Source organism: Oncorhynchus mykiss, chromosome 4 (assembly GCF_013265735.2).
Source record: "Oncorhynchus mykiss isolate Arlee chromosome 4, USDA_OmykA_1.1, whole genome shotgun sequence".
Lineage (NCBI taxonomy): Eukaryota > Metazoa > Chordata > Actinopteri > Salmoniformes > Salmonidae > Oncorhynchus > Oncorhynchus mykiss.
Window position 1 is genome coordinate 22151978 of NC_048568.1, and position 144179 is coordinate 22296156.

The 144179-nt window shown below is 44.1% G+C and overlaps 6 protein-coding genes across 22 annotated transcripts; 2 read left to right on the plus strand and 4 right to left on the minus strand.

The window, feature by feature from the left end:
* The first annotated feature begins 29969 nt into the window (after nucleotides 1–29969).
* On the plus strand, nucleotides 29970–33769 carry pou3f2a (POU class 3 homeobox 2a). The gene has a single exon (XM_021600628.2). It carries the CDS (start codon nucleotides 30154–30156, stop codon nucleotides 31279–31281), a length of 1128 nt encoding a protein of 375 aa, XP_021456303.1. The 5' UTR covers nucleotides 29970–30153; the 3' UTR covers nucleotides 31282–33769.
* Nucleotides 33770–42531: 8762 nt separating this feature from the next.
* faxca (failed axon connections homolog, metaxin like GST domain containing a) lies at nucleotides 42532–49053 on the minus strand. The gene is made up of 6 exons (XM_021600629.2): nucleotides 48577–49053; nucleotides 46675–46810; nucleotides 46321–46517; nucleotides 45558–45775; nucleotides 44913–45029; nucleotides 42532–44662 (listed from the first exon to the last, which is right to left on the minus strand). Exons 1-6 carry the CDS (start codon nucleotides 48834–48836, stop codon nucleotides 44364–44366), a joined length of 1227 nt encoding a protein of 408 aa, XP_021456304.1. The 5' UTR covers nucleotides 48837–49053; the 3' UTR covers nucleotides 42532–44363.
* Nucleotides 49054–49683: 630 nt separating this feature from the next.
* On the minus strand, nucleotides 49684–56788 carry ccnc (cyclin C). Of its 3 annotated transcripts, none has more exons than XM_021600645.2 (12): nucleotides 56649–56788; nucleotides 53935–54041; nucleotides 53622–53706; nucleotides 53166–53235; nucleotides 52807–52858; nucleotides 52596–52651; nucleotides 51894–51929; nucleotides 51706–51797; nucleotides 51553–51620; nucleotides 51369–51448; nucleotides 51135–51253; nucleotides 49684–51026 (listed from the first exon to the last, which is right to left on the minus strand). In XM_021600645.2, the coding sequence occupies exons 2-12, from the start codon at nucleotides 54008–54010 to the stop codon at nucleotides 50972–50974; spliced, it is 789 nt and encodes a 262-aa protein (XP_021456320.1). In that variant the 5' UTR covers nucleotides 54011–54041; nucleotides 56649–56788; the 3' UTR covers nucleotides 49684–50971. The 3 variants fall into 3 exon arrangements, with proteins under 3 accessions (XP_021456320.1, XP_021456319.1, XP_021456318.1); XM_021600644.2 differs by having other exon boundaries at nucleotides 56394–56736; XM_021600643.2 differs by lacking the exon at nucleotides 56649–56788 and adding an exon at nucleotides 54480–54637.
* Nucleotides 56789–59036: 2248 nt separating this feature from the next.
* On the minus strand, nucleotides 59037–66503 carry pgm3 (phosphoglucomutase 3). The gene is made up of 13 exons (XM_021600641.2): nucleotides 66495–66503; nucleotides 65791–65999; nucleotides 65272–65456; nucleotides 64743–64810; nucleotides 64460–64593; nucleotides 64037–64232; nucleotides 63166–63323; nucleotides 62586–62669; nucleotides 62414–62512; nucleotides 62201–62320; nucleotides 60050–60172; nucleotides 59732–59905; nucleotides 59037–59579 (listed from the first exon to the last, which is right to left on the minus strand). The coding sequence occupies exons 2-13, from the start codon at nucleotides 65995–65997 to the stop codon at nucleotides 59493–59495; spliced, it is 1635 nt and encodes a 544-aa protein (XP_021456316.1). The 5' UTR covers nucleotides 65998–65999; nucleotides 66495–66503; the 3' UTR covers nucleotides 59037–59492.
* Nucleotides 66504–67442: 939 nt separating this feature from the next.
* LOC110522322 (clathrin coat assembly protein AP180) lies at nucleotides 67443–110509 on the plus strand. Of its 15 annotated transcripts, none has more exons than XM_036975897.1 (28): nucleotides 67443–67939; nucleotides 68052–68333; nucleotides 90866–91008; nucleotides 91331–91406; nucleotides 94167–94269; nucleotides 94635–94728; nucleotides 95096–95207; nucleotides 95437–95543; nucleotides 95701–95742; nucleotides 96319–96380; nucleotides 96634–96639; nucleotides 96790–96802; nucleotides 96900–96994; nucleotides 97194–97270; nucleotides 97407–97421; nucleotides 97804–97974; nucleotides 99282–99374; nucleotides 100711–100884; nucleotides 101218–101295; nucleotides 101475–101549; nucleotides 103798–103863; nucleotides 106881–107000; nucleotides 107244–107268; nucleotides 107456–107522; nucleotides 108409–108462; nucleotides 108606–108686; nucleotides 108843–108951; nucleotides 109077–110509. In XM_036975897.1, exons 2-27 carry the CDS (start codon nucleotides 68204–68206, stop codon nucleotides 108930–108932), a joined length of 2169 nt encoding a protein of 722 aa, XP_036831792.1. In that variant the 5' UTR covers nucleotides 67443–67939; nucleotides 68052–68203; the 3' UTR covers nucleotides 108933–108951; nucleotides 109077–110509. The 15 variants fall into 15 exon arrangements, with proteins under 15 accessions (XP_036831792.1, XP_036831791.1, XP_036831794.1 ...); XM_036975896.1 differs by having other exon boundaries at nucleotides 68164–68333; XM_036975899.1 differs by having other exon boundaries at nucleotides 68164–68333; nucleotides 107456–107492.
* LOC110521061 (serine protease 23) lies at nucleotides 110404–113593 on the minus strand. Its single transcript, XM_036975910.1, has 2 exons — nucleotides 113339–113593; nucleotides 110404–112598 (listed from the first exon to the last, which is right to left on the minus strand). Exon 2 carries the CDS (start codon nucleotides 112577–112579, stop codon nucleotides 111056–111058), a length of 1524 nt encoding a protein of 507 aa, XP_036831805.1. The 5' UTR covers nucleotides 112580–112598; nucleotides 113339–113593; the 3' UTR covers nucleotides 110404–111055.
* Between the last annotated feature and the right edge of the window lie 30586 nt (nucleotides 113594–144179).

A 144179-nucleotide genomic window follows, 5' to 3' on the forward strand; every position in this document is an offset into this window, starting at 1 on the left:
TCAGCAGAGGGATAGCTGCTTCTTCGCTCTTGTGACCTCTCCTGTCTTTTCTTATCATTGTGTGTGCGTGTGTGTGTGTGTGTGTGCGTGTGCGTGCGCAACTAGCTCTTACATTGTTGCAAACATACATTTTTTTAAGGTTGCGTTTAGGCATTAACTCTGAATGATTAAGGTAAGGGTTAAGTTTTGGGATAGGCTTAAAACAAAAATCTCTAAAACAACATTCTACACCCATCCACAACCCGTCCACAACGCCCTAGCAAAACTGAAACCTTCTTGAAGGTCAGAGCGCTCACTGTTTCCCCTAGTGGCCGGTTTCCACGTCATCTCCTGACGACCTCAGACATGGATGAACGTCGAATACTGACTTACATTACGGGTGACCTGGCTGGTATGACCGTCGGTGTGAGTGTGTGTTTGTGTGGTGTGTGTGTGTTTGCTGAGTAGCTGCAGTCCAGAGATACGGACTCAACAGACAAAGAGCTGGACAGATATGAAGAATGACATTTCTCTGTGCTCTCTCTCTCTCTCTCTCTCTCTCTCTCTCCTTCTCTCACACACACACACACACACACACACACACACACACACACACACACACACACACACACACACACACACACACACACACACACACACACACACACACACACACACACACACACACACACACACACACACACACACATACACACACACACACACACACACACACACACCTCAGATTCCCAGGGCTTCTCAACTGCGATAGCTGTCCAGCACGACCCTGTCATTCATCCCACTACTGATACTATCCTCCTTTCCCTCCTCCCCTCCCCTCCCCCCTTTCTCTCTCCTTCTGAGAAGAGATATGTGAGTGTGTTTGTGAGAGAGAGAAAACATGACATAGAGAGCTTTGAGGAGATGGAGCAATGCAGCCAGAGAGAGAGGGAGAGAGGGAAAGAGAGAGACACAGAGACAGAAGTAAAGCAAGTGAGTGAGAGAGGGGGAGAGGGAGATAAGGAGACAGCCAGAGAGAGCGAGGGCTAGCACGCTTCCGAAAGACACTGATACCCTCTCCTGCTTCCTCTCTCCCTCTCTTTGCGCTCAACCTCCCCTCCTCCTCCTCTCCTCCTCCCTCTCTCCTCTCCTCCTTTGTGCTGTGTCTCTGTGGTGCTGGGTTTTGAGTGGCAGGCCGTCACAGATCAGCTCCCAGCTAAAGCAGGGCTGCCAGCCCTGGGCTGACGGATCAGGACCAAGCCTAAGTGGGTTTATCAGCCCGGCGTAGAGCCCCCGCACACACCCCAACACAAAGAGAGGGGTTAATACACACACACAGGAGCAGACACACACACACACACACACACACACACAAGAAGACACACACAGGTTCAAACACATACTACACACACACACACACACACACACACACACACACACACACACACACACACACACACACACACACACACACACACACACACACACACACAAAGAGAAGGGGGTATTAGACAACCAAAGCAAACCTGCGAGCGTGAAAGCGCCTTACTGCTTGCCTGCTAGCAAGAGATGTGACTGGATTCTTAAGCAGCCAGCAAGATGGAGTGAGGGGCTGCTGGATACACACACACACACACACACAGGCTGAGAAACGCAGGCATGCACACAAACTCACACACACACGCGCGCGCGCACGCACGCACGCACGCACACACACACACACACACACACACACACACACACACACAGAGGCTGAGAAACGCAGGCATGCACACAAACTCACACACACAGGCTGAGAAACGCAGTCGTACATGCACACACAAGGCTCAGGTGCATATGCTCTCACTAGAGGTTGCATGTTCCTCTATACGTAGGTATACGTGTGTTTGTGCCTATTTCCCTGTGAGTTTGAAGGTATAGTGGCTTGTTTACCAGTAAGTGAAAAGACCCATTCAGTGTACTAACCGCGCTGTCTTTCTGATTCACAACGGTTTTCATCCTCCAGGCTGAAAACATAAACAATTACACCACTTCACCCTGCAATGGATGTTTTGAGGTTATAATTCGATAAGAAAGTAGTAATAAACTATGAGAGGTAATTCTACACTTTATTATTCTGCAAAAACAATGAATGAATCAGAATTAGAATGAATGGTGTTTCGTAGAGTAGCTTTAGATCTCTGTGATGTGGACGCTGTTTTTCCCAGTAAATGTGTGTGTGTATATGATCTCTGTGTGTATGCTGACTGCCTCGCTCTGTGTGTGTAGTGGGGGATATTTCTTTGTGTAGCTGCGGAACAGGCAGTGCTAATTATGTCATTAACACAGTAATTAGCAGCGTGTGTAATTGGTGGTTTACACACAAGGCACGCTTCAGGTTGGAAAACACACACGTCATGTCTAACACGCTCACTACGGGAGTGAACGTTTTTTTTAATGAGGGTTACATAGAGAAAATATGAAATGAAAATGGATGGCCCTCCCTTCAGCAAAATATATTTGACCTAAACCCTCCCTGAGCACTTTTTAGTTTTTTAAGTGGCCCTCCCCTATACCTAAAATAAAACATAAAATGGCTGACAGAGTTCATGTCTACCATTTACCCTCACTTCTTAGACAGACCAGAACCTTAGTTATGCAGTTTTAGAATCTGTTGATAGCACACAGGGCTGCGGGCCAGAAGGTTGTGGGTTCGCAGACCACCGTGGACAAGAGTAGGGAAAATGACAGGCTAAGAATGCAGAGAGAGATAGCCAATGTGTTCATCTTATGATGTTTCTCGAATGCCTAATCACTGTGTCTTGTTTGCAAATCATTAAATCTGAGACATCATTAGGAATGTGAGCATGGTACTTTCAAAGGTTAGGCCTACCTTTCCATCACAGACAGAATAGCCCTACCTTTCCATTACAGACAGAGTAGCCCTACCTTTCCATCACAGACAGAATAGGCCTACCTTTCCATCCCAGACAGAGTAGACCTACCTTTCCATCCCAGACAGAGAAGGCCTACCTTTCCATCCCAGACAGAGAAGGCCTACCTTTCCATCCCAGACAGAGTAGACCTACCTGTCCAACCCAGACAGAGAAGGCCTACCTTTCCATCACAGACAGAGTAGACCTACCTTTCCATCCCAGACAGAGAAGGCCTACCTTTCCATCACAGACAGAGTAGACCTACCTTTCCATCCCAGACAGAGAAGGCCTACCTTTCCATCCCAGACAGAGTAGACCTACCTTTCCATCCCAGACAGAGTAGACCTACCTTTCCATCCCAGACAGAGAAGGCCTACCTTTCCATCCCAGACAGAGTAGACCTACCTTTCCATCCCAGACAGAGTAGACCTACCTTTCCATCCAAGACAGAGTAGACCTGACCTTTCCATCCCAGACAGAGTAGACCTACCTTTCCATCCCAGACAGAGTAGCCCTACCTTTCCATCCCAGACAGAGTAGACCTACCTTTCCATCCCAGACAGAGTAGCCCTACCTTTCCATCCTAGACAGAGTAGACCTACCTTTCCATCACAGACAGAGTAGACCTACCTTTCCATCCCAGACAGAGTAGAACTACCTTTCCATCCCAGACAGAGTAGACCTACCTTTCCATCCCAGACAGAGAAGGCCTACCTTTCCATCCCAGACAGAGAAGGCCTACCTTTCCATCCCAGACAGAGTAGACCTACCTGTCCAACCCAGACAGAGAAGGCCTACCTTTCCATCACAGACAGAGTAGACCTACCTTTCCATCCCAGACAGAGAAGGCCTACCTTTCCATCACAGACAGAGTAGACCTACCTTTCCATCCCAGACAGAGAAGGCCTACCTTTCCATCCCAGACAGAGTAGACCTACCTTTCCATCCAAGACAGAGTAGACCTACCTTTCCATCCCAGACAGAGAAGGCCTACCTTTCCATCCCAGACAGAGTAGACCTACCTTTCCATCCCAGACAGAGTAGACCTATCTTTCCATCCAAGACAGAGTAGACCTGACCTTTCCATCCCAGACAGAGTAGACCTACCTTTCCATCCCAGACAGAGTAGCCCTACCTTTCCATCCCAGACAGAGTAGACCTACCTTTCCATCCCAGACAGAGTAGCCCTACCTTTCCATCCTAGACAGAGTAGACCTACCTTTCCATCACAGACAGAGTAGACCTACCTTTCCATCCCAGACAGAGTAGAACTACCTTTCCATCCCAGACAGAGTAGACCTACCTTTCCATCCCAGACAGAGTAGACCTACCTTTCCATCCCAGACAGAGTAGCCCTACCTTTCCATCCCAGACAGAGTAGACCTACCTTTCCATCCCAGACAGAGTAGACCTACCTTTCCATCCCAGACAGAGTAGCCCTACCTTTCCATCCCAGACAGAGTAGACCTACCTTTCCATCCCAGACAGAGTAGACCTACCTTTCCATCCCAGACAGAGTAGACCTACCTTTCCATCCCAGACAGAGTAGACCTACCTTTCCATCCCAGACAGAGTAGCCCTACCTTTCCATCCCAGACAGAGTAGACCTACCTTTCCATCCCAGACAGAGTAGACCTACCTTTCCATCCCAGACAGAGTAGCCCTACCTTTCCATCCCAGACAGAGTAGACCTACCTTTCCATCCCAGACAGAGTAGCCCTACCTTTCCATCCTAGACAGAGTAGACCTACCTTTCCATCACAGACAGAGTAGACCTACCTTTCCATCCCAGACAGAGTAGAACTACCTTTCCATCCCAGACAGAGTAGACCTACCTTTCCATCCCAGACAGAGTAGACCTACCTTTCCATCCCAGACAGAGTAGCCCTACCTTTCCATCCCAGACAGAGTAGACCTACCTTTCCATCCCAGACAGAGTAGACCTACCTTTCCATCCCAGACAGAGTAGCCCTACCTTTCCATCCCAGACAGAGTAGACCTACCTTTCCATCCCAGACAGAGTAGACCTACCTTTCCATCCCAGACAGAGTAGGCCTACCTTTCCATCCCAGACAGAGTAGACCTACCTTTCCATCCCAGACAGAGTAGACCTAGCTTTCCATCCCAGACAGAGTAGCCCTACCTTTCCATCCCAGACAGAGTAGACCTACCTTTCCATCCCAGACAGAGTAGACCTACCTTTCCATCCCAGACAGAGTAGCCCTACCTTTCCATCCCAGACAGAGTAGCCCTACCTTTCCATCCCAGACAGAGTAGACCTACCTTTCCATCCCAGACAGAGTAGACCTACCTTTCCATCCCAGACAGAGTAGCCCTACCTTTCCATCCCAGACAGAGTAGACCTACCTTTCCATCCCAGACAGAGTAGCCCTACCTTTCCATCCCAGACAGAGTAGACCTACCTTTCCATCCCAGACAGAGTAGCCCTACCTTTCCATCCCAGACAGAGTAGACCTACCTTTCCATCCCAGACAGAGTAGACCTACCTTTCCATCCCAGACAGAGTAGACCTACCTTTCCATCCCAGATAGAGTAGCCCTACCTTTCCATCCCAGACAGAGTAGACCTACCTTTCCATCCCAGACAGAGTAGCCCTACCTTTCCATCCCAGACAGAGTAGACCTACCTTTCCATCCCAGACAGAGTAGCCCTACCTTTCCATCCCAGACAGAGTAGACCTACCTTTCCATCCCAGACAGAGTAGACCTACCTTTCCATCCCAGACAGAGTAGACCTACCTTTCCATCCCAGACAGAGTAGACCTACCTTTCCATCCCAGACAGAGTAGACCTACCTTTCCATCCCAGACAGAGTAGCCCTACCTTTCCATCCCAGACAGAGTAGACCTACCTTTCCATCCCAGACAGAGTAGACCTACCTTTCCATCCCAGACAGAGTAGCCCTACCTTTCCATCCCAGACAGAGTAGACCTACCTTTCCATCCCAGACAGAGTAGACCTACCTTTCCATCCCAGACAGAGTAGACCTACCTTTCCATCCCAGACAGAGTAGACCTACCTTTCCATCCCAGACAGAGAAGGCCTACCTTTCCATCACAGACAGAGTAGACCTACCTTTCCATCCCAGACAGAGAAGGCCTACCTTTCCATCCCAGACAGAGTAGACCTACCTTTCCATCCCAGACAGAGTAGACCTACCTTTCCATCCCAGACAGAGAAGGCCTACCTTTCCATCCCAGACAGAGTAGACCTACCTTTCCATCCCAGACAGAGTAGACCTACCTTTCCATCCAAGACAGAGTAGACCTGACCTTTCCATCCCAGACAGAGTAGACCTACCTTTCCATCCCAGACAGAGTAGCCCTACCTTTCCATCCCAGACAGAGTAGACCTACCTTTCCATCCCAGACAGAGTAGCCCTACCTTTCCATCCTAGACAGAGTAGACCTACCTTTCCATCACAGACAGAGTAGACCTACCTTTCCATCCCAGACAGAGTAGAACTACCTTTCCATCCCAGACAGAGTAGACCTACCTTTCCATCCCAGACAGAGTAGACCTACCTTTCCATCCCAGACAGAGTAGCCCTACCTTTCCATCCCAGACAGAGTAGACCTACCTTTCCATCCCAGACAGAGTAGACCTACCTTTCCATCCCAGACAGAGTAGCCCTACCTTTCCATCCCAGACAGAGTAGACCTACCTTTCCATCCCAGACAGAGTAGACCTACCTTTCCATCCCAGACAGAGTAGACCTACCTTTCCATCCCAGACAGAGTAGACCTACCTTTCCATCCCAGACAGAGTAGCCCTACCTTTCCATCCCAGACAGAGTAGACCTACCTTTCCATCCCAGACAGAGTAGACCTACCTTTCCATCCCAGACAGAGTAGCCCTACCTTTCCATCCCAGACAGAGTAGACCTACCTTTCCATCCCAGACAGAGTAGCCCTACCTTTCCATCCTAGACAGAGTAGACCTACCTTTCCATCACAGACAGAGTAGACCTACCTTTCCATCCCAGACAGAGTAGAACTACCTTTCCATCCCAGACAGAGTAGACCTACCTTTCCATCCCAGACAGAGTAGACCTACCTTTCCATCCCAGACAGAGTAGCCCTACCTTTCCATCCCAGACAGAGTAGACCTACCTTTCCATCCCAGACAGAGTAGACCTACCTTTCCATCCCAGACAGAGTAGCCCTACCTTTCCATCCCAGACAGAGTAGACCTACCTTTCCATCCCAGACAGAGTAGACCTACCTTTCCATCCCAGACAGAGTAGGCCTACCTTTCCATCCCAGACAGAGTAGACCTACCTTTCCATCCCAGACAGAGTAGACCTAGCTTTCCATCCCAGACAGAGTAGCCCTACCTTTCCATCCCAGACAGAGTAGACCTACCTTTCCATCCCAGACAGAGTAGACCTACCTTTCCATCCCAGACAGAGTAGACCTACCTTTCCATCCCAGACAGAGTAGCCCTACCTTTCCATCCCAGACAGAGTAGCCCTACCTTTCCATCCCAGACAGAGTAGACCTACCTTTCCATCCCAGACAGAGTAGACCTACCTTTCCATCCCAGACAGAGTAGCCCTACCCTTCCATCCCAGACAGAGTAGACCTACCTTTCCATCCCAGACAGAGTAGCCCTACCTTTCCATCCCAGACAGAGTAGACCTACCTTTCCATCCCAGACAGAGTAGCCCTACCTTTCCATCCCAGACAGAGTAGACCTACCTTTCCATCCCAGACAGAGTAGACCTACCTTTCCATCCCAGACAGAGTAGACCTACCTTTCCATCCCAGACAGAGTAGCCCTACCTTTCCATCCCAGACAGAGTAGACCTACCTTTCCATCCCAGACAGAGTAGCCCTACCTTTCCATCCCAGACAGAGTAGACCTACCTTTCCATCCCAGACAGAGTAGCCCTACCTTTCCATCCCAGACAGAGTAGACCTACCTTTCCATCCCAGACAGAGTAGACCTACCTTTCCATCCCAGACAGAGTAGACCTACCTTTCCATCCCAGACAGAGTAGACCTACCTTTCCATCCCAGACAGAGTAGCCCTACCTTTCCATCCCAGACAGAGTAGACCTACCTTTCCATCCCAGACAGAGTAGACCTACCTTTCCATCCCAGACAGAGTAGCCCTACCTTTCCATCCCAGACAGAGTAGACCTACCTTTCCATCCCAGACAGAGTAGACCTACATTTCCATCCCAGACAGAGTAGACCTACCTTTCCATCCCAGACAGAGTAGACCTACCTTTCCATCCCAGACAGAGTAGCCCTACCTTTCCATCCCAGACAGAGTAGACCTACCTTTCCATCCCAGACAGAGTAGACCTACCTTTCCATCCCAGACAGAGTAGCCCTACCTTTCCATCCCAGACAGAGTAGACCTACCTTTCCATCCCAGACAGAGTAGCCCTACCTTTCCATCCTAGACAGAGTAGACCTACCTTTCCATCACAGACAGAGTAGACCTACCTTTCCATCCCAGACAGAGTAGAACTACCTTTCCATCCCAGACAGAGTAGACCTACCTTTCCATCCCAGACAGAGTAGACCTACCTTTCCATCCCAGACAGAGTAGCCCTACCTTTCCATCCCAGACAGAGTAGACCTACCTTTCCATCCCAGACAGAGTAGACCTACCTTTCCATCCCAGACAGAGTAGCCCTACCTTTCCATCCCAGACAGAGTAGCCCTACCTTTCCATCCCAGACAGAGTAGACCTACCTTTCCATCCCAGACAGAGTAGACCTACCTTTCCATCCCAGACAGAGTAGCCCTACCTTTCCATCCCAGACAGAGTAGACCTACCTTTCCATCCCAGACAGAGTAGCCCTACCTTTCCATCCCAGACAGAGTAGACCTACCTTTCCATCCCAGACAGAGTAGCCCTACCTTTCCATCCCAGACAGAGTAGACCTACCTTTCCATCCCAGACAGAGTAGACCTACCTTTCCATCCCAGACAGAGTAGACCTACCTTTCCATCCCAGACAGAGTAGCCCTACCTTTCCATCCCAGACAGAGTAGACCTACCTTTCCATCCCAGACAGAGTAGCCCTACCTTTCCATCCCAGACAGAGTAGACCTACCTTTCCATCCCAGACAGAGTAGCCCTACCTTTCCATCCCAGACAGAGTAGACCTACCTTTCCATCCCAGACAGAGTAGACCTACCTTTCCATCCCAGACAGAGTAGACCTACCTTTCCATCCCAGACAGAGTAGCCCTACCTTTCCATCCCAGACAGAGTAGACCTACCTTTCCATCCCAGACAGAGTAGACCTACCTTTCCATCCCAGACGGAGTAGCCCTACCTTTCCATCCCAGACAGAGTAGACCTACCTTTCCATCCCAGACAGAGTAGACCTACCTTTCCATCCCAGACAGAGTAGACCTACCTTTCCATCCCAGACAGAGTAGACCTACCTTTCCATCCCAGACAGAGTAGCCCTACCTTTCCATCCCAGACAGAGTAGACCTACCTTTCCATCCCAGACAGAGTAGACCTACCTTTCCATCCCAGACAGAGTAGCCCTACCTTTCCATCCCAGACAGAGTAGACCTACCTTTCCATCCCAGACAGAGTAGCCCTACCTTTCCATCCTAGACAGAGTAGACCTACCTTTCCATCACAGACAGAGTAGACCTACCTTTCCATCCCAGACAGAGTAGAACTACCTTTCCATCCCAGACAGAGTAGACCTACCTTTCCATCCCAGACAGAGTAGACCTACCTTTCCATCCCAGACAGAGTAGCCCTACCTTTCCATCCCAGACAGAGTAGACCTACCTTTCCATCCCAGACAGAGTAGACCTACCTTTCCATCCCAGACAGAGTAGCCCTACCTTTCCATCCCAGACAGAGTAGACCTACCTTTCCATCCCAGACAGAGTAGACCTACCTTTCCATCCCAGACAGAGTAGGCCTACCTTTCCATCCCAGACAGAGTAGACCTACCTTTCCATCCCAGACAGAGTAGACCTAGCTTTCCATCCCAGACAGAGTAGCCCTACCTTTCCATCCCAGACAGAGTAGACCTACCTTTCCATCCCAGACAGAGTAGACCTACCTTTCCATCCCAGACAGAGTAGCCCTACCTTTCCATCCCAGACAGAGTAGCCCTACCTTTCAATCCCAGACAGAGTAGACCTACCTTTCCATCCCAGACAGAGTAGACCTACCTTTCCATCCCAGACAGAGTAGCCCTACCTTTCCATCCCAGACAGAGTAGACCTACCTTTCCATCCCAGACAGAGTAGCCCTACCTTTCCATCCCAGACAGAGTAGACCTACCTTTCCATCCCAGACAGAGTAGCCCTACCTTTCCATCCTAGACAGAGTAGACCTACCTTTCCATCACAGACAGAGTAGACCTACCTTTCCATCCCAGACAGAGTAGAACTACCTTTCCATCCCAGACAGAGTAGACCTACCTTTCCATCCCAGACAGAGTAGACCTACCTTTCCATCCCAGACAGAGTAGCCCTACCTTTCCATCCCAGACAGAGTAGACCTACCTTTCCATCCCAGACAGAGTAGACCTACCTTTCCATCCCAGACAGAGTAGCCCTACCTTTCCATCCCAGACAGAGTAGACCTACCTTTCCATCCCAGACAGAGTAGACCTACCTTTCCATCCCAGACAGAGTAGGCCTACCTTTCCATCCCAGACAGAGTAGACCTACCTTTCCATCCCAGACAGAGTAGACCTAGCTTTCCATCCCAGACAGAGTAGCCCTACCTTTCCATCCCAGACAGAGTAGACCTACCTTTCCATCCCAGACAGAGTAGACCTACCTTTCCATCCCAGACAGAGTAGCCCTACCTTTCCATCCCAGACAGAGTAGCCCTACCTTTCCATCCCAGACAGAGTAGACCTACCTTTCCATCCCAGACAGAGTAGACCTACCTTTCCATCCCAGACAGAGTAGCCCTACCTTTCCATCCCAGACAGAGTAGACCTACCTTTCCATCCCAGACAGAGTAGCCCTACCTTTCCATCCCAGACAGAGTAGACCTACCTTTCCATCCCAGACAGAGTAGCCCTACCTTTCCATCCCAGACAGAGTAGACCTACCTTTCCATCCCAGACAGAGTAGACCTACCTTTCCATCCCAGACAGAGTAGACCTACCTTTCCATCCCAGACAGAGTAGCCCTACCTTTCCATCCCAGACAGAGTAGACCTACCTTTCCATCCCAGACAGAGTAGCCCTACCTTTCCATCCCAGACAGAGTAGACCTACCTTTCCATCACAGACAGAGTAGCCCTACCTTTCCATCCCAGACAGAGTAGACCTACCTTTCCATCCCAGACAGAGTAGACCTACCTTTCCATCCCAGACAGAGTAGACCTACCTTTCCATCCCAGACAGAGTAGACCTACCTTTCCATCCCAGACAGAGTAGCCCTACCTTTCCATCCCAGACAGAGTAGACCTACCTTTCCATCCCAGACAGAGTAGACCTACCTTTCCATCCCAGACAGAGTAGACCTACCTTTCCATCCCAGACAGAGTAGCCCTACCTTTCCATCCCAGACAGAGTAGACCTACCTGTCCATCCCAGACAGAGTAGACCTACCTTTCCATCCCAGACAGAGTAGACCTACCTTTCCATCCCAGACAGAGTAGACCTACCTTTCCATCCCAGACAGAGTAGACCTACCTTTCCATCCCAGACAGAGTAGCCCTACCTTTCCATCCCAGACAGAGTAGACCTACCTTTCCATCCCAGACAGAGTAGACCTACCTTTCCATCCCAGACAGAGTAGACCTACCTTTCCATCCCAGACAGAGTAGACCTACCTTTCCATCCCAGACAGAGTAGACCTACCTTTCCATCCCAGACAGAGTAGCCCTACCTTTCCATCCCAGACAGAGTAGACCTACCTTTCCATCCCAGACAGAGTAGCCCTACCTTTCCATCCCAGACAGAGTAGACCTACCTTTCCATCACAGACAGAGTAGCCCTACCTTTCCATCCCAGACAGAGTAGACCTACCTTTCCATCCCAGACAGAGTAGACCTACCTTTCCATCCCAGACAGAGTAGACCTACCTTTCCATCCCAGACAGAGTAGACCTACCTTTCCATCCCAGACAGAGTAGCCCTACCTTTCCATCCCAGACAGAGTAGACCTACCTTTCCATCCCAGACAGAGTAGACCTACCTTTCCATCCCAGACAGAGTAGACCTACCTTTCCATCCCAGACAGAGTAGCCCTACCTTTCCATCCCAGACAGAGTAGACCTACCTGTCCATCCCAGACAGAGTAGACCTACCTTTCCATCCCAGACAGAGTAGACCTACCTTTCCATCCCAGACAGAGTAGACCTACCTTTCCATCCCAGACAGAGTAGACCTACCTTTCCATCCCAGACAGAGTAGCCCTACCTTTCCATCCCAGACAGAGTAGACCTACCTTTCCATCCCAGACAGAGTAGACCTACCTTTCCATCCCAGACAGAGTAGACCTACCTTTCCATCCCAGACAGAGTAGACCTACCTTTCCATCCCAGACAGAGTAGACCTACCTTTCCATCCCAGACAGAGTAGCCCTACCTTTCCATCCCAGACAGAGTAGACCTACCTTTCCATCCTAGACAGAGTAGACCTACCTTTCCATCCCAGACAGAGTAGACCTACCTTTCCATCCCAGACAGAGTAGCCCTACCTTTCCATCCCAGACAGAGTAGCCCTACCTTTCCATCCCAGACAGAGTAGCCCTACCTTTCCATCCCAGACAGAGTAGCCCTACCTTTCCATCCCAGACAGAGTAGCCCTACCTTTCCATCCCAGACAGAGTAGACCTACCTTTCCATCCCAGACAGAGTAGCCCTACCTTTCCATCCCAGACAGAGTAGACCTACCTTTCCATCCCAGACAGAGTAGACCTACCTTTCCATCCCAGACAGAGTAGACCTACCTTTCCATCACAGACAGAGTAGCCCTACCTTTCCATCCCAGACAGAGTAGCCCTACCTTTCCATCCCAGACAGAGTAGCCCTACCTTTCCATCCCAGACAGAGTAGACCTACCGATGCAAAAAAATGTAAACTATAACTGCTGGCTACTCTTCTTCTGTGGCTTAACCCAACGAGAGAAGGTCACAAGTGTTTCCCTAAAAAGCTGTTTGGGTTTAAACATCTTCTATTGTACATAAAGTGAATAGCTTAATCAATTGATACAGACATAATTAGAGCAAAGCAAGCAAAGTCACTTTTTTGTCTTCTCAGCTATAGAAAGTTGTAGTTCAGCCTCTGAATGTCAAATAAACGAAACAATGATATCCCCATATGCAGAGTCACGTCTTACTTATTGTACAGCTTGTTTCGAGCATAAAGCATTGTGGACCAAAGGGCTGTTATAGATCATTTTACGTAATCTGACATGTTAGATTAAAAAAAAATCTTAAACCAACAAGTGGCAGGCCTGTGCTTTTCACTATTTTCTTCAATAGAAGGTAGGCCTGAATGCGACAATTATAGTAGTAACATGCAATCAAAGTTGACCTCCAGTCCTCCTTCTCAAACTGAACAGAACACAGGCTGTAGACTAGTCCTCCTTCTCAAACTGAACAGAACACAGGCTGTAGACTAGTCCTCCTTCTCAAACTGAACAGAACACAGGCTGTAGACTAGTCCTCCTTCTCAAACTGAACAGAACACAGGCTGTAGACTAGTCCTCCTTCTCAAACTGAACAGAACATAGGCTGTAGACTAGTCCTCCTTCTCAAACTGAACAGAACACAGGCTGTAGACTAGTCCTCCTTCTCAAACTGAACAGAACATAGGCTGTAGACTAGTCCTCCTTCTCAAACTGAACAGAACATAGGCTGTAGACTAGTCCTCCTTCTCAAACTGAACAGAACATAGGCTGTAGACTAGTCCTCCTTCTCAAACTGAACAGAACACAGGCTGTAGACTAGTCCTCCTTCTCAAACTGAACAGAACATAGGCTGTAGACTAGTCCTCCTTCTCAAACTGAACAGAACACAGGCTGTAGACTAGTCCTCCTTCTCAAACTGAACAGAACACAGGCTGTAGACTAGTCCTCCTTCTCAAACTGAACAGAACACAGGCTGTAGACTAGTCCTCCTTCTCAAACTGAATAGAACACAGGCTGTAGACTAGTCCTCCTTTTCAAACTGAACAGAACACAGGCTGTGTGTAGACTAGTCCTCCTTCTCAAACTGAACAGAACACAGGCTGTAGACTAGTCCTCCTTCTCAAACTGAACAGAACACAGGCTGTAGACTAGTCCTCCATCTCAAACTGAACAGAACACAGGCTGTAGACTAGTCCTCCTTCTCAAACTGAACAGAACACAGGCTGTAGACTAGTACTCCTTCTCTAACTGAACAGAACACAGGCTGTAGACTAGTCCTCCTTCTCAAACTGAACAGAACACAGGCTGTATGTAGACTAGTCCTCCTTCTCAAACTGAACAGAACACAGGCTGTAGACTAGTCCTCCTTCTCAAACTGAACAGAACACAGGCTGTAGACTAGTCCTCCTTCTCAAACTGAACAGAACACAGGCTGTAGACTAGTCCTCCTTCTCAAACTGAACAGAACATAGGCTGTAGACTAGTCCTCCTTCTCAAACTGAACAGAACACAGGCTGTAGACTAGTCCTCCTTCTCAAACTGAACAGAACACAGGCTGTAGACTATATTGCATTGTTTTGGAGTATCAAAAAGGATTTTCGGAAGAAGCGTTTGACTCTCCCCCTGAACGGCCACTGTGGGCCTACACAGCACAGCCATTGGTTAGGCAGTACACAAAAAAGATTTTGATCAGCAAGAGCAGAGTAGACTGGGGCCCAGGGTTGGAATATCCATTGCAGTGTGTAATGCAGCCCAGTTTAATTTACACCATCCCAGCAGCTATCTTAGAAATATCTTTGATCTGTGCTTCTCCAAGCATGCACTTCGTAGCCTATAGCCTATAAGCTATGGATCATTTGATTGAGACCACACTAAATAGCCTATAGGCGCACTTGATATTGCAGGCACAGCGAAGAATCAGAGATGACGGGCGGCATCGGGGACACATCGATACATAGTCTAATAAGCAACTAATTCTGAAACACTGAGAAATATTGAAACTTCATCAATTACAAATGACATGACCCTCCCCTGGACTCGATTTAAAAAATACTAAACCCTTGACTGAAATAGAAAAAGCATGACCCTCCCCTATTTTCCTCCTGGTACCCATTCTGTGAAATTTTCTCCACCCCTTAGCAGACGCTCTTATCTAGAGCGACTTACATTCAGAACATTCATCTCAAGGTAGCTAGGTGGGACAACCACGTATCACAGTCAAAGTGCGAAAATGTTTCCTCAATAAAGTCAGAGCTAGTAAGAGGGAAACAACACTCATGACATAACACATTGACACAGACACTCACAGATACATACAGACACACACACAGAAACACACACAGACACACACAGACACACACACACACACACACAGACACACACAGACCTGGCCCAGTCAATAAAGCTATCAGAGGCATGAGATGTAAGGGTTGCAGGGTTGGATTGATTGTCCGGTGCTCTAAGGGGTGAAATGGTGTGTGTATATTGGGGTTGTAGGAGGGGTAGAGAGAGAGACAGAGAGGTGATGTTTTCATCTGCTGGCAGGGTGATACGTCCTCTGGGAGGGCCCACGAGGGGGAGGGGTTAGACAGGATTGATTGACACCTCTGTGTGTGCGAGAGAAGATGGAAGAGACTAGGAGAAACAGAGGAAGGGAAAGAGAATGAGAAAGGATGGTGGAAGAAGAGGGAAACTGAAAAGCAGATAGTGGAGAAGTGATTGAGAGGAGAGGAGGAGAAGAAGCAGATAGGAAGAGGAGGAGGAAGAGGAGGAGGGAGGGTTGGCAGGGTGGCCCTTAAGGTATCATCGGTTACACAGATGTGCTGTTTGTTTAGAGGAAATGACACGTTCACGTGCCGAGGAAATGTCTCCTTGGCCTGTGAGATCCTCCCTGGCTTGGAGATGGCTGCACTCAGCCCTTTTCCTCCTTTCTCTTTTTTCTCTCCTTCCCTTCATCTGCCCCACGCTCTATCCATCGCTCGTCTGTCACGGCGGGGGTGCAGCCAATCTATCACAGGTCGGAGCCAGGCGAGGCGTCAGAGAGTGTGTGTGCATGTTTGTTTGTGTGTCTGAGAGTGTGTATATGGCACATTCAACCCCTCCCCACCAGTTAGTGTACACTGACTTTAGGTATCTGTGTGTGTGTGTGTGTGTGTGTGTGTGTGTGTGTGTGTGTGTGTGTGTGTGTGTGTGTGTGTGTGTGTGTGTGTGTGTGTGTGTGTGTGTGTGTGTGTGTGTGTGTGTGTGTGTGTGTGTGTGTGTGTGTGTGTGTGTGTGTGTGTGTGTGTGTGTGTGTGTGTGTGTGTTTCCTCCTCACCTGTGTTTAGGCTTTAATAAACACTCCCCTCTATGTGGTGTGACATGCAGGAAGGAAATAGATGTGCTATAGATTGGCTCTGTGTGCTGTTTGCATTCTGATGGATCGCTGTGCCGTCCAGGCCTGGAATCAAATGATGAAATAATAGCACTGCGTTGTGTGTAAGCGAAAGAGAGATGCAAGGGGTTTTGTAGAAAACTGGGAGGCATTGGTTCCTTCTATTCCTCCACTATATACTGTCTTGGAATAATCCCCATACAAACTGCTCAACTAACCATCTGCTTATCCTAATCCTGATCCTAACCCTAACCCTAAATCTAACCCTAAACATAACCCTAACCCTAACCCTAAACCTAACCCTAAACTGAACCCTAACCCTAAACCTAACCCAAAAACCGAACCCTAACCCTAAACCTAACCCTAAACCAAACCCTAACCCTAAACCAAACCCTAAACCGAACCCTGACCCTAACCCTAACCCTAAACCTAACCCTAGCACAGAGTTGCAGTTGATCATTTGTTAATACAGTAACATTCTATACCATTTATAGGGAACTTATACCCAAATACAATGTTGTTAAATGTGATCATTAAACAGTGTGTGTGTGTTATCTACTATCGACTAATATCCCATACGCCCGATCTTTATCTGTGTGATAGACCTACCCCAGTCTGGGTGCTAAACGTATGCATGGCAATCCACTACTCATCCCTTAAAACTATTCCTCTATTACACTGACACTGTCCTATTGAGCTATTAGCCCTTCGAGCCGAAGCCTGGGAAAGCCTGCACAACTGATGGGCTGCTGTTTTATTTACACAATAATTCTCCTTTAGGGCGTTTATTTGTGTTGTAATAACCTTCTGGATTCATGAGCCTATTTTCCCAGTTATTACTGGAGTGTGTGCGTGTGTGTGTGTGTGTGTGTGTGTGCGTGCGTGCTTGTGTGCGTGTGTGTGTGTCCTCCCTGTGTGTTATACTGACAGATGCATCACAGACACTCCCAGTATGCTGTCTGTCATTGAGGTTTTCTGTTGAAGATAAGAGGTGGTAATGTACTTGTTGGGTGTCACCATCTCACTCCATCATTAAACATGAAGTGGTATAACATTTTATAGGTGTTTTTGTACCTTTTCACTTCAACTAGAATCAGAAGTCAGAGAAAAAGCTGTCATTCCTCTATCTAACTCTATTCCGATGACAAAAAAAAGATCCACCTCAAGAATATATGACAACAATGGAATTGACAACAATAGTTTCTGTGATTATTGTTGTGTGTTTGACAGTTATGCAGCAAACTCACACACAGCAGAAGCAATGTCTCTCTCTCTCTCTCTCTGCTGTTTACAAACCAATGCTCCTGTGTAGTCAGTAGACTGTGTATGCGTGTGTGTGTGTGTGTGTGTGTGTGTGTGTGTGTGTGTTTATGAACCCAGCAGCAGGTGGTCAAAATAACCAACTCTTCCCCTCCCTCCCTCCCTCCCTCCCTCCCTCCCTCCCTCCCTCCCTCCCTCCCTCCCTCCCTCCCTCCCTCCCTCCCTCCCTCCCTCCCTCCCTCCCTCCCTCTCATTCTCTCTCTGCATCCCTCTCTCTCTCTAGTCACACCCCTCCCAGAGGAAATTGAATCAGAAGGATTTGTTGTGTTGACCCTACCTGACATGTGACAAGCATCGTAGATTTTTATTGAAACACAAGCAATCGATGCAAAAATGAGATTTGATTCATGGTCTGTGTGAATGTGTGTTTTCCTGCTCTTACTAAATGCAACCTGTACCATTTGTTCTTACTTTAATCTTTAAGTATTTTAATGTGACATATTTTAATGTAATCTTTTAGTATTTTTTGTGTAATGTTTTAAATTGATACTGTAAGATTTGTTGTAGGATTTAGCTAGCTTGGACTGTTTTATTGAAAACTAACAACTGGTCAATTCATGATGCCATTTGTTTATCCCAGTGGTCATTAACAATAAATACATGTTTCGTTATTATAATCATGAATAAACACATACAATGTTTATACATGATATAATTCCTATGTTATGGATAATACCATTTTGTTCATATTTTAGTCCACAGACAACAACCCTTTAACGCTGACCATTGGTTGCAGCCATGATACTGATCACAGTGTGTCACTCCAGTTACTCCAACCTTGACCGTGACTATGACCACACACCGTTAGGCATTAATGAGCAGTGGACACACACACACACACACACACACACACACACACACACACACACACACACACACACACACACACACACACACACACACACACACACACACACACACACACACACACACACACACACACACAATCCATCGACTCGGGCCCTCACCATAAACACACACCACTGATGAGCTCAGCAGGGGTTGGTGGAGGTGCATACTGATGCCCCACTCAGAGCTCCTTGCTGGGCTACGGAGGACCCAGTCTAGCCCCTGACTATCTCTGGAACTCTGGAGACCTAGTCTCTCGTTAACCCCACAGACATCTCATACTCTCACCTAGGCAGAGCTGTGTGTATGGGGGGTAGAGCTGTGTCTATGGGGGGTAGAGCATTGTGTATGGGGGGTAGAGCATTGTGTATGGGGGGTAGAGCTGTGTGTATGGGGGTAGAGCTGTGTCTATGGGGGGTAGAGCTGTGTGTATGGGGAGGTAGAGCTGTGTGTATGGGGGGTAGAGCTGTGTGTATGGGGGGTAGAGCATTGTGTATGGGGGGTAGAGCTGTGTGTATGGGGGGTAGAGCATTGTGTATGGGGAGGTAGAGCTGTGTCTATGGGGGGTAGAGCTGTGTGTATGGGGAGGTAGAGCTGTGTGTATGGGGGTAGAGCTGTGTGTATGGGGAGGTAGAGCTGTGTGTATGGGGAGGTAGAACTGTGTCTATGGGGGGGGTAGTGCTGTGTATATGGGGGGTAGAGCTGTGTATATGGGGGGTAGAGCAGTGTCTATGGGGGGCAGAGCTGTGTGTATGGGGGGTAGAGCTGTGTGTATGGGGGGTAGAGCTGTGTGTATGGGGGGTAGAGCTGTGTGTATGGGGAGGTAGAGCTGTGTGTATGGGGGTAGAGCTGTGTGTATGGGGAGGTAGAGCTGAGTGTATGGGGGATAGAGCTGTGTGTATGGGGGGTAGAGCTGTGTGTATGGGGAGAGCTGTGTGTATGGGGGGTAGAGCTGTGTGTATGGGGAGGTAGAGCTGTGTGTATGGGGGGGTAGAGCTGTGTGTATGGGGGGGTAGAGCTGTGTGTATGGGGGGGTAGAGCTGTGTGTATGGGGGATAGAGCTGTGTGTATGGGGGGGTAGAGCTGTGTGTGTGTGTGTGTGTGTGTGTGTGTGTGTGTGTGTGTGTGTGTGTGTGTGTGTGTGTGTGTGTGTGTGTGTGTGTGTGTGTGTGTGTGTGTGTGTGTGTGTGTGTGTAGAACATTATCCAGTTTTTCTGAGAATACTGCTTCATCTGGATGTGGATGTGAACTCCAGCAGTGGAGAACGCTGTGCATTACAGCTCCCCCAGATAGAGTGAAATGAAATGAAAATAAAATGAAATGAGATGCTATTCTCTCTGATCCTGGTCTCAGCCCTGTCCTCTGCTAAATCTCATCCCTCCCTCCCTCCTTCCCTCCTCTGCTCCCTCTCATCCCTCCCTTGCTTCCCCGCTCCCCTCCCCCACCCACCCACCCCTGGGTAATCAGTGAGCTCTCTCAATCCGTGACACATGGAGACACATTGATTTGGCTCGCGTACACACACACACAAACAAACACACATATACACACACATTGATCTGGCCCGCAGGTCAAGTTCAATACGAACCACCAAGCAGCATTTTTTTTAGACTGGCTCTGCATTGCACCGCAAGGAGCTCACACACACACACACTCTTACTCTTTTGCGCATACACAGAGCAATACACACATAGCCATGCACACTCTCCCACACACTCAATAACAAAAGTGTGTCTCATAGGCTCCAGCCCTGACCTGGAAACACACTCCAAACACACGCTATGTCCCTCTGAGATATACATGAAACATCTACCAAATCAGAATCTGTCTGTCTGTCTGTCTGTCTGTCTGTCTGTCTGTCTGTCTGTCTGTCTGTCTGTCTGTCTGTCTGTCTGTCTGTCTGTCTGTCTGTCTGTGTGCATGTGCGTGCATTTGAGGGTGTGTGTGTATGTGTGTTTTTGCCACACTTGAGACACCAACACACACGCACGCATACACACACACATACACATGTAATTAAATCTCAGGGTGAGGGTGTGAGTATGCGAAGAGACAGAACATTCTGTTCCCTCTCTCTGTAATTTTTATTCTGTTATGATTCTCAAGTAATTTATCCCACTGAAAAAGAGGAAGAGAGAAAGGAGGAGGAGAAAGGGAAAAGGTGGAGAGAGAGAAAAAGAGAGGGAGAGGATGAGGAAAAAGAGAGAGAGCGGTATGGGTAGAGAAAGATAGAGAGAAAGAAAGTAAGACATAAAAGATTGAGGCAGAGAGATTGAGTGTGTGAGAGAGAGAGGCGAGTCAGGGAGAGAGAGAGAGGGGGGGGGGGTAAGAGAGTAAGGCAGGATCCAGAATCCAGAATGCCACGCTTTGATTTAGCAAAGCAAATTAAATGTTGTTTGCTTCATGCAAAAAAGCAATGTTGGCCTCGACCAGCTTGATTTCACTGGAGGCGGATTACCGCTAATGGGAACTAGCTCCTGCAACTGCGTGCTACAGCTAACGGAATTAGCCTCATGCATATATTTAATACAGATGGGATATGCTACATGAATTAGCTTAGCGCTATGTAGCCAAGCACCTCTCCACCAACCCTTTGAGATCACAGGCCCAAATTAATTGGCTAGCTGGCTGGAGTTGTTTTTTGTCTTTCTTTTTATTGTCATGGAATAATTTTTCACGCCATCCTCCAAAAAGCTTACTTGATATGCATGGAAAGAACATGTTCGCTATTGTGTCTTAAAAAAAAGCTATCTCCTCTTTTCTTTCTTTACTTGTTTGTTTCTCTCTTTTCGTGGCTCAGCCATTCTCTTATGGAGTGAAACAGTTTGGTAGGGTTGGGATAGAATAACATGATCCTGAACACACATTTCTACATTGTGGAACACACTACAACCCAACTCACACACACACACACACACACACACACACACACACACACACACACACACACACACACACACACACACACACACACACACACACACACACACACACACACAGAGGCACACAGACAGAGACACAGAGACACACAGAGACACACACACACACAGACACAGAGACACACAGAGACACACACACACACAGAGACACAGAGACACACAGAGACACACAGAGACACACACACACAGAGACACACAGAGACACAGAGACACACAGAGACACACACACACACACACACACACACATACAGTCTGTCTGTCTGTCTACTGGCCCATTACAGCTCAGCATAGATTCCGCATGCTTAGTGACACTTTAATGAGCGCATGACTATCTCTGTGTCCAGGGGTAACCAGGGGTAACCAGGGGTAATCATAACCAGGAAGTATGGAGATGGTGAGCTGAAACTGGGTTAGAACCTAGGAAACTGTCAGAACAGAAGTAACTGTGTTCAGGAGTAAAGGAGAAAGGCATGTCAACAGTCCCTGGGAGACATAACTCAGAAAACACAGACTCAGAAAAAAGACAACAATAAATAAGATAATTGCATGGTGTTGTGTGCTGCATGTGTGTATGGTGTATGTAGAGAGAGAAAGAGTGAGAGAGGGAGAGAGAGAGAAGAGTCCCCTTAGCCAGTTGGTCCTGAGGCTCAATTCACTAACCCCTACCAACCCAACAAAGCCTCAAGACAGCACTCAGAAAATCTGGCCCAACCAAATTATCACAAAGCAAAAATGTAAATATATCACCTATTGGAAAGACACTACAAGAAAATCTAACTAAACTTCATAGCTATTTCACTCTAAACAGACAGTACATGGTGGCAGACTATCTGACCACTGTGACTGATAGAAAATGGAGAGAAAAAAACATAGAGACCGGTGGTCACAGGCAAACATGGCTGCCCAGAGAGGTCAGGATTAGCTCATTCTGCCCCCAGGAAGAGATAGAGACAGAGCGGCATTTTATATCAATTTCTGACAGATATTCTGACATAAGAAAATACATTCTTCCCCCAAAATTATAAAACAATACGAAGAATTTGAAAACCTAAATGATGAAGACAAACTTAAATACATACAGAAAATGCTGTCTCTTGGCAGCCAGATTTGTGGCCTCCTGTCACAACCTGATGGACAGCCAAGTGAAAAATAGTGTGGTTATTCATATTGGTCTATTATTTATTACTATTTCTTGTAATTGCTGTTAATCTGATTAACGCTATCATTATTATTGCTTAATTACAAACAGTCTAGTATATTCCTGTCTTTGATGATGTTAAATACTTACATTGACAATGGAAGTGTTTTACTTTCCATGTCAATAAAGTATATTGAATTGAGAGAGCAAGAGAGAGACAGAGACAGAGACAGAGAAAGAGAGGGAAGCCATGGATTTTATCGTCGTATTGAGAACAACCCTTATTGCTCCCTGAGGTCTTGGCTCAATCCATTCCAGGTCTATCTGAGTTTCCATTTTGGCCCTGTTTCAGGATGGGATCTTTAAATGCAGTAGTAGTAGAGTCCTCCACCCTCCCACCCGGCCCATTAGACATAACACTTACTGCGGTAGACATTAAGGTGCAGAGGGAGAGGGGCGAAGACACATGACAGGTAAACTAAACAAGACCAGGACTGATGGCCACCAGAGAAACTTGAACTTAGAAAAGGTTAAAGACCTCTTCAACACCACAGTAATAAATGACTGGAGTCACACTAAGATGGAGGAAAGGAAAGGAGGGACATGTTTATTAGGAGGAGCAAATAGGGGTCAAATGTTTTAAGAAGAAAATGAGTGTTCTTTTTGGACACCTTTAGGTAGTACTGTTTCTCCTCAGTTGAAAACGTAGACTTTTCCTCAAATGAATTGATTAAATGGACATGAACTGAAATACTAACCACTGCTGATCAAGGGAAGGGGTGAAGATGTGGAGGTCACCCTTCTATACCTCCCCCATCTATAAAATCCCCAGAAAGACAGATTGAGACAGGGAAAGAGGGAAGAGTACAGAGAGTAATATACTGTCAGCTAGCAGTCTCTTCAGCAGCACCATCATTTACTGTATAGTGATCACCAACCCGTAGTCTCAGGTAGCTACATGGAGTGCAGGCTTTTGTTCCAACCCAGCAATAATTGGTTAGTGAAATCAGGTATGTTACTGCTGGGCAGGAATTAAAACCTGCACTTCTCATAGCTCTCCAGGATGACCACTATATCACAGATGATCATGTAAAGGCAATTCCATGTTAACGAAATCACGCTGAGACTGAGATGTTTTACTTTCAAATGTTTACCAAACAAAAACCATTGATTTTAAAGCTGAACAAACTGAGGAACTTTACAGAAACACATTTAAAGGAAGAACTGTGAAGATACAAAGTTTGATAACAGAATAAAACCGAGGGAGGTTTTACTACAATTATGTTACTTGTTTTGCTATGATTGCTTGTTTACTGTGTAAATTGTTCAAAGTCATTGCGCATAGAGTTGTGCAGTTTGTGTAACTTTGAAATCAATGTTTTTTGTTTGGCATACATTTTAAAGTGAAAAAAAATGTGAGTCTCAGCGTCATTTCGTTGCCATGGAATTGCCCGTAAGCTTCCCTGTATTGAAATCCTGATCATCACTCATCATTGATTGATCAGTATTGGTCATTGATACTTGCACATGTGCTGGATCAATGTGGCCAGTCCTGCTGTCCAGCGTATGTCTCTTATGCCGAGTCTGAAAAAGTCCATCATGATTCCTGCTTTTTCTCTCTTACTCTCCCGTACTGTCTGTTACAATATCAGAAACACACACACACACCAACCACATCAGGTCTCACCCACTCCCATCCAATGCAGATTTAGCTACGCTATGCCCATCTCCATTGACAAGTGATGATTGTCTGTCTAACTCTCCAATTGTACGACGTACCCATCCACGTTGATACATCTACATTTACCACTGATCCAGCCCAGAGCGGGAGTCATCCATACTGAATACGTGTAGATGTTAACCCGTCGTGTCCATGGCTGTAGATTTATCTGTGCGATGGGCCACAGTGCTACTGCCTGGATCTGCTGAGAATGACTCGTGTTTTAACCCCTGGGTTGGCCATCAGTATTGATTAGAGTGGACTTAACCTGGGTTTAATCCTTGCTTGGCCCGTCACTATCGATTGGGAGGAGCTTTCAAGTGGGTTTAACAACCCCTCCTCCCTCTCTTTCTACACGCTTTCATTATTGCTCTTCTTCCGTTACTCATCCGTTACTCATCCGAGTGGAGGAGAAGAGGAGTGGAGGAGAAGAGGAGTGGAGGAGAAGAGGAGGAGAAGAGGAGTGGAGGAGAAGAGGAGTGGAGGAGAAGAGGAGGAGAAGAGGAGTAGAGGAGAAGAGGAGGAGAAGAGGAGAAGAGGAGTGGAGGAGAAGTGGAGTGGAGGAGAAGAGGAGTGGAGGAGAAGAGGAGGAGAAGAGGAGTGGAGGAGAAGAGGGGTGGAGGAGAAGTGGAGTGGAGGAGAAGAGGAGTGGAGGAGAGGGGCTAAAAGTACAGAAGCAGATGTGACACACACAAACATACACAAACACACACAAACACACACAAACATACACAAACACACACATACACACACAAACACACACACAAACACACACACAAACACACACAAACACAAACACACACACAAACATGCCTCCAGGATATGACACTGTGTAACACTGATCCTTCTGTAAAACTGTTAAATATGACTACACGTACAGCTCCTCTACCCTGGGTTTGTTCAGGACATTAGACAGCATTTCAGATGGTTATATGCTACATTCTATGGATCAATCCGTGTGTGTGTGTGTGTGTGTGTGTGTGTGTGTGTGTGTGTGTGTGTGTGTGTGTGTGTGTGTGTGTGTGTGTGTGTGTGTGTGTGTGTGTGTGTGTGTGTGTGTGTGTGTGTGTGTGTGTGCGTGTGTACGGCTGTGTGTGAATTTGCACCATGCTGATGTTCGTGCTGTATCTGTGTGATTGGCAGTATAAGTGTGTGTGTGCGTGTGCTGCATATATGTGCGCTGCATGTGCATGTGCGTGGTGTATGTGGTGTGTGTGTACCATACCACGTAGTGTAGGAGACGGAGAGTGTGCTTGGCGTTTCTCCTCCATTCGTCCTTCCAGAGGCAGATCAGGCGGAGGGGAAATAAATTGGAGAAAGAGAATAAATCAATGCTAAACTGAGCGCCAGCGAGACCTCCTAACCCTGACTCACATACAGGCGCACACACACACACACACACACATTCACACTGTGTCCAGAGAGAGGGAGGGAAGGCGAGAGGGAGAGAGAACAAGGGAGGAAGAGGGAGAAAAGAGGGAGGGAGGGAGAGAGAGAGAGAGAGAGAGAGAAAGAGAGAGAGAAAAAGAGAGAGAGAAAAAGAGAGAGAAAAAGAGAGAGAGAAAAAGAGAGAGAGAAAAAGAGAGAGAGACCTCACTACACTGACTCAAGCACACTGCACTATATGGGGAACAATTTGACCAAGACTGGGTGTATTTGCACTTGGATAGAGAAGGCTCAAAAATGCACACACACACTGCACATGCACTCATCATATCCTGTCCAGAAAACAGAGTATAGAGTATTAAATAGCCCCCCCCCCAAAAAAAACAATCTTATAATCTCAAACATTATGCTATTACACATTTGTTTTCTCAATGGGAATATGATTACGAAGCGTAAGCTTGTGTAAGTGTAGGCTGGAGCGTACACGTTTTCAAAGGAGAGCTATGGTGACATGAGTGGGGGGTTGGGGTATAGAGATTGAGGTTGAGGTTGGGGCATAGGAGCAAGGCTCTTCAGTCTTTTCCATTTTCCTGCAGTCCTCCAAACCCTCCTCTTCTCTCCTGAGTGAGAGCTGATCTAATGCCGAGTGCCACATGTGTTGGAGACAGGGAGCTTTGAAGAGAAACCTACTGGGGGAGCGGTGTGTGTGTGTGTGTGTGTGTGTGTGTGTGTGTGTGTGTGTGTGTGTGTGTGTGTGTGTGTGTGTGTGTGTGTGTGTGTGTGTGTGTGTGTGTGTGTGTGTGTGTGTGTGTGTGTGTGTGTGTGTGTGTGTGTGTGTGTGTGTGTGTGTGTGTGTGTGTGTGTGTGTGTGTGTGTGTGTGTGTGTGTGTGTGTGTGTGTGTTTCTCTTGCTCTATCTGAAGGGTTGTTTGGGGTATTCTGCACAGGTCGAGATGGGGGAGGTGGGTTCTTGGGGTCTTGCATTCAGATGTAATTAGTTGACACAAAGGCCTGGTTAAAGCTGGAATCCTCAGAGCCAGTCTCTCTTTGATTGTGTGGGCCAGCTGTGGAGGAATGGCCATTATCTCTCTGAGTCCGGCAGCATAAAGGAACCCCCCAGCCTCACTCACCCCTGCTTTAGGGTTCCCACAGGGGGAGGGCCATGCTGTGGTCACCCCGGTATACACACACACACAATTGCGTGCCGAGTGTGTTTCTGTATTATAAATATCATAAAGCGGAAGCTCACTGCACATGGGGACACTTAGCCCATTATAGTTGGAGAAATTGAATCTTTACAGCATGCAGGACATATAATTACTGTTAATTTAACGCTCAGATTCTCTGTCATTAACTCTCAGTGTTTTGAATAGAGAGTTGACTGAGGCTCCTGAAACAGAGACACAGAGCCTATCTAACTGGCTTGTGTTGACAGTCGCTCCAGTCCTTTGACTGAATTAACACAGAGTCTGTCCTTCCTAAGAACAGGACTCACATCGTTTATGCGTTATTAAGTCTTGTAATTGGGCGGCCAGTAGTTTGCATATTACACCATTAGGGTAATATGTTTTGCTTCTCTCTGCACACGACTGTTGGAGGCCCCGGTGGCACGTTCGGTAATTCTCGGAATTACAACCTAATCATCACAAATGTTCTTTCAATCCTGGTGATTCAGTATAGGATAGACTGATCCCTAGACCTGCTACTATATTTGATTCTTTATCCATTGATTTATCTACTATACATATATGGAAAAGTGCACGACTTTTAACCAATTATTTAAGCTATGGTAAATAAGTAACTTAATCTAAAAAAGTATCCTAAAGTTGCATTCCGTAAACTTTACACATGCAAATAGCCCTGTCAATGATACATCTGCAATAGGCATATCAACGAGGGGATACAATTCCTTAAGAATGTTTTTATAGTAGGCATATCGATGAGGGGATACAATTCCTTAAGAATGTTTTTATAGTAGGCATATCGACGAGGGGATACAATTCCTTAAGAATGTTTTTATAGTAGGCATATCGACGAGGGGATACAATTCCTTAAGAATGTTTTTATAGTAGGCATATCAACGAGGGGATACAATTCCTTAAGAATGTTTTTATAGTAGGCATATCGACGAGGGGATACAATTCCTTAAGAATGTTTTTATAGTAGGCATATCGACGAGGGGATACAATTCCTTAAGAATGTTTTTATAGTAGGCATATCAACGAGGGGATACAATTCCTTAAGAATGTTTTTATAGTAGGCATATCGAGTTTCTTGCGCCATCTTCCTGATTCCCCTCTGGTTCTTTTTCTTGGAGGTTGAAAACGTTGAGCAAAATAGGCCTAATAATATCTAACATCCCTCCAAAGAATTGGTTTTGGGTGGAAAGTAACTTCTAAGCTATTTCACATTTTGATGTCCCCATCTCATAAACAATGGTAGGCTATATTTCAATATTTGCTGTTTTCTGTATTTTTTTTTATTAACCTTTATTTAACTAGGCTAGTCAGTTAAGAACAAATTCTCATTTACAATGATGGCCTACCGGGGAACAGTAAGTTAACTGCCTTGTTCAGAATGACAGATTTGGACCTTTTCAGCTCTGGGATTCGATCCAGCAACCTTTTGGTTACTGGCCCAACGCTCTAGGCTACCTGTCGCCCCTGTTATTGATATAGATGGCACCTATAGCCAACAGATAGAGTTAATTGCAAGTTTCCCATAATATGGAACATTATTATGCTTCTCTCTCATGTTATGAATACAAACTATATGCACTATTAGTCCTACCATCACAAAGCAAATCCATCCTGTGTTCTAGACCAGTGGTTCTCAAACTGTGGGGTGGCACGAGGAGTCGGCACGGGGCTCGTTTTTTTTATTTAAGGTACTCAGTCCGGCTTTAAGCTTAGTCTTGAAAGTTGTAATAGTAGAATGCACAAGGTGCAATTTCAAAATTGGGTAGTGCATTATCAGTTCCTCTTGTCATGTCAGTCATTGGATACCTAAGAGAGCTTGTCAGAAATGTCCAGATCAACTAGTCCATGTCAGATAAGGTTTTTAATTTATGTTTTTTAGCCCATAATGTTGTATTTTTTTTGTCACTGAAATATCCCATGAATACACATTAGACATGACACAATGTATAGAATTGGAAGAAAATATGCTTTAAACTTGGGGGGGGGGGGGGGGGGGGGGGGGTACGAGATGTTCCCCAATGCTGGAAGGGGAGGCCCAAGTGAAAAAGTTTGGGAACCCCTGTATAGACCCCCGTTGTGTTCATGAAAACTATGGAGCACAGGTGTTTGCCTTTCATTCTTTGTAATTATTCGTTTTCATCGTATTGAACTAATAGGCTACTGTGTATGTGGTGTGCAGCCTATTGGTAGGCCTACTTTGAAATGTATTCCCACCACAAAACACCCGCGTGCCAATGTGGGCGCATGAATTCCGAGGTTTACCAAACAGGCACGGAAGATAGGGACACCGTGGGCGAGCGAGTGGGTTAGAGAGGCTATTCATTCACCCCTCGCTCCTTGGCCCCGATGTGCCCTTTTCGCTTGCCTCCTTTTATTTGTCCCGTCGGCAGAGCGAGCCGCTCGAATGGGTCCTTTGGAATGGAACGAAAAGAAGAGGCGAATGCAGCTGTGACGTGGGCGTTGTTGTTCCATTCACTGCGCTCGCTATGGCAACGGGGCAGAGGTCAGGGAAAAATGCGCCCTTCTCTTTGGACAGCGTCGCGAGGAGAGAGGCAGCTGGAGGGGCCGTGACAGTTAATATCCCACTGCTCCGAGCGCAAGCCACCATAAATATACACAAAACAATGGTTTTCTCAAAATGTAACCCTATAAAGACATTTTTTTGTATTAATTTCAAGGTCAAAAGATTATGGCCTGGTGAATATGAATATATTTAAACAAAAAAGAATAAACATTCGCACAAATGACATAGGCCTAGGCCATGGCTCTAATGCATGTATGCATCGAGTTTGTGGATGTTTCTCATAAATAGATCAATAATATTCAGAATAAATGACCTCAATCGAATAAATGTTTATTGACTCGTTTTTTCCACTGAAATAGGCCTAAGAGGCTATCCACTCTTTCTCAGTCAACACCAGCTTTTCACTCTGCTCTGTTAGTCTGCAGCGGGACTGCCAGTATTGTTGGGGAGAGTGATAGGGGCTTCTATAGAATCTCCCGTGACCAATGAGCGTGGTGCTGTCAGGGGTAACAACATCTGTCAACTGTTCTTGGCCAATAAAGAGCTGAGCGAGGCGGACCTCAGGTGTGCGCCTCTACGTCCCCTTGGCACCGCGCCCGGGAGATCGAGAGCGAAACCTAGCTAGCTGCCCGGTGGCGGAAAATAGTAACTGTCAAAGGCAGCTCCTTTAACGACAGAGCTATCACTCCGGCTCCGAGAGTTATGGCGACCGCAGCGTCCAACCACTACAGTGTCCTGACTACCGCCAGCAGCGCGCCGCGGCAGCACTCGGAGTCCGGGAGCATGCAGCAGGCAGCGGTGTATAGGGACGCGCACACCCTGCTCCAGAACGACTACACGCTACCGGGCAGCGGTCATCCGCTTAGCCACGCTCACCAGTGGATCACGGCTCTGTCGCACGGGGACGGGGCTCCGTGGCCGTCGAGTCTCCTCGGAGAGCAGGACGTGAAGCCCATTCTGCAAAGCGACCGAGAGGAGCTGCAGAATTCCGCTAGTCTGCAGCAACAGCAGCAGCGACACCCTCACCTAGCGCACCAGGCACATCACGACGCCAGGGCATGGCGAACAAGCACGGCCTCTACGCACATTCCCGGTATGGCTACATCTGATGGCCAGAGCCTGGTGTACTCCCAGTCTGGGTTCGGCCTGGGAGGACCAGAGCAGATGCACCACCACTCTCTGCAGGAGGAAGACCACCACAGCCACAGCCCACATTTGAGCGAGCATGGAGGCGGGGTACAGTCGTCCCTCTCTCACCACCAGCAAGGGGGACACCCGGAAAACTCGGACGAGGACACGCCGACCTCGGACGACCTGGAGCAGTTTGCCAAGCAGTTCAAGCAGCGGCGCATCAAACTGGGCTTTACCCAAGCTGACGTGGGGCTGGCGCTGGGGACCCTTTATGGAAATGTATTTTCTCAAACCACTATCTGCAGATTCGAGGCGCTTCAACTGAGCTTCAAAAACATGTGTAAACTCAAACCACTGCTTAACAAATGGCTGGAGGAGGCGGATTCCACCTCGGGGAGCCCCACCAGCCTGGATAAGATCGCGGCGCAGGGGAGGAAGAGAAAAAAAAGGACCTCCATCGAGGTGGGCATAAAGGGGGCTTTGGAGAGCCATTTTCTCAAAAGTCCCAAACCAGGCGGCGCGGAGATCACCTCCATAGCGGACAGCCTGCAGCTGGAGAAGGAGGTGGTGAGGGTTTGGTTTTGTAACAGGCGGCAGAAGGAGAAGAGGATGACGCCCATTGGAGGACAGTTACCGGGAACGGAGGACATGTATGGGGACACACCACCTCACCACGGCGCTCAAACCCCGGTACAATGACCTTAAACCCGTTATAACACATGGACCCCTAAAGGATATGAATGCCCCCCTGTGTTTTTCTGTGCCGGACCAGTTAGCATTGGACCGTAGCCAGCCCAGTGCTAATGTTGGACCTATATGGAACACAGTGGGGATACCGAGTGTTAGAACTCGAGCACTACACCCCAGACACACAGAAATCGAGAGCTATGGGGAGTTTTCATGCAGTGGAGATGTGACACGCAATTTCTGGCTACATGGACCGTGGTTGGTGTGTGCTAACCAAAAAAGGTTCAATATCATTGACATCAAATCGATTTTATAGTCAAGGCGCCAATATGTCATAATGTGTAAAAATAAAGACAGTATAGGCTGTGTGCACGAACCTACCCACGGGAAACAAGCATAGAAGTCGCAGCCGACAGTCGGTAAATAAACGCCATCTTTCCCTAATAACAAAAGCAACAGGGGTTTAACACGGTCGAAGCTCAATACACCTGCTGCACCATTAAATAAAAGCCAATACTATCACCAGCATATTATTATTAGGCCTATTGTTATTATCATGGTAGGTATTATTGTAATAAACATTATTAGTCATGTTTCTATGACAAAGGCAAAGCATAGGCCTATAGGCAATAGGCTAATGTTTATTTACATAGAACAGGGTCATAACGTATGCCTGCATGGACACATGGGGACATGGAATATATTGACATGTATTTTGAGAAATATTGAATCAAGTTCATTTCAATTCAACATGTCATGATTAGTTTCAGTTTAACTAACTATATTTGAATTGCAGTTTGTTAATTACCATACAATAGTAAACACAGCATATCCTGTACTGTAGACAACATATTTACCAAGGCACAATATGTCAGTTATAGTCTATAATGTGATCAGATTGTATCCCAATAATAAATACATAAATAAATAAATAAATAATACATAAAATTAAAGTATCCATAATTTGTAATATATCATAAAATAGGCCTACATAATAATAATAATAATAATAATACAGTAATAATAATTGTGTCTTGTGTATACCTTGCGAGACACACACCATGTATGAGGTCAAAATTAATTTAATTTTCTCTTGACACCACATGTCGTGTCCATCATGTGTACATTTCTGCGCGCCTGTTTACAGTAGCCTATGTCTTGTGTTTGTATATTTATTTGTGTTTCCAAAATCCTGTGATCAGAAAGACCGAGAGACTGTAAGGACCATACCATATCACTGAAGCCTGCCCTCTGCCTTCGTTTCGTAAGAAGATAATAACGGAATATATCTGTACCAGCTTTGTCTTCAGTGGCGCCAATTAATCTAGACAATGATTAATTCACCAAGAAGAATTGTTCGTGGGATGTAACTTACATTTGTTTTTGTATCGCTTTGTATGTTTGTTTGTTGAATTTTCTCTTGTCAGACCAGTGCCAAAGCACAAACACGTACGTGCACGTGCTCTTGTGCCGCTCAACTCGTGATATACATGTGACAGCATGCAGGGTTGGGGTCAACTTTGGCAATTCCTGGAGTCAAAATTGGTTCATTATTTCAAGAATTTCGATTTAAAATTGAATGGAATCAGGAGGAGGCTGATTCCAAATTTGAAATGGAATGACAGTAAATATAATTAAATTAATGGGAAATTCTCCACACACTGACATAAATTAGATCATTTGTATAGCTAATATTTGTGAACCAAATTGGTTTGAATAGCATTACATATTTTCGTTATTTACCTCAAAGTATAGGCACAACATCAACTTATATTATGTAGACTAAGGCACTTCAGTGAGATAATGTGACAAATAGCTATCAATATCACTTATACTCACCTGGCCTAGTGGCACTGATATACAAAACAACTATTTCATTCATCATTGCATGGAAAATGTAGCCTATAGGCTTAGCCTATTTATTGACACCTGACTCATCTAACGCCTATACGTATGAATTGTAAGCTTAATTGAAAAGGCTCCCTGGGAAAATTCAAATTGATTAGTCCTGCACATTCAATACATTTAAGAATAGCTTAAATTAAATTGGTTTGAATTGTTTTTCCTGTCATTCAAATGTAAATGTAAATTATTATTTTTCTTGACCATTCAAATTCAAACTCAAAATGCTGTATTGGATTTGAGTTTATCTAAGCATTCTAAATTGACTCCAACCCTATGACTGATCAAATGAATGGGGAAAAGAAATCAATAATTGCACAATTTCTATATTATGTTTTTTTTGTCATTAAAATGTATTTGTTTTTTTTTTTATAATCCTTTTGTATTCTTCTCATATTCTTTTAGCTTGACGAATGGATCCCTACTGTCACGCACAACGCTGTACCAATAGTCTTGGCCGCGCGAGCCTGCATTACAATTATGGATTTTATAAATCTGTCTAGGTTGCACAAAATGTCCTTGAGCGGTTTCCGATAACTGTATATTATCACTGATTTGCACACATTGTCTTGTGAAAATAAATCGTGTCATTACAGAAGTAGCCAGTCAATAACATGTAGGCCTATACTAAGAATAACATTGTTTTTTTAACGTAATTTCTGTCTCCACAATTCCAGTCACCGTTTTCCTCATGTTGCACAGATGTAGGCCTACACATTAAACAATTGCGACAATTATAAAAACAATTCGATTTTCGACGAAACATTGGTCTTTATGTAAAATAGATTATTAAAATATATTTTTTAAATATCCAAATAGCTTACCTGAAATGTTATTAGATTTCAGAAAAACAATATGCTATTACATAATGTAGACAAAGGAACCAAACTTTTGTGACCAGTGCTCAACAGACGGTCGGATAGCCTACACACATGTTAGAACGTAAATCCCTATTATTCTCACATTCAGCCGATAAAAATGGCATACTCGACAACCAATACATTAATGCGTTATTGAATGCTGTAGTTGGTAAGGTATCACTTTCTGTAACTTTTACTTTCAAGAAGACTTGCCTGGTCAAATAAAGGTAAAATAAATACAGACTACTACATTTTGGGGGAAAAGTATAAATAAATTATAAGTGACTATATACAAGTTTACTCTGACCGTCGGTGGGATTTCCCCAGTAACATTTTAATATTTGAGCTTATACATTAAATAGCATTCCACATTTGGAGAAGGCTATATGGTCAGCTTATGCACATATGATTATTTTGTGGTGTGATGTAGGCTAGTTATTAGTTGTAAAGGAGTTTTTCTCGTCGAAAACATTCCTGATTCCTTGACTGCTTTAGGGTGTCCTATCCTTTTACAGTCAATGGTCCTGCTTCCTCTGAGCAAAACACAAGTGGGGTGCTGCTCTGTCACCCTCTGAAGCAGTCTTACAGTGCCATCTAGTGGACTGTACTGTGTGCAGCTCTAGGTTGGGGTTCTAGGTAGCTGCTTTTTTTTTTAAATCACTGAGCAAGTCCATCTCTGTGAGAGATGATGTCACCTTCTGACTCGCCCCTCTTTTTATTTCCTTGTAAAAGTCTGGAGTTCTGCAGTTGAGAGAAAGAGAAAGAGAGAGAGAGCATGCCCTCATAGGATAAGAATATTTTTTATTTATTTTTTATTTAACTAGGCAAGTCAGTTAAGAACAAATTATTATTTACAATGACGGCCTACTCTGGCCAAACCCTGACGACACTGGGCCAATTGTGCACCTCCCTATGGGACTCCCAATCATGGCTGGATGTGATACAGCCTGGAATCGAACCAGACACTATAGTGACGCCTCTTGCACTGAGATGCAGTGCCTTAGACCGCTGCGCCACTCAGGAACCCAATATCCTAGATATTGGCAATAGGAAATGTATGTCCACACATAGCACAATAAATTAACAAATATACAGTTTTTCAAATGTGAAGGATATGGCTCTACTGTTTGTAAGCATGCGTTCACGAGAGAGAGAGAGAGAGAGAGAGAGAGAGGGAGAGAGAGAGAGAGAGAGAGAAAAGAGAAGTGTGCTTGTGTTTGTGTGTGTTTAAAGGAGAGAGACAGAGAGGGAAATAAAACAAAAATAGAGAAAAGAGCATGGGAGTGTGAATGTATTTGTGGGAGAGCAGGAAAATGAAAGAGAGAGAGAGTGTGTGTGTGTGTGTATAAACCCATCTCTCTGGAGGAGCCTGCTGCCTGGATTCTGCATATCAGCAGGCGACCATCTGCCCTGCTCCAGGCCCTCACGCTCCTACAGGCATCCTCTGCATTATTCATATCACACACACACACACACACACACACACACACACACACACACACACGTTCCGCTCCTCCGGCACACACATACACAGAAGCACGTCCGTCCCCCCACACACACACACTCCTAGGCACGTGCCACACACGCACACACTTGCACACATCACAAACACACTTACACACTCTCAGAGTCCTCTGCCGCTGGCTCCAGCACTGTAGTATGCCATCTAACTCACCAGGGCTTTATAGTAATAGGGGTTCTGCCCCAATGCCATTGTCTGAACTGGCTTTCCCATTCCAAAAGTGAGGCGGGACATGAGAGTACCCACCATCTATGTGGAGAGACCCTCAATGGATTTCAACACAATATGGCTACGGACTGAAAATGAGCCCAAATCCTCCAAATCTTATTTTCCAGCGCTTATTCTTTGGCTTTCTTTTTTTGTTTGTCTGTCTCTCTGTCTATTTTCCATTATCCCCTGCTCTGTCTTTCCATTATCCCCTGCTCTGTCTTTCCATTATCCCCTGCTCTGTCTTTACCCTCTCTCTTGCACCCGCCATCCCTCACACACACAAACAGACACAAACAAAAGGGCAAAGAGGCTAATCCTCTCTTATTGTTCGGTTGGCTTAGTATTGTCTTAGCACACTGAGAGGGACAGAGACAGATGTGTGTGTGGATGATAGCACACATTGATAGACTCAAAGTATAAAACTGTAAGTGATGATAAGATATGTCTACGGGACCTATGGAGCTGTACGATGTTGATCCCTAGATGCTGATTGAGAGATACAGAGATACAGAGAGCGAGAGAGAGAGAGAGAGAGATTGAGAGAGAGAGATTGACAGAGAGACAGAGACAGAGAGAGAAAGAGAGAGACAGAGACACACAGAGAGATACAGAGACAGAGAGACAGAGAGAGAGACTGACAGAGAGACAGAGAGAGAGACTGAGAGAGACAGAGAGAGATTGACAGAGAGACAGAGAGAGAGATTGACAGAGAGAGAGAGAGAGACAGATACAGAGAGACAGATAGACAAAGACAGAAATACAAAGACAGAGAGAGATAGAGAGCGAGATACAGAGAGATTGGCAGAGATACAGAGACAGAGAGACAGATAACGAAAGTCAGACAGTACAGTACCGATATACACTCAGGGAGAGTAAGCAATCCTATATATGATGTCACACAGAGGTAAAACACAATAAAAACAAAAACAGGGTCAAATTATCACAGCTATTTTTTATGAAATATTATGAATAACAGATTTTCACACAGCCATCCACCTCTAGTTATCATACGCTCATAGGAAGTTATCTATTATGTTACAGACTTTTCATTGTAGCTCATGTACATGTTTTGTTTTTATTTCTCGCTCACCTATTACATTACCCAGTATACAGTCTGAGTCCACAAGGGTTTCAGCTAATGATCTATATATACACACTAGAATAGTAAAATACACAAGATGACTGTGTTGACATCACCGTGCCTTCATCTTGGCATTCCCCCACCGTTGTAAAAATATTTTGGGAGCTAGAAATGCATTTCTTAATGTCATTCGTTTTTGCCACATCTATTCTATTACAGGCACCTTAATGCATACTTTTACATTAGATTATGTGAGCTAAACATAAAAATGTTAGATAAAAAAAATACATAAAACATATTCCTTAAATTCTCATTTGTAGAGATTACTAATGTTACTGTCCCCACTACAACATCAAAATACTTAAATACATGCAATTTTGCCCTTCAAACATTTAATTGAAATATTGTAGAATGTAATTAATTCCTATGGAGGACTGCTTCGACTGGGGAGTACCAATATGGCCGACCAGTGTCTTTAAAGCCTCTCAATGGCCAATACATAGCATCAGCAATTCAGGGTTGATATACATCATTGGTTTAAGCACACAACACAGACTGACTATGTAATAGATGGTTGGGTTGTTTAGCAACAAAACCGACGAGGGCACAACTCTGGGGCAAAACAACTGTCAACTCCAAAGGATTATTGACAACATGTAAACTATATTTAGTCTCCAAATGTTTTTTGAAAACATACATTTGCACAAGAAGCACTTGTTGTTTATCAAATATTTTGTTACAATTGTTGGTTAGCTACTTAGCTAAATTTAGCCGTATTAGCTTAGATGTGACATAAGTCAAAACACTTCAAAACAAGACGTGGTATCAAGAACAAGATACAACTATCTGAAACAATGTGCCGAAGATTGCCCACATGGCAGCTTCTTGTTATTGTTGCTACAGTAGGTATCTGACCATTCAGAATCAGGCAACCTGTCTATATGGCTCTTGTGATCTAATAGTACAGATCTCGTCAAGAAAGTGACACAATAGGGCTGAACTCTAACCCCTTACCTTGACTATCTAGAATGGAGAAGGACAAAGTTGCCCATAGACACTGTCAAGGTTGCGTTCCCATCCCTCATGGTTAAGGTTAGAATTGGAGAAGAGGCAAGCTGATCCTAGATCTATGCCTATGGGCAACTTCTACCTTAAGAGTTATCTGTAGGGGCCTTCTGGGCGGCGCAGCGGTCTAAGGCACTGCATCGCAGTGTTGTGGTGTCACCAAAGCCTGGGGTTCGATCCCAGGCTGTGCCGCAACCAGCCGTGACCGGGAGTCCCATACGGGACGGGACGGGGGGCACAGTGTCGTCCGGGTTAGACCGGGGGGCCTTACTTGACTCATTGCGCTCTATTGACTCCTTGTGGTGGGTCGAGCACCTGCAGGGTGATTTTGGTGTTTCCTTCGACTCATTGTTAAGCAAGCAGGTGTTAAGAAGCGCGGCTTGGCAGGTCATGTTTCAGAGGATGCAAGAATAAACCTTCGCCTGTCCTGAGCCCGTTGGGGAGTTGCAGCGATGAGAATTTGGAATCATGGAGAGAAAAAGTTGGTAAATTAAAAAAAAAATTTTTTTTAAAGAGGACACTGGAAAGCTAGCAGTTGAAATAAAAAATGTTTACAGCATTATTTGAGCTTAAAATGTACATTGAGGGGAATTTTGCAAGGGAAAATATTTGTTTAGGGAATTTTCAAAATACGTTCAATATAGTTCATTTCCATGTCGACTATGCCTGGAAATGCCCTTGTCCGGAGCAAATTATTAAAATGTCAAACATTCTAAAGTGGTTAAAATAGTGGTTAAAATAAAAATGCCAATAAATGATATTAATTGAAAAATGATCTGATGTAGTTTCTTTCAATAGCCCTCTGTGACTTTAAATAATATTTGTCTGGGATTCCTAAAACTGTGAACTGTGATTCCTAAAATATGTGTACGGAGATGTGGTGTACTCAGTCAGATTTGTCTAAAATCCTAAATGAATCAGGAATGAGCAGGGTCAGTGATACCCTTAAGGACCCCTTATTCATGTCCTTATTACATGTAGTGCAACAGGACCACTCATAGTCTGTAAAGTTCTCTACAAACAATATCGTTAACTCTGTTAAAGTGTTGAAATATCTTATAGAATAGTTGTGTTTTTATTGGGCATTTTTAAATAAATTATTTTACAAATGTTTGTATTGAGCTTTTATATCTAAAGACAAAAATGTGTCTGTTTTGAGTATCTGTTCTCAACTCAGTCAATGCTTTGTCAACTCCGTCATTGATGGAATCAATATGATTATTTTATCAATATTCTGGAAGAATATTTGTATCATTGTTCTGCAACATATGCTTAAACAATTGATGTATCTGCTGTGCTGGACCTAAAGGATAATATTTGCTTTATAAATGTTGTTTTATGTTCTAAATCTAGAAAAACATGCCAAAATGCTAATGAAATTAGCCAAGCATTTAATAGTGCTATAAAACAAAACAATTTGGAGGTTGGTATTACATATTTGAATAATCTAATGTTAGAATTAAACAATCAAGGCTGTTGAACACTAAAAAGATAGGAGGACCAAGGCACTTTTCATATAATTCATTGAAATACCTTTATTTGTACGGCATGTTTAATGGAAACAAAGATTCAAAACTTAAAAGATACGATAATACAATGTCCTCTTTTGAACAGCATTTTCCAATCAACCCTGATTTGCGGAGGGAGTGGTAACACAATTCATTGGACAACACCCAGTAAGCAATCCTATACACATTAAAAAGATCACCTAGTGTACTATAAATTAGATGGCTCATATTCAAGGTTAGAACCACTTTCTTTTCTAGGGGTTCTGATGCTTCTAGCCTTGATTTGCATTTTGATTGGACTTTTTAATGTGTATAGTATTGCTTACTAGTTGTTGTCCAATGAATTGTGTTACCACTCCCTTTTCAAATCAGGGTTGATTGGAAAATGCTGTTCAAAAAAGGACATTGTATTATCGTATCTTTGTACTCGCTGACGAACGGCTTTGCAGCCGAAACGCGTCAGAGTTTTTAATCTTTGTTTCCATTGAACATGCCATACAAATGAAGGCATTTTAAATAATTATTTGAAGAGTGCCTTGGTCCTCCTTTCTTTTTGATAACCAATTTACCCCTTTTACCAAAGAGCACCTTCTGTCTACAAAATGTACTATTGTGTACCTTAGCAGCGCTTCCCTTCTTTTTTTCTACAAATTAAAACACTTGTCAGACAATAGTTGTAAAAATGAAATGCCTTTTATGATGTCTGACAGAGTTGACATACACTGATCATACAAAACGTTAAGAACCCCTGCTCTTTCCATGATACAGACTGACTCGTGCATCAATCTAAGTCACATTATCAAAAAATCCCCATCAAAATCTGTCAGTTTAAGATAGAGATATCAGGTTTCCTGCCTGGGCTACGTCTCAATCAACCACATCTGCCCATGTCGGCCTTCCGCACCTGCAACTGAAGGTGGCCGAGGTACAGCCATCTTTATCAGATCATGAAACGTCTTAAAAATCGGTCTTCTCACGAAAACCTCTGTAGCGTCCGAATGGTTACAAACTCTTATGACCAATCTATGGAACGGGGAGACTCTCACGAACACGACAGTGTCTCAGTTTTGCTCTAGGACCATCACTCATCTGACTGTAACCCATACAAATGCATGGAAGTATGAAGGTAGTTTTGTTCCTCAAAAAATAAGGGGTTAAATATGTGAAGAAAATAAAGTATATATATTTCCAGAGCTTTCTTATATCTCCTAGATGTAGGACAGACACTTCAAATCCTTATTATTTGTATTTTTTGTCATTTATAAAGGCGTTATTTAATCTGTTTCAATGGGCTATGGTAGAAAGGGCCAAATTTAACATTTTATCAAATAATATTTTTTATAATGATCCATGGTTTGACCATCTTAAAACAATTCCATATGTTAGATTAGTATCCCCAAAAATAATAATTTGCGGGGGGGGATTGGGGACCCACAAGCTGCAGGTGTGTTTGCTACGCCAGTGTACTAGATAAGGGACATAAGCATGCCCCAATGAAACTCACAGGTCATTTGGTGGTTGGGTTTAGACTCAAGCCTAAACCCAACTACCAAAGTTCAGCATTCACCAAACAGTTCAGCATTGTTAGTTCAGCATTCATCAAACATTGAACATGTCACGATTCTGGCAACCATTAAGAGGTTTGCTTCAGGTTGAGATTTAGATTATAACATAGTTCTGACAAACCAATGGCAACCCAGTTCCAGTAGAATAAGAGGACCGCACACAACATAGACATACAATCACACCCCACTCTTTACCATGTTCAAATAGGAGAGAATCTGAACAAAAAAGTAATTGGCAGCAATAGAACAAAAGTACAAAAATATAAGAAAATAAATAGCTACATTACTAATAGTGTCAAATAATGCCTCATTATAACATCACCCCCAAATGTAAACCAACAGAATCAATAAACATGAATACACAAAACAAAAAGAAAACAAATCATTAGAAAACAAATAAATAGAAAATAAATAATGTACATGTAAAATACATAAATAATATGCTTTCACTGGCTTAAAAGGTAAACACCAAGGCCTTACAGTAAATCCATAAGGCTGTGTCTCTCACATGGCTCGTATAAGTGAAGGCAAGAAACATGCAGGCAGGGTATAGGGGCACAGACAGTGACAGACTGATGCATCGTCTACACACAAAGGCTTATGTGTCACTGTGACTCTGTTTTGTAGTAAGATGTGGTCAGGAGAGTAAACTTCTTAATAAGGTTTGCAGAGTATCTCATAACCATTACAATCATCATCTTTTCCATACTAACGTCTACACCTGCCCTGAAGAGAACCCAATACTTCACTACTCATTCATTACTATTCTCTGCTGCGACCGTTAGAACAGATGAGAGTCCTGTCTCTGTGTGTTCTACTGTGGCCATGTATCTGTATCTGTGTCTGTGTCTGTATCCGTATCTCTATGTATATCTGTGTCTATATGTATCTGTGTCCGTGTCTGTATCCGTGTCTGTATCTCTATGTATATCTGTGTCTATATGTGTCTGTATCTCTATGTATATCTGTGTCTATATGTATCTGTGTCCGTGTCTGTATCCGTATCTCTATGTATATCTGTGTCTATATGTGTCTGTGTCTGTATCTGTATCTGTGTCCGTGTCTGTATCCGTGTCTGTATCTCTATGTATATCTGTGTCTATATGTGTCTGTGTCCGTGTCTGTATCCGTGTCTGTATCTCTATGTATATCTGTGTCTATATGTGTCTGTATCTCTATGTATATCTGTGTCTATATGTGTCTGTGTCTGTGTCTGTATCTGTGTCCGTGTCCGTGTCTGTATCCGTGTCTGTATCTCTATGTATATCTGTGTCTATATGTGTCTGTATCTGTGTCCGTGTCCGTATCTCTATGTATATCTGTGTCTATATCTATGTCTGTATGTGTCTGTATCTGTGTCGGTATCTGTATGTGTCTGTATGTGTATCTGCGTCTGTGTGTCTGTACGTGTCTGCATCTGTGTCGGTATCTGTCTGTATGTATATGTGTCTATATCTGTATGTATCTGTGTATGTATCTGTGTCTGTATCTGGCTGTATCTGTATCTGGCTGTATCTGTGTCTGTATCTGGCTGTATCTGTGTCTGTATCTGTATCTGTCTGTATCTGTATCTGTCTGTATCTGTATAGGGTCAGCTGTTAGCACCCAGCATGAATAAATGGTGTACGCCTCAAAATCAACTCACGAGGTACGATGACTCATTGATGCACCATATGGACAGAATTCTACACCCTCTGTTACACGCACACACAGGACCAACAAGCGTCCGCTGAATGACAAACACTTGTAATGTCCACATCTCACCATCATACATCAGCGATGCACTAGAAATAGAAAGATTAGAGTAGACTGTTTCACTATTCCACATACTGTAGCCTACTATTAAATAAGACTGGCAATCAACACTGTGGATTATAGTAGTTGTTTCATGCATAGCATAGAGTGAATTGATGCTATAAGTAACAATGGCCATTCTATTCCTTCTATTTCTAGAATCAATTCATTCTAAAAGGGGAGTAGACACGCCATGTATTTGATGAGAACAGAGAGGCTGGGCAAAGGCCTAATAGTTATTTCAATCTATTGCATCTTTGTGAGCTTTCTCTGGCCTGAGGCACACACACACAGAGACTGCATCACAATAAACATTAAAACAGGGAAGCGTAGAAACGTAGATAACAGATAACCAGCAAGGTAGTGTGATTTTCATTGGCACCTATTAGCCATGCACCTCCAAGTATATCTAGTCTATTTAGTCTATTTCTACATGGTTATTTCATCCGCTCTCAATGGCTGAATGTACATACACACAACTAAAGATCTCAAGTAGCCGCCTCTCCTCCTCTTCTTCATCTGATGTGAAAGAATTGGACAAGTGGAATAAAGTTCCAGTAATCATCTACCATATTGCTTTCACCTATCCAATGTTTTCAGATCTGTGCAGATGAAGGAGAGGAGACGAGGAAAGGAAGACACTTTAGATTATTGAGATGAATCCACTTTAGATTATTGAGATGTCCCCTCAATCCACAGCATCTGAAACTCACCCTCAACATCAATGACCATTCTACAAAGGACTGAGGAAATACTCAATGATGGGTTAAGACCTGACTGCAGATGCAAAGTGTCAGTCATCTGGGTAGAAATAGATGCATTAGAATTCCTAAAACCTAGACCAGCACAAGGGGTTAGTTGAAGGTCACCAGGAAGTTTGGTCATATCAAACAAGCACTGAGAGGTTGTACAGAAGAACCACACAAAGTATTTACATTATAGGACATTGGGATAATATATATAATTTGCAGGCTATCTATACTATTTATACTCATATTGAACTGTACTCATTCACATCTTGCCTGAACAGTTCCCCACATATCATATATAATATCAATATAATGACTCATATTTTGCAAGGATGCAAGTCAGGGGGTCAGTATGTCAAACACACATGGTTGGGGCAATGCAGCTCAATTGGGGAACACAGGTAACACACACACAGTTGCCGTGGTAACTCGACAACAGGAAACTGGGAGACAGGTGTTGACATCACCCAGGTGGAGGAGTTGCTCAGTGATTGCGTCATTAATTCCTGATCTTTCTTTTGCAACTCTTTTCTCCATCCTTCTCTCTTTCCCTTTTATCTCTTCCAGGTTGACATTTTCCTCTCTCTATCCCTCTTGGGCTCTTTCTCTATTGCTATATTACCCTTATTTTCTCTATCTTGTTATTCCTTTATCTCAATATTCAGTCTTTTGTTCCTCTAGCACATTGTGTGTAGAAGCTCTGATACCATCCCTCATTAGCACAGGCAACAACAGCCACTGGCAATAGAAATGCTCCCCAGTAGTTATTCCCTCCTCAACAGGTAGAGGGCACTGTATGGGGGCGGAGTGTGTGTGTCGTGTGTGAGTCATATGGCGGTCAACACTTGAGCTGCTCCATCTCGGAGCACTCCGTGTCCATGTCCGAGTCGTAGAGCGAGTGGCCTGTGCGGTCACTGTCTGGGGAGATTGTGTGTGTGTGTGTGTGTGTGTGAGGAGGACTGGCCTCATCCTGGAAGGTGTCTGTGCGGGAATACAGCCCCAGGTCTTGGAGTTTGGACAGGGAGTCATCGTCCTCTGTGGTGTCATCGTAACAGAAGTCCTCCAGATCAACAAACCACTCGGGCCAGAAGCGCCGGCGGATCCTCTCACAGTACATGGCCAGGTTGATCAGCTCGCCTGGAGGGGACAGGGTGGGTCAAAGGTTAACACAGAGGCAAAGGTCAACAAGATCAGATGAGAATGGGTAAAAACTATTTATTTTAATAATTAAAGATGGAGTCTCTTCTATAGAGTCTGATTTCTCTCAAGGTTTCTTCCTCATCGCTGTAACTAGATAAAAAACAATTTAAAAAACATTTTGCCTGGGATGTTCTTTCTGGGGAGTGATGTTAACCATGACAGGCAATGTGGTTGGTGGTTAGCTCACCTTTGATGAGCTGCTCTGGCCGTGTGCCCGGCAGGGTCCACATAGCAGGGGCTAGATGGCTGAACACAGTGGCATCCACCATGGACAGCTTAGGACCCATCAGGTACTTCTTATCACCTACCCAGAGAAACACATCAAGAATCAGTGAGCAAAAAAGAATGCTGTATGGAAACAAGAGCGATGGGGTAAAATGTGTACCAGAAATTAGTCCATATGGTGTAGTATCCATCTTTCACCAGAAGAGGTCAAAGTTGTACAAGGCTGTTCCATCTAGCACTTGAAACTGGCCATAGTACTATATACCCGACAGAGGAGGCTGGTGGGGGGAGCTTTAGTAGGACAGTCTCATTGTAATGGCTGGAATGGAATACATTGAACAGAGTCAAACCTGTGGTTTCCATATGTTTGATACCATTCCATCTTTACAATGAGCCTGTCCTCCTATAGCTCCTCTCACCAGCCTCCTCTGATACCCAAATAATCTATAAAACAACAAATTAATCTACAGCTGGCTTTAGGCCTGGCCTAGATCTGAAATGAAGCGTGCTTCTAAGACTGCAGATTATACCTTGTGAAATGAGACGGGATGATGATCTTTAGGACTAAGTGTGATCGTAATGATTATCTACAGTGTACTCTACATACCGAGCAGGGTGGCCAGCGTCCGCATGTCTTTCTCCATCAGAGTGTAGACCTCCTCCTTGGTGAACCGTCCAATCCCGTGGCCGTACATCTCTCTCTTCACGATGCCGCCGGTCAGGTGACTCAGGATCCACTTGAGTAGGTCACTCAGCGGCCCACTCACCGCCAGCATCTTCTGGGTCTCCTCCAGGTTGTCCACCCACTGACAGTACGCTATGGTCCTGTCATCACATACAGACCAGCAGAGATTTTCATTTGGCCTACAGCAGGGATCATCATTTTTGAATAAAAATATATTTGAATAAAACATTATCGTTTCAAACCTTGCTTTCATTTGTATACGATCACATACAGTATATCTCTCTATCATGCTTGAGATTTCTGGAACAGATTTCCAAAATTAAAATCACTTGGAGCTGATTTGCTTGTGTTTTTTCAGTTTTTTATGTCCAACAATTATTTTATTTTTTTTAAACATTGTTTTTTTTGGGCTCCGGACTCTTGGAGTGAGGGATAATACAATTGCCAAATTCTCCAGTGGGGGAGCCCTAGACCACAGTATCTCAAATCTATTTGCTGATATAACGTGTGCTCCCGACGGCACAGTTGGTTAGAGCATGCTGCGTGCAACACCAGGGTTTCAGTGTTTCATTCAAGGGACAGATTAGATGTTATGGTTTGTGACACAATCACATTCACCAGTGTATCATATATCCTTTCCCAGTATCTAGTGGATGTCCTTTGGTAGTGTCTGGAAGTGTCTCACCAGTAGAAGTGTTCCTCCACCATCTTCGTGACAGCCCGGGACACAGCCTTCTCCTGGGAACTGAGGTTCTTGTTGAGGCTCACGCCCAGCTTCTCCTCCAGGAAGTCGATGATGAACTCTGTACCAGACACCTGCTCCTGGTTGTACTCTAACCATGGCATCTTCCCCTGGGGAGAAAGCTTCCCATCAAAGTAGTTCTGCAGTAGAGCGAGAGCAAGAGAGAGAGAGAGAAGGAATTTCAATGGTCAATTCCTCTTCAATAGAAAATGACACAACCATTACATCAAAATCACTAATTCAAACACGCACCAACCCAAACATCTCTCTCTCTCTCACACACACACACACACACACCTGGTAGGGCAGGTCTACCATGCGTAGGTAGGTTTCTATCTTGAGGCAGAAGGGGGAGAGGGAAGGGACACCGCTCTTTGGCCTGGAGAACTGGTGGAGGATGATGGCATCTTTAGAGTTCAGCTCCTGTTCTTTCCTATGGACCAGCCAGGACAAGGCAGTGTGAGCTCCACATTCTAATTACTCCTCTTTAGAAATTGTATTCAAAGCAACTTACAGTTAGGGCATAATTATATGCATGAATTGTGTGCGGGAAACAAACCATCAACTCTGATGTAGTATGGCCATCCTCATGTAAGGCAATCCTCATGTATGTCCATCCTTATTTTGGATAAGTGGAAATTAAGTCGCAATTCAATTACACTGTAGACTATTTTACTATCTCTCGATATCTGCATCCCCTGGTAGGCTGTAGTTCACACGCTCATGACACATTCACCTGCAGGCGATTACAGGCTAATGATCAAATTGTAAAAAAAATAATATAGATATATATATATATATATATATATATATATATATATATATATATATATATATATATATATATATATATGTATATATATATATACACACTCTTAGATCTTATGCATCAATCCCATGTGAAATAGTGTGTCACGTTTTACAGCTATCTAGCACAGAGAGCATTGCACAAGACCCAGGCTGAAGCTCGCTTCGGGCAAGGGCGCCATTGCCAACGGGACACTACAATGTCAAAACAATTAGGACACAACCGGATGAAATATTGCAATACATGGCCACTGTAACAGATAATATTACACGTTTGTACTAACCAACGTGGTCAGAAATTAAGTCGCTATGTAAGGAAGTTGTTAACTTCATAAAGGTGCTTAAACGCGAGGGCAACGTCATTGCTGAAATTCCGAGGAGCTGTCCAGTTAGCTGTGGTGTTGAAATGCCCACATGCTAACAACAAAAAAGCGTTTTGATCACAATATCTATAGTGCAAATTGCTTCGGTATAATGACATACAGGAAGAGTAAATTACAGAGTAACTAATTAGAGATCGATGTAGAATGGATCTTCATGACAGTTTTTTTTAAGTATGAAAGAGCACAGGCTGAACAAAAACAAACGCCACGTCATTGCTAAGTAGGCCTTGGGCTATTGTTGCTGCAGGTAACCCGATATGTTTTGTAAGGACAGCAGCGACCAAAGTCAATACATTATTACAGCAACAATCTAGGGATTCTACGGCGAAGCTGCAGTTCATAACAGATCGCCAATTTCTGTTAGCTCTTGTCTATTTGGGCCTGGCTTCTCTCTTAATAATGATCTCACGTGTGAGGTTAGTAAAGGTCATTTTATCACAACCGCAGTGTTTTTCTACTGCAAGAGACAGACAACGAGGAGACATCTTTGCCTTGGGTAAAGCCAGATAACTAATATCACACATGCACTATCATACCATGCCCTTGAAAAATTGTAAATAACTGGAAGACAACCTTTGCAGCAATAAACATTATCTTCTTCTTATTGTAATTACAATGAACAATCGCTAATAACATGCGTCTAATAGGCACATCACTAGAATACGAAGAGCCATAACGCCCGCAAAACGCATTGGTTTATTTTTCCATAACGAGACTGAACATGGAATCTCATTCAAGAGGGCGGTTACATCACATTCACAATCCACCCACTCACGAATCCTTATTATTAACAACCGATTCCGCTCATGCAGCGCTCAACTCGCCCAGATTAAGTAATATCATATATTGAAAATACAACAGTAATATAGACATGCGATGTTCCTAAATAATGCCCAGGCACTACGGCAACCATTCATATTGATATCAATGCCACGAGTAATTGACTGTAGACAAGCGTGTTCTGCATCTACAGTGTTATTGACATGGCTCTGTTTTTTGGTAGGCCTACCTGATGGCGAGCAGCTCGTGCAATAGATAGGCAGCGGTGGCGAGCAGAGCGCCCCCGGCAAGATAAAGCGTTTTCCGCCACCACGAGTCCGACCCAAGGGCCGACATGATCCCGCCGTAGTCCTGCAGAGGGTAGGCGATGATGTACCCATAAAACGAGAGCTGCTCATCGGAGCCGCCCAGGCCGAAGGAGAAGCTCTGGTTCCGGCCAAGATCAACCACACACGAGCGCGTCCAGGCGAACCCGACGCGCCAGTACATTCTCTCGCTCAGTGGCCTCTTTCCGCCTTGCTTTGGCCGGTTTTGGCTTCATCAACGGGGGCTTCATGGGTGCCGAGGGGTCGTCGCGGTGCGGGATGTGACGAGGAAGAAAGTAACGGCCATCTCGCCTGGCGGTTATCCCCGCAGCGGGGTAGGCATCCTCCGCAGCGGATCGCCGCCGCTCTCTCTCTCTGCCGCGGATGAGGAGTGACGTCACGAAGGCTGTACCTTTGTGTACCAGCTCCTAGAGGCGGAGGGCAAAAACATCAATACATACACCATGTTGCTCTAACAACAATGACTGTTTTTGCAATAAGTTGGACAATACTACATTTCCTACCAATGTCAATGCAGTTGTCGAGACTACATTTATTGTTTTTCAGTAGTCCCAGTATAATGGACAGGTCTGCTTTGCAAGCATTTATATGTAACTAATCTGCATTACCTCTGCTTACCACTAGATGTCGCACTACAGCCACATACCTATTTCCTCAGAATGGTGGCGTAGCCTGTGACTTTGGCAGACACATATTTTTATGCAAGCTGTTCAGTGCAGTGTGATAGAAACTTCCAGACCATTAAACATTTCAAACAAGTCCAAACTAAACTCTCAATCATCTCAAAACTTTCTTCCTCTAATTATTTTCCTCTCCATCTGTAATGATTTGCAAACAGCCAGTAGGTGAAAGTAATATGGAGGATGACTAAGTCTGACTTCATCTTGACTTTCTTTTCACATCGGGGTATATGAAGCAAAATATAGGAATTTACTATTGGAATGCCCCCAAAGAGAGGGGACTAATTAGAATGAACACCCCCCCCCCCAAAAAAAACCATGACACTTCCATGCAATAGGACACAGTTGTGCTCTGAAGTCCCTTGACAAGCAGCTTTATTTTGTAAGGCATTCAAGCACCTGGTTCTGGACACAGACATAACACAAGAGAAACTCAACCCCAAACACTAATCACTCCCACTGTATTATTTACGGCACAGACAATATATCAATATCCACAAGTAAATATGCACAAAGGTATTGTGACACTTCAATTTGATGTAATAGACAGCAGGTGCAGACAATAAGTAACACTGGACCTGGCAAATGTAGGACGGATTCAATATGCAATAAAAAACAAGGCTAAAATACGACCTTCCCTCCCCACCAAAAACAAATAAATGTGGTCCTTAGACAATGTTTTTTTTGTGTTTTTTTTTTAATCATGATAGTAAACACATTTGAGCACTTTTACTTGAAGCAGACTTAGCTAATACAGTTCATGATTTCTACCCATGCAAATTTGCTCATCAAGCGAAACACAAAAGATTAAAATAAAAGGAATAAAGATATGCGTAAGGCTATTTGCAAAGGCTGGAGATGGGCTGGACAGGAGATATAACAGTAAATGAAGACATCTGAATCTAGTGTGCACCCCTGGAATTTACATTCTCGCCCGTGACTTCACCTGCTAAACTCTGCAACCAATCAATGTAGACCTCAGATAGCAGGACATCCAATCGGGTAACAATCAAACAGCCTTACATCCTATCAGATCGCATCTAAAACAGTACAGGGTACAATCATCTTACAGATACCAGTATAAAGGACTACTATTATCCCTGAGGAATGAAGCAACTATCAAAATGGGCCACTCAATCACGCACGCGCACACACTCACTAATGGTCAAGTTCTCTGGTCCCACGGAGCTCCATATTACATGACTGATCCCTGAGAGAGTTCAAGGATGTCAGGATAATCACAACTCAAAGTCCCCCCCCCCTCCCTGCCTACATCCTCCTGTTTCTTGCAGTTTGGTTTAGGTCCATAAAGTTAACTGTTGAGAGATGGAGTAACGTGGCAACACATGACTGCTGGCACCGATTGACTGATGCCAGCATTCCTGTGGCCATCTCTCTGATGAGTTATCGTATGAGCAAAGGCGGACTGAGCGTGTGCAGACTTGGTCTTCTGGTTGGGATAACCATATCAGAAAAGAGGGTTTGGGCTTTTTTGGTACCCTGTTTTTTCTGCTATTCTATCAGTTGAAATACATATGATTTGTCTCTGATGTCACACCACGGTATTGTGCGACATAAGTTTCCCCCTGCACCCTGTCCATGGATACCATCTCGTTGCCTATGACTGGCTGTAGGAGTTGTTCTGGTTCCCATTAGAGCTCTGGTCATTCTCACTGGTACACAAACAAACAGGAAACCGTTAGTTTAGGCAGGAAGTGGATGTGTCATGTAAACAGCCAATAACTAGGACATTGAGGTGAGGTTAGGAAAGATCTCAGTACCTGTTGGGAGGAGGCTTGGGTTTAGGCATCTTGTGGATCACAACAGCCATCTCCTTCCTTTCGTCAAAGTTCTTCCACTGGTCATAAAGCTTTAGGATGACTCGGATGATCTCCAGAATCTGAGCAGGGAATAAGTCACCGCACAGTACTCTATTATCCCTAAGGCAACTGGATCTATATACATACAATCAGCTTTCCCCTCTGAAATAAGCCATTTGTATGGTGTTGCCTTACCTTCTCCATGTCTACAGAGAGCTCAGCGAACCATTGCCTGGCATCCTTTTGCTGCACCACACAGGCAACATGCAGACAGGCTGTGGATGCAGGAGGAAGACATTTAGTGTAACACCTCAACTATATTTTATTGAGCTGAATATCTAGCAGTAGTAAAGGTGAGTGGTCTGATAGGGAGTCTTACCTAGAGCGATCATGAAGGGAGGGTAGAGTAGACAGAGGTCTGTCCTATACGTGTCATTCACTATTCTCCTTTAGAACGAAGAAAGGGGAAACCATGAGTGTTCCAACAGTTCATATCAAATCAACACATGCTCCCACAAAGAATAACTCATACCAGGCCAACGGCAGTAGCATGTCCTCCTGCCCCATGTCCTGCACATACTGCAGCAAGGGTCTGTAGGGGTGGTACACTATCAAACAGCAGTCCTGGAACACACAAGATCAGTTAATCCATCCATACAACAAATGGATGATATGATCAGCATGGAGTGTATTGTGAGAGACAAAGCATTCTATACTCACCATGAGCTCCAGTAGGTAGAACTCACATTCTAATATCTGTCATGAGGAAAGCAGATGAAGTTTAGTAAATATATCAGTTTCATAGTCACAATTAAGAACCCTCCTTCTCTCTATTGGCCTTTATAGTTTTGAGAAATAGCATCTGGTACTAGCAGCATCCTGCTAACTGAATCTCTAGTGTGAATCACCATCATCTCCTCGCTCGCTCCACACCAAATCAATAATAGTCTACACAGCTTTTGGACAGGCAAGGTGTTAAGACAGCTCCAACGGGGTCCTGGTAACTCCGAAGACCGTAGATAAATAACTGGCGCTGCCAACGGTGTTGCCTTACCTTCTCCACTTAACACCGCAGGGAGAAATGCACCCCGGCGAGGACACGCCACCAACCAGTCAAAATCACCTCCCATGGCGATGGGAGTTTCACCATAGGCATGTGATTGCTAGTGGAATGTGGCATCAACATACTGATACCTAACTACACCATAATGGACTCATAGTGGTGGATAAATATTCCACAATATAGTGAGTGTATGTTGCGTAAGAGATTGGTCCCACCACCATGCAACATGATCGTAACATCTAGCTCCAACAATGAACGATATCCTATCTAATAACTGTATAATAAATACTACATTATTACACCTAAGAACTGTTTATATAGCACATCCTAAGTGAATAGTAAGGTTAGGTAAGACTTACATGGTTCATTCTATAAGGGAACTCCTTTGGGAAGGCATAGGAAAATCTGGTTTTTACTGCACAAAACAAAAAACACTTGTTAGATTTGGAATCACATGAACACAACACATCAGAATGAATGTAGCCTTTCTACCACAGCACTAGTGTATTTGTCATTTTCAAAATAAGCTAATATCTAAATGGAAACACTTGAGCGTGTCTCCTGACTTACACACGGACGTAGCTGCAGAGATCAGACGAGTGTTTGAAACAACACCAAATTCCTGGAAGAGACAGAGGCTTTGATGATGCTGTCATAGAGCAGGTAATCCCATCCTATTTAACTGCTCTGTAACATAATCTGTGTGGGAGTAGGGATGGGGTTATGTTACAGAGCAGTTAATCTGTGTGGGAGTAGGGTTGGGGTTATGTTATAGAGCAGTTAATCTGTGTGGGAGTAGGGTTGGGGCTATGTAACAGAACAGTTAACCCTACTCCCACACAGATTATGTTACACAGCAGTTAACCCCATCCCTACTCCCACAGACTATGAAATGTGGAACGGAAAGAACGGGAAATCAGGCCATATACCTCCACTTTAGAAGCCAGGAACACGCATGTAGGAGCCATGAGCACCGGGTCTATACTCTTCAGGGAGTACCTGCAAACAGAGAGAGAGGAGATATTAGGAAGAGGCCATTAGCTATTATAAAACAGTTAGATTTTTTTATTTAACTAGGCAGGTCAGTTAAGATCAAATTCTTATTTACAATGAAGGCCTACACCGGCCCAACCCGGACGATGCTGGGCCAATTGTGCACCACCCTATGGGACTCTCAATCACGGCCGGTTGTGATACAGCCTGGATTCGAACCAGGGTGTCTGTAGTGACGCCTCTAGCCCTGAGATGCAGTATGTTAGACCGCTGCGCCACTCTGGAGCCTGATTTTTTATTTTTTTCTCAGGAGCCCGATGCTCCCCTAATGACATTTAGAATTCCATAATGAATAGAACATAGTGTTCTTGCCATGAAAACGGCATAAGCACCTGGCATAGAAACGTTTGAAGTAGACGATTGCTGTAGCGATGACCTGCTGACGGAGCTTCAGGTGTTCACCCAGGGCCTGGATGACTAGAACAGAATAAGTCAAGCATATCAAAAAGCAACCATAAAAGACAATAGATCATTTAGAATATAAAATAAGATATGTAAACAAGATCATTGCTGGTTATTGAACAGTGCTACGAGACCAGACCCCAGGCTAATTCTCACATCACAAAAAACTGTTCCCACCACACTGATGTATCATAATACGTGGAAGCAAAAGAAATACAGTTAAAGATAGCCTTCTTTAGATACCATTGGCAAAGAAGATCTGCAGTTTCCAGTACTCCTCCTCATTCATAAACTTCATATCCTTCTGACGCTCCTTCATCAGGTCCTGTTTGTCCAGGACCCACTGCAAACTAATGACAGAAAGGAGACAATGAATTACACAACGAGCATTCACATACACACAGTATCATAACAAAACGCTGCAGATTGGAAATCTGATAGCGGTGCGTCAGAAAGAATCAACACAAAATGCCTTGACGACCAGTGGCTAGGCTGTCACAGAGGCACAATAATTAGCTGGCTCTATAAAGAAATCTTAGCATTCATAACTAGCTTATTACCCCTTGCATTGCATTGATAGCTATTGAAAATGTTTATCCGCTACGCTAATATTGACCTAACATGAGAGTGGGCGAACACAACGTTAGCTAGCTGTTAGCTAGCTAACGTTAGCTAGCTACTGTGAAGCGGGCAAAGCTAGCAAGCTTGCTAACTACTTAGTCCTCAAAACAAAGGAGTTTATTTGTCATGCACAGTCCTTATACATCACGTTTGGCCAGAACACTTACTAATGCGAGCTCTGCCAGAAGTTCCCCGCCATGGCTTAATAGTTGAGGTAGAAAACGCAACTTTAAAATGTGTTCATTTGTCTTGAAAAATTTGTCAAACGAAGACCAAATGGGGGGTGTCACTAGGTACCACACCCACAAAGTCAGAAGGCCCGCCTACTCTACCAATCAGATGACTGAGTGTGATGACGCGTAATACCGGTTTATGGTTCATGGGAAATGACCAATCAGACGAGGGAGTGTGATGACGCGGGTGCGAACCGGCTTGCAGAAGAAAACGAGAGATGCATTTCTTTTATCTAGTGATCCATCAATGATTTGGCTATGTATTACTCTAAAACCAACCGTTCTAAATGCAAGTGGTAATCAGCTGTCTTCATCAAACTCAGCTTGCAAGCGTATCATGTTTGCCCTTACTCATAGTTACTTGTCAAAATCAAATCAAATTGTATTTGTCACATACACATGGTTAGCAGATGTTAATGCAAGTGTAGCGAAATGCTTGTGCGTCTAGTTCCGAGCATGCAGTAATATATAACAAGTAAACTAACAATTTCACAACATCTACCTTTTACACACAAGTGCAAAGGAATGAATAAGAATGCGTACATACAAATATATATGGATGAGCGATGGCCGAACGGCATAGGCAAGATGCAGTAGATGGTATTGAGTACAGTATATACATATGAGATGAGTAGTGTATGTAAACATTATATAAAGTGGCATTGTTTAAAGTGACTAGTGATACATTTATTACATCCAATAGGTTTACTTCAATATCTGCATTGTTTTTAAAATGGCATCGAAACAAACATTTAGCATTCCACATTGTGACAAACAAAGAAATTAAAGGAAAAGGGAATGGGAAAAATGTAATTGCACCACCAACTAACCCTGCACCTATACACCCCACTACTTGGGCCCTAAACGAGCCAACAACACGTTGTAGGCCTGGGAGGATGGAACCCCTTCTCTCAAAACTTCCTGTAGATTTTCTGCACTAAAATCTCTCACACCCAAATATTTATCTGCTGCTGCAACTACCACATATATCTTCTGTGATTTTTGCCCCATCAGTGCAATGCAGTTGATCACCATGGCTATAAATGCAAGAAATCTAACCTTATTGGCTCTCTCTTCAGGCCTACTCACTGGGTGGCTCCCAGTCGACTTACTCTATACACAACTCTCTTCACTGCATCAGCATAGGACACTTTCTGCCCCATTTGAACTCTGGCAATCTCAGCCAGTCTCGCTCTCTCCCAGTGCACTTCAGATCCCCAGTTGCATGGGCACCCCCACAGTTGACACACAGTGCTTTCTCTATCCAAACTGTACACTCCCTCGGACTATGCCTTGCAGGAGCACATTTCTCACTTCGTGGGATCTCCCTTCTACTCTGCTGCAACATGTCCAAATCCTCGGGACCTAAAGCACCAAAGCGGGTTCAGAGCATAGGCCCTCACAGAATAGTAAATTGAACCTTATCAGGAATCAACTCTGTGTCAAAGCTCAATTGCCATTGCCACCGGGTCCACGTCTCACCAAACGGTGGGCGTCAGAAACACTAGAAATATTCCTAGTGTTTCTGATCACCACTCTTAACGGCACCCTGCAAAGCACACCACAGGTTGAGCCCCGAGCCGCGTAATGAAGCACCCGCAAAATCTATAAACAAATTACCCAGCCCGACGCAATGTATGGGTAGGCCAAAAAGCAGGAATCCACCCCGCAGGTAGGCCCCACTTCATCCTGGACTGGCTCAAACCCAGAGCACTCACCACTGCAGTCTGACTCCATTTCAAGATCATCAAGGTGCTCAACATAGAATTAAGACCTGTAAATAATATTACTTGGTTTGTAATGAGAAGACGTAGGCATGCACACATAATTGCCCAAAAATGTTTATACCATGTTTTGTGCTGCTACTATGTTGTTGTCATGTTGTGTTGCCGCCAATGCTATGTTGTTGTCTCTTGTCGTGATGTGTGTTTTGTCCTATTTAAAAATAATAAATCCCGTTCCCGCAGGAGGCCTTTTGGTAGGCCGTCATTGTAAATACGAATTTGTTCTCAACTGACTTGTCTAGCTAAATAAAACATTTACATCTCAACGAAGGTGTATACTCAGGACACTAATCTCTGATTTTAACAGCGCCATTCTTATGCTTCTTCGTCATTGCATCTCCTCCGTCGATCTCTCTATTTGGTCCTCAAATTTAAACTCAAGACATGCCATTTCGAAAATAAGTATTTTCCCGCAAACCGGAATACGGGTCTTCACACTTCCTCATTTGATTGGTCGGATAGGTGGGCCTTCTGAGCTGGCATACGTGTCATCACACTCCATAATCTGATTGGTCGAATAGGCGGGCCTTTTGACTTTGTGGCTGTGGTAACTAGTGACGACCAATAGAAAATTGTCAGGTTATCAATTTGCAGTGGCATCACTCAATGCTGTTCTGACGGTGACTGGGCGTGCCATGCCTGTGTTCCGCGAAGAGGTTCCGGGGTAGTAAATGGTGGGGAAAGGCATATCTCATGTCGTCAATTAAATTAACTAGTAAAGATAATATTGCTACTGTACCGAAGTATCCTAACAATGGAAATATATTATATTTCTATGAGCCTAACACAGAGATAGTTAGAGGACGCAACATTGTGTCTGTCAAATTATGGAAAACAACTTTCACAGCAGTGCACTTAGCATCTCAGAACCCGTATGACCTTAGAAGTGACGTCAAAAATGTTGTCCCATTAGCGAAGAAGGTGAAGAGGGGGGTGAAAGTGAGGTGGGCTAATTTTGCAGTTCATTCACCCCATCCACTAATGGTCCACTAATTTAGGAGAGTAAATTAGTCTAGATTATTATTATCTGTAAACATTCTTTAAACCCAGTGTAATAAAATACATTGTATAAATAATGTATACTCATTCAACCCTTTATTTTGATCTACTAACGAAGTCTGTGATTAGTTTCCAGTGGTGAGTTAAGGTGAAGACACTTAAAGGCAATCATCATGAATCGCAGCCCTGAAAGGATGTCTTCTTTCTGCCGCCACTTCGAGGGCCCCCTCGCCGCCTCCTCTTCCTACCAGGTGCGGATCTCAAGCCCCTCGCCAACTTGTGATGCTGTGGGGAGACGCATGGAAGAAGAGAAACATCTGGTGAGTAGTGCAACTCCCACAACACATCTTTACTGTAGAAAGAAGCACGGCAGGTCAGGGCTCTTTTAAAAGTGGGCAACAAGTGAGGGAGTACCAGGAGCTGCTCAACATCAAGATGGCCCTGGAGAATGAGATCACCACCTACAGGTGACATCACACCTTCCCCAATAGTCTAAACAGGCTTCTGCTCTTCTCGCGTCTTATCTCCTTCTTGAATAGACAGAAGTGGACCGGTGAAAGCAAATTCACAGTAGGAATCATCCATATTGCTTTCACCTATCCTGGGTTTGTCAGATCTGTGGAGGAGATTAAAAAGAGAAGACAAGGAAAGGCAGCAATGCATGTCTTTTGATATGGTTGTTCTTTTGATATGTTAGTAAGTGTACGTGTGTTTTGTCATTGCTTCTCTGTGGTTGTGTATTTGTCAGGGCGCTGATCGAGGGCAGGACACCAGTCTCAATACCATGGCACAGAGCATGTCTCTGGGTGGAGGAAGAGGGGGCATGGCCATCAGTGCTAGCATGAGTGCTTGCTCCGCCTCTGCCTCCGTTAGTGCCTCTGGGAACGGGTATGGTGCTGGGCAGAGTCCCCAGTAATGGACATAACGGAAACACCAAAGAGGTCCCTGTCGGGGCAGTGGAGGTGAAATCAACAGAGAGCTATGAGGAACAGTCAGTGGAGATGACTGAGCGGAAGACTCTTCTCATCAGGTAGAGCAAGCCTGGGTCATAACCTATGATCTATCGATAAAATATGAAATACCGGTCATCTTTTTTGTCATCTGAAAATATGCTAATTGTGTACATTTTTGTATACATTTGTATGTTTGTGTCACCCAGTATCATTTTCAAAACACTTTTGTCCTGGCCTTTTATCTCAGAACAGTTAAGACAGAAGACATGTGTGAGAGTGACAAACAGGAATGCACCATCTCCATCTCCGGAGCTGCTGACGACACAGACGAGGATTAGAATGTTAGACCAATAAATACCCTTTAGACCTAAGCCCTAGCTCTTCCACCCACAAATGTATTCTACACCAACCCCCTTGGATAATGGTCTTCAGGATCAGGACGCCTATTTGTCCTCTTCTGTGTGTCTCTGGCTGCACTAAACTCTCTGAGCCTCACACTGCCTTTATGTTAGCCTTTAACTTCCCTGTGTCTTAGAACCATCTCTCTATATAAGCAACAAAAAACACAAACAAAAAAAAGCAATTACCATATTTTCTCTTGATGTGGTCATTTCAGAGAGTATACCTGTATTTGGGTTATTCTGTTAAGTAATAAGGCAATTAAGTCTATGTACTAATGCATGCCATTTATTCCATGTAACTGGAGGGTTTTTGAGAGGATACGAACTAAAAAAAAATGTGCAGAACAAGTTTGATGTCAGTTTCACTTTCATATCTTTACTCTTGGTGTTGAACAATTACATAGCAGCACAGTCTTTCCAGTTGAGATCTGTTCATAGCAGTGCAGTTACTCAGATATGAACAGAAATGCTAAATTGATCTACAATAATAACCGGTAATGTAAACACTTATAATTACATGGGAATAGTACAAAACAAATACATTGACTGGATTAAGGTTGGGTAAGAAGGGGGATTACATTTGATTGAACCTTATTTAGCATATGCTCTCTTCACATTTACTGAAATCAATCACATTTTCCAGACTCATAGAAAAGTAGCAATAATACAGTATTAAATGCAGTATACCGTATAAAATGATTTGGCACCTGATAAAAAGGCTACAAAATGGGACTGGGTTCAGGAAGTGTGGTCCATCTTCAGGAGATTAATGGATTTTTCATTAGACTTAAATTGCATAGTGTGTGTGTTTTATAACGATTTAGGCTCCTCTCCTACTCCTCCAGCGAGGCGGTACACTGCCAGGCTAACTTCATGTGCCAGGGCATCGGCACTCTCCTGAAACACACAGAAACACATTACCATCACCACCATCAGACAGTGAGAGACAGAAAAAGAAAGTGCAAAGAAAGTTAAAGGCATAGAGAGTGAACATGGAAGGTGAATTGAGTGGCTCACTATCACTCCATGTCTCAGCCTCTCAGTCCCACCTGTGTGTCTGCCTCGGCGTACACTCGGACCACATCCTCTGTGCCAGAGGGACGGACAAAGGAGCGTGCCCGTCTGTACTTCTTCACCCGGCTGTCTATGGCCTCCTGCAGACCTGCTGGACTCACTGTTCTCCTCTCTGCATCTGTAGTGTCAATCACCCGCCGGTCTGCCACCTATAGGCCGCACAACAAAACTGCAACTGTGAGGCACTGGGATGAACTGTGTTAAAACATATGTACTAGTTTCCTTTTAATATACAGTCATTTATAGAAACATACGATGCAACTCCCTGAGTGCACACACGCACAAACACACACCTTGACTTTGAGCTGTCTGTTGGGCAGGTCTGTGTAGATGGCGTCCCATTGTTGTACTGTCATCCCTCTGATGGCTAACACAGCCTCAATCAGCAGCATGTCAGAGATAGCATCTCCCACAGTCTTACAGAGAGAGGGAGAGAAAAAAATGTAAGTAATGCACACAGAATTTGACCCTTCATTGCAATGACTGTGTGTAGTCCCTGAATTGCTAAAATGGTTGACTGTGGGTGTTTCGCAATATGCATATTACAGTGCTGTACACTCATGTGCCGAGTGCATTCTCAGAGGACATTCTCTTGAGTATGTTCTTGTGAGGACGAGAGTGTGGAGAATACATAAAACATTACATTTGAGAAGCACTCGCACTTCCCTTACTGTATTACCTCACACACCCCCCCCCCCCATTCACTGAACCTTCTTCCAGCCAGGACAATGGCACCAATAGATGAAACAAGATATACACAAAGCAAACATTTTACTTTATAACTATCAGCTAGCTATATGTCAATAGCAATAATCTAGCTAACCAGATAGTTTATTCGCGTGAAAAAATGTCAACAGTCAGACGTCTACAGCGGGTGGTCCCTAAAACACCGTGTGCTGAACGATCGGCAGACAAACGCTAGAGCCACATTCGGTACGATGTGTGTGAGCCGTAAGAACTGAAATTTCAGCCTGTTTTGGTGGTGGGATGGTGTTTTGGCCTGCCTGGTGACATCACCAGAAAATTTGTTAATGGACCAATAATAAAGGCAATTCCAAACCTCTCTGCCAATAGATGGGTTGGTTGTTTAGCAACAAGTGCGCAAATATGGGGCAAAAACAACGGGGTTGGCTTAGATTGTTGACAACATGTAAACTATATTTTGCCTCCAATGTTTATTGAATAAATTGCACATAAGCACTTGTTGTCTATGAAATACATTGTTACAGTTGTTGGTTAGCTAGCAAGTGAATTTTTTAAATATTAGTCAAAACACCTCAAAACAAATGGTAAAAAAGAAACAATCACAGTAAGGCACGTCATTGTTACCCAGAAATGATTTGATATTGAGATAAAAACAGCTGCATTGGACCTTTAACATAAAATACTGTAGTCAGGCAACATATGAGATGTGAATAGGCAACATATGAGATGTGAATAGGCAACATATGAGATGTGAATAGACAACATATGAGATGGGAATAGGCAACATATGAGATGGGAATAGGCAACATATGAGATGTGAATAGGCAACATATGAGATGTGAATAGGCAACATATGAGATGTGAATAGGCAACATATGAGATGTGAATAGGCAACATATGAGATGGGAATAGGCAACATATGAGATGTGAATAGGCAACATATGAGATGTGAATAGGCAACATATGAGATGTGAATAGGCAACATATGAGATGTGAATAGGCAACATATGAGATGTGAATAGGCAACATATGAGATGTGAATAGGCAACATATGAGATGTGAATAGGCAACATATGAGATGTGAATAGGCAACATATGAGATGTGAATAGGCAACATATGAGATGTGAATAGGCAACATATGAGATGTGAATAGACAACATATGAGATGGGAATAGGCAACATATGAGATGGGAATAGGCAACATATGAGATGTGAATAGGCAACATATGAGATGTGAATAGGCAACATATGAGATGTGAATAGGCAACATATGAGATGTGAATAGGCAACATATGAGATGGGAATAGGCAACATATGAGATGGGAATAGGCAACATATGAGATGTGAATAGGCAACATATGAGATGTGAATAGGCAACATATGAGATGTGAATAGGCAACATATGAGATGTGAATAGGCAACATATGAGATGTGAATAGGCAACATATGAGATGTGAATAGGCAACATTTCATTCTGAAGTCAGAGTTTATTTTCTCTTGCACCAGCCCAAATAATGTCCACCAGCGGTTGCGTTATACTTCTTAACAGACTTGCCTAGTTAAATAAAGGTTAAATGCTTAGAAATGTGCACAAGCGGATTACGCATCCAAGAAGTGCCCTCCGTGCTTTTATTTGGACTCCGACTGATGCATGCTCCAATTTCAGTGCTCGGACCACGGTACTGTAGTATGCATATTTAGAAACACCCTGTGTTGACCTGACAATGTGTGGCCATACCTGGTTGATGAGGTTGACCGTGTTCTGCAGTAGAAGTGCAGCTCTCCTCCTCTCGTCGTTGGTGTTGGAGTCCTGGGCTAGCTTCTGAATCTTCTCCTCTGCTGCTTTACTGAACAGAACCTGAGACAGGACCACAACATAACCATTGTCAGACGGGCGGCCATTGATTGCGTGCTTTCAGTGCGAGTGTGTATTTGTATGTGGCTTACTCACAGTCCCGTGGCCGTTAGCCTCAAAGTAAACACCAATGTCAAACTCCTGGGCTGCATGGTGAAGGTGTTTCACTCCTGTCTTGGTACACCTCACTATTACCTGGGAAGAGGGAGGAGAGGTCAGCACTGATCGCATGTGTGTGTTGGAAAGACTGAGGAGTGTGTGTCCACACCTTCATGGTATCTTCCAGGTATTGTGTAGAGCTGCCGTTAGCGTACGCTGTCTGCACCACGGCTATCTGCAGGTCAAGACCAGCCTGCACAAACCCAAACACACACAGGGGGAACACAGGTTAGTGTGTGCACACTTCTGAATGAGGATGGTACCAAGTCCGTGTGTGTTATGTAGGGGCGTGTTTAAGCATCATTCATCGTGGTTAACCCAGAACTAAAGTCTTGCGTAATTGGTCAGCTGCTCGATTAATTTCTGAGTCCATACATGTTAAGAGAAGCAATGAAGAAATGCTAAACGAGGAGCAGAACCGGAACGAGTAGCTCCACCCTCTGTCTTCGCAAGCGAATGTCACCTCCCCATCCAAATTTCAAAAGATGCTAACACCTGCGAAATTGTGATTTGTCCAAATAACCAGTGATGAAAAACCCAAGCCCCGGAACTATTGATGCTTGTTAGCTAACGGTGCTCATAGTATAGAGACAGATCGACGGTACCACTTATGTTTACTGCAGTCTGCCCACCAGAGATTAAAGCATCCAAGGTAAGTATAGCAAGTGTGTGAGTGTGTGTGCATATACTTGTGTGAGCAGTTCTTTGAGGTAGGTGCTGATGAGAGTGGCAATCTTGTCTCCATCTAGCAGATGGAATCTCCCTGCAGAGCCGCTGTAGTAATAAACTATACGATCAGCATCGCCATCATAGGAACAGCAACGCTCCCCAGCAGTCATCTCCACCCCTAGAGAGAGAGAGAGCGAGAGAGAGAGAGAGAGGAAAAAAGAGAGAAGAAGAAGGGTCAGAGCCATCCACTTCAGGAGTCTGGCTGTGGCCTACAGTATTTATTACATGTAACTCATTGAGATGTCTTCCCTCTGGTTGCCAAACATGGAAACTATAATATAACAATCCTGACTGTCCTGCGTTTCATAATGAGATATAGCAGGTCTGTTTATCAGTCACCTGTAGTCTGAGACACACTCGAGTCAAAGTTCGGTGTCGACCTCACGGTGCATTAGGACACACCAAGAGGTGAGCCCTACCTCAATAACAGCAGTCGCTGTGTAGCTCAGTTGGTAGAGCATGGAGCTTGCAAATACAGGGTTGTGGGTTGAATACCCACGGGGGACAGTTTGAGAAAAAATGATGAACATGTATGCACTTGCTAATGTAAGTCGCTCTGGATAAGAGCATCTGCTAAATGACTAACGTAAATAATCTTAAGTAGCTTCCTCTCCTTGTTCTTTCCCGATACAGATCTGAAATGTAAAATGACAGTTGCAAGTGGATATTCTCCATATAGCTTTCACTTGACTTACCCCATCTCTTCACAGCAATACAGATGCCGTGCAAATAAAATACAGAAAACTGGGCGAGGATGCTATTTGTGGCCTATTGAGAGGCACACATGGAGAGAAAAGAGACCAGGAGAGGTCTGCTGGACTGCAGTCGCACCTTTGGGAGCTCTCTGCTGTACTTTGACGTAGTCGGCTCCACACAGGTGGTTGAGTTTCCCGCTGGAGCCGTCGTTGAAGAGGGACAGCTGCAGCTCATTCTTCAGGTAGGTCTCCATCTCACACACCTTCAGAGCACCGATACCATTAGCGCCGTCCACCAGCAGGGCCTTCTGATCATCTGTACGGTTAGGCACCTGGAGAGAGGGGGCGGAATGGGTAACATTATTTTTCATGAACAATCATTTAACTGCTTGAAAATGTGTATACATGATTTATAAAATAATATACATGCTTATAACTGCTTACAAATGTGTGTATGTGATTATAAATGATAGAATACAAATGTTTTATTTATAGTCATGCTTATTAAATGGAGGTTATTATAGTGTTACAAACAGACAGAGAGGTGATGTAGTCTTACGTTCTTAGTGAGCTGGATGAAAGCCTGGGAAAGTTTCCGGTAGTAACCTTTGACAGTGGCTTCACCATAGCGACCCTGGGTATTCTGACAGCATACCATGTAGTGCAGCTGGGGTGTGGTCACCAAGCCATAGTCTGATAGACAGGGAAAGATACCAATCAGTGATTTACAAAAAAAATAAAAAAAATAACCAACAATCAATCACACACCAAGGTGTAGTCGAATAAGAATGACAGAAGGATTGACATAATAGACAGCTAAGGAAACCTAAGAGTTAACGCACCTTTACTGTGGCCTCCCAGGGCGTGGACTCCATCCAGTACTGCCTGTGATAGGCTGTCACTACTGGGCCTGAAGTAACACAACCAATCAGATTAAACGTCTAAGGAGATATCGAGTTGCCTGACGACTCAAACTGAATTCTTCCTCTGCTGTATGTTCGCTACATAGTTCAGTCGGAGAATTCCATCTTTGAAGTTGTTTGTGGTGACGTCAAAATGTTGTACAAAGCAAAGTCATCAGTGACTGGATCATATCTAACCAATGAAAGTATCAAAGCCAATGACATATTTTTAGACGCCGCTTTACCCACGTGTGTTCTGGCCCAACCCATTGGTTTCTGGGACCAATCAGAACGGTTGCATTAATTTGCATCACCCGGTGCCTCATGTGGAAAGAGTTTACCATTCCATTGGTCCTAAAGTTAAATCTCCACCCACCCAGGACACCGGGTGATGCAAAAGGAACTCACCCCGTTATATTGATATTCATGGTTATAGTTTAGTTTCTAGAGAATGCGAACACCCCAGTACCTGGTGTCTTTGCCCACGAACACGCTGGCCTCTTGGGCCATGCTGATGGCCTCTCTCTCTATGACGTCTTTCAGAGCGGTGAGGAGCTCCTCCTGCTCTGCGTTGGCCAGCTGGGTGGCATAGACCTCCCACGCAGGGGTCACCATCTCCCCCATGGGGTCCACCAGCTTCACCCCGTTATCCTCCTGGGGAGGGGGTGATATAGTGGATAGGAAGGGAGAGGTGGAGAGACGGAAAGAAGGGGTATGAGAGGATGAGAGGAATAGGTAAATGGAGGGTGAGGTAAATGGGGGGGAGAGAGAGAGGGAGAAACATGGATATTGTGTAATTCAGAAAAGCAATAGTTTACCTGAAACCAAATCAATACTAGACAACCTTCCTCTAATAATATCTGAAAATCGGCACTGAGAGCACACCAGAATAAAACACCAGAGACTATCAGTTAAAGAGAGACTCTGAAGCCACACAAACACAGTGAATGATTAATAGGCTACTGAATGCACTTCATGTTTTGTTCACCTCAGGGTTGTGTGACGCAGTGACCATGACTCCGATGGTGGCCTTAGTCTTCTTGGAGCGGAGTGTGGCCAGTAAACCCATTCGGAACATGACATGGTCTAACTGCTTAGAGTTGGTGCGGAACCCAGCAGTACCATACTGTAGGACCAACCCTACAGGTTTAGGGTGGACAGCAGACTTCTGGGATACTTCCTCAAACTGGGCCATTCCTGAAACACATAACAGGGAAACAAAGGGGATGTCCTTATAGTCTGAAGTTGGTTCCTCTCTTCAGCTCCTCTCCTTCATAACATGTAGTTTATAGTCGTCAAGGGGCTAAACATGTTAGGAACCCCAAAGAATCATCATGATCTGATATTCATTCTGAACACATTACAATAATAACGACGACAGCCATACACCTTTGTAAACACTATTACAATATTTGATCTGTCAATTTAATGAGGTTTCTGAGAAAACATGTTCATCATGCATTCGTCGTTAATCCACCATAAACCTATGCTCTACTAGGACATACTTTACGGGTCAAAGGTGTAACGTTGTCTGTGCTGAACATTGATGTCAACCAGCTAGCTACTGCAGAAACATGATTGAGCTCCTCTGACATACGTGCAGCGTAATTTACTTGTTAAACGATCAACAGAATACAGCCTATTAATTTCGAAATACTTACTAAACTGATAAATTGTTTTTCTTTCACTTACTTGCAGTTGTTGAAGAAGAAGCTACCAAGGAAGTGGAGTGAATGGAAAGCTTCCTGATTCTCCTGGCGACGTGGCTGCGGTTCAGGGTACGTCACGTGACCACGCCCTTCAACTGTGGTGCGCTGCTACTTGGAACGAACCCAATAATCTGAGCACATGAACTGGGCGGATTACACATTCTGTTTTGATGCATTAATTCAGTGGCCACCGTTTAGACGACGATTTCAAACAAGAACAATTAGTGGAACAATTAGTGGGTTTGTTTTTCCAATGTTTTTTTTCCCAAGACAAATAAATACGGTATATTTTTAATCATAGAGCCTCTAATAAAGTGCCTAGAATAAATGTGTATAATAAAATGCAGTTATTGTCTATCATATTATCTTGCTCTGTATAGCCTTTGCAACAAACGGCAGACAACGCTACTTTATTTATAAGGGGTCGAGGCAATACAATTATGCTAATTATATTGCTTTATAGGCTACAGTGTGCGGCAAAATGTCAACGACCAGGCAAGGCTACAGTAATAATGAGAGAGTAGTTTAATTGAGAGAGTAGCGTCATGAGGGCACCTGCCATTTGGAAAATATAGGCTAATCCCTGTGCGCAGTGTGTTCGAACCCGGTTTCTAATATTGTGCACCCTTGCAGCAGTGCACACTTGAAAATGAACACTGTAGGCCTACAGGAATACTCCCCTTTAGGAACGCACGACCGTGAGCGTGGTAGACTTGGGCGTGTGTCGGCTAATACCCTGACCTAACACTGACTGCACTGAGGGAAGAGAGGACAGAACGGCAGACAGATAGACACTCTAAATAAATAAATAAACGAACGAGTGAATTAAATACACAATTATTTCCAACATCTCCATCTTCATATAGTAGCTTATTCCGCGTCCTTGGATTGGTGCGCCGGTCAGTGTTGGCTACTGCCACAGGGGGGAAGAGGCGCAACTGCTGTAGACAAAGAGAGAAGGGCAACGCGCCTATCAGACATTCCTGATCAGAAAAAAAGATCCGGCAGGAATATTTTAACCCACGAGCCGACAAGGACACTGTGCGTCATTACTACAAAACGGTTATTTTGAAAGCTCTACATTCTACCCGTGCATTTACCTCCTCCGGTTTACCGTTTTGCGTGGGGAGTGGAAACACTTGACCGTCAATTCGATGTTCCTGCAAAACGGATAAGAGAATATTCTGTGGATTTCTGATGAAGTTTGGACATTTGGCCAAATCCATTCATTCCGAGGACAAGAAGCGCTGCGCGGTCGCAACGTTTTCGATCTCCTGGTTGATTCTTTGTTAGGCCTATTGCTTTATTGCTGTGGTGCAAGGAAATATATTCTATTGCCAGCGTAGTGTTACGTAAGAGTGGCGTTATCCAAGGTGCTGAACTGGACGTTATAACGGGACACAAGGCAAGGGAAGAGAGCAATCTTGCGTAAGTCTAACCATGTCAGAACACACATATAAACGTGACCTAATTATTTAATTTCAAATTATGTCTTTATTTATTTACTTGAGCTAATTTTGAAAATGTGTTACCCATTCAGAAGGTCACAGGCCTATCCGTGAGGGATTTGGAGAGGACCGCACTGCACTGGCATCGTTGATACCTGTATTCCTGTAGGAAGACCGCCTTTTCATATTCTTTTTTCTCATTAGTGAAATAAGTTCTTGAGGTGGTCGACTACACGGGGGGAAAATGTCGGGGCAGACGCTCACGGATCGTATTGCCGCTGCGCAGTACCAGTTGACGGGATCAGAGGTATCTCGCGCCGTCTGCAAAGCCACCACTCATGAGGTGATGGCGCCCAAGAAAAAGCACCTGGAATGTAAGAGCACTCCCATCCCCACCCTTTTCTGCATATATTGATATTTCGGGTCTTTAGGCCTACTCTCCAACTTGATTAGGATAAACATTTGTTTATTCAGAACCACATACTGTACTCACACACACACACACACACACACACACACACACACACACACACACACACACACACACACACACACACACACACACACAGAGAGAGAGAGGCAATATCAAGTGTAGAACACATGTCACTGTAAACTGCATCATTTGTATTAGATGTCTATTGACAATTTGTTTGACATTCATTAGAATGTCACTTTAGATGTTAGGCAAATCTTCAACCAATGCATTACATTTCTATGTTCCTGCCCAGCATGTGGGCAGAGTGATAACATTAATTGATGTTTCCATGGAGATGACCCCAATGGTGACCCCTAGTCATCTCACATGTGCAGCCCATAGTGATTGGAGAGAGAGGTGGTCATAATTCAAGACAGGCTGACACACACAGAGGCCGATAGTTATAATACACAATGCTCTTGTTCACTTGCCCTTGCACACTACCCCTCCCAAACTTCCCTTACCGGATCCTTATGGCAGGAACGCATGTCTTCAAGTCTTCACGGGCTGCAGTGTCTGCTAGTTTTGTTATTGATTAGCTAAAGAGCTCCCTTACTTGGTTTCACAGGTATAGCCTACACACTATGCCGTACATCAACTGACAATGCACGGGCAACAACTAGAAAACAGATATATTTAGCCCGACTATAGGTAGATAGGCCTTTACATCCAAGTTGTCTTATTAACCAGTAGACAATTTTTCCTGCATCACCACAGAATTGCAACTTCATACCAAACAGCTCTGTTTCTATAAAGACACAGGGTCTGCCTCATGACAAGACATTATTAATCACTGTCATTCGGCCTTGCAGCCTGAGTCAGACTAAACCAGTCATCCTCCGTTGCGTGGATGGGTGGTGTTCCACCTGGCTATGTGTGTGTGGTCAGGTGGCCGGCCTAGTCTTAGGCTAGGTCTAGCAGGACTCATGCCTTGTACTGTGTGATCCGCTCTCCACTGAATAATGCATTAATCAGCCAATGTCTGGCCTGCATTATTTACACAGCCAAAGGTGGCAATGCTAATGATAGAGTAGGCAGGAGACTGCTAGGGATTAGTTTAGCACAGCACAGACAGAGAGAGACAATTCACAGAATGGCTGTCAAGGGAAAGACCTGAGCTCTTTAGCCAACAAATTCTATTTTAATGTTTACTGTACATTGATAGGATTTTCATTTGATCACCCTGTTGCAGGAGAACTTTTCTGCAATATACTTCCTGATTTGTCCTTCTTTTGAAGATTGCTCATTAAGAAATGCTAGCGGCCATGACTGATGCCAAAAAACGAGAGTTGTCTTGGGAAGTGTGGTTTGATGTGGGTGTGTTATGTACACATATCGTACCTTGGCACCGTAGCAACAATATAGTCACTTCCTTAAAATAGTCACAATTAATCTAAGATAAATTAAGAAATCTTTAATTAATGTAGACGTTTTTGCAAAGGAAGTCTTAGTCATGCAATTGTACATAGCTAAGCTATTTGGTGCAGTATTTCCCAAGTGAAATTAGCATGAGGCCTCCCGAGTGGCACGGCAGTCAAAGGCATTACTACAGACCCGAGTTCGATCCCAGGCTGTGTTGCAGCCGGCCACGACTGTGAGACCCATGAGGCGGCACACAATGGGCCCAGTGTCGTCTGGGTTAGGGGAGGGTTTGGCCGGCCGGGATGTCCTTGTCCCATCGCGCTCTAGAGTCTCCTGTGGCGGCCGGGCGCATGCTCGCTGACTTCGGTCACCAGGGTGTTTCCTCCGACACATTGGTGTGGCTTGCTACCGGGTTAAGCGGACAGTGTGTCAAGAAGCAGTGCGTCTTGGCAGGGTCGTCTTTTGAAGAACGCACGGCTCTCGACCTTCGCCTCTCTGAGTCCGTATGGGAGTTGCAGTGATGAGACAAAACTGTAACTACCAATTGGTAGTTTATCAGTAGACAAAATCATTTGCTAGCTAGCTAATTCCAACTCTGTGTTTGTCAATTAAGCTATCAAGTAGTAGCTAGCAGGCACAATGAGCAGCCAGGCCACAATCAGCTTATTAAGTCACTGGCTAACGGCTTGGTGCCGCGTTTTTTTCACTACTTTATCACTATCTATTTCCAGAGTGTGTGTCTGTCTGTGTTTCATAGGGACTCATGTTACAAAACAGATCATGGGGACACATGAGGCTCGCAAAAGGGTTTTGGAATATTGACAAGTTGCAGTTAGGATACGTTAGGTTGCAGTTAGGATACGTGTTGGATAAGTGTTGGATAAGTGTTGTCTGATCGTCTCAATTGATTGACACAACGGGATGCCAAACGAACTATGGGAATTGGTTCCCCTTCACGCAATGTGATTAAGATTAATAATATCTAAGATGTTTACAGTCACGCCACACCATTACTGTGCCCATGTGACATGTCACTATAAAAAGTGATGAGGTGTGACATTTTCTTCACGATCACATTTATGTGTTTTACAATGCAAGATTGCTATTAATCTCATTTGGATTACTTTCTTACGATTCTTCTATGATTTGAGGAGGTGCCGCGAGTAGTTATATTATCTAATCTACTCCCTCTCTCTCGCTCTCATTATTGTGCCTGCCCATACTAGCTAACTTTTATTACTTTTTGTAGGGCATTTCTATCCTTATGTGTTAGCTTCGGGTCTATCCCGTTACCTAAGAAGTTAACTAGCTAGCTAAATTAGCCACGCATAGCTGTTGTTGGTGCTTGTTTTAATTTTTTATTATATTTTTACCCCTTTTTCTCCCCAAATTCGTGGTATCCAATTGGTAGTTACAGTCATGTCTCATCGCTGCAACTCCGGTATTGACTCGGGAGAGGCAAAGGTCGAGAGCCGTGCGTCCTCCGAAACACAACCCAACCAAGCCACACTGCTTCTTGACACAATGCCCACTTAACCCGGAACCAGCTGCACCAATGTGTCAGAGGAAACACTGTACACCTGGCGACTGAAGTCAGCTTGCACTGCGCTCGGCCTGCTACAGCAGTTTTAGTGCGCGATGGGACAACGACATCCCTGCCGGCCAAACCCTCCCCTAACCCGGATGACGCTGGGCCAATTGTGCGCCGCCCCATGGGTCTCCCGGTCGCGGACGGCTGCGACAGAGCCTGGACCCGAACCCAGAATCTCTAGTTGCACACCTTAAACCACTGCGCCATCCGGGAGGCTGTTGGTGCTTGTTGACCCATTGATCCAACATTACCACTCCCTCACTTGGAGTTTTGCTGTGATCACGGAGCTCAGCGGTGTTGTAGGCTACCGGTCCTCGCTTGACCAAGTCCACCAACGCCGAGACTGACAGTCCGTGCTTGACTCTGCCATTCAGATTTTTTGTATGTTTTTAATTTGTTTATTTATTTAACCCTTATTTAACTAGGCAAGTCAGTTAAGAACAAATTAGACGGTATGCATCCTAGACCGATGCCGAGGTAATCGAAGCATACACTGAGACACACTGAAACAAAAAGCTGTTTTTTGTTTCCTTTTTCTTGGGACACACTTCTCTTATGTTAAAATCCGTTCTTTGAACACTGATTCAGTGCTGTAAACATGATGTCATTCCACCCATGTCAACAGTGTGAAAAACAACTCCCAGCTTCAAATGAGCACACACATTGCGTTCTTTGCTTGGGATCTGAACATGCTGCACAGGGTAGCAGCTCTTGTACTTACTGTTAGAAATTCAAACCAAGAGCTATGAAATCTCGACTAGTGTGCTTTGGGGGCGGAGCCTCTGGATTTTCATCAGATGAGTCTGCCACACAGATCAATGATCATTCCAACTCTCCAGGTATAATAATGGGTCTCACTCCCCTCGTGATCCACTGCCCAATAAACGTCATCGCTCATCCTCGCCTGGGCACAAATCTCGATGCACGGAGATGCACAAGGAGATTAAGTCACTGGACAGTTGTATGGCAACCATTGAATCTGCCCTCAAGCACATTCTGACCAGGCTTCCCCCGGTGGTACCAAATCCAAACCCTACCTCTGAACGGAGCGTGGTTGTTGAATCGGATGACACTGGCGTACTGTCCAATCAATCAATCAATCAATCAATCAATCAAATGTATTTATAAAGCCCTTTTTACATTAGCCGATGTCACAATGTGCTATACAGAAACCCAGCCTAAAACCCCAAACAGATGTAGAAGCACAGTGGCTAGGAAAAACTCCCTAGAAAGGCAGGAACCTAGGAAGAAACCTAGAGAGGAACCAGGCTCTGAGGGGTGGTCAGTCCTCTTCTGGCTGTGCCGGGTTGAGATTATAATAGTAAATGGCCACGATGTTCAAACGGGGGGGGGTCAAATAATTATAATAATCACAGTGGTTGTAGAGGGTGCAACAGGTGCAACCTTCGGAGTAATTGTCAGCTTCCCACTCTTATGACACAGACTATGAGCGCTCTGATGATGCTATGTACCAGAGCTCTAGCATCATCATGTCCCATCATGTCCCATGGTCGACCAGAAATATTTGTGTCAATACTTTGCCCCTTGATAACCAGGACACTTCTGTATGTTGTAAAAGCGTTACATGGTCGCTGCCCATATCATTGCATAGTCATTGCCAAAAATACACGAGAGTTCAGGGGCCTTACTTTAACAAAGTTAACCATTTTCACTGTAGAGTCCAAAACATCTTTCAAGCTGTCAGGCATTCCCTTGGCAGCAAGAGCCTCTCGGTGGATGCTGCAGTGTACCCAAGTGGCGTAGGGAGCAAGGAGCAGCTGCTTGCACGCGTGTTACCACTCCGCTATGTCTCCCTGTCATGGCTTTTCCGCAATCAGTACAGATACCAACACATCTTGACCACCGAAGTCCATTTGATGTCACAAAGCTGTTCAGTTCAGTGCTGTTCAGTACTTATATCCTCTCAGTACTTATATCCTCTCCTGTTGTCCTGGTTTCCAGTACCACCCATAAAGTTATTTAACTAGGTGAGTCAGTTAAGAACAAATTCTTACTTACAATCACAGCTTACCAGGGAACAGTGTGTTAACTGCCTTGTTCAGGGGCAGAACATCAGATTTGTACCTTGTCAGCACAGGGATTTGATCCAGCAACCTTTCGGTTACTGGCCCAATGCTCAAACCATTAGACTACCTGCCGCCCGGAGGAAAGGCACTACTCCCAATATAAGTGAATCCCAAATCAATGTAGTTCTCATCATATTTACGCCTCTTCAATAGTTCAACATCCCTGTCTGTTGTTCAGTGCTTTCCTGGGTAAAAAGGGGGCAGTAGCTCTTCGGCTGCATCAGATTCACATGCTAGCTGGGCTAACAACATTATTTTGAATTACTGATGCTAGCATTGGATGTGCTCGTGGAAGCAGAACAACTTGTATCGTCGACAGTTGCAGGTGTAGTACTGCTGGTAGTAGCAGTACTACCAGTGGAGCTGATACGTGTCTCTATGGACGCAACCATTTATACATTTTTGAGCAAATGGAATAAGCAACAGCTACGTTTGGCTACATATTAACCGTTAGTGGAATTCCCACGAGAGAGTAACAGAATGTGATTGGATGGTAATTATTTGACTAGGCTACCTGCATGACATTGTGTTGTTATTTAGCTGAACACTAGATGGTTTAATTTTATTTTTGGCAGTGAAACAAGGCTACTGAGCCGTGAAAAGAAACTCACCCAAATGTATAGCCCCATTGGAAAATATAAATGGACTGTTTTTGAAAATGTGAAGGAAAAAAACGTTTTTTGTTGTTGTTTTTTTTAAAAATGTATTGAATTAAAATAAATGTGAATCACATTTTTATGTATGCAACCTTGGTTCTCTGAGTATAGTAACAGGTCGCCAAGCTTTCATGTCGTTCCTCCACCTCCATGGGGTTCGAGTGAAGTAATAGACAGTATGTCATGCCTTTTATAAGTGAAGTTATGTGGGGAAAGTAGGGGTGTGGCTTGACTGTAAACATCTTTGATATTAAGCATGTCAATCATATCGCGTGAAGGGGAAGTAGTTCCCCGTAGGTCGTTTGGAAACCCTCTACTCAGAGAACCAAGGTTACATCTGTAACCCAACGTGCTAGCACATGCGCAGATCAAATACACAGCTGGAACACCGATTGAAGGTGTTTACACGTCCTAGTAATTCAAAAGATTGCACTGAAAACAAGGTGTTTTATTCTGCATATGCTTCCTTTGATTTTGACCTCACGCCGATTTAGGATATTACTACTGCATAATGTGCCTACTGACATAATCAGTTTAATATCAAATTATTACTGTGAATGTAAACATACTCAATATGTCCCATTCATTTTCATTGCACTCAAATGTGCATGCCTATTGGCGTGAAAAAAGTAATGGGAAAAATGCCTATGGACGTCACACGTCATCTGCCCAAATCAAATCAACTTTTTATTTGTCACATGCGCTGAATACAACGTGTTTCACCTTACAGTGAAATGCTTACTTACTAGTCCATAACCAACAATGCAGTTATTTAAAAATGAATAAGAATAAGAAATTAAAGTAACAGGTAATTAAAGAGCAGCAGTAAAATAGAGCAGCAGCCGACGTTCCTCTGCACTGCCATGAGCAACTTTTGATTGGCTGCTGTCCGATTCAAACTGTAATCAGTTAAATGAAGAGTTGATGGGCTGCACACTTTTTCTCAATAGCATCATTTTTTATATTTGGGCTTGGGGAGGGTATCAAGTCAGTTCGAGTAAAAAGGCTCAAGTCCAAGTTAAGCGACCAGTCATTGGTGTTAAAGTCGAGTTACAAGTCATCATATTTGTGACTCGAGTCTGACTCGAGTCCAAGTCAAGTGACTCAAGTCCTCACCTCTGGGTGTTCCTTTTGTCCAGGTGGGAAAGGGCAGTGTGGAGTGCAATAGAGATTGCATCATCTGTGGATCTGTTATGGAGGTATGTAAAGTGGAGTGGGTCTATGGTTTCTGGGATAATAGTGTTGATGTGAGCCATTACCAGCCTTTCAAAGCACTTCATCAATCAATCAATCAATCAGCTGATGTCACAAAGTGCTGTACAGAAACCCAGCCTAAAACCCCAAACAGCAAGCAATGCAGGTATAGAAGCGCGGTGGTTTGGAAAAACTCCCTAGAAAAGCCGGGAGAGAGAGAGAGAGAGAGAGGAGTGGTCTGGAGACACTGTGGCCCCGGGCCGACGATACCCCCGGACATGGCCAAATAGGCAGGATATAACCCCACCCACTTTGCCAAAGCACAGCCCCCACACCACTAGAGGGATATCTTCAACCACCAACTTACCATCCTGAGACAAGGCGGAGTATAGCCCACAAAGATCTCCCCCACTGCACAAACCCAAGGGGGGGCGCCAACCCGGAAAGGAAGATCACGTCAGTGACTCAAGTGACGCACCCCTCCTAGGGACGGCATGGAAGAGCACAAGTAAGCTTGTGACTCAGCCATTGTAATAGGGTTTGAGGCAGAGAGAGGGGAACAGGCCAGGCAGAGACAGCAAGGGTGGTTCGTTGCTCCAGTGCCTTTCTGTTCACCTTCACACTCCTGGGACAAACTACACTCAGTCATAGGACCTACTGAAGAGATGAGTCTTCAATAACGACTTAAAGGTTGAGACCAAGTCTACGTCTCTCACATGGATAGGCAGACCATTCCCGAAAAATGGAGCTCTATAGGAGAAAGCCCTGCCTCCAGATGTTCGCTTAGAAATTGTAGGGACAGTACAGAGGCCTGCGTCTTGGGACTGTAGCGTATGTGTAGCTATGTACGGCAGGACCAAATCGGAAAGATAGGTAGGAGCAAGCCCATGCAATGCTTTGTAGGTTAGCAGTAAAACCTTGAAATCAGACCTTGCCTTAACAGGAAGCCAGTGTAGCAAGGCTAGCGCTGGAGTAATATGATCACATTTTTTGGTTATAGTCAAGATTCTAGCAGCCATGTTTAGCACTATCATACATTTATTTAGTGCTTTCTCCGGGTAGCCGGAAAGTAGAGCAATGCAGTAGTCTAACCTAGAAGTGACAAAATCATGGATTCATTTTTCTGCCTCATTTTTGGACAGGAAGTTTCTGATTTTTGCAATGTTGTGTAGATGGAAAATAGCTGTCCTTGAAACAGTCTTGATATGTTCGTCAAAAGAGAGAGTGTCCAGAGTAACGCAGAGGTCCTTCACAATTTTTTTGAGACAACTGTACAACCACCAAGATTAGTTGTCCGATTCAATAGATGATCTCTTTGTTTCTTTGGGACCTAGAACTAGCATCTCTGTTTTGTCTGAGTTTAAAAATAGAACATTTGCCGCAATCCACTTCCTTATGTCTGACACACAAGCTTCCAGGGAGGGACATTTTGGGGCTTCACCATGTTTCATTGAAATGTACAGCTGTGTGTTGTCTGCATATCAGTGAAAGTTAACATGATGTTTCTGAATGACATCACCAAGAGATAAAATATATAGTGAAAACAATGGTGATCCTAAAACAGAGCCTTGAGGAACACCGACATTTACAGTTGATTTGTCAGAGGACAAACCATCCACAGAGACAAACTGATATCTTTCTGACAGATAAGATCTAAACCAGACCAGAACTTGTCCGTGTAGACCAGTTTGGGTTTCCAATCTCTCCAAAAGAATGTGGTGATCAATGGTATCAAAAGCAGCACCAAGGTCTAGGAGCACAAGGACAGATGCAGAGCCTTGGTCTGACACCATTAAAAGGTAATTTACCACCTTCACATGTGCAGTCTCAGTGCTCTGATGGGGTCTAAAACCAGACTGAAGTGTTTTGTATACATTGTTTGTCTTCAGGAAGGCAGTGAGTTGCCGCGCAACAGCTTTTTCAAAATGTTTTGAGAGGAATGGGAGATTCGATATAGGTCGATAGTTTTTAAAATATTTTCTGGGTCAAGGTTAGGCTTTTTCAAGAGAGGCTTTATTACTGCCACTTTTAGTGAGTTTGGTACACATCTGGTGGATAGAGAGATGTGTATTATATTCAACATAGGAGGGCCAAGCACAGGAAGCAGCTCTTTCAGTAGTTTAATTGGAATAGGGTTCAGCATGCAGCTTGAAGATTTAGAGGCCATCATTATTTTCATCAATGTGTCAAGAGATATAATATTACAAAACTTGAGTGTCTCCCTTGATCCTAGGTTGTGCAAACTCAGGACAACTGAGCTTTGGAGGAATATGCAGATTAAAAGAGGAGTCCGAAATTTGCTTTCTAATGATCATGATCTCTTTGTCAAAGAAGTTCATGAATTTATCACTGCTGAAGTGAAAGCCATCCTCTTTTGGGGAATATTGCTTTTAAGTTAGCTTTGCGACAGTATCAAAAATAAATTTTGGATTGTTCTTATTTTCCTCAATTAAGTTAGATAAATAGGATGATCAAGCAGCAGTGAGGGCTCTTCGATACTGCACAGTACTGTCTTTCCAAGCTAGTTGGAATACTTCCAGTTTGGTGTAGCGCCATTTCCATTCCAATTTTCTGGAAGCTTGCATCAGAGCTTGGGTATTTTCTGTATACCAGGGAGCTAGTTTCTTACGACAAATGTTTTTTGTTTTTAGGGGTGCTGCATCTAGGGTATTATGCAAGGTTAAATTGAGTTCCTCAGTTAGGTGGTTAACTGATGTTTGTATTCTGACGTCCTTGGGTAGGTGGAGGGAGTCTGGAAGGGCATCTAGGAATCTTTGTGTTGTCTGAGAATTTATAGCACGGCTTTTGATGATCCTTGGTTGGGGTCTGAGCAGATTATTTGTTGCGATTGCAAACGTAATAAAATTGTGATTATGAGGAAAAACATGAAGATCCACAACATTTATTCCACAGGACAAAACTAGGTACAGACTGTGGCAGTGAGTAGGTCCGGAGACATGTTGGACCAAACCCACTGAGTTGATGATGGCTCCGAAAGCCTTTTGGAGTGGGTCTGTGGACTTTTCCATGTGAATATTAAAGTCACCAAAAATGTGAATATTATCTGCCATGAATACAAGGTGCGATAGGAATTCAGGGAACTCAGTGAGTAACACCATATATGGCCCAACAGTAGCTATAAAAAGTGATTGAGTAGGCTGCATATATTTGAGTTTGAGTTTATTTTATTTTTACAGGGACAGTGCACATTAATCAACGTTTCAGTAAAAGTGCCGGTTTTAGCCAGCCGGCTAATTTTCAACCGCAGTCCCCATAACTAGAAGCTCAAAAGACAAAAACGCAGTCGTTTTTTTTTGTAAATTGAAATTTGCTATTGTAAATGTTAGCAACACCTCCGCCTTTGCAGGATGCACAGGGGATATGGTCACTAATGTAACCAGGAGGTGAGGCATCATTTAACAAAGTAAATTCATCAGGCTTAAGCCATCTTTCAGTCAGGCCACTCACATCAAGATTATGATAATTGATTCGTTTATTGACTCTAACTGCCTTGGATTTGAGGGATCTAACATTAAGTAACCCTATTTTGAGATGTGAGTTAATAATGACAGGAATGGAGGTCTTTATTCCAGTGAGATTGTTAAGGCGAACACCACCATGTTTAATTTTGCCCAACCTAGATCGAAGCACAGACACGGTCTCAATGGGGATAGCTGAGCTGACTACACTGACTGTGCTAGTGGCAGACTCCACTAAGCTGGCAGGCTGGCCATCTCATTGTGGATGTGAGTTTAAAGCTACAGACATGAGTGCTATTGGACGGGAGTCATTTATACAGGTTACCTTAGTGTTCTTGGGCACAGGGACTATGGTGGTCTGCTTAAAACATGTTGGTATTACAGACTCGGACAGGGAGAGATTGAAAATGTTAGTGAAGACACTTGCCAGTTGGTCAGCGCATGCTCGCAGTACATGTCCTGGTAATCCGTCTGGTACTGCAGCCTTGTGAATGTTGACCTGTTTAAAGGTCTTACTCACATTGGCTGCGGAGAGCGTGATCACACAGTCTTCCGGAACAGCTGGTGCGCTCATGCATGTTTCAGTGTTATTTGCCTCAAAGAGAGCATAGAAGTAGTTTAGCTCATCTGGTACACTTGTTTCACTGGGCAGCTATCGTCTGTGCTTCCCTTTGTAGTCTGTAATGGTTTGCATGCCCTGCCACATCCGTCGAGCATCAGAGCCGGTGTAGTATGATTCGATCTTAGTCCTGTATTGACACTTTGCCTGTTTGATGGTTCGTTGCAGGGCATAGCAGGATTTCTTATAAGCTTCTGGGTTATAAGAAATAAGTTACAAGAGTCCGCACCTTGAAAGCGGCAGTTCTACACTTTAGCTCAGTGTGAATGTTGCCTGTAATCCATGGCTTCTGGTTGGGATATGTACGTACAGTCACTGTGGGGACGATGTCATCAATGCACTTATTTATGAAGCCAATGACTGAGGTGGTGTACTCCTCAATGCCATCGGAGGAATCCCGGAACATATTCCAGTCTGTGCTCGTATAACAGTCCTGTAGCTTAGCATCTGCTTCATCAGACCACTGTTTTATTGATCGAGTCACTGGTGCTTCTGTTTTAATTTAACTTGTAAGCAGGAATCAGGAGGATCGAATTATGGTCAGATTTGCCAAATGGAGGGTGAGGGAGTATTGTATTGTATGCGTCTCTGTGTGTGTGGAGTAAAGGTGGTCCAGAGTTTCTTTTCCATCTGGTAGCACATTTAGCATGCTGATAGAAATTTGGTAAGACGGGTTTAAGTTTTCCTGCGTTCTAGTCCACGACTACAAGGAGTGCCGTCTCTGGGTGAGCTTTTTCCTACATGCTTATGGCAGAATACAGCTCATTCAGTGCGGTCTTAGTGCCAGCATCAGTCTGTGGTGGTATGTATACAGCTACAAAATATACAGATGAAAACTCTCTAGGTAGATACTGTGGTCTACAGCTTATCATGAGATACTCTACCTTAGGCAGGGCAAAACCTCAAGACTTCCTCAGATATTGTACACCAGCTGTTATTTACAAAAATGTTCTGTCCTGCTTTTACAGCGTATAACCAGCCAGCTGTATCTTGATAATGTCGTCGTTCAGCCACGACTCCGTGAAGCATAAGATATTACAGTTTTGAATGTCCCGTTGGTACTTTACGTTTGTTTTACTGCTAGCTAAAAGACGCTGATCAGGAGGGATGGCTAACATATTGCATCTGAAACTGTTCTCAAAGTTGGATTTTCTAACAAAATAGGGGGTGATAAGGGATGAAAGACCAACACTTGAGCTTAAACGTTCGAATCCTGTTGCTGCAGGATTATTTTTCTTTGACAATATAGTTCAAATGAAGATCCTACAACTGTATATGTCTTCCCTTTGTTGTGACATAGATAGCTTTGTCTCTTGACTTTTCCAGGGCCATTCAACAAACTAGATGAATATAGGGCATCCTGTTCTCCCTATATTCTTTTCTTGCCAAGTAGCTAATGCCCTCAAGGCAAAATTCAAGGCTTCAAACACCAAACATTAAATTAGGTCAACATTTTTAGGCAAGGGCTCCGCTTAACCTATGTTTATCAAGGGAAACACTTGTAGGGCATATTATTTGTCTTCTCCTCAGGGATAATGATATGGAAGGGTATCTCTACTTTACATATTATATATATTACATATAGTTTGCCCTTTTGTGCGTTTGCATAACACAAATTCTACAAATAATGCCCTAGGCCTAGACAAAGACATGGACATGGAATAAGGATATTGTATATCTCATTGACACTTTGCCGGTGACATCAATTTGCCACTGTGATGATACATCAAACATCTAAACCCCTCTAGTCTTTGCGTGAAGCCATTCTTTTGGAGAATATAGATCTTGTTCTCCTTCATCATTGTGTCATGATTGCTGACCCTTGAGGGGCAGTCCGGTTGCTGTGGAAACAGATTGGAGAGAGGCTCAGAGACTCCGAGGGTGATACTAATGACAGAGGGGGGTTCTGGCACAGTGGTGGACAAATGACTGCAGAGTGATATGACAGATAGTCATTTGAGGGAAAAGCATACATATCCTTGGAATTACATTTTCTAATCAAATCAAAGTTTATTGGTCGCTACAAGGATTTGAAGGTGTTATAGGAGGTGCAACGCAATGTTTGTTACTAGCAGTACAGTAGAATGTCTCGCAAATACAACACACACACACGCACACGCACACGCACGCACACGCACACGCACGCACACGCACGCACACGCACGCACACACACACACACTCACACTCACACTCACACTCACACTCACACTCACACACACACAAACAACAACAACAAATAGAACAAATAAATCAAGAAATAGGCATCCAAATTAGATATATCAAAGTAGGCAGGTGTGCAAGGGGAACTACTACTTCAAGGTCTCAGAGCAAGTGACGTCACTGATTGAAACGCTATTTAGCGCGCACCGCTAACTAAGCTAGCCGTTTCACATCCGTTACACTCACCCCCCTTTTGACCTCCTCCTTTTCCGCAGCAACCAGTGATCCGGGTCATGGCACCAATGTAACAGTATAACTTTAGACCGTCCCCTCGCCCATACCTGGGCGCAAACCAGGGACCCTCTGCACACATCAACAACAGTCACCCTCCGAAGCATCGTTACCCATCGCTCCACAAAAGCTGCGGCCCTTGCAGAGCAAGGGGAACTACTACTTCAAGGTCTCAGAGCAAGTGACGTCACTGATTGAAACGCTATTTAGCGTGCACCGCTAACTAAGCTAGCCGTTTCACATCCGTTACATAGAGGCCGTATATAATTTGGAGAAGAAAATGGTAAGCACAGTAATGTAACCTTTTGATTTCACCTCATTTTAACATTCTGTCGTAAAGAGCACATGTTCAAAAATATTTTTCCATCTCAAGCGGTTAAATAAAAAAATTGTACCACAGAAATGACTTTGTCAAAGCAATAAAAATAATTAGGGCTTTACAATTATGGCGAAACCTGGACACATTTTGGGATTAAGTGGGTTGAAATCTTCTTAAAAGGGACACAAGGTTGACAGAGGGACATGTCAAAATGCTGCATTTTGGCACTTTTAGCCTTTGTTCATATATAAAAATCAGATTTATTGAATTCTCCATGTGGTCTATATTAAAGGGCACTTTTTTTTAAAGAGGCTTTTAAAATGCAATATTGGTGCACAATTTTGCAGGTACAGTATATTTGGACGAGCCATGTCAAGAATACAGTATACATACATGCATACATACATGCTGCTCCAGTTTCAACTATTCTGCCTTATTATTATTCGACCATGCTGGTCATTTATGAACATTTGAACATCTTGACCATGTTTTGTTATAATCTCCACCCGGCACAGCCAGAAGAGGACTGGCCACCCCACATAGCCTGGTTCCTCTCTAGGTTTCTTCCTAGGTTTTGGCCTTTCTAGGGAGTTTTTCCTAGCCACCGTGCTTCTTCACCTGCATTGCTTGCTGTTTGGGGTTTTAGGCTGGGTTTCTGTACAGCACTTTGAGATATCAGCTGATGTACGAAGGGCTATATAAAATAAATTTGATTGATTGATTGACATACACAGAGCATAAACAACAATATACAGTATAAACAGAATATGAGCTGACAAGCGTTCAATGACTCTTTATACAGCAGGTGGGTCTAATCCTGAATGCTGATAGGTTAAAACCGTATTCTAGTTGGTGTCTATTCCATAAATTACTACTGGCTAAATCTATGACATTAAAATGCCTATTTACTCTGTTCCATCTGACTGCGCAATCCACCGTCGCATCAGCCCAGCCAGGCAATTCATAAACTTGATTTCCACTATAAAAAAGCATCTAGACATTATCTCACATTTCTTTTAGACTAACATTTAGTTTTGAACAGCAGAGATTTGTATAACCTTGCTGTCTGTCTCTCTGACATTTGCAACATTGTTTCAATATTCCAATTTGATCTCCAGCTGTCCAATAGTAATGGACGTGTCGTTCTCAGCCAGTCGAAATGATGAAACAACTGGCATCATTTTTATGGATATATACAAAGACATGTCAATTGAAAAAAAAGGGCAAATGAAACGAAGGTCAACTAGTTTGCAGTCTTTCCAGCTTCAGTTTGAAATGATTGTGTTAGCTGTGTTGTTGGCTAGCTCCTCTGAACAACAGTTTCCTGACGAGTGAGCACATTTTCTATACCAGGCAAAATCAGAAGTGAGTGCTACGGGGCGGTAGTCATTTAGCTCAGTTACCTTAGCTTTCTTGGGAACAGGAACAATGGTGGCCCTCTTGAAGCATGTGGGGACAGCAGACTGGGATAAGGATTGATTGAATATGTCCATAAACACACCAACCAGCTGGTCTGCGCATGCTCTGAGGACGCGGCTGGTGATGCCGTCTGGGCCTGCAGCCTTGCAAGGGTTAACACGTTTAAATGTTTTACTCATGTCGGCTGCAGTGAAGGAGAGTCCGCAGGTTTTGGTAGCGGGCCGTGTCAGTGGCACTGTATTGTCCTCAAAGCGGGCAAAGAAGTTGTTTAGTCTGTCTTTTTGTAATCCGTGATTGACTGTAGACCCTGCCAAATCAGCGTATCAGCGTATTCGTCAACGTTGTTGTTTGACGCAATGCGGAACATATCCCAGTCTATGTGATCGAAGCAATCTTGTGTGGAATCAGATTGGTTGGACCAGCGTTGAACAGACCTGAGCCCGGGAGCTTCCTGTCTATAGGCTGGAAGCAACAAAATGGAGTCGTGGTCAGCTTTTCCCGAAGGGAGGGCGGGGGAGGGCCTTATATGCATTGCGGAAGTTAGAATAACAATGATCCAGGGTCTTACCAGCCCTGGTTGCACAATCGATATGCTGATAGAATTTAGGGAGTCTTGTTTTCAGATTGGCCTTGTTAAAATCCCCAGCTACAATGAATGCAGCCTCAGGATATGTGGTTTCCAGTTTACATAGAGTCAAATGAAGTTCGTTCAGGGCCATTGATGTGTCTGCTTGGGGGGGGTGGATATATGCGGCTGTGATTATAATCGAAGAGAATTCTCTTGGTAGATAATGCGGTCGATATTTGATTGTGAGGAATTCTAAGTCAGGTGAACAGAAGGACTTGAGTTCCTGTATGTTGTTATGATCACACCACGTCTTGTTAATCATAAGGCATACCCCCCCGCCCTTCTCCTTACCAGAAAGATGCTTGTTGCTGTCGACGCAATGCGTGAAGAAACCAGCTGGCTGTACCGACTCCGATAGCGTGTCTCGAGTGAGCCATGTTTCCGTGAAGCAAAGAAAGTTACAGTCTCTTATGTCTCTCTGGAATGCTACCCTTGCTCGGATTTCATCTACCTTGTTGTCAAGAGACTGGACATTGGCGAGTAGTATACTCGGGAGCGGTGCGCGATGTGCCTGTCTCTGGAGCCTGACCTGAAGACCGCTTCGTCTGCCTCTTTTATGGCGTCGTTGTTTTGGCTCGCCGGCTGGGATCCGATCCATTGTCCTGGGTGGTGCCCCATATTGACAAAGTGAAAGGTTTTTTATAAAATGTGTCAAATTTAGGAAAATAAAAAAACAATACCTTATGTACATAAGTATTCAGACCCTTTGCCATGAGACTCGAAATTGAGCTCATGTGCATCCTGTTTCCATTGATAATCATTGATGTTTCTACAAGTTGATTGGAGTCCACCTGTGGTAAATTTAATTGATTGGACATGATTTGGAAAGGCACACACCTGTCTATATAAGGTCCCACAGTTGACAGTGCATTTCAGATGAAAAACCAAGCCATGAGATCGAAGGAATTGTCCGTAGAGCTCCGAGACAGGATTGTGTCGAGAGACAGATCTGGGGAAGGTTCCCAAATGATTTCTGCAGCATTGAATTTCCCCAAGAACACAGTAGCCTCCATCATTCTTTTATACATTTAAAAAAATACATTTGCCTCCATCATTCATTCTTAAATGGAAGAACTTTGGCCGCCCGGCCAAACTAAGCAATCAGGGGAGAAGGGCCTTGGTCAGGGAGGTGACCAAGAACCCAATAGTCAATCTGACATAGCCCCAGAGGTCCTCTGTGGAGATGGGAGAACCTTTCAAAATAACAACCATCTCTGCAGCACTCCACCAATCAGGCCTTTATGGTAGAGTGGCCACATGGAAGCCATTCTTCAGGAAAAGTCACATGACAGCCCGCATGGAGTTTGCCAAAAGGCACCTAAAGGACTCTTAGACCATGAGAAACAAGAGCCTGGATGAAAACCTGCTCCAGAGCGCTCAGGACATCAGAATGGGACAAAGGTCACCTTCCAACAGGACAATGACACTAAGCACACAGCTAAGACAAAGCAGGAGTGGCTTTGGGTCATGTCTCAATGTCCTTGAGTGGCCCAGCCAGAGCCCGGACTTAAACCCGATCGAATATCTCCGAAGAGACCTGAAAATAGCTGTGCAGCAATGCTGCCCATCCAACCAGACAGAAACAGCCCAAATACAGGCATGCCAAGCTTGAAGCTTCATACCAAAGAAAACTTGAGGCTGTTATTACTGCCAATGGTGCTTCAACAAAGTACTGAGTAAAGGGTCTGAATACTTACTGAAATGTGATATTTCAGTTTTTAGTTGTTTTATATACATTTTTTTAAATGTCTAAAAAACTGTATTTCTTTGCCATGATGAGGTAATGTGTGTCGATTGATGATGGATTTAAAAAAAAATATTTTGGAAAAATTCAAGGGGTCTGAATACTTTCCGAATGCACTGTACATTGAAACTAGTTCAATGGAGTTTGCCCTTTCCCTGTAGTGCTGCACTGAAACAGCTGAAAAAATTGCTGGACGCAGGCCTCGCTCTGCTCTGTTGCCAGTGAATTCACGATAAAGAAACAAATTCGTTGTTTTATTGAAAGCGTACGAGCGAATGAGATATTACAAAAAAAAGTACTCTCAGTTTTGATTCAAGAAATGTATCGTAATATTTTTACGTAGCAGGGTCTAACCCACGAGGGCTCACATGCGCAGTTGTTACCCATCTCCGCTGCTGTGCCAGTCTGCTACATAAAATAATGATCTAAAATAATCGCAAATGTTTTATGTGGAAAATAACACATTTCCCGACTCAAAGCCAATAGTACTTTAGACTAAATAGCTTATTTGGTCATACACTTTCAATAAAATAACACATTTGTCCATATTTCGCAGATTTCTGAATCATGAATTCACTGGCAACGGAGCAGTGAATTCAATTCTCTCCCTGTACTGCTATACTGTAGTGTTTCAGTATAGCACTATGGGGAGAGAGAGGGGGAGAGGGGAAGCTCCCAAGCTCCATGAACTAGTTTCAATGTATGGAATCACTTGGGAGTTTCTGTATTTTGGGTAAACTTCTCCTTTAATGATCTTATTGACCTTCCTTTGACAACTAGTGCTGTAAATGTCCTGGAGGGCAGGCAGAGTGCCCCCGGTGATGCGTTGGGCTAACCCCACCACCCTCTGGGAGAGCTATGCTGTTGAGGGCAGTGCAGTTGCTGTACCAGGCAGGGATTCAGCCCAACAGAATGCTCTCAGTGGTATATCAGTTTGTGAGAATCTTAGGGGCCATTCCAAATTTCTTCAGCTGCCCGATGTTGAAGACTCGCTGTTGCGGCGTCTTCACCACCGTGTCAGTGTGGTGGGGCCATTTCAGGTCCTCAATGATGTGCACACCAAGGAACTTGCGGCTCTCTCTTTTCTGTCTGCTGTCGTCCATGATGAGCTCCTTATTTTGCTTCACATTGTAGGCTGTCTAGTGTTGGTAATTAGGCCTACAACGGTTGTGTCATCAGCAACAAGGTTATTATAGTAAACAAAAACTGAAACTAAAATAACAAATAAAATTAGAAAAAATATTTAGGAAACTGAAATAAAAGCACTTGAAAAACAAAGCATTCTAAATATATCTTTGACAGCAAAATGAACAAAAATAAAAACCATCATGAATTATGTTTTTATAGATTTTTTTTGTAATTATATATATTTTTTTATAATGCTTCTGAATCTGGTGGGTAAATGCTGCCAGGAGATCGTGATGTTTCAAATAGGCCTAGCTTGTGCATCACTGTCACTAGCTCTCACTAGCTAACAGGGAAGATATTCCGAAGGCGAGCATGGCTGGTCTAAAACAGCTTGTGAAGTAGCTGGAGCTTTTCGCAATCCACACCGACCAACTTCAAACTGACAGCCAGTCGTTGTCTGATGTGGTGCTGTGGTTTCTGAACCTGGACGCACACTTGCAGTCAACTTGTAGTCAACTTGCAGTCAACTTGTAGTCAACTTGTAGTCAACTCTGAGCTATATGGGGTTACAAAGACATTGAAGATGTAGACCTATGTAGTCTGTGATGTGACAGGAATCAATGGTGTAGTGGTCAGTGTAGCCTCAGGCATGTTTCTATGCATGGACACATCATATTTGTGCGTGGATGTATTTATGTGTGTAGGCCTTTTCAATGATCCAGTCAGTCAATTAATTAGTCAGTCATTGTTGCTGGAGCTGGTCCAGAGCTGATACCTCTGGATATTGATCTGTCTGACTGTGACTGCCGATATCTTCAGAACGAAGTTGACTACAAGTACAAAGTTGCCAAAGTATTTGAAATTGTTACAAACAAGTGAAGGATAGAATTCTGCTTCAAATGAAAACCGAGATGACTGCATTGAAATACACTGAGTATACAAAACTTGAAGAACACCTCTTCTTTCCATGCCATAGACTGACCATGTGAAAGCAATGATCCCTTATTGATGTCACTTTTTTAAATCCACTTCAATCAGTAGTGATGAAAAGGAGGAAACAGGTTCAATAATGATGTTTAAGCCTTGAGACATGGATTGTGTTGTGTGCCATTGAGGGTGAATGGGTAAGACAAAATATTTAAGTGCCTTTGAACGGGGTATGGTAGTAGGTACCAGGCTCAGCAGTTTGAGTCAAGAACTGCAACACACACACACACACACACACACACACACACACACACACACACACACACACACACACACACACACACACACACACACACACACACACACACACTCCTGCCTGCTATGAATTACTGAAGTAGTCTTTATTTTGACCAGTCAATCATCATTAGACTTACACACACACTGCTCTGTGGTGCATGTGTGAATGTGATGGGCCACACACATTCTTGTTTCTCTCCATTAACATTAAACAATACACACATAAACAACACACAACAGGGTTGTCTGTTGAGATGGAGTATATGGTTGAGTTGTGGTGTAAACAGAGCAGGGACAGGGACTATCCAAACAGGATATGATGTAAAGCGTGTCAGGTCCATAGAGGAATAATGACATCAGTTGTCAGTCCTGGCACTGTACTGTGATGTTATTAAGATCATTCTAGGAAGTGACAAAAAGATTATCTGCTAAATATCTCAGATGTGACTCTATATACAGTCTGTACATCCTTCAACATTAGACAAACACTGGACACAAAAGCTGTTAACAGGAGACGGTATTAGCACATCATGGTTTGTGTGTGTGTGTGTGTGTGTGTGTGGCTGTTGGGGGAGGGGTCACCACACCAGTCCCCTCACCAATGATATTATTCTGTGGACAAAGCCCCTGCCCCTCTATCTTTAATCCTGAAATGACCAACAAGCCTTCCTCTTCATGCATTCACTCATGCACACCTCTTCATGCATTCAGTCTAGTCAGTATTGGACAATAATGTATTATATTGCAGCCTTCCAGCTTTTGACAGGACAGAAACATGGTTTGGCTATGCTTGTAGCAACCTTCCCTATCCTAGAAGGGATGGTTGGTGGACACAGTGGCATCATGCCCATGGGTGGCACAAAGGCACGTGGCCCCTCAAAAATGTCAGATGATAAATTAATTACTTAACTGAAATTTTAAACCCACCTATTATAATTATTTTTTTAAATATGTCAGCGGTATTTTGCACACTGACTGGACCAGTCAGATAGAACCCCCCTATTCTCCCTAGTAAGTGGTTCTTTCCAAGGTGCACGGAGAACAGAGATGCCTAGGCAGCACGCTAGATACTCTAGTTCGTGTGGTATCACCAGTGGAGGAGGAGAGAATGTAGAGTGAAACACAGCATTTGATTTTATTTGAGCTGCTGGTGATGTTCAGGAGGTATGTTTGTTTATGAATGTGATCAAGCTGTGTAGCCTATTGGTTCCATCTTCATAAATAAATACAACTCAAATGTTTTTGTTATTTCTCTGTAATACTAATAAGGAATACTCTGTAATAAGACAATAGCATTTTCTCCAAATTTCTCCAGGCCCCCTCCATCCTCTCGTACTTTGTGCCCCCTCCAACATAATAGGTGCACGATGCCCCTGGGTTGACATTTGTGATAAAAAATATTTGTATTTACCTTTATTTAACTAGGCAAGTCAGTTAAGAACAAATTCTTATTTTCAATGACAGCCTAGAACAGTGGGTTAACTGCCTGTTCAGGGGCAGAACAACAGATTTGTACCTTGTCAGCTCAGGGATTTGAACTTGCAACCTTCCAGGTACTAGTCCAACACTCTAACCACTAGGCTACCCTGCCGCTCTTAAGTTACATCGCAACTGTGGAACGAGGCCCTGGTGTTTGAGTATGAAGAGACGCACGCACGCACATAGTCACACACATCCGCATGCATGAACACACACACAGTCCTGTTTTTATTGCTATAGATGTAACTTAAGATAACAATAAAGGCCAGATGATATCTCCAATCCGCCTCTCTCTCTCGTTTCCGAGCAGCTAGTCTGTCACATACTATCTCCCAGAGTGCTGAGTTGACGTGTTTCAGAGGGAATTGCACTCTTAGTCAGACCTGTCTGTCTGTCTGAGTGGCAGTGTCTCTTCTATGGGGGAGATCACGATGACAAGGCACTATTTCTCATTGTGTATTGGATCCTCTCTACCACTGCTTGTGTGTGTTTTTTTTTTAGGCTTTGAATGTGTGTCCTGACTCTTAAATATATGTTTGCAATGCTTAGCTCCATGAGGTACATAGTGAAGTGAAGAACTCCAATGGTATTTTAGTGCTTTTACACATTCCAGTAGCAGAACCAACATCCATACCCAAACGCACACACACACACGGACACACGGACACACAGAGACACACAGATGCATTCACACACAGACACAGGTAATGACACACGCACACATAATACACAGCCCGTACTCATACTCCAAATCCACAAAGCGTATGAATGGAGCAGTCTGGAGACTGAAGCAAACTCATTTGACCCGATGTGAGGCTGGCTTCAGCTACGGCAGCACATTTCATATTTCTTGGGCCAGCGTGTCTTAAGACTTTTAAATACTTACTCATCATGATTTTACAACTCTGGATCAAAATGAATCCTACTATATTCCACTCTCTCAAAATGGCTGACTGTTTCACTGGTCGTGAATCAATAACAGTACAGTTTCACTGATTCTGAACCTAACAGCCTCCCCCCAATACAAACTAACCTCTTAATGTGTTTCAGATCTGATCTCGGCCACCAATGCGACCAATGTGAACATCCCTCAGATGGCTGACACTCTATTTGAGAGGGCCACCAACGCCAGCTGGATTGTCGTCTTCAAGGCCCTCGTCACCACACACCATATGTGTGTCCATGGCAATGAGGTCAGAGGACAGTAATTTAGTACACCACCACAATAAAATAAAATGTTACTGTTTCATAACCACGGACAGCTGTCCATGGTGCTGAAAACAGTGCTATTTGGAATGCTGCTCATTCTGAAACATGGTTATCAAAAACAAGTGTGCATGTCAAGAGCTATTTTTACATGCTTTTCCACACTTTGCAAGATATACTCTCGATTTTGGACTAGCATACTAGTATTCAATTTGTAGTTGATTATTTCAGTGAATATGCCTTTATTTTCTTGCTGTTGTTTTTTACAATGGTTTTGCCATGTCAGCCTATTTCCTTCTGTTTCCTCAGAGGTTCATCCAGTACTTGGCCTCCAGGACCGCTCTGTTCAACCTCAGCAACTTTATAGACAAAACAGGTTCCAACGGTAAATGCACTTCCTTTCCAAAAAATGTGTTTGTGTACAGTGCTTTTAGAAAATATTCAGACCCCTTGACCTTTTCCACATTTTGTTACATTACAGCCTTATTCTAAAATGGATTAAATCGTTTTTTCCCCTCATCAATCTACACACAATACCCAAAGCAAAAACAGGTTTTTAGATATTTTTGCTAATTTATTACAAATAAAAAAATGGAAATATCACATTTACATAAGTATTCAGACCCTTTACTCAGTACTTTGTTGAATCACCTTTGGCAGTGATTACAGCCTCGCGTCTTCTTTGGTATGACGCTACAAGCTTGGCACACCTGTATTTGGGCAGTTTATCATACTCTTCTCTGTAGATCCTCTCATGCACTGTCAGGATGTATGGGGAGTGTCGCTGCACAGTTATTTTCAGGTCTCTCCAGAGATGTTCGATCGGGTTCAAGTCCGGGCTCTGGCTGGGCCACTCAAGGACATTCAGAGACTTATCCCGAAGCCACTCCTGCGTTTTCTTGGCTGTGTGCTTAGGGGCGTTGTTCTGTTGGAAGGTGAACCTTTGCCCCAGTCTGAGGTCCTGAGCGCTCTGGAGCTTTGTTCTGTACTTTGCTCTGTTCTTTCCCTCAAGCCTGACTAGTCTCCCAGTCCCTGCTGCCGAAAAACATCCCAATAGCATGATGCTGCCACCACCATGCTTCACTGTAGTGATGGTGCCATGTTTCCTCCAGACGTGGAACATTCTCCCATCTCCACAGAGGAACTCTTGAGCTCTTTCAGAGTGACCATTGGGTTCTTGGTCGTCTCCCTGACCAAGGCTCTTCTCCCTCGATTGCTCAGTGTGGCCAGGCGGCCAGCTCTGGGAAGAGTCTTGGTGGTTCCAATCTTATTCCATTTAAGAATTATGGAGGCCACTGTGTTCTTGGGAACCTTCAATGCTGCAGAAATGTTTTGGTACCCTTCCCCAAATCTGTGTCTCGACACAATCCTGTCTCGAAGCGCTACAGACAATTCCCTCGACCTCATGGCTTGGTTTTTCCTCTGACATGCACTGTCAAGGTCTGTGCCTTTCCAAATCATGTCCAATTAATTGCATTTATCACAGTTGGACTCCAATTAAGTTGTAGAAACATCTCTAGGATAGTCAATGGAAACAGGCTGCACTGAGCTCAATTTTGAGTCTCATAGCAAAAGGGTCTGAATACTTATGTAAATAAGGTCTTTATGGGGTATTGTGTGTAGATTGATAAAAATGTTTATTTTTATTTAATCCATTTTAGATTAAGGCTGTAACATAACACAATGTGGAAAAAGTGGGTCTGAATACTTTCCGAAGGGGTCTGAATACTTTCCGAATGCACTGTATGTTCGTGCATGCGTGCATGTGTGTGTGTGTGTGTGTGTGTGTTGGGGGAGTGAAACGGGTGGATTCCCTTCCAGTTGAGAGCATAAACAGATACAGTAGATCCGATGTGAGAGGAGCAGAAGGAGAGGAGGAGAGGAGGATAGGAAGAGACAGGAGCTGTCTGGGTAGAGGAAAGGACATCACTGCTAATAACATGAGGAATAGGAGCAAGCGTACAATGTGCCCCCGCTAAACATTCAGTACTGTCAGTACATGCACAAACACTCACACTAGCACATGCATACACGCACATAATAGGGTTGCAGAGTATCCAGATTTTCATATCATCCTACCGTCCTCTTACTCTCATCCTGGGATTTACGGTATTACCGTTGTAGCATTCAAGGGGGAACTAAATACACAAAAAAGCCCATTAGGCGTGTATTACCAGAATGCTAACAAAATTAGCACAAACTTATAGTGAATATCAATAGAGGCTGCTAGCTAAACATGCTAATGATTGCAAACAAAAATAAACGGATTGCAAGGACAGGCAATTGAGCTCATAAAGTTATAGAAGTATAGGTAGTAGCTTCCCTACTGTCATTTTTGGTGAGTTTGGACATCATTTGGACAGCGAATGTGGAGAGAGGCATCAAGCAAATGAACATAGTTTTGACTCATGCTTGTGTGAAGGAAGAACAGGACTGGTTCTGGAGCAGTGTGTACATGCTGTATCTATGTGGAGTTGCTAGGGCAACAGGCCCGCCTGCGCTGTTCGGAAGGAGAATAGGGGGGAGGAGCAGACTGGGCTGAGAACGGAAAGAAGAAAAAAGAAACACAAGGATATCAAGATAACTCATCCAATGTAAAACTACAAAAACTACACGTACACACACACACACACACACACACACACACACACACACACACACACACACACACACACACACACACACACACACACACACACACACTCACACACACACACACACACACACACACACACACACACACACACACACACACACACACACACACACACACACACACACACACACACACACACACAAAACTGCTTCATGTCCCTAGGGTTCCGATGTCCTGAACTTGTCTCCAGTGTCTTGCCCTGGGGTCATTATAGATCCCTCCCCTTCAATCCCTTCAAAACCCTCAAATCAGATGCATAACTTAGAAAACTGAAGAGCCTGAAGTTAATTGATCGACAAGATCAATCATAAGATAAAATACTGTCTTTAATGTGTTACAGAATTAAATCAACTTCTTCCTTCATGAAACCGGGGATGTTAAATGAAACAATGTATGAGTTTAGCACATGCATTTAGTCATTAGCCATTGGATTTATCAGGAGCTATATGTTTGGTGTGATGTGAATGTGATGCTCAATATGTTCCTCAGGCTATGACATGTCTACGTTCATCAGACGTTATGGCCGCTACCTCAATGAGAGGGCCTTCGCCTACCGCCAGATGGCTTTCGACTTCACCAAAGTCAAAAAGGGGTGCGTCACTCACTTCCCTGTCTCTCAAAATCCTTTTAGGTCCTCATCAGGGAGGCCCACCTCATACCGTAATTCACCTCATCCCTGAGGCCCTCATGCTGTCATTCACCTCATCCCTCAGGCCCACCTCATACTGTCATTCACCTCATCACTGAGGCCCACCTCATACTGTCATTCACCTCATCCCTCAGGCCCACTTCATACTCATTCACCTCATCCCTGAGTCCCACCTCATACTGTCATTCACCTCATCACTGAGGCCACCTCATACTGTCATTCACCTCATCACTGAGGCCACCTCATACTGTCATTCACCTCATCCATGAGGCCCTCTTCATGGTCTTCCCTGTGTGTTTCCACCTCAGTGCTGAGGGGGTGATGAGGACAATGACTCCAGAAAAGCTGTTGAAAGGCATGCCTGTCCTGCAGACCCAGATCGACACACTGCTGGAGTTTGATGTGAGTTGGACATCTGGTCACGTCTATCTCTGTCTGTCTGTCTGTCTGGCTCTCTGGGACTTGTGTTCTGATGACTGATGGCCATTAGCTGAAAACTGTAATATATGTCAGGCCACAAAGAATACTGTTTATTTTCCTGTTTAACATTCTCTTTTACTCTCTTTTTCTCGTCTCTTCTCTTCAATACCTTCTCTTCCCTCTTTCTCTCTTCTTTTGACCTTGATCTTTCTGTATGGGTGTACACTTGGTGATGTTTCGGGACAGCAGAATATTGCTGGAGTTTAATAAATGAGTTAATTGCTTGAGTTAATTGATGCTCTTCTTTTACACTACATGACTGGTTAAATAAAAAAGGTCTCTCTCCCAGGTCCATCCCAAGGAGCTGAATAATCCTATCATCAACGCAGGGTTCCTGCTGCTCTTCAAGGATCTGGTCAAGCTGTTTGCCTCCTATAACGATGGGGTCATCAATCTATTAGGTGAGCTAGACATTTCATTGGATGCATACCAAATGCCACCATTTTTCCTAAATAGTGCACTACTTGTTACCACAGCCTTATGAGCCCCATGGGCCCTGGCCAAAAGTAGAAGGGAATAGGGGGCCATTTGAGTCAGACTCTTTGTCAACAATTAATAGATAAATGACTTCCTTTCACCATGTAGCCATTTAGCAGATGCTCTTCTTCACAACAACTGTTGTTTCTGTAGAGAAATACTTTAAGATGAAGAAGAGCGACTGCAAGGAGGCCTTGGAGATCTACAAGAGGTTCCTGACCAGGGTCACCAAGATCGGAGAGTTCATGAAGCTTGCTGAGGTAAAGGAAACTTCCTAATGGATTAGGATGTATTCTAACTAACTCCAAATAAAATGAACACCGTGCTTCCTCATATGCAGTGTCCGTCTGTACTTCAAATAGAATGATGCACTGATATGGTTGTGAAATTGTATCTTGTGTGTGTTTTGTTCCACAGACTGTCGGAGTGGACAAAAATGATATTCCTGACATCAACTATGTAAGTCACTTGTTTTTGTGCTTACTCTCTGGAAGGATGATGAAATAGTTGTAACATGCCACCAACAGAGATGTTTCATCCATCATAATCCCCCCCCCCCCCCACTCCTCCCTGCGATCCCAGTGTCTGCACCCTGGGGTGGTGACGGACCTAGTAGACTCGGATGATGAGGACTGTCCCTTTAAGCCTATTGAGGACCCGGTAACCATAGAGACACAGGATGGCTTGGCAGAGTGCCTGTTTGGAGGATGGGGTGTTGGCATGGGATCATTCTACAGACTGACACTTCTGACTGCAGTTTGTGTGTGTGTTTGCATATGTGTGTGCTTCCGTTTGCACAAAAGATGGTAGAGTTTAAGTAAAATGTTCCTGAACACTTCATTCTACAGGACATTGAGTTTATACAAAGGTGGGATAGTGTGGTGAGTTAAAAACCAAGGGTTTGGAGTGGTGCTGCCATAGAAATAGAATAGGGTGTTGAGTTACTTGAAGTGTTGGCATGCGGCGGAATGAGGAAGTTCGTCCCATAAACCTGCAGTTGCTGTGTTTCTGATTGGTTCTCTCTTCTCTCCTCAGGCTCCCAGCAGCATCCTGGAGTCTCTGGAGACACACATGAACAGTTTGGAGGGGAAGAAGGGGTAAGAGGACCCTGTCTCTAACCAACCCATTTCTGAAAGAGCTAAAATGTGGAAATGTCCCCAATAGTTATCTTTATACAGAGAAAATAGTACATGAGAAATGACAGGATGAGAAAAACTAGAGGGAAACTCATAACTTGGGTTTTGTACTGTCCCAGCACTATAGTGTTCTGAATACAGTTTCCTGTTATTATCTTTTACTTGAATAGTTATTCTCTCTTTGTTCCTTTCTGTTCATCATCGGGGATCACAGTGAAGGGTGAGCATAAACACTTTCTTTGGGGTCTGACAGATGAGTTTATTGTAAAGTCATGAAAATAAGTAATTTCAATGTATATGATTTCAGCTCTGAAAGGTGATATCTAGCTGTGATGAAATTGTCATATGAACTTTTCCTTTTCTCTTTCAGGTCTCCAACAAAGGTGAGTGGAATATTAAACATTATTTCCCCCGCCTTTCTGTTTTTGCTCATATGTCAACACATGGATACAAATAGGCATTTCTCTCTCTGTATTCCAGGGGTCCCCTACCAATAACGTGTCCCCGACCTCCACCCCCGCCAAATCTGCAGCCGCCGTGCCCACCCTAGCGCCGCCACCTGAAGAAGCCACCGAGTGAGTGTCCACTTCCTTTGCCTACCGCAGCATTTACCTAATTTCCTCAGCGATTCCCTCAGTTCTTGCATTTTAGGATTCTGTCTGTTCCATTTTAATTTCATAAAATGGTGAATAAGGGAGACTGTATTTTCCCTTTCATCCTCTCTCTCTCTGCCACCATTTCACCATCTGTCTCCACCCTTCTGTCTCGCTCTAGTTCTCTCTTAGATCTGGACCCTCTCTCCTCCTCTGGTCCGTCAGTAGGAGCCTCAGCAGCCCCTACGTCCTGGGGAGGTAATGTCCCACATCAAAACTTGATACATAGCTTGATTATTAATTAAAACGTAGTTACATTATCTAATTAACAATCATGTAATTTAATTCCCCCCCCATCACCTTCTCCCATGCTCTTCTGGGGATGCTGTCACAGACCTCCTTGGATCAGGTGAGTGCTATCCCACAGTGCCTCTGGTATTAACCTCTTTAGTGTGTTAACAGTATGTGTCAGTTCCTCTAGATCTCCCACTGTGTTTCATAGTGTTGCTCTAGTCTAAGGAAGCCGTCTCTTTCTCTCTTCTTTCTTTCCCTCCCCCGCATCTCCTTATTGGTTTTGGTTCATACGGGGACTTTATGTTTTTGGTTGCTTTGGTTCTAATGGGATGTTTTGTTGGTTGTTTTTTAAAATTGGGTTGTTTTGGTACCTTCATTTCTTTCTAATGGGATTTGTTTGGTTGCTTTGGATCCTATGGGGTATTTTGGGTTGATTCATGGGGTTGTTTTGGTACCTTATTTTGGGGTTGGTTGGTACACCTTTTGGGTACCTGCAGAAATGGGCGAGTCCATGCTTCCTGACCCCACCTTAGCTGTAGAACCCGTCCCCTCTCCCGCTGGTGTAACGTCCACCCCTGCAGCTGCGGAGCCAGGAGTCTCTCTGGCTCCTCCCCCTAATGCGGCCGCTGCCCCCACCCCCGGCGCGACGAATATGGATCTGCTGGGAGGTTAGTGGGCTTCTGGAGGATTCTCTACAACAGAATCTCTGCTGGACAGCTCAACCCAAACCAACCCGCCTCATGCACACAGAGCATACAGTGTTCTCTACATGCATATACACACAGTGACACAGATACCCCAAAACAAATACACCATGTTTGCAGAACATGTCAGAACATGTCAGTCAACACGCAGGGTAGCCTAGTGGTTAAGAGCGTTGGACTAGTAACCGGAAGGTTGCAAGTTCAAACCCCTGAGCTGACAAGGTACAAATCTGTCGTTCTGCCCCTGAACAGGCAGTTAACCAACTGTTCCTAGGCCGTCATTGAAAATAAGAATTTGTTCTTTAACTGACCTGGTTAAATACAGATAAAACAAATAAATATACACATACATGCATTCTGTACATATACACACAGAGACAAGCAGACACACTCAGACATGCTACTCATACATTTTTTCACATGCTTCTTTTTGTTTGATAGTCCAAAAGCTTTTCCTCAACTTCAGAGAAAAGCCAGTCTATCAATCAGTCATGTTCTTTATTACCGCTTACGACCGGGTTCCCCAAACTCAGACCTGGGTTCCCCCCTGGGTACATGTTTTGTTTTTTTCCCCTAGAACTACACAGCTGATTCAAATAATCTAAACTTGATTATGAGTTGTCTATTTGAATCGGCTGTGTAGTGCTAGGGCAAAAACCTAAACGTGCAGTCAGGGGAAGGGGCACCTTTAGGTTGGGGGGGGGCACCTTTACGTTGGGGGGGGGGGGGCAGGACGGAGTTTGGGAAACCCGGGCCTAAGAGAAATCTTGCTTTGTTTCTGGGTTCACTCTGCGCCATGCTTGTCCAGTTATGTAGTGTAAAATACCTAGTTACCGCTTTATAGTTTAGTTGTAGATAAAGCCTACCTTCCGTACACTCTGCTGTGCCTCCTGTCTGTATTCTCATTCACCCCTTCACCTGTCAATCACTCATGCCACAAAGTAAATGTTTTGTAACTAATCTAAACTCAATTTGTTAATAAGTATATTAATCAAATATATTAAATATTGTATACGTGACATGACATAAGTATTTAATCTACAGTATAGTACCATACCATATATTAAGTACATGAAATACCTTAATAAAGTAAAATTAGTATTTCTAAACTCTACAGGCACAGTCTATCTTTTAAGTGGCTTCTTGACCTTCCTTTTCTGAAGTTCCTTGACTGACTTATTATCTCTGGCTTGTGTTTCGTTTCCCTGTTCTCTCTACTTCTCTCTCTGTCATCTCTCTCTCTGTGTTTGTGTGTGTGTGTTGGCTATCAGATGCATTTTCGACCCCTGTTCCCACCTCTGATGCCTCTGCTGAGGGCGGAGCTCCGGCCTCCACGCCAACCCCAGCCGCCGACGCTGCTGCCGGTGGGTTACAGGACATGTGTATATATGTGACTGTGTGGCGTCTGTCTGTGTAAATGGATGTATATTTGTGTGGATGTTCGTATGTGTGTGTTTGGCTGTGTTCCAGTGCTCGGTGCATCCATTTGTATATTTGCTTTTGTGTATGGAGAGTGTGTTGATTCCATTGTTGTGGGCTGGTGTACCTAGAAATGTGATGCTACTGGTTGTTTCTAGGCATGGCTGATGTTGTTACCATGGAGATTGGTGCTGAAGCTACTATGAGAACAGTGGTTGACCACAACATGCTAGATTTCGCCTGAGGCTTCCTTTCCTTTGGTAAACTCTATCCCAAAATGCATCTGCAAGCTCCTTGGTTGCACTCAAATCTGGTGTGTTATTGGCAGTGCTGGAAAAAGTACTCAATTGTCAAATCAAATTGTATTTGTCACATGCACCGAATACTACCGTGAAATACTTACTTACAAGCCCTTAACCAACAATGCAGTTCAAGAAATAGAGTTAAGAAAGTAAGTATTACAAGTACATGGAATTGCTAAAATGTACTTAAGTATCAAAAGTGAAAGTATAAACCATTTAAAATTCCTTATTTTAAGCAAACGAGACAGCACAATGTTCTTAAAAAAAAAAAAAAGATTGACGGATCACCAGAGGCACACTCCAACACTCGGACATAATTTACAAATCAAGCATTTCTGTTTAGTGAGTCCACCAGATCAGAGGCAGTACGGGTGACCAGGGATGTTCTCGTGATAAGTATGTGAATCGGACCATATTCCTGTCAAAATGTAACAAGTACTTTTGGGTGTCAGGGAAAATGTATGGAGTAAAAAGTATATTGTTTTCTTCAGGAATGTAGTGAAGTAAAAGTAGAAGTTGCTAAAAATATAAATAGTAAAGTACCGATACCCCAAAAAACTACTTAAGTAGTATTTTAAAGTATTTTTACTTAAGTACTTTACACCACTGGTTATTGGTATATTGAGAGAGTGTGAATACTACTAATATTGTTTTTTCAAAGATGTTTCCTGCTACATTTCTTCACAAATCATGTTCTTTTCCTATAATTTTTTATCAGACATGCATATTTTCCAGATTATCTTTTGATCATATACAGTACTTCATTGTTTTTTACATTTACTGTTTGTCTCTAAAGAATATGTAGCTGTGAATTCCTAACTGAGCTTGTATCTTCTCCCTCAGAATCTCAGACAAGTGCAGCTACTCCTCTTCCCTACTGAACTCTTATATAGCTCTTTGTTTTACACTGTGTTGTGGTCATTGCGTAACATCCTCATCTTCTCTTGTCATCCCTTCCCCCTGTTCTCTCCTCCCAAAGACCCCTTTGCCCCCTCTGGTGGTAGCTCAGAAGCAGTAGGCCCAGGGCTGGACCTGTTTGCTATGATGCCTATGGAGAACAACTGCTTTAACTCAGGGGCGCCCCCTTCTGCCCCCTCATCCACCATCACAGCACCTATCACCCCCACCACCCCATCGATAGACCTCTTGAGTGGTAAATGTTTACGCATGTATGTGTGGTACTTCTTAACCTTTTCTTTTGTCCCCTTTCATCTCTGTCCTCTACTCTGCATCCATGTCCTCTCCTCTCCTGCATTTTTTCAGTCGACTGCATTTTTCCTGGGTGTCCTTTTCTCTTTGTGAGGCTAACTTGCACATGTTTCTGTTCCTCTGTTTCCTTTCAGCTTGGATGCATTCTGCTGCCTCTCTGCTCCTGCATTGACTTTCAATCACAATTGTTCATCTAATTAATCAGTGTTTGTATTCTGCTGTTCTCATCTCTGTGTGTGTGGGTGGGTGGGTGGGTGGGTGTTTTCTTGCCCTGTAGCTATGTTTGATTCCATGCCAGATCCAAGCTTCACCAAAGCAGACCTTGCCCCCAGTGTTGACATGTTTGGTGGAGCAGGTACCCAGACTAGCGCCGTCTCAGTGTGCTTATTTATTATAAACTAAAACCTTGTCGTCTTTCTCAGCATGTGTTTGGAGTGCTATTTCTATATGTACATTCGTGCATGTGAATTATTGTATTTCATGGATACTGATTTTGTACCAATCTAACCCTCCTCTACCCTCCCCTTACAACAGATGCCTTCTCCTCCCCTGCCCCCCTCTCCTCTGCCCCCCCAATGGACAAGGGGGTGATCATGGACCTGTTTGGGGGTGGGTAACTGTACACCCTCCCCCCACCCCTCACTATGCCCCTTGCTGCTGGTCGACGGTCTTCACATGAGTGGCCGTTGTGAACGAATATTTATAAAAAAAAATATTAAAAAAATGTATAAAATTATAAAAAAATCCATAATTTAGATTTATTATTTGATTGTTTAATTGATTATTTTCATCATATCATTCACCTTCATCAACATTTCTCATTTCTGGTGACCCATAATCTTGTTAGTGTTGTTAAGTTGTTAAGTGTGGTATTCAGGCAGGACACAGTGACTTTTCTATGTCCTCTCTAGAGCATATTGAGTTTGTGTTGCTAAGTAAACTCAGCAAAAAAAGAAACGTCCTCTCACTGTCAACTGCATTTATTTTCAGCAAACTTTACATGTGTAAATATTTGTATGAACATAACAAGATTCAACAACTGAAACATAAACTGAACAAGTTCCACAGACATGTCACTAGCAGAAATTGAATAATGTGTCCCTGAACAAAGGGGGGGGGGGGGGGGTGTCAAAATCAAAAGTAACAGTCGGTATCTGGTGTGGCCACCAGCTGCATTTAGTACTGCAGTGCATCTCCTCCTCATGGACTGCACCAGGTTTGCCAGTTCTTGCTGTGAGATATTACCCCACTATTCCACCAAGGCACCTACAAGTTCCCTGACATTTCTGGGGGGAATGGCCCTAGCCCTCACCCTCCGATCCAACAGGTCCCAGACGTGCTCAATGGGATTGAGATCCGGTCTCTTCACTGGCCATGGCAGAACACTGACATGCCTGTCTTGCAGGAAATCACGCACAGAACAGGCAGTATGGCTGGTGGCATTGTCATGCTGGAGGGTCATGTCAGGATGAGCATGAGGGAGGACAATGTCTTCCCTGTAACGCAAAGTGTTGTGATTGGTTGCAAAGTCAACAAGCTCAGTCCGATGATGCTGTGACACACCGTCCCAGACCATGACGGACCCTCCACCTCCAAATCGATCCTGCTCCAGAGTACAGGCCTCGGTGTAGCGCTCATTCCTTCAACGATAAACGCAAATCTGACCATCACCCCTGGTGAGGCAAAACCGCGACTCGTCAGTGAAGAGCACTTTTTACCAGTCCTGTCTGGTCCAGCGACGGTGGGTTTGTGCCCATAGGCGACATTGTAGCGAGTGATGTCTGGTGAGGACCAGCCTTACAAAAGGCCTACAAGCCCTCAGTCCAGCCTCTCTCAGCCTATTGCGGACAGTCTGAGCACTGATAGAGGGATTGTGCATTCCTGGTGTAACTCAGGCAGTTGTAGCCATCCTGTACCTGTCTCGCAGGTGTGATGTTCGTATGTACCAATCCTGTGCAGGTGTTGTTACACGTGGTCTTCCACTGCGAGGACGATCAGCTGTCCGTCCTGTCTCCCTGTAGCGCTGTCTTAGGCGTCTCACAGTACGGACATGGCAACTTATTGCCCTGGCCACATCTGCAGTCCTCATGCCTCTTTGCAGCATGCCTAAAGCACATTCACACAGATAAGCAGGGACCCTGGGCATCTTTCTTTTGATGTTTTTCAGAGTCAGTAGAAAGGCCTCTTTAGTGTTTTTATATCTGTGACCTTAATTGCCTACCATCTGTAAGCTGTTAGTGTCTTAATTAACAACCATTCCACAGGTGCATGTTCATGGAACAAGCATGGGAAACAGTGTTTAAACCCTTTACAATGAAGATCTGTTTTTTAATTAATTGTACCTTTATTTAACTAGACAAGTCAGTTAAGAACAAATTCTTATTTTCAATGACGGCCTAGGAACAGTCGGTTAGCTGCCTTGTTCAGGGGCAGAACAGCAGATTTTTACCTTGTCAGCTCAGGGATTCGATCTTGCAACCTTTCGGTTACAAGTCCAACGCTCTAACCACCAGGCTACCTGTCGCCGCCTCTGTGAAGTTTTTTGTACTTTTACGAATTATCTTTGAAAGACAAGGTCCTGCAAAAGGGATGTTTTGTTTTTTTCGGAGTTTAGATGTAGATGTGCCGCAGCATATTGGGATCAAAGGAGTTTCTATTGGTGTGTACTGTATGTGTGTATACCTGTGTATGTCTACTGTCCTATCTGACAGTGATAACGCTGCTCTATCTGTTTGGCGTTCCTAGTGTGGAGCGGATGGCTGACTTCTTAACCCTTCTCTGCCCTCATGCTGCACTGCTAATGGCTTGGCCCACCTTGGCCTGGTATGGTTTGGCTTGGTTTGGTTTTACCCATCAGACTCCACTGGTGGAGAGACCAAGCCTGCTGCCCCTGCAGCTGCCTCTGGTGCTGAGCTGATGGCAGGTAATGTACCTACCGTTGCACGACACACCCACCATGCACAACACACGCACCAGGCATGACCCATTCACATTGTATGCAAGACACATAACAGTAATTATAAACTGGATGGTTCAAAACCTGAATGCTGATTGGCTGAAAGCCGTGTTATCAGACCGTATGACAAAACATTTATTTTTACTCTTCTAATTCCGTTGGTAACCAGTTTATAATAGCAAAAAGGCACCTCGGGGGTTTGTATATGGCCAATATACCACGGCTAAAGACTGTATCCAGGCACTCCACGTTGAGTCGTGCTTAAAGAACAGACCTTAGCCATGGTATATTGGTCCTATACCACATACCCTCGGGCATTATTGCTTAAATATACAGTTGAAGGTTGAAGTTTTACATCCAGCTTTGCCAAATACATTTAAACTCAGTTTTTCACATTAACATTAACATTAACATTTAATCCTAGTAAAAATTCCCTGGGATCACCACTTTATTTTAAGAATGTGAAATGTCAGAATAATAGTAGAGATAATTATTTATTTCAGCTTTCATTTCTTTCATCACATTCCCAGTGGGTCAGAAGTTTACATACACTCAATTAGTAATTGCCTTTAAATTGTTTAACTTGGGTCAAACGTTTCGGGTAGCCTTCTACAAGCTTCCCACAAAAAGTTGGGTGAATTTTGTCCCATTCCTCCTGACAGAGCTGGTGTAACTGAGTCAGGTTTGTAGGCCTCCTTGCTCGCACATCCTTTTTCAGTTCTGCCCACACATTTTCTATAGGATTGAGGTCACGGCTTTGTGCTAGCCACTCCAATACCTTGATTTTGTTGTCCTTAAGCCATTTTGCCTCAAGTTTGGACGTAGGCTTGGTGTCATTGTCCACTTGGAAGACCCATTTGCGACCAAGCTTTAACTTCCCGACTGATGTGTTGAGATGCTGCTTCAATATTTCCATGTATTTTTCCCACAAACAAGAGTGGGAAAACAGGCTACCTAAGTATGGTTCTCAATCAGAGACAACGATTGACAGCTGCCTCAGATTGGGAACCATACCAGGCCAAACACATAGAAATGCCAAACATAGAACAAAAACACTGAATGCACACCCCAACTCACGCCCTGACCAAACTAAAACAGAGGCATAAAAAAGGAACTAAGGTCAGTACGTGACAGTCAAGCATAAAGTAGATGTCTTAACCGACTTGCCAAAACTATAGTTTGTTAACAAGACATTTGTGGAGTGGTTGAAAAACGAGTTTTAATGACTCCAACCTAAGTGTATGTAAACTTCCGACTTCAACTGTACCACATAATATTTTCCATTGTACTGTAATATGTAACCACATCGCCAAATATATCTGACATTATAAAGTTAGAGTGGATATATTAAAAGCTTATTGTGTGTGTGTTTTTGACAATCTAGATATATTATTTCACATCCATATTTTGTATACAGTGATCATTCCTTGATTTGACTTTTTTAATAACCCTTGTATTAGTAACAACAGACAGCACACATGTATATGAACATGTGTCTGTCTGACTGAATACATCCTGATTGTATGTAACTTGGTTTTATGGCCATTCCACATACATACTGCTGTTTTGTATGGTCATTATTGTTCTAGCTTCTGTCCTTAGTTGTCTCTCTCACTCCGTTGATGAGAGAGACAACTAAGTGTGAGACAACTGAGTGTTTTTCACTCAGCCACTTGGTAACCCTGGTAACTGTGTTACCGTGGCAATGTTCCCTGTTCCATGGCCATGGCTGTCACAAGCCTGCATGCTATGTTATTGACAATCTGCAAAAACTACTGCTTAAGGCTTAACTCTTTCTCCTCCATGTCTCTTTCTCTCGCAACATTTGTCATCTAACTCACTCCATTATTTTTCCCTTCACTACTCTCTCCCTTTATTCTTACCTTTCCATCCTCTCCCTCCCCTTTTTTCTCCTTCTGCACTTTGTCTTTCGCTCTCAATCACTCACTCTCACACTCTCTCTATCCTCTCATTCTCTCTTCTCTCTCTCCACCCTCTCTCCATCTGGCTCTGGGGCTGGCTCATTGCTTGCTTCCTGCATTCTGATTGGGTGAGTGTTCTGGCCCATTGATGTGCTGGTTTCCCACAGTGCATTGCTGCATTGCAGTAGAAGAGCCACTGCTGCTGTTCTGTTCCCTCTGCTCTGACAAATGCTTAATATATACAATGTGTGAGATGCTCACATCACAATGCCCATTTAGCTTTGTACTGGCTAGGCTGCAGTGCTTTCTCACTCTAGAGTAGAGGCTGCATCCTAACTGTCACCTGGATACAGAGGGTGATACCCTGTCTCAAACAATCTAGCTAATAAAATACTACACTCTTAGAAAAAAGGGTTCCAATTGGCTTATTCAGCTGTCCCCATAGGAGAACCCTTTTTGGTTCCGGGTAGAACCCTTTTTGGTTCCATGTAGAACCCTCTGTGGAAAGGATTCTACATGGAAACCAGAAGGATTCAACCTGGAACCAAAAAGGTTTTTTCAAAGGGTTATCCTATGGGGACAGCCGAAGAAACCTTTTAGGTTCTAGATAACACCACAAGAGTGTAACACTATTGAGTAGTGTTAAGTTAAAAAATATGAATGATCTTTATTGATATTACATGTACACGGAGAGCATTACTTAAACTGTATATTGCATATTTGTGTGTGTGTGTGTGTGTGTGTGTGTGAAGACACAGTACATGTCCTCACAGTCATAGTGAGTATCAGTACGAGGGCTTGCTATACTCGTCTCTGATCACTGTTGACATGGAGACCGTAGCAGTATGTCATTATGGTAATCCCACTCGTAAGGAGGACCCCTCCTGTCATGATCTGAGAGCATTATTGTGACTGTTTGATCTAAACCCCTCTCTCTCTCTCTCTCTCTCTCTCTCTCTCTCTCACCCCATCTCTCTTCCTTTTCTCTCTCTCTCTCTCCCTCTCCATCCTCCCCCCTCCCCATTGCTATCTCTCTCTCCCCCTGCCTCGTGTCTCCTGTAGCGTTTGATGGTCTAGGGGATGTGTTGATGCCTTCTATGACACCCCAGGCCGGGGCAGCCTCGTCTCCAGTCAAACCTATGGGAGGAGACCTGGACGCCACCATGGCTAGCATGGCTAGCAGTAAGTCTCTGAGCAGACGAAGGACAGAGGTCCTCTATTTGGCCTGAAGCATTTCAGCATCATGGTCCAGCCCACCTATGCATAGACATGAATTTACATGGTAGTTACATATCGCTGCTAGGTACATTGTCATTACAGTGACGGTACATCATGTTACATAGTACTTACAAATGTGATAAAGATACTGAATGGACATTATTCTGTGACTGGGAAATATTAATTGTCTTATTTTCTCTCTCTCAGATCTGGGAATGGGGAGCCAAAAACCGTACGTTTTCCTGTTTTGAGTCGGTGTCTTTTTGTGTATTGAAATGTCACTTAATGCCATGGATTACAATCACATAGCAGTTTCCATGTGCTCAACGAGCTTTACATTTTAAAAGGTTGGGAGGCTATAGCTGTCTTTTCTTTCTCTTTTTCTATTGGCTTACTGACTGACTGACATTCTTCCGCAGGGGGGAGAACACGATGGGAGGCTGGTCAACTCCTCAGGTAGCTCCTCCTAGTTGGGGCGCTCCCATGGTAAATGTTGTCTGGTTCATATAGCATGGAGTGCAGTGACATGGCAGTGACGGGCATGGAATGGAACCAATTACACTCGCCGTTCCTCTCTGACTCTCCAGGGTGGTCCAATCACAACACTGGGAAAATGGAAATTTGGAGTTTGGCGTTCGGTTTAAAAGGGGTGAACATTTTGTGGGTAAACTAGGGGTTGGATTGGGAATAACCCCTGGAGAGCTCTGAGAGGGCTGATGTTTGTCTCAAACTAAGGAGCTGCTTGGAAAACCACTTCCCGTTTCTTCTCTTATGGTTCTGACCTCGAGCAAGCCACATGACCCTTCGCTGACCCCGAAATGCCCTGCTCATCTGCATATATCTTTATTTATATCCCTATTGTCTTTCTTTAGCAACAGCTCCACTTCCCAGGGTCCAAACAAAACACACTACAAAACAGTCGCATTTAGATTACTTTAGCTTCATAATTTAATAAGCTGCACTTACCATTGCTTCATTTGGCCAAAAAGCTTTCGCTATAGGGTCTATAGCTGCTGTATTACCCCATGGCTTCAGCTGTTAATTTAGCCAAAGCCTCACTACTGATATAAAAATCAGATATTTAGCTGATTAAACTGGTCTGCCTGATCATGTGTTCCAATAATTGACCCTGTGCTCTTCAAATGCTTCTGCTTGAGCAAATCACCTGAAATTGATTTTAGAGGCCAGGTTTTCTATGTGATCTCTCTCCCTCGCTCTGTGTTGATTCTGTTTTAATGATGTCTTTGTCTGTGTTGTGTGTGTGTCAATGATATGTCTGTGTGTTTGCTGTTGCAGTGTTGTCTTTGTTGTGCCTGTGTTGTATGTAGTGTAGTAACATCCCACCTCCTCTTCCCCCCCTCCACACCCCTAGAACGTTCCAATGGGGTCCCCTTCTTTTATGGGGTCTAACCAAGGATTCAGCATGGTAAGACCACCCCGCCCTCGGTCTAGGACCATTAGGAGCACCTAAGATGGCCAATGACCCCATTAGGTGGCCCACTTAGTTTGGTGCCACTGTGAGAGATAGTAGCTGCCATGGCGTCTGACTTTCTCCTCTCTCTGTCTCAGGGCGGAGCGGTCGGGGCTGGAGCTCCCATGATGCCCATGGTTAGGCCAGGCTTTGGAGCCCCTTCAACCCCAGGAGCACCGGTAAGACACACACACACACACACACACACACACACACACACACACACACACACACACACACACACACACACACACACACACACACACACACACACACACACACACACACACACACACACACACACCTATTCCATGACACAGTGTTTCCTGTGACAGATGGGATCTCCAGGGATGGCCGGGAGTCCGAGGAGGCCTCCGCCCCCCAAGAATGCCCTGGATGACCTCAACATCAAGGACTTCATGTAAACCCCTCTAACCCTCCAAGGTAGGGCTCTCTCTCTTACAGCGGCACCAAACTACATACATGCAATGCAATGAAAAGAGAGAGTTACAGAATAACATTGTGGTAATCAACTCTCTCTCTCTCTCTCTCCTCTCTCTTCTCTCCAGAGGTTGTCGTTGTGTCTGGAGCTCTATGGATGTGGATGTGTGCACTCCCCGCCTTCCTGTCACGCCCAAGTCCCTTCAGCCAATCAGCCATCAGCATTACGACCCCTGCCCTCTGACTTCCCCGTAACCCCGCCCTCCCTCTCTGTCTGATGTTTTAGCACAAACCGTGGATGTGAATCATAAATACAGAAAACAAAATTGATTTGTGTGTGTGAGTGTACTTCAATGTTATCCTTTACTTAAATTAAGACAAAAAATGTAACATAAAAAATTATATTGTATTTTGAATCATTCTGGTACTCCCTGAAAGAGCTGAGTTGGAATGTGTTGTTAACCATGGACTGTGTTCGGTGTGTGTAAACCTCACTGGCCAATCCCTGCCCTATCCCCTCCCTTGCTGTCCAATCAAATTCTGTACTAAGCTGTGTTGCTGAGGTTATTCAACACTTAGTTGTACTTCTCTCCATTCATTGATCCATCCAGCCTCTTATACAGCTCTATGGGTGTATATTGATGAAAATTTAAATATGCATCATCACAAATCTGGGTATACGAGATGACGAATCATATGACAACTTCCATTTTCCATTCAATTCATATTTGTTTTTATTTTGTCCGTTTTTTTTATTGTGTGTTACATGCAAAATGTGTTCAAATTGACATATGCGTTTTTGAATATTTTAAATGATAGATTATACATATATTTCTTTAGTCTTTATTTTGAGAGAAAATGTATCGTATATTTTAATTATGTCTATGAATTGTAAGATTGAAAAAAATGTAAGAAGATTCAAAAAAGATCCTTTCCCTTGTACAGTATCTCCCTATCTGTATTTGAAGGCAGTATTGAATGCAAACTCAGTCCCCGTGTTTACTGTTGCACTCCCTGTTGGTGTGAAGTGGTACTGCATTTAAGCATGTCAAGTGAAGTTGATCATCCAAATACTTTTAAAAATCAAAATATACTTGTCTCCTTTCCTTAACGGCCAATTATCAGAATTGAATCGATAGATGAAAGGCAGTTGGTGGAAATAATGCAGTCCTTACACCTATCAGTGGTCATGGAGTGAATGAGACAAGGAAATGTTTGTAAACATTATTGGGACACTTCCACAAGGTCATTGTGATGCAGTGATCAGTACGGTTGTATCGTCCCCTGTAGCAACACTCCAGGGGTGTTGCGAACTAATTGGCTGTAAAGTATTCATATATACACTGGATGTTCCATGTGTCGTTTCTCTTCCAAAGTGACTATCTTAATGTGTTGAGAAAGAAAAAGATACAGAACATGTATCATAAACAATAACGTGGATAACAATGTTTGCTATATATTTGGTTGAAGGCAGTGTTGTTTGGTTCTTGGATGGCATCACTCCTCTCCTCTCCCCCACTTGCATGTGAGTCCCATTGAGATCCAATAAAATTCAAATACACTGATGTCTTCACTGTTGTCATTCATGCTCCATGTTCAGTCCATCACACATTTTTTGGTGTTCAATGGTAGGCTTTAATATAAAGAAATACAAATTATTTTTAACAAACTAAATTTATATTTAGGAAATACTCAAGAAAATACACGTTTACATTTAAGTCAGATAGAAAAACTATGAATCATGCAGAGATGGTAAAAATGAGCACCAATGGAATTAATCTTAGTATTACGTGCACAATGGGCATTTCTTGGAAGCAACACATCAAGGCATATAAGACTGAAAAACCTGTTAGTGTTTGGAGAGCACCATAGAATTTTGAGACCTCAAAGTCATTTTTTGGCATTCTGGATAGGAACCTGTTTGACCGACCGGAGCATGAAAATCATCCCATATTCCAAAATCCTATTCCATCTGATCTGTCTGTGCTGGCCATTTGGTAGTTTGTTGACCACCATTTCAGCACTTTGAGGTCTCAGTGAAAAGTTCTAGATGAACATTTGTTTCTTCCTCTGATCAGTCTGACAGATCCAGCAGATCCCTGACTTCTCAGGCCTTCGTACACATGCTGGGATCCCCATGGATCCAGTGGCAGATCTGAGCGTATTTAAGTGGAGTGATCCTCACCGCCACATTATAATCCCTCTTTTCACCCTGGTCCCCTTCCACCCAGCGGTGCCCTGAGAACACTCCAATCACCTTCCGCTGCCACTTCCTCTTATTGGACCCCTCCACTTCCTGTCTGAGCCGGATGTATACTCCAGCACCTGACGCCCCCTGCTGGGCGTCACAGTGCTGATACAACAGGTCGTCTGACTCCTCCGTCACTGAACAGAAGCGATAGACCACCTTTTCTTTCTCTCCCTCCGTTTGTCCTCCCTCTGGCTCATTGTCAAACCCTGAGAAGTGGATGCGACCCAAGGGGAGAGGCTTTGCAGCGGGCGCCACCCCCAGCTCCATGTGCTTCTGTTTGATTGGCCGTTTCAACTCTAGGAGGGCGTAGTCATAGTCAGGGGTGACGGCGTTAGTGTCATCGTCCCCTGTGTGTATCCAACCCTTGGGGATGTGGATTTGTTTCACGCGTGTCCAGCGGAAGGAGGGCTGCTTTTTAGTTTCTGTGCTGCGTTGTACACGGCTACTTCTGCTACCTCTCCTTCTCTGCCTACCCCCTCCCTCTCTCCTCTCCTTCTCTGTGTTCGCTTCTTCACCTCCCTCTGCTCCGGTCTCCCCATCAACCGCGTTCTGTATCTCCCCCTTTCCCTTCATTCCTCTCCGCCTCCCTCCTCTCCGTCTCTGCTCCTGTCTCGGTCCTTCTTCATCTATCCCATTCCCATCCTCCTCCTCTTCTCCAACCTCTTCCTCTCCTTCCACCTTTCCCACCCTTTCCACATCTCCTCCTCTCCTCCCACCTCTCCTCCTCCCCCCCCTCCTCCTCCCCCCCCTACCTCGTTTAGATTTGACCTGTAGGACCCCGACTTTCAGCCTGCGGACCCTCTGCAGGTAGTCCTTCCCGTCGTGGACACAGTGGGCTGCCGTCAAGATGTGTTTGTCAGACACCAGGACCCCGGAGCAGCCCGTGGACAGGCGGACCGCCGTGGAGAACGGGTAGTTGGTGGTAAAGTGGCTGTCTGAGATGACAAAGCGCCCGTCTAAGCCGTACACCTGACGTTTCCTGCGAGTGTGTGAGGGTGTGCGTGAAGTCGTCTCATTCAGGCCCTGCAGTGTGACATCGGTGTATGTGCGCGTGCCGTTTTCGTACACCGTCTCGTATCCCAGCATGCTCTCCACCGTGGCCTGGTCGGGAGGTGGGAGAGCGCTCTGACACTCTATCCCACACACCCCCTCCCCATCTTTCCCCTCATCCTTCCCCCCAAATATGGGAGCATCCCCACATGCCCCATCACCCTTCCCCCCAAATTTGGGAGTCCGCAGATGCACTGTGTGCCTGTCCAGAATCAACGGGATACTCTGCACGGACCAGCCATACTCTTTATCATCATCATCGTCACCGTGGCCCCCCCAGACAGGAACACACAGGGCACAGAGCAGCAGACACAGGGGAATGGGGCCCATCACACTGCTCCACCAGGGCCTAAGAAACAGAGAAGAGAGGAGGGAAGAGTGAGCTAAAATAAAGACATAGGTGACTGGTGTATAAAATGAGGACTCAGGCCAGCAGAGGGTGCTCTATCCCCAACAGTCATCACAAACTGCTTTAGTGTTATTGAAGGCTTATCTTTGCAATAGCGTCTCACCGGCAGATGCCGCTGGTAGTGAAATCCGTTATAGGTTTGAAACAGTTATCTGGCATAGGAACTGGCTTATTAAGACAAGTAGTAGCCTAACTAACGTTGGGCTCCAACAATAGCCTACTTTCACCTGATGATACCATGATTGAAAAATGGAACTAATGCCATTTGATATTTGTTTTTCAACTATAAATATTGTCATAGACTTGCCTACATTAAACGAAATCTTTATTTTAATGCAGCAAGACTACAAAAGAAACAGCTTGATAAAAGAACAACATAGGTATGAACCTGACCAGAAATATGATTTTATTCATATGGAAACGATGATGAATGAATGGAAATACTGTACATAGGCCTATTGGCTATAGTGTGATGCGTAATGGTGATAAAACGATTACATTTTCTTATAATGGTCGTAGTAGTGTAATCACTCATAGCAAATCACAATGCAACGTAAATAATGCAACTGTAATCGAAATTGAAGTTGATGATCATTGATTAGTAATGCCTGGCCTGTGTCTATACATCCCTGCCTAACACGTGAACTGATTGAAATGGAGAGTAAACAAAACAATCATACCTGCAAGCATTTGGCAAGAAATGCAGAAGTCAGCAAAATGCCCTTTTTAATATATAAATCGGTATTTCATCCAGTCGGGTATGATTCAGTGAGTGAAAGACCGCGTCCCATCATCACCAGCGCATCAAACAAACGGAACGCAATGGAACGCCGTTCGCGAGATCTTCACCGAGATTTGTCCATGATGAAGAAAAAAAAGGGAACAACAAAGTGCGGCTCGTTCATGTTACAAGGCAACACCGGGGGAGGTACTGCCTGGTTTTGCGGAAAGCAAGGAGGGGGACTGACTGAAGTTGAATGAAGTTATTCAGTATGTGAACTGTGGAATTTATGTCCAAAAGCAGGCAAATTATATAAAACGTGTGATTGTATTTTAGACCTTTTTTTTGCCCCCATATACTTATTTGCATTGCCCACCTCACACATCTACTGGTGTTGCTTTATATTGTTTTCTGACAAAATAACTTATTGAATGGCAGGCTGGCACACATTGATTCAACTCTAGACCTTCATAGATCTTAAAGCTGCAATATATATGTATGTTTTTGGGCGACCCCACCAAATGCACATAGAAATGTGAGTTTATCTGTTATTCTCATTGAAATCAAGTCTAAGATGCGGGTAGATCTGTTCTATGTGCACTATTTCTATGCATCCCATTCTTAAATTTCGTTTTTGTCTTTTACTTCCGTTTTTGTACACCAGCATAAAATAGCTGAAAATACAATATTTTTGGTTGTGGAAAATATATTTCAAAGCGGTTTAGATGGAACAATGATTATTTACACAATATTTGCTTGTTTTGTCACAATCTGAAATTAGGTGAACCATTAGAATTTTAGCAACCAGGAAATGCCAGAGCGATTTTTGCATAGTGCACCTTTAAGGAACAACCTGCATTTCAACTACAGCAGGTTTATTTTGACAACGGGTTGGCCTCCTGGCTGCACAGGCACTCAACTCATTCACCAAATGAACTCTCTCTTTCTCTTCCTCCCTCTCTCCCCCTCTCCCTCCTTCCTCCCCACTCCCCTTCCTTATCCTTTCCTCTTTAATACACAGTATAGCAATAGCAGTATTCACAGTCAAAGATCTAAACATTTCAGTCTTTAACAGAGAGCTTTGGCTGGTTCATGTTACCATATGTACGTCTGCCTTAACATGTGACTTCCTGTGGATGTGTGACTCTCTGTTCCTATGCTGTGTTTGTTTCTATATGGGTCCCATAGATGCAACAATGCATGCCATTATAAGGCTTTTAAGGATATAAGAACTGTTTGCTTTTTCCCCTTCTGTGTAAATGGGCAGCCTGGTAGAACTCTTCCATTGGTTGATGAGAACAGGAGGTTGCTGACACATTAATAGGGGAGGATGTGCTCGTGGTAATGGCTGGAGTGGAATGAGTGTATTGGTATCAAATACATAAAACACATGGCTTCCATGTGTTTGATGCAGTTCTATTGGTTCCGTTCCAGTCGTTATTATGAACCGTCCTCCCCTCAGCAGCCTCATGGAACAGAGGTCAATGAAAGAGCCAAAGATGGTCATTGTCATTCATCATCATGACAGGACGGAAATGCTTTGTTTAAACCATAATAACAACAACTTTTCATATTGATATACCAACAGCTGAATGGTGAGTGCAAAAGTGAGGTAAAGCAGAGGAGTAGAGAGAGAACACACTGTGTGTGTTCATTCTGTCTCTTCTCTTTATGTAATATGGAACGTCTTTCTCTTCTTCTCTCCCTCCCTAGTGAGATGTGCCAGATTATCTCTGAGATTAGAGAGAGATGATAATCACTCCAGTGTGGGTTTCAAACAACAATGTGCAAATATGCATGTTAAACACTATTATAACAGTCTCCTCGACTGAACTTCACACCCCATTCTAGAGGTTTAGCCCTTTGTGGGCTCCACATACAATAGATGCGGTAAAAGAGTCAATGTGACGCAAAAACGGTCATACCAATCGGCATATAGGGACAAGAAAGTAAGAAAGACAGTGACTACAAAAGTTAGCCAGCACGACAGTATATGTTGCTATGGTGATTTCAGTAAACAAACAGTGCAAATCAACATCCGGTAGAAAACCACGCTATGGCAGACAGAAGAAAGGTAAATATTTGAGCCCTGGCTGCAAGTCCCGTCTACTGTGGCTGCTGATGGCATTCACAGCCAACCTTAACAGCATTTACAGTCATTCTCTCATTGAAAACAATGACATCCAATTTGCCGTCTACCGTTTTCCTCGTGCAATCTAAACTCAGTCATTTCTGTTGTGAAGATGTTGATGTTGATTCCATCCTGGCCCATGGATGTGAGTAAATGTTATTGGTTAGTTTGCTTGAGGGAAATAAAGCATTCTAATTGGGACAGTTAAGAAAAGTGCCTCCACTTTGACAGTGAAGATAACAAATGGTGTGAGGAGAATAAAATACAGAACAGTTTTGGACAGTTATTCAGGAAATGAGAAAAGGAGGATTTCTGAGTGAAAGTTTTGTGTAGAGGTTTAAAGGGAAATGGAACAGACATCTTAATAAAGTTGAAGAGGTTGAGGAAGTAATATGCATGTTTGACAGGGGGGAGGGTGTGGGAAAAATGGGATAGATTGGGATGTAGAAAGAGCACTGGAGAGAGAAAGACAGAACAGGATTTTTGAAAGAGAAGGATATGCTGGGGATAACTTAGTCAGTTGCACAACTGAACACATTCAACCTAAAATGGTATTTTGGGTCATTCTACGAAAATGGTGTCTTTCCTGTCCCAGGCCTTATTCACCAAGAAAAACACTTACAAGTGTGAGATAATATATATTTTGGGTTTTAATTGAAGTGTTTTATTATTAATAAAACATATGTAAGAAAGTTATATTGCAAAACATTTTTTAAATATATTTTTCTCCCTCGTTAAATGTCATAATACAATGGAAAGTATGTTATTTAGTGGACTACTAAAAAAATTATTTACAATAATAGGTGACCCTCAATTTCATGTCACTGGTGTTAAAATGTATTTAAAAAAACACCACTTTGAAAAAATGCAACATCCTTGCCAAGTTCTTCATGGGTCACATGTTCATTGGAGACTGAACTATTTTGAAAAGCACATGGTGAGTGTGCACTCACTCTTCACATGTTAACAATTTGATGATTAACTTGGTAATTTCATGCAAGGACTTGTGTCACTGGTGTTATACCGCTTATAGTAAGGGGAGAGGAAATTGGGTTACAATTATTGATCAAATTGCATGATTAAGTGATTTATTTACAATGTAAGATTTGTGGATTGAGCTAATTGGCTGCCATATTTAGATATGCCATCTTGTCTGCAGATTTGTCACTGGTGTTATCGTCACTGTTGTTACTGTTCTTGCTGGTAACACCAGTGACATGACGATAATGCCAGTGACAATCAATAACACCACAAACTTTTTTCTCAACGGAATGTTTCATAAAACCATCAACAATTTTAGAAAAAAAGACTATTAGCATTTTATTACTGTTTCAATATTGTAATCACATAATATGGCTTTACTTTTGATAGATATGGTGAAATGAAGACTCTACAGATATCGCAGGCATGCTGACCCACACCACAGAGCAGCCTACCTTAAACAAAAACTCCAGACTTACTTAAAGGATTTAGAGATTCAAAAAAGAAAGAGAGTGAAGGATCTCACAGAAATTGAAAAAAGACAGGGGCGTTGGAAATGGCGGCTCAGACAGACAAAACACAGAGAGATTGAGAGCTGAAACGACGAGTGTTGACCCCCCCCCCCCCCCCCCCCCCCCATCCACTCCAGACAGTGAACCCGGTACTGCAAGGTCAGAATTAAGACAATGTGTCTGTAGGAAGACATATGTACTCTGTATCTACAGAGTTACTTAAAGGGATAGTTCATCCAAATTACAAAATTACATATTGGTTTCCTTACCATGTATGCAATCTATGGACAAGGTATGACAGCAAGCCATGCTTTTGTTTACCTGGCCACTGTTTCAAATGCTAATTATTTTTGCATTTGTGGCACAAAACCAAAGCATTGATTGCGATCATACCTTATCCATAGACTGCTTACACGGTAAGGAAACCAATGTTATTTCGTAATTCAGATGAACTATCCCTTTAAGTGGGCCTTTACAATATTTGTCACATGGCACAAGAATTGATATATACTGTTTTAACAAACTACATAGATTTGTGGATAGGTGTGACAGAGTAGCATTTAATATTTGTATTATGTTGCCTGCATCTTACACTGAAAATCAAATACAATTATATATTACATCTTCACAGACAACGAATCCAAGGGTGGAGAGTGCGCAGGAGAGAAGCACTGATAGGCAGAAGAAAACGTCAGGTGTTTCAAGAGAAGATGGAGAAGTACAAAAGACTACACCACAGATACAAAAAACTTTGTCGCCGTTTGCAGGCTAAAAATCAAGACCTTGACAATCCAAAAAACTAAGACGAGAAACACTCTACAAGGCTGCCCGGCCTCTTCATCAATCAGAACAACTCTAAACTTCCACTATGGACTCTTGGGGGATCTAAGAGCAAAGCAGCCAAAGCCAAACAGGGGTTTGTAAATATACTGACAGGAAAGCTGATAAAGAAATATAAATTCAAAAAGTTATGTGAGCAGAGCATTGGTTTTTCATACAACACCTCGAAGCCATGGAACAGAGCTCGACAAACAAGCTTGTCTGAAATATACAAGAGAGCTGTACGACAGTTCTACCTAAGACATGATGCCAGCAGGCAAAACATTTTAGTCAATATGCTTCATCTTTTGGTCTTAATCTTTGACCAATAACTCATTTTATTGTTCATATTAAATCAACCCATCTTATGAAATCTGAAATGATTTGTAATTAAACATTTATAAAATGTGTTTAATTCATCTTATGTTTGTCATTGGTTTCACATTGTGTCACTGGTGTTACATTTGCGTCAATGGTATTACTGTATGGAAAATTGGTGTTGCCCAATTTAATTGAATATGGTTTTTGTATCTACAGTACCTAACTGTTGCTACATTCATTAGTAAACATTTTAAGGATATGATCATTCAATTATGATGTCTCAACCTCAATTATTTCTAATGTTTCAACAACAAAAAAACAATAGTGTAAATGAAAAAATGTCAGACAATAGAACTTTACACATCCATGTTTAAAGTCAATTATTACTAATCCAATCAATTTCTTAGTATTATCATTAACCTTTTCTGTCATTGATTATATATGCAAATTAAAGTCTAAAATTAAATTCTAGAAAGCCTGAATTGTCACCTAAAATATAAGTAACACCGGTGACAAAAAGGCAGCACTTATGTAATGTAGTAAAAAATAAAAATCTATATTAAGCTGTCATGTATGTTGATTTATAATGTTAAGGGGTTAACTATAATCTGACTATACGTTTTGATAAACAAAATAATACAAATTTGTAAAAGTTCGATGTTCAAAAATCCACAATTTTCATAGAATGATCCTTTTGCATTTAATACAGTGTCCAAAGAAGGGCCAGAGGGATACAGAATGGTGTCGTCTGCATAGAGGTGGATCAGAGAACCACCAGCACCAAGAGTGACATCATTGATGCATACAGAGAAGAGAGTCAGCCCGAGAATTGAACCCTGTGGCACCTCCATAGCGACTGCCAGAGGTCCGGACAACAGGCCCTCCGATTTGACACACTGAACTCTATCAGAGAAGTAGTTGGTGAACCAGGCGAGGCAATCATTTGAGAAACCAAGGCTGTTGAGTCTGCCGATAAGAATGTGGTGATTGACAGAGTTGAAAGCCTTGGCCAGGTCGCTGAATATGGCTGCACAGTAATGTCTCTTATCGATGCCGGTTATGATATCGTTTAGGACCTTGTGCGTGGCTGAGGTGCACCCATGCCCAGCTCTGAAACCAGATTGCATAGCGGAGAAGGTATGTACATGTAGATATGGTTAACGTGACTAAGCATATATGATGAACAGAGAGTAGCAGTAGCATAAAAGAGGTGTTGGCGGGTGGTGGGTGACAGGACACAATGCAGAAAGGTTGGCAGATGTGTTGCTGCCTACCCTCACCACCTGGGGGCGGCCCGACAGGAAGTCCAGGATCCAGTTGCAGAGGGAGGTGTTTAGTCCCAGGATCCTTAGCTTAGTGATGAGCTTTGAGGGTACTATGGTGTTGAACGCTGGACTGTAGTCAATGAATATCATTCTCACATAGGTGTTCCTTTTGTCCAGGTGGGAAAGGGCAGTGTGGAGTGCAATAGAGATTGCATCATCTGTGGATCTGTTTGGGTGGTATGCAAATTGGAGTGGGTCTAGGGTTTCTGGGATAATGGCGTTGATGTGAGCCATGACCAGCCTTTCAAAGCACTTATTGTCTACCAACGTGAGTGCTGCTGGTCTGTAGTCATTTAGGCAGGTTGCCTTCATGTTCTTGGGCACAGGGACTATGGTGGTCTGATTGAAACATGTTGGTATTACAGACTCAATCAGGGACATGTTGAAAATGTCAGTGAAGACACCTGCCAGTTGGTCAGCACATGCCCGGAGCACATGTCCTGGTAATCCGTCTGGCCCCGCAGCCTTGTGAACTTTGACCTGTTTAAAGGTCTTACTCACGTCGGCTACAGAGAGCGTGATCACACAGTTGTCCAGAACAGCTGATGCTCTCATGCATGCCTCAGTGTTGCTTGCTTCGAAGCGAGCATAGAACTGATTTAGCTCGTCTGGTAGGCTTGTGTCGCTGGGCAGCTCGAGGCTGTGCTTCCCTTTGTAGTTTGCTTCATCTGACCACTTTTTTATAGACCGAGTCACTGGTGCTTCCTGATTTCATTTTTGCTTGTATGCAGGAATCAGGAGGATAGAGTTGTGGTCGGATTTACCAAATGGAGGGCGAGGGAGAGCTTTGTACATGTCTCTGTGTGTGGAGTACAGGTGAACTAGAATTTGTTTTCCCTCTGGTTGCACATTTAACATGTTGATAGAAATGAGGTAGAACTGATTTAAGTTTCCCTGCATTAAAGTCTCTGGCCACTAGGAGCGCCGCCTCTGGGTGAGTGGTTTCCTGTTTGTTTATTTCCTTATACAGCTGACTGAGTACGGTCTTAGTGCCAGCATCTATCTGGGGTGGTAAATAAACAGCCACGAAAAGTATAGCTGAAAACTCTCTAGGCAAGTAATGTGGCCTGCAATTTATCACAATATACTCTGCTTCAGGCAAGCAAAATCTAGAGACTTCCTTAGATTTCGTGCACCAGCTGTTGTTTACGAATATGCACAGATCCCCCCCCCCCCCCCCCCCCCCCCCGGTGCTAGATATCATATCATATATCAACGACTGTATCCTTATGTAACACATGTATCACTAGCCACTTTAACTATGCCACTTTGTTTACATACTCATCTCATATGTATATACTGTACTCGATACCATCTACTGTATCTTGCCTATGCTGCTCTGTACCATCACTCATTCATATATCCTTATGTACATATTCTTTATCCCCTTACACTGTGTACAAGACAGTAGTTTTGGAATTGTTAGTTATTACTGCATTGTCGGAACTTGAAGCACAAGCATTTCGCTACACTCGCATTAACATCTGCTAACCATGTGTATGTGACAAATAAAATTTGATTTGATTTGATTTGATTAGATAGATCAGTGATGTGTATACTGAGGAACTTGAATTTTTGAGCCTCTCAACTGTGGCCCATCAATGTGGATGGGAGTGTGCTCTCCCTGCTGTCTTCTGTAGTCAATGATCAGCTCCTTTGTTTAGTTGATGTTGAGGCTATATTCCTGTCACCACTCCACCAGGGCTCTCACCTCTTCCCTGTAGGCTGTCTCGTTGCTGTTGGTAATCAGCAAACGATTGAGTTCGAGACATGCATAGCCCGCAGTCATGGGTGAACAGGGAGTACAGGAGGGGGCTGAGCACGCAGGGCGTCCGTGTTAAGGATCAGCGTGGTGGTGGTGTTGTTGCCTACCTTCACCATCTGGGGTCGGCCCGTCAGGAAGTCCAGGACCCAGTAGCATAGGGAGGGGTTCAGACCCAGGGCCCTGAGCTTAGTGACAAGCTTAGAGGGCACTTTGGTGTTGAAGGCTGAGCTGTAGTTGAGTAACAGGATTCTCACATAGGTATTCCTCTTGCCCAGGTGTGACAGGGCAGGGTGCAGTTCAATAGCAATTGGGCGGTATGCAAATTGTTGTGGTTTTAGGGTGTCGGGTAAGGTGGAGGTGATATGGTCCTTAACTAGCCTCTCAAAGCACTTCATGATGACAAGTGAGTGCTACGGGGCGATAGTCATTTAGTTCAGTTACCTTCACTTTCTTGGGAGAGGAACAGACTGTGATAGGGAGAGATTGAATATGTCCGTAAACACTCCAGCCAGCTGGCCTGCACATGCTCTAAGGACGCTGTTTGGGATCCCGTCTGGGCTGGCACCTTCTCGAGGGTTAACATGATTGAATGTCTTACTCACGTCGGCCACGGAGATCAGGACCTCAATTAGCCCGACTAACCGGTGCCTGTATATAGCCTCGGTACTGTTATAGCCTCGCTCCTGTTATTTTTCACTGTCTTTTTACTGTTGTTTTTTTATTGCTTTACTTATCTGTTGTTAACCTAATACCTATTTTTTACTTAAAAATGGCACTGTTGGTTAGGGCCTGTAAGTAAGCATTTCACTGTAAGATCCACACCTGTTGTATTCGGCGCACGTTACAAATAAACTTTGATTTGATTTGGGGGCCCACATCAGTGTTGTTTTCCTCGAAGTGGCCGAAGAACGTGTTTAGCTTGTCCGGGAGTGAGGCGTCGGTGTCCACGATGTGGCTGGCTTTCCCTTCATAAACCATGATTGTCTGGAGCCCCTGCCACATGCGTCTTGAGTCTGAGCTGTTGAATTGTTACTCCACTTTACCTCACGGAGGTCATAGCCGGTTTGTTTGTACACGTCCATGTTCCCAGTCACCTTGCTGTGGTTAAATGTAGTAGTTTGCGCTTTTAGTTTCACGCGAATACTGCCGTCTATCCACAGTTTTTGGTTTAGATGAGTTCTAATCGTCACAGTCATCACAGTTGGAACAACATCCTCTATGCCCTTCTTGATGAACCGAGTCACAGAGTCCGTGTATACAGTGCATTCGGTAAGTATTCAGACCCCTTGACTTTTTCCACATTTTACAGCCTTATTCTAAAATTGATTCATTATATATTTTTTCTCATCAATCTACACACAATATCCCATAATGACAAAGCAAAAACAGGTTTTTCTAATTTTTTTCTTACAAATAAAAAACTGAAATACCTTATTTACATAAGTAAATTGAGCTCAGGTGCTTCCTGTTTCCATTGATCATCCTTGAGATGTTTCTACAACTTGATTGTAGTCCACCTGTGGTAAATGAAATTGATTGGACATGATTTACAAAGGCACACACCTGTCTATATAAGGTCCCATGGTTGATAGTGCATGTCAGAGCAAAAACCAAGCCATAAGGTTGAATAAATTTTCTGTAGCGCTCCGAGACAAGATTGTGTTGAGGCACAAATCTAGGGAAGGGTACCAAAAAATGTCTGCAGCATTGAAGGTCCCCAAGAACACAGTGGCCTTCATCATTCTTAAATGGAATAAGTTGGGAACCACTAAGACTCTTCCTGGAGCTGGCCGCCCAGCCAAACTGAACAATCAGGAGAGAAGGACCTTGGTCTTGGAGGTGACCAAGAACCCGATGATCACTCTGACAGAGCTCCAGAGTTGCTCTGTGGAGATGGGAGAACCTTCCAGAAGGACAACCATCTCTGCAGCACTCCACCAATCAGGCCTTTATGGTTGAGTGGCCAGACGGAAGCCACTCCTCAGTAAAAGGCACATGACAGCCCGCTTGGAGTTCGTTACAAAATGCACCTAAAGGACTCTCAGACCATGAGAAACAGATTGAACTCTTTGGCCTGAATGCCAAGCGTCACATCTGTAAGAAACCTGGCACCATCCCTGCGGTGAAGCATGGTGGTGGCAGCGTCATACTGTTGGGATGTTTTTCAACAGCAGGGACTGGGAGACTAGTCAGGATCGAGGGAAAGATGAATGGAGCAAAGTACAGAGAGATCCTTGATGAAAACCTGCTCCAGAGTGCTCCGGACCTCAGACTGGGGCTGAAGGTTCACATTCCAACAGGACAATGACCCTAAGCACACAGCCAAGACAACTCAGAAGTGGCTTCGGGACAAGTCTCTGAATGTCCTTGAGTGGCCCAGCCAGAGCCCGGACTTGAACCTGATGTGCAGCGACGCTCCCCCTCCAACCTAGCAGAGCTTGAGAAGATCTGCAGAGAAGAATGAGAGAAACTCTCCAAGTACAGGTGTGCAAAGCTTGTAACGTCATACCCAAGAAGACTCGAGGCTGTAATCGCTGCCAAAGGTGCTTCAATAAAGTTCTGAGTATGGGGTCTGAATACTTATGTAAATGTGATATTTCAGTTTTTTATTTGGAATAAATTAGCTAAAATTTCTAAAACTGTTTTTGCTTAATCATTATGGGCTATTGTGTGTAGATTGATGAGGGGCAAAATCTATTTAATCCATTTTAGAATAAGACCGTAACGTAACAAAATGTGGAAAAAGTCAAGGAGTCTGAATACTTTCCGTATGCACTGTACGTCGTGACTATCCCCGGAGGTGACCTGGAACATTTCACAGCTGCGTAATCAAAACAATCCTGAAGCATAGACTCCAATTGGTCAGACGAACATTGAGAGTCCCTTTTCGGGCTCCCGAGTGGCACAGTAGTCTAAGGCACTGCATCTCAGTGCAGGAGGCATCACTACAGTACCTGGTTCAAATCCAGGCTTCATCACATCCGGCTGTGATTGGGAGTCCCATAGGGCGTTTCACAATTGGCCCTGTGTTGTCTGGGTTTGGACAGGGTAGGCCATCATTGTAAAGGAGAATTTGTTCTTAACTGACTTGCCTATTTTAAAGGTTAAATAAAAAAAATCCATGGGTACCTATAGTTGAATTTTCTGCATATAGGCGGGGAGGGGCAGGATGGAGGCGTGATCTGATTTACCCATCCCGGAAGGGAGAGTAATAATGGTCAAGCGTGTTCTCTCTGTGTGTGTCATGTATTGTCATGTTGTGTCTTTCTGTCCTTTCCTTTCACCCTGTCTCCCTCTGCTGGTCGTATTAGGTTACCTTTTCTCCCCCGCTTTCCCCCAGCTGTTCCTTGTCTCCTCTGACTACCCATTCACCCCGTTTCCCACCTGTTCCCCTTTTCCCTCTGATTAGGTCCCTATATCTCTCTCTGTTTCTGTTCCTGTCCTTGTCGGATTCTTGTTTGTTGTGTTTCATGCCTGAACCAGACTATCGTCATGTTTGCTGTAACCTTGTCCTGTCCTGTCGGAATCTGCCGGTCTATCTGAGCCTACCTATGTTTGGTTATTAAAGAAGCTCTGTTTAAGTTAATTCGCTTTTGGGTCCTCATTCACTCACCGTAACAGAAGAATCCGACCAAGAATGGACCCAGCGACTTCGGATCCTCTCCACTCAGCCGTCGGGATCCAGGGAGCGATGCTAGGCAGACACGAGCAGGAATTGTCTGCTGCTCGACATGCCGTTGAGACCCTGGCCACCCAAGTCTCCAACCTCACAGAACAGGTTCACCATCTCCGCCTCGATCCACCGGCCACTTCCAGGGCTTTCGAATCTCCGGAGCCCAGAATCAATAACCCGCCGTGTTACTCTGGGGAGCCCACTGAATGCCGCTCGTTCCTCACCCAGTGTGATATTGTGTTTTCTCTCCAGCCCAACACTTACGCCAGGAGCACTGCTCGTGTCGCCTACGTCATATCTCTCCTTACTGGACGGGCTCGTGAGTGGGGCACGGCAATCTGGGAGGCAAGGGCTGAGTGTACTAACCAGTATCAGGACTTTAAGGAGGAGATGATACGGGTTTTTGATCGATCTGTTTTTGGGGAGGAGGCTTCCAGGGCCCTGTCTTCCCTATGTCAAGGCAATCGATCCATAACAGACTACTCTATTGAGTTTTGCACTCTTGCTGTCTCCAGTGGCTGGAACGAGCCGGCCTTGCTCGCTCGTCTTCTGGAGGGTCTCCGCGCAGAGGTAAAGGATGAGATTCTCTCCCGGGAGGTTCCTTCCAGCGTGGATTCCTTGATTGAACTCGCTATTCGCATTGAGCGACGGGTTGATCTTCGTCACCGAGCTCGTGGAAAGGAGCTCGCGCTCTCCGTCGCCCCCCTCTCCGCATCACTACCATCTTCCTCTGCCGGCTCGGGAGCTGAGCCTATGCAGCTGGGAGGTATCCGCATCTCGACTAAGGAGAGGGAACGGAGAATCACCAACCGCCTCTGTCTCTATTGCGGTTCTGCTGGTCATTTTGTCACTTCATGTCCAGTAAAAGCCAGAGCTCATCAGTAAGCGGAGGGCTACTGGTGAGCGCTACTACTCCTGTCTCTCCTTCAAGATCCTGCACTACCTTGTCGGTCCATCTACGCTGGACCGGTTCGTCAGCTTCCTGCAGTGCCTTAATAGACTCTGGGGCGGAGGGCTGTTTTATGGACGAGACCTGGGCTCGGGAACATGACATTCCTCTCAGACAGTTAAGGGAGTCCACGGCCTTGTTCGCCCTGGATGGTAGTCCTCTCCCCAGGATTCAGCGTGAGACGCTACCTTTAACCCTCACTGTTTCTGGTAATCATAGCGAAACCATTTCTTTTTTAATTTTTCGTTCACCTTTTACACCTGTTGTTTTGGGCCATCCCTGGCTAGTTTGTCATAATCCTTCCATTAATTGGTCTAGTAATTCTATCCTCTCCTGGAACGTCTCTTGTCATGTGAAATGTTTAATGTCTGCTATCCCTCCTGTTTCCTCTGTCTCTTCTTCACAGGAGGAGCCTGGTGATTTGACAGGGGTGCCGGAGGAATATCACGATCTGCGCACGGTGTTCAGTCGGTCCAGGGCCACCTCTCTTCCTCCACACCGGTCGTATGATTGTAGTATTGATCTCCTTCCGGGAACCACTCCCCCCCGGGGTAGACTATACTCTCTGTCGGCTCCCGAACGTAAGGCTCTCGAGGATTATTTGTCTGTAGCTCTTGACGCCGGTACCATAGTCCCCTCCTCCTCTCCCGCCGGAGCGGGGTTTTTTTTTGTCAAGAAGAAGGACGGGTCTCTGCGCCCCTGCATAGATTATCGAGGGCTGAATGACATAACAGTGAAGAATCGTTATCCGCTTCCTCTTATGTCTTCAGCCTTCGAGATCCTGCAGGGAGCCAGGTTTTTCACTAAGTTGGACCTTCGTAACGCTTACCATCTCGTGCGCATCAGGGAGGGGGACGAGTGGAAGACGGCGTTTAACACTCCGTTAGGGCACTTTGAATACCGGGTTCTTCCTTTCGGCCTCGCTAACGCTCCAGCTGTCTTTCAGGCATTAGTCAATGATGTCCTGAGAGACATGCTGAACATCTTTGTTTTCGTTTACCTTGACGATATCCTGATTTTTTCACCGTCACTCCAGATTCATGTTCAGCACGTTCGACGTGTCCTCCAGCGCCTTTTAGAGAATTGTCTTTTTGTGAAGGCTGAGAAGTGCACTTTTCATGCCTCCTCCGTCACATTTCTCGGTTCTGTTATTTCCGCTGAAGGCATTAAGATGGATCCCGCTAAGGTCCAAGCTGTCATTGATTGGCCCGCCCCTAAGTCACGCATCGAGCTGCAGCGCTTTCTCGGCTTCGCGAACTTCTATCGTCGTTTCATCCGTAATTTCGGTCAGGTGGCAGCTCCTCTCACAGCCCTTACTTCTGTCAAGACGTGCTTTAAGTGGTCCGTTTCCGCCCAGGGAGCTTTTGATCTCCTCAAGAATCGTTTTACATCCGCTCCTATCCTTGTTACACCTGACGTCTCTAGACAGTTCGTTGTCGAGGTTGACGCGTCAGAGGTGGGCGTGGGAGCCATTCTTTCTCAGCGCTCCCTCTCTGACGACAAGGTCCACCCATGCGCGTATTTTTCTCATCGCCTGTCGCCGTCGGAACGTAACTATGATGTGGGAAACCGCGAACTGCTCGCCATCCGGTTAGCCCTAGGCGAATGGCGACAGTGGTTGGAGGGGGCGACCGTTCCTTTTGTCGTTTGGACTGACCATAGGAACCTTGAGTACATCCGTTCTGCCAAACGACTTAATGCGCGTCAGGCGCGTTGGGCGCTGTTTTTCGCTCGTTTCGAGTTCGTGATTTCTTATCGTCCGGGCTCTAAGAACACCAAGCCTGATGCTTTATCTCGTCTCTTCAGTTCTTCAGTAGCCTCCACTGACCCCGAGGGGATTCTCCCTGAGGGGCGTGTTGTCGGGTTGACTGTCTGGGGAATTGAGAGGCAGGTAAAGCAAGCGCTCACTCACACTCCGTCGCCGCGCGCTTGTCCTAGGAACCTTCTTTTCGTTCACGTTCCTACTCGTCTGGCCGTTCTTCAGTGGGCTCACTCTGCCAAGTTAGCCGGCCACCCTGGCGTTCGGGGTACGCTTGCTTCCATTCGCCAGCGTTTTTGGTGGCCCACCCGGGAGCATGACACGCGTCGTTTCGTGGCTGCTTGTTCGGTCTGCGCGCAGACTAAGTCCGGTAACTCTCCTCCTGCCGGCCGTCTCAGGCCGCTTCCCATTCCCTCTCGACCGTGGTCTCACATCGCCTTAGATTTTGTCACCGGACTGCCTTCGTCAGCGGGGAAGACTGTTATTCTTACGGTTGTCGATAGGTTCTCTAAGGCGGCTCATTTCATTCCCCTTGCTAAGCTTCCTTCTGCTAAAGAGACGGCACAAATCATCATCGAGAATGTTTTCAGAATTCATGGCCTTCCGTCAGACGTCGTTTCGGACAGAGGTCCGCAATTCACGTCTCAATTTTGGAGGGAGTTTTGCCGTTTGATTGGGGCTTCCGTCAGTCTCTCTTCCGGCTTTCACCCCCAGTCTAACGGTCAAGCAGAACGGGCCAATCAGACTATTGGTCGCATCTTACGCAGTCTTTCTTTTCGCAACCCTGCGTCTTGGTCAGAACAGCTCCCCTGGGCAGAATACGCCCACAACTCGCTTCCTTCGTCTGCGACCGGGCTATCTCCTTTTCAGAGTAGCCTCGGGTACCAGCCTCCGCTGTTCTCATCTCAGTTCGCCGAGTCCAGCGTCCCCTCCGCTCAGGCTTTTGTCCAACGTTGCGAGCGCACCTGGAAGAGGGTCAGGTCTGCACTTTGCCGTTATAGGACGCAGACTGTGAGGGCTGCTAATAAGCGTAGAACTAAGAGTCCTAGATATTGTCGCGGTCAGAGAGTTTGGCTCTCCACTCAGAACCTTCCCCTTAAGACGGCTTCTCGCAAGTTGACCCCGCGGTTCATTGGTCCGTTCCGTATTTCTCGGGTCATTAATCCTGTCGCAGTTCGACTTCTTCTTCCGCGATACCTTCGTCGCGTCCACCCGGTCTTCCATGTCTCCTGTATCAAGCCCGTTCTTCGCGCCCCCGCTCGTCTTCCCCCCCCCCCCCCCCATCCTTGTCGAGGGCGCACCCATCTACAGGGTCCGCAGGATTTTGGACATGCGTCCTCGGGGCCGTGGTCACCAGTACCTCGTAGATTGGGAGGGGTACGGTCCTGAGGAGAGGAGTTGGGTTCCCTCTCGGGACGTGCTGGACCGTGCGCTGATCGAGGATTTCCTCCGTTGCCGCCAGGTTTCCTCCTCGAGTGCGCCAGGAGGCGCTCGGTGAGTGGGGGGGTACTGTCATGTATTGTCATGTTGTGTCTTTCTGTCCTTTCCTTTCACCCTGTCTCCCTCTGCTGGTCGTATTAGGTTACCTTTTCTCCCCCGCTTTCCCCCAGCTGTTCCTTGTCTCCTCTGACTACCCATTCACCCCGTTTCCCACCTGTTCCCTTTTTCCCTCTGATTAGGTCCCTATATCTCTCTCTGTTTCTGTTCCTGTCCTTGTCGGATTCTTGTTTGTTGTGTTTCATGCCTGAACCAGACTATCGTCATGTTTGCTGTAACCTTGTCCTGTCCTGTCGGAATCTGCCGGTCTATCTGAGCCTACCTATGTTTGGTTATTAAAGAAGCTCTGTTTAAGTTAATTCGCTTTTGGGTCCTCATTCACTCACCGTAACAGTGTGTAGCTCAGGAGATGTGTTGGTAGAATTTTGGGAGCGTATTCCTCAGATTGCCTTTATTAAAGTCTACAGCTACAATAAATGCAGCCTCAGGATATGCACTTTCCAGTTTGCACAGTCCAGTGTAGTTCCTTGACAGCCTTTGCAATGTCGGCTTGGGTGGGAATATACACGGCGGTGACAATAACCGCAGGTGATGCGGTCGGCATTTGATGGTGAGCTATTCCAAATCGGGAGAACAAAAGAACTTGAGTACCTGCACATTACCACAATCACACCATAAGTTGCTAACCATGAGACATTCCACCATGAGACATTCCACACCATGAGACATTCCACACACACCGGAGAGTTCTTTCTTCTTGTCCATGCAAAATATGGATAACCCTGCTGGCTGTATACCCAGAGAGAGTCATGATTGCGTAAAAAATAGTATTTTACAGTCACTTATGTCTCTCTGAAAGGAGATCCTCGCCCTGAGCTCGTCTACTTGTCCAGGGGCTGTTGTCCAGGGACTATACGTTAGCGGGTACTATACTCTGAAGTGGTGAATGGTTTGCTTGCCGCCTAAGCATGGCTAGAACCCCACCTCTCCTCCTGCATCAACGTTTTGGTGAATGGGGCTGCCTCGGGACGTCTAAACAAAGGAGTCCAAAAGTAATTTTTGGTTGTAGGAAATAATACTAGAAACAAATAATGTAAGAAATAACAACAACAAAAAGCTAAATATTGCCAAGTTGGCTTGGAGCTAGAAACAGGGTGACCGTGTCTGTCGGCGCCATCTTGTTATCTTGTTTACTAACACATTGAGAGAGGGAATGTTCTGAGTTGGGTTTGTTTGATTTGTGGTGTAATATTATTCATGTTGGAGGTTTAGGAATTTGGAATCACCCTTGCTGATTGCGATTGGCTTTCTGCCTCTCAAGCAAAACAGGGAAAATGTAGTAAATGCAAAACTCACACGATTCCACTTTCATCATTTACAGTGTTTTTGATATTAGAGTCCTATGATAAATGTAAGAAAGCATTCTCTGACTACATAATTAAGTTTTCTGAATTAGTTGTATACATATGTCCAGAAGGGAGAGCAGTTTACATGTTCAAAGTGCCAATGAGAGAGAGCTAGACTAGCTTTTCCCGAAATCGGTCCTCGGGATCCCAAGGGTTGCACGTTTTGGTTTTTGCCTTAACACTGCACAGCTGATTCAAATTTGTTAGAGATGTGTTTGATTTGGAGTCTTTCCAGTTGGAGGAATGGCCCTATTTATTAGATTAGAATGTGTGCCTGTTAGTTTGAGCATTATGCATTCTGAGTGCACCCCTGATGGATTGGGACTTCACACAGACCTTTCAACTCCTGTTAATATCTACTGTAAAACCAGTGGACATTATTATTGTTCCACTAATTCATTGTCTCATGAATCCACCATGGTCTTTGGAAGCCTTCTTTTGAACTCTCTTCAACACCACCTAAAAGCCATTCATCTGTTTAGCTATGCGATAGTAGGTGATGAACTGTGTATTAAACCGTCATAAAATATGTTCTGCTTAAAATTATTATTCTGTGTGGAGGATATATTTGTTTTAGTACTCTGGGCTATTCCAGCATATCTCCACTAAGGAATTCTAGTTGTTCTAGATGTTCAGAGTAAAGTACCCCTCTCCTCTCATATGTTGGTCATTAGCACTCCTCAGTCGTCACGCAGAGTGTATCACTCCTCACAGCTCAGAGGATCACTGTGGCTTCTTGCACATCGCTCCAAAGAAAACGAGTGTCAGAAGCGCAGGGCTTTGTGTCTGTGTTTTTCTGTCTCTATTTCTCCTCAAATGATTACCGCACTACTGATATTGGCACAAAGTTATGTCTCTGACTATGTTCTCCTCTGTCTCTCCCTCTCTTTGTCTTTTGCTGTCTCTCTCTCTGTCTCCCATTTCTCACCATCCTTCACCTTCTCCCCTCCTCTGGACAGCAAACTGGGTGAGAGAGAGAGTCAGCTCATAACCCGGGGGGGGGGGGGGGGGGGGGGGGGGGGGGCTGACATGAGTCAGTGTTTCCCCCAGCTGGCCCTTTAGGCTATGCCTGGGTTTTCTCTGGCTCAATTTCAGTCAATGAAAGCAGCCAGTTCTCATACAAGGATGACTTCCCCTCTATTCTCAGTCTGTACTCCAGCCAATAGGCTTGGATACACTTCTCTGTATTTATATTTTTGTCTTTTGTCCTTCAGCAAGGGTTATTTTGACCCAATACAGACTGAAGGGATCGATACAGTTAGATATTGGGATATAACTTTTTACGATATTTTGTATCGCTTTGACAATAATTCAATATTATTTTTGCGCTAGTTGGCTGTGCCTGCACAGCATGTTCTCCATATATAAAAAGATCACAAAACATATAGAACCGTGAGAATCGTAATACATATAGAACCGTGAGAATCGTAATACATATAGAACCGTGAGAATCACAAAACATATAGAACCGTGAGAATCGTAATACATATAGAACCGTGAGAATCGTAATACATTTAGAACCGTGAGAATCGTAATACATTTAGAACCGTGAGAATCGTAATACATTTAGAACCGTGAGAATCGTAATACATTTAGAACAGTGAGAATCGTAATACATATAGAACCGTGAGAATCGTAATACATATAGAACCGTGAGAATCACAAAACATATAGAACCGTGAGAATCACAAAACATATAGAACCGTGAGAATCGTAATACATATCATATTGGCACCAAAGTGTTGATATAATATCATATTGTTAGGTCCCTGGCAATTCCCAGCTCTACACTTTTTGTGTGTGTGTGTGTGTGTGTGTGAGCATTTCTGCTTACATAGACTGTACTGTACATACTGTACAGACTGTAAACATGTTTTTGTGAGTGAGTAAATGTAAGCCTGTGAACAAATATTCTCTCCCTTCTCTTCTTGCAAATAAATCAAGTTGAGTTTGGAGTGGGTTATGTTTTCTCTGGACAGTAAACAGCACTAGGATCTTAGATACCATCAATAAGCACATCTTTATTCTAGCAACCACACAGTTTTTATCACTCAAATGGATCCGCTCAACAATTTACAAATCACTCACAGTTTATTTTCCTTTCTCATCATATACTGTAACAATACACACTAACCCAGCTGTGTCAAAGACATTTAACACAGAACCAACATTGGCAAGGTACCCAGTATTCGAAGAACCATTTATTTGTTATGGGAATGTATTGTTGTGTTGAAGCCTATAATGTATTTTATATTTATCACAGATAAAATGCCATCACCATATAGTTTTATTTTCTAATACTAGTGCAGCATAACGCGTTTTGACTGTATGTCCAGAGAGGCAGTGTTTATTGACATGCATGATGACGCAATCATGGTTTTAGCCATCATAATTATGGTTATGATGATGGTAAGGGTCAGTTTATTATGCACACACAGTGATGAGAATGTACTACTGTGGTTTTAAACATGACAAAGCAATAATGAACATGCAGGTAGGTGGGTTCAGCCATTCAAGTAGCAAGGGTTTACGAATGAACACATACTGTATGTTCCCCCCTAAACAAGGATAAGTACAGTGGCCGTCTTCTTCTTCTTACCAGGTTCAGGCTCAGAATCACCAGTTACGCCACCGTGGAAATGTAGAACATTTGTCTTGAACTCATCAAGACGGTTTGTATGATTTTAGACCCTTGTATGGTGTGGTTATTTGAGTTGAACAGGGTGTGTGGGATCCAGGCTTATAATGTGATCTAATCCTTCCTGTTTCTATCCTTCCGGTTTGGCCCTGTCCGGGGGTGTCCTCGGATGGGGCCACAGTGTCTCCTGACCCCTCCTGTCTCAGCCTCCAGTATTTATGCTGCAGTAGTTTATGTGTCGGGGGGCTAGGGTCAGTTTGTTATATCTGGAGTACTTCTCCTGTCCTATTCAGTGTCCTGTGTGAATTTAAGTGTGCTCTCTCTAATTCTCTCTTTCTTTCTCTCTCTCGGAGGACCTGAGCCCTTGGACCATGCCTCAGGACTACCTGACATGATGACTCCTTGCTGTCCCCAGTCCACCTGGCCGTGCTGCTGCTCCAGTTTCAACTGTTCTGCCTTATTATTATTGAACCATGCTGGTCATTTATGAACATTTGAACATCTTGGCCATGTTCTGTTATAATCTCCACCCGGCACAGCCAGAAGAGGACTGGCCACCCCACATAGCCTGGTTTCTCTCTAGGTTTCTTCCTAGGTTTTGGCCTTTCTAGGGAGTTTTTCCTAGCCACCGTGCTTCTACACCTGCATTGCTTGCTGTTTGGGGTTTTAGGCTGGGTTTTTGTACAGCACTTTGAGATATCAGCTGATGTACGAAGGGCTATATAAATACATTTGATTTGATTTGATCTAATGAGTTTTTATTTGTTTTGGTGGATAGGTCTGGTCCCTAGTGGGCTTGTGATAACAGGACTATATTGCCGGTGTCTATGAGATGAGTCATCAACAGGACCTGGGCATTCTCCTCGTCTAACTCTCACACTTCTACAGTTGTGCCCTCTTAATTATATCACTCTGTTTTCACAGAGAATTGTCCTGCGCCGCAGGGAATGCAAACTTGTAGAGTTTTCGCCATCTCACTCTGTCCACCTCTGTCTGTCTCTATCCCTTTCTCTTTGATTCTTTACCCTCCTTCACCAGGTCTCTCTCAGGCCAGCTGGCAGAGGAACATAAAGAGGAGTAGCATTAGGAGGAGAGAGACCTTGCTGAGGCCAGCTGAGGAGGAGGAGCAGGAGGAGGAGGTGGGTGGGTTTGTCTTGGCTCTATACATATGCCTTGTAACAGAGAGCTTTACAGTTTCCTGTCCACTTTTAATCCCCCTTTATTGTTATGCGGAGCTACTGTAAGTGGGAAGTTCCCTTGGAGAGATAATCTAATCAGAGTGCTCAGTGTATTAGTAGTCCGATTTTTGATGTAGCCTTGAGCTGTTGATGACCAGCTGGCAAATGTTAACAACACACAGATATGATCTTTAATATATCTGGTTTTGATTAGCTTTCCACAGCTCAACACAAGAATACGTAAACATGTTGTTAACATGACTCACCTCACTAAATAGGGTGGACCGGTCACACTTTCTGACACTATACATACAATAATTAAAATGGGCTCTTTTTACAGAAATAGAGCATGCCTTTCGTTAAATAGCAGAAAACAAATCATTCAGTCGACATTCATTCCCGGCTTTAGGCTGTGGCAATATCGTCTATATGGATGCAGCTGCCACTGAAGACATCGGACACCGTTTATCATAGCACACTACACTTTATTACGGGCGATTGGTTCAGTACACATCATTGCATTCTGTATCAGAAAGTAGGCTGGCCCTGTCTTAAGTTTTGTACATCAATGCACCTGCTCTCTTTTCGTTTATTAAGCACACTTGTGCAAACTTCTGCCATACCTTACTTACTTCATTGTTAAATTGCAGAAATACTCTCGAGGTCCTGTTGATCTCTATGGAATAAGGTAAATCTGCATTGAGTTTTTTTGTGCCCCCTGTATGGAATGATCTGCAGAGCTCTCTGCACCTTGACACTCTGGTGTGTCTAGTGCAGTTCAACTTAATGGAGGACCTCATTGTTGAGAAATGTTTCTACTTCTTAAATTGCTTGTAGTATTGTATGTTTGAATGTTGTACATTTTATAAATTGCTGTACTCCCTTGGGAAAGAGGCCTTGGTCTCAATGTGACTGCATGCTAAAATTAAGGCTAAATAAAAGGAATGCATGTCTGTGATGAACTGACATACATTATAGATGTGAGCAGTTTGTGCGGGAGGGGAACGGGGAGGTGTTCAATAACATTTCAAATGATGTTAATCAAGTTATAGTGTGCCAGTCTGCCAGATATTTAACAGGTCAGGTTGGAGGGTACAATTATATCATACTATTAAGTGCCTACGGGAACCCTCTGGGCTATTGTCATGGGCACAAGTACAACTTGCTCAACCATTAATTTTATACGTCTATTGTATTGTGCTATTTTATAGGAATATTTCTGTTTTATGGTGATGTGTCACGTCACTTGTAACTTCAACACACACCAGAAGAACAGGAAAAACATTTTCTATTCTTTCTTCTCAGGGTTTTAATCAGAGATTGGCCTGTGGGATGTTGCCTTAGGAGGAGGTCCAGGACGGACGGTCCTATGAGACCAATGAAGCATGGACTCTCACATTAACATCCTAGCTAGCACATAACATTCTGAGAACCTTATGTTTCTTAGAGCTTGGTTGTGAGTGCGTGGTTGTTCATTGATTATTTTGCCTTCAACCTTCCCACAGCTTTCTGGAAATGGTGTAGGATTGTTCCAAAGCCAAGAAACTTTCTCAGCACATTTAGGGAACTTGACCACAAAAAAAACATTATTCTTTTGCTATTTTATTACTTTAACGGAATGTTTCCTAAATGTTCTAACATGGTTACATTTCATTAAAATGTTGGTAATGTTCTTGGAACGTTCGCCAACTGGTTCGACATTGGGAATGTTCTCAAATAGTCCAGAGAACGTTAAGAAACAACGTTCTTCGGTGGAAATTTCGGTACTTTAGCATAATATCTCCTCATGGTTATACTTCCATGTATACGCGACTTCCCCTAAAAAACAACTAATCCCTTTGAAAACAGCCTATGTGGCATCGATATGAGTCAGAAACATTTTTATTCTAGTATCAAAATTGACTACAAAGTATAAATAGGATCATTTTGGTCAGTCTTGTCTAAAACGACGTTTGGAACCTCCGTGCTTCACAACGAGTAAATTAAGGTTTGATTTGGATTGCAATTATGTCAACAAATCATGCCCCTTTTTGTCAAACTTCTCTGTAGTAGGCTTCATAGATTTCATGACTAGAAGCTCAGAAGCTTGAAATTTGCTATTGTAAATGTTAGCAACACCTCCGCCTTTGCAGGATGCACGGGGGTTATGCTCACTAGTGTAACCAGGAGGAGAGGCCTCATTTAACACAGTAAATTCATCAGGCTTAAGCCATGTTTCAGTCAGGACACTCATCAAGATTATATTCAGTGATTAGTTCATTGACTATATCTGCTTTGGAAGTGAGGGATCTAATGTTAAGTAGCCCTATTTTGAGATGTGCGATATATCACAATCTCTTTCAATAATGACAGGAATGGGGAGGTCTTTATTCCAGTGAGATTGCAAAGGCGAACACTGCCATGTTTAGTTTTGCCCAACCTAGATTGAGGCACAGACACAGTCTCTAGCTGACTACACTGACTGTGCTAATGGCAGACTCCACTAAGCTGGCAGGCTGGCTATCTCATTGTGGAGCTAGAGGAGTTAAATAAGATGAGAGCAGGAGGAGTCACTCCTCCGCAGGCCAGGCTTGGTCCTGTTTGTGGGTGAGTCCCAGAAAGAGGGACAATTATGTACAAATTCTATCTTTTGGGAGTGTCAGAAAACAGTTTTCAACCAGCGATTAAGTTGAGAGAGACTGCTGTAGAGCTCATCCCTCCCCCTAACTGGGAGGGGGCCAGAGACAATTACTCAATGCCGACATCTTTCTAGCTGATTTACACGCTGAAGCTATGTTGCGCTTGGTGACCTCTGACTATTTCATCCTAATATTGTTGGTGCCGACGTGGATGACAATATCCCTATACTCTCCACACTCGGCAGTTTTAGCCTTAGCCAGCACCATCTTCAGTTTAGCCTTACCGTCGGTAGCCCTGCCCCCTGGTAAACAGTGTATGATCGCTGGATTTTTTTTTTAATGTAAGTCTAATACTGTGGGTAATGGAGTCACCAATGACTAGGGTTTTCAATTTGTCAGAACTAATGGTGGAAGGCTTCGGTGTCTCAGACCCCGTAACTTATGGAGGAGAGACCAGAGAAGACTCTGCCTCTGACTCTGACTCTTTGCTTAATGGGGAGAACCTGTCGGCTGAATGAGCTACACCGGTTGAGCATTCCTACAGCATTTCCTTCCAGAAGCCATGACCAAATTGTCCGGCTGTGGGGACTGTGCGAGAGGATTTATACTAATATCTGTACTTATCGGTGGCACAGATGCTGTTTCATCCTTTCCTACACTGAAATTACCCTTGCCTAACGATTGCGTCTGAAGCTGAGCTTGCAGCACAGCTATCCTCACCATAAAGTGATCGTTCTCCTGTATATTATGAGTACAGTGACTACAATTAGAAGGAATAATGTTAATGTTACTACTTAGCTTCGGCTGATGGAGGTCCTGTAGAACCATGTCCAGATAAAGGGTCCTGGGTGAAAAAGTTGAATGACAAAAGCTGAGCGAGGGGAAAAATATATATATATAAAATGGTAATTAAAAAGTAAAAAACAGATAGCAACGTAATGTTTGCAACAAACAGCACAGCAGCACGTAAACAAATCCACAAGTTGTGACTGGAAATTACATCACTCAATGAGCCCTCCCAGTCAATACCAACTCATATGATTGCCTGCTGCAGTTTGCAGCTGAACATGCAGCATAGAGAAGACCAGCTGGGGGGCCCTCATCAGCATCATGCAGATATTCCCTTGCTGTGAGCATTCCTATGAATGCAACAGTCAGACACATGTTGGCAAGTATCCAGCCAGCAACCTTCACCTGTCAGGTGCGGGAGGTTCCTCCGCCCCCTCTGGACATCGAGGGGCCCCGGCGTATGCAGTTCGATCCATACTGGATTCGAGGCATCGGGCGAGGGGCCTTCAGTACCTCGTGGAGTGGGAGGGGTACGGTCCGGAGGAGAGATGCTGGATGCCGGTGGAGCACGTGTTAGACCCATCGATGCTGCGGGAGTTCCACCGTCTCCATCCGGATCGCCCTGCGCCTCGTCCTCCGGGTCGTCCCAGGGGACCGGTGTCGGCGCGCTGCTGGAGCCGCTCGTCAAGGGGGGGTACTGTCACGACTTCCACCGAAGTCGGTCCCTCTCCTTGTTCGGGTGGCGTTCGGCGGTCAACGTCACCGGTATTCTAGCCATCGCTGATCCACCTTTCATTTTCCATTGGTTTTGTCTTTGTTTTCTACACACCTGGTTTTCATTCCCCAATTACGTGTTCATGTATTTAACCCTCTGTTTTCCCCCATGTTTTTGTGCGTGATTGTTTCTATGTTCAATTCGGTTCATGATGGCTGTTTTTTTGACGGGAGCTGTTTTCACCACTGCGTAATATTTACCGTTTGTATTTGGTCAAGTGTATTTGTTTACCTTGTGCCTTTATTTTTGAGTAAAGTACGTTGCTCACTCATTTTTCTCTCCTGCCCCTGACTTCATGCACCAGCTACACTCACCTTCTGACAGATACTGATGTGTCTGAATGGTAACAGACCTGGCACTCGGCATTAACATTTTACTAGACACAACTTTTACTTGTATTGTATTTTTTACATTTTTCAATTGAATAGTATCAGTCAATATGGGGAGGAAGTAACCATTTAACTGTTAGTCTACATCTGACATGATTTGGAAAAGGCCCACACCTGTCTATATAAGGTCTTACAGTTGACAGTGCATGTCAGAGCAAAAACCAAGCCCTGAGGTCGAACAAGTCGTCCATAGAGCTCCGAGACAGGACTGTCGAGGCACAGATCTGGGGAAGGTTCTCCAAGAACACAGTGGTCTCCATCATTCTTAAATGGAAGTAGTTTGGAACCACCAAGACTCTTCTTAGAGCTGGCCGCCCGGCCAAACTGAGCAATCGGGGGAGAAGGGCCTTGGTCAGGGAAGAAGAAGAACCCATTGGTCACTCTGACAAAGCTCCAGAGTTACTCTGTGGAGATGGGAGAACCTTCCAGTGCTCCACCAATCAGGCCTTTATGGTAGAATGGCCAGACGGAAGCGACTCCTCAGTAAAAGTCACATGACAGCCCTCTTGGAGTTTGCCAAAAGGCACTTAAAGGACTCTCAGACCATGAGAAACAAAGTTCTCTGGTGTGATGAAACCAAGATTGAACTCTTTGCCCTGAATGACAAGCGTCACATCTGGAGGAAACCTGGCACCATTCCTACGGTAAAGCATGGTGGTGGCAGCATCATGCTGTGTGGATGTTTTTCATGTTGTTTTCTTCAGCTGATAGTACTATTCAGCAGTTCTGGCAGAATCTGTATAAACACAGCTTATTTTGTGTTAGTGTAATCACATTTACCACATTATCACAATAGTTTTATTGTGTTAATATTTAATATATCAAGTCCAGATGTTGTTGGGATTCAAACATTTGTGTGTGTGTGTGTGTGTGTGTGTGTGTGTGGTCCTGTTTACACTTGTTATTATGATACTCGTCACTTGTTTGTGCTGTTGTTATATTTACTGTCCCCTAAACAAACACAGACCACCATGTCATCTGGAGGCTTGATCACACGCTTAAGACGTTTCCTTTGCATCAGAGATGGGTTTAATCAGGCTTTTCTACCATAATGCTTTCACCTATCTGATCATGTCAGATCAGTTATCCTCTCAAGTAATTAGTGTTAAAATGAAGAGCAGAAGACAAACTTGTAGATAATACAGGCTCTCGCGTGCGCTGCTTTATTACCCGTGTTTACTAGTGATTTCTCCTGTTGATTTTCCTGTGCACAGGGTGTGGTGAACTACGAGGTATTCCCTATAAGGTCAACACTCTCATCAAGCAAACCACATAGAGACCGAGAGCCAGAGGGGGAGGATGGATGGGTTGTTTTATGGGTTAAATAATGACTATAAATCTGTATAAACTGTCAGATAGGGGACTCATGTAGGAGTGCTGTGGAAAACACAGTGTAATCTCAGACAGTGGGGGAGAGTTGGCACTGTGGACCCTGCATACTTAAACAGCATGACAGGGGTAAATCATTCAACTCTCTACTGTATGTTTTTCTGCCTCTCTTTCCCACCCCCCTCCTTTTGCTCTGACTGTCTGTCTGTCTGTCTCTGTATGTCTATCCAAGGGAAATGCTGCATCTCTGCCTGTTTAGTAAACACATTAACAACTGGGGATGCAGGATATATTTGATGTTCTCTCTCTGTCCAACACTAAAGGGAAATCCATCATTTCTTTCAGTTTATTGAGTTTAAAAAAAAACTGCTAATCCACATCAAGTTAAATCATGTATGCCAACATTTTATCTGCCTGGAGTTCCCTTAAGATGAAATCATCACATTCCCCTCCACTCTATCGACCATTTTATCCCTGTTTTATATTTTCATTCTCATTTTTATTTCCCTTTTACTTCAGCTTAAATGCAGGATGACTGTCAATTTCCATCATCATTGTCTTATTCAGTCTGTAATGATGTGAATTCATGGTTTCTCGCTTAGTTGAGTGTCTATCAATCTCCCTTATTCAAGGAGTTAGGGTCAGTGGGGTGAGAGATAAATAGAGAGAGGGGAGAGATTGGGAGAGTGTAGGCAGTTATTTTGGTGCCGGTACCAATACAGTATGAAGTCAAATAACACAGCTGAACACAAGTTCAAATCCAAATCATATGCATTTACCATAATAATTATTAAATCCTGAACATTCTCTCCATATTTTCCCTCTGTATGAATCAAATTAATATTGAAATTAACTACTTTGACCCGCTCTCTCTCTGTGTGAACCAAAGGGCTGAAATATGCTTCTCTGATGTTCACCATCTGTTCATTTCACTGATTGGTTTTCCAGAGTGCATGGTTATGTAAGAAAGAGGGGAACCTGAATTCTCATTGGCTTGCGCCACAAAATTGTTAATGTTTTGGTTGCGCTGACTGGCAAGACGCTTCAGGAGACAGTCATGTGTGCTAGCAAAGCAGAGGTCCTGGGCTGGAGCCTCGGTGTGAGCCGAACCATGTGGAAGCAGTACTCGCTAATCAAGCAGTGTGACGGCCGTTATTTTTTTGTTATTTAACTTTTCTTTATACAGGATGGGTCTCCATTGAGACCAGGGTCTCATGTTTAATACACGTCAGATAAAAATGTAAATGCAATACAATAAATACAACAAGATTAATCAAAATAAACACAACTCTCAGATATCACCTCCCTTAAACTCAATCTAAACTTTCCAATAGAGACGAGTGAGTCAAATTTCAAGGTGGCCTGAAGGCTATTCCATGATCTGGGGGCATAAAATTATTATTTTATTTTAAACTAAAAGCATTTCTCCCTAGGTCAGTGGAGACCCACGGGACCGCCAGAACCAGCCAGTCCAGAGTGTGTGTCAGAATTGCTGACACACACTGGATCTCCAATGAATAATTGATCTGGGTAGGAAATAAGAAGTCTTCCCTGTTTATGGCGTTGTTTTCACTACGGAGGACTGGAACGATGAGAGCAAATAGTTTCTTAAGCCCTGGTGTCAGGGTGGAAATTACCTGGGTGCTGGGTACACCCATAACATACCCCGGCACCCCATATTAGTTAACATACAATGAGTAATCCAACCCCTGACTGGTTCCATGCACCCATGGGTTAACAATTGATCAGGAACAAAGACAGTATGCTGTGTTCGAGAGCTACAGTATAATTAATAATAATGAGTTGTACTTATTGATGCAAGGTGATTTGTAGATCAGTGAGTCGGCAGTCGCCTGCAATGCTGGCTGCAATGTTGAACAAGTGCATAGTTAATCTGGCTCATTTGATGTTGATAATTCCTTCTGTCCGTGTTTGAAAGGTGCACTATAAACACACACAATATTTACAAGGCAACTAAAACCAAGGCCAAGAAGTTTTTCTATCTAGATATTTGCTATGTGTATTGGAGCGGAACGAGTTGAACTCCGTAGTGAAAACAACGCCATAAACACTAATAATGTGCACGTAAAGTGCATATAATTAATAAAAACTGTTGATGGTGTCCTGGCTGTTCCAAAGTCTGGAGGCAGTTTCAGAAATGAGCTTCCAAGTTTCTCTCTCTCTCGCGCTTCAAGTTTCTCTCTCTCTCTAGGATCTGCATGAGAAACGTCTTCAGACAGCATGTGTCTCAGGAATGGATTCTTAACTTGTATTTACTTGATTTAGTTTGTTTGTTTATTACATGCTGGAACTTCCAATGCAAAACAGAGAAAACAAAAAAAGAATGAAAATGCAGGAGAGAGAGTGAAAAGAGACAGAGACAAAGGGAAGAGAGAGAGAGAGATATGTTTCTTAGTGACATCATTGTTTTGGAGGATCCCAGACTGTAAGATCTCATAGATGGGATGACTCAGAGCATGGATCATCTGAGTGTTATCTTCTGTTTTCCCATGCCCCTTTTCTCCTAGTTATTCAACTCATTCCACCTTCTCCTCTCCTCTTCCACCTCAGGCCTATCCACCCCCTCATTTATCCCCCTTTCTGTTACTTTTCTCATTCCTTCTCCCTGCTGCACCTTCTCATATTCTACTCCCTCCTCCACAAGACTATCCCTGGCTTAAGGTACACGTCTAACACTAGCCAAGAGAATGGAGGAGAACTGACCACAACCCAGAGGACTGCTTTTCTCTTCTCTCTCTCTCTCTCTCTCTCCCTCCCTCTCTCTCTCTCCCTCCCTCTCTCTCTCTCTCTCGCACTCCTCCCCCTCAGCAGAAAAGCCTCTCCCTAAATGACCCTGTACACATAAGCCAAGCAGGCAGAAAGCAGAAGAAGAAAGGGACTCCACCCTGGTCTAGACCTGTCATGCCAATAGAACCTTCTAAATAAGAGCGCTGACGTTAGAACATCCATACTGCCACATCACCTTACGCAGCGTGCCAGGGTGACCCAAAGTTATGCACAGTTACAGAAAACTACACAGCACAAAAAGTTATGCGCAGCAAGAAAATAACTACATACACATCACACAAAATGACACATCAGCTCAACTAGGGAGGCCCATGGTGCAGTCCTTCACCTGAGGGGGACAGTGGATTTACCTTTGGAGAGCAGGGAGGGGTGAGAGACGTGTGTCTCCTCTGAACATGCCTTCAGACAGGGACAGTGTTTTCCTCCTTCTCCTCTCCTGAACATGGGAGAGCTGTTAACTGGTTCCAGATGTGTGCTGCTTGGAGCAGGTCTGACAGCAGCCAACACACACTCCTCCAGAGCACTGTCAGTGTGCTGAGCACAGTGGAAATATCAGCTTTCACTCAGCTTATAGGACACATAGAAATGTCAGGATACACACACCTTCATACACACAGGGATATCAGCTAACTCTCCATATTAGATGGATACATACAGTACTTTTACATGCTTCCAGACTTTAAAATCCACATGCAGTCACACACACACACACACACACACACTTGGAAATACACACAACCCTGAACCCTTACATACAAACCTAGAAATGCATATACACAAACACACACACACAAACTTTGGCACTGGATTCAAAGGAGATACTTTCACCTTTGCATCACTGTGGTTGTAAATTACAAAAATAAAGCCTTGCACAACTCTTCTCCCACATAAAGTAACACCATAAAGCAATATGTAACAATGGAGGCTGGTGTGAGGAGCTATAGGAGGATGGTCTCATTGTAATGGCTGGAATGGAATGGAGTCAAATATGTGGTTTCCATATGTTTGATCTGTTTGATACCGTTCCATGAATTCCATTCCAGCTATTACAATGAGCCCGTCCTCCTATAGCTCCTCCCACCAGCCTCCACTGATATGTAACTCTGCTTACTCAGGGAATGTCACAGGACTGGCAAGC

Coding starts and splice junctions, on each gene's coding strand:
- faxca (XM_021600629.2), bottom strand. CDS start 48,836: ATGTACTGGCGCGTCGGGTTCGCCTGGACGCGCTCGTGTGTGGTTGAT. Junction 46,811..48,576: donor CACGAGCTGCTCGCCATCAG/GTAGGCCTACCA, acceptor GCTGGTCCATAG/GAAAGAACAGGAGCTGAACT. Junction 44,663..44,912: donor GCCAGAGCAGCTCATCAAAG/GTGAGCTAACCA, acceptor TGTCCCCTCCAG/GCGAGCTGATCAACCTGGCC.
- LOC110521061 (XM_036975910.1), bottom strand. CDS start 112,579: ATGGGCCCCATTCCCCTGTGTCTGCTGCTCTGTGCCCTGTGTGTTCCT.
- pou3f2a (XM_021600628.2), top strand. CDS start 30,154: ATGGCGACCGCAGCGTCCAACCACTACAGTGTCCTGACTACCGCCAGC.
- ccnc (XM_021600643.2), bottom strand. CDS start 54,511: ATGGCGGGGAACTTCTGGCAGAGCTCGCATTA. Junction 52,652..52,806: donor CTCTGCAGCTACGTCCGTGT/GTAAGTCAGGAG, acceptor TGTTTTGTGCAG/TAAAAACCAGATTTTCCTAT. Junction 51,798..51,893: donor TCTACCTACTGGAGCTCATG/GTGAGTATAGAA, acceptor TGTGTGTTCCAG/GACTGCTGTTTGATAGTGTA.
- pgm3 (XM_021600641.2), bottom strand. CDS start 65,997: ATGGCCCAGTTTGAGGAAGTATCCCAGAAGTCTGCTGTCCACCCTAAA. Junction 64,811..65,271: donor TTCGTGGGCAAAGACACCAG/GTACTGGGGTGT, acceptor GTGTTACTTCAG/GCCCAGTAGTGACAGCCTAT. Junction 62,670..63,165: donor TCAAAGAACTGCTCACACAA/GTATATGCACAC, acceptor GGGTTTGTGCAG/GCTGGTCTTGACCTGCAGAT.
- LOC110522322 (XM_036975897.1), top strand. CDS start 68,204: ATGTCGGGGCAGACGCTCACGGATCGTATTGCCGCTGCGCAGTACCAG. Junction 95,743..96,318: donor ATATTCCTGACATCAACTAT/GTAAGTCACTTG, acceptor TTCTCTCCTCAG/GCTCCCAGCAGCATCCTGGA. Junction 108,687..108,842: donor CTTCAACCCCAGGAGCACCG/GTAAGACACACA, acceptor TTCCTGTGACAG/ATGGGATCTCCAGGGATGGC.